This window comes from Xyrauchen texanus, chromosome 23, assembly GCF_025860055.1.
Source record: "Xyrauchen texanus isolate HMW12.3.18 chromosome 23, RBS_HiC_50CHRs, whole genome shotgun sequence".
NCBI classification, from domain to species: Eukaryota; Metazoa; Chordata; class Actinopteri; order Cypriniformes; family Catostomidae; genus Xyrauchen; species Xyrauchen texanus.
The window spans coordinates 17,346,489-17,463,909 of record NC_068298.1 but is presented as its reverse complement, the minus strand read 5'-3'; the positions used below and the strand labels follow the sequence as shown (position 1 = coordinate 17,463,909).

General features: G+C 39.2%; 2 protein-coding genes and 1 long non-coding RNA gene across 3 annotated transcripts; 1 reads left to right on the top strand and 2 right to left on the bottom strand.

Annotated features, from left to right (window-relative positions):
• Positions 1-2,095: 2,095 nt before the first annotated feature.
• Positions 2,096-99,243, bottom strand: LOC127663125 (uncharacterized). Its single transcript, XR_007972963.1, has 4 exons — positions 99,095-99,243; positions 72,866-72,939; positions 6,383-6,414; positions 2,096-4,319 (listed from the first exon to the last, which is right to left on the bottom strand). It is a non-coding gene; the product is annotated as an uncharacterized LOC127663125 (long non-coding RNA).
• LOC127663108 (zinc finger protein ZIC 4-like) lies at positions 37,115-40,216 on the bottom strand. Its single transcript, XM_052154559.1, has 2 exons — positions 39,256-40,216; positions 37,115-38,002 (listed from the first exon to the last, which is right to left on the bottom strand). Exons 1-2 carry the CDS (start codon positions 40,214-40,216, stop codon positions 37,386-37,388), a joined length of 1,578 nt encoding a protein of 525 aa, XP_052010519.1. The 3' UTR covers positions 37,115-37,385.
• LOC127663109 (zinc finger protein ZIC 3-like) lies at positions 45,358-50,311 on the top strand. Its single transcript, XM_052154560.1, has 3 exons — positions 45,358-46,578; positions 47,533-47,696; positions 48,018-50,311. The coding sequence occupies exons 1-3, from the start codon at positions 45,579-45,581 to the stop codon at positions 48,198-48,200; spliced, it is 1,347 nt and encodes a 448-aa protein (XP_052010520.1). The 5' UTR covers positions 45,358-45,578; the 3' UTR covers positions 48,201-50,311.
• Positions 99,244-117,421: the final 18,178 nt, after the last annotated feature.

The window sequence follows — 117,421 nt, the reverse complement described above, 5'->3', positions numbered from 1 at the left end:
CATTTACTCACCCTTATTTTGTTCAAAACCCATTGGACTTTCTTCAATGAAACACAAAAGATGATGTAGTTAGAATGTAGGTAGCCTCAGTCACCTCTTACTTTCATTGTATGGATACAAGTTGCAAAGACCAGTCAATGGACACTGAAAAGAACATTCTGCCTAATATCTCCTTTTGTATTCCAATAAAGAATTAAAGTTGTACAGTTTTGAAACAACATGGGAGTGGGTAAACAATAAATAGTACCACACTTTTTTTTGTGAACTGTGCCTTGAAGATTTATCCCCACCTAACAGAGGTTTCTACATATTTCTTTAATATGTCATTTCTATAAGTGAGAACCAGGGGAAATATTTATTTCACAGTACCTCTGCTGTCTAGAACAGTCAGATTTATTCAGATTCTCTTCTAAACCATATATCTCTGAACCTACTACTCATGTGTGAGTGTTGTCTCTGGTCCCATTACTTGGGTTTAAAGGTTAAACCTCTGTGTCAGTGAGCCACATCCTCTACTCACACCAGGCCTCATTCCTCCTACTGCACGTTAGTGTTTCATTTTCCCTCCCACACATTTGTCCTAAGAGGGCAATTAAGGAAACAAACGTTTTTCCCCAGATTAGGCGGCTGCCAGCTTTGCATACTAATGTAATGTCAAGTGGTAACAAATAGTTAATGCTCTTAATTGCAGGCACTATTTTCAATCAGATAGTGCTCGATTTACCAGTATGAGGTCACCGTTGCAGAAAAAAAATCACAACCTGAAAGAGTGAAGAGATTGTCATCTTTGTGTGGGTGGTTGCATGTTTCACATAAAGAGATACAGTGGGGGAAAGAGAGACATAGAGAGAAAAACGATAAAGAGGGAGAGAGAGGGAGAGAGAAAAGGATAGGATTGTGCATAAAAAAGAGAGAGCTCAAAGAACATATGCAGATACACCCTTTTATCAGCCTGGCCTTCACTGTGAGCACAGGATGCAGTGTGTAACACTACAATTAACTTTCATTCTCTGGCCAACTGCTTAATGTATGACTTATATGCAACATGCCATTCCACATGTAGCTGGAGATCAAAAGCAGGCTCCAATCAAGTAATTTAATACAATTACTGTTCTACTACCATCTATAATGCAAAAGAAATCGGTAAAGCAATACCGTGAACACCATAAACTGTAATAGCTCAACAAAGCTTACCATTTCTAACCACATATATCTTCATCCATTATGAGAGCTGAAATAATAATTAAAGTAAGATGGATTCGTGCTGTAGTCTGTGAAAGTGAGCGGTGATTTATGGATGTGTGGTGGTTTAAGCTTTAGAATTTCAAACAGGAGCGTTGAGATGGAAGAAGAGCACAAAGAGGCCAATACAGTGAAGTAGGGTTCAGCAACTGGTTTCAAGATCTTGCAGAATAGTAGTACAATTCAGGATCCATCCAACTCAACCATAAGGCATGGAGTGCGATGTGCCTCTAGATATCACAGGCAGATCATTGAGGATGGACAGTAATTTTCTGATTACATCTGGACACAACGAAGAATATAGCTCATTAGTTCTTTGACTATTTGGAGCATCCTTTTCATGAATGCATACGCTAAATTCATCCATTCTTTTAAACAGTTTTTTTTAAATATCCAAACAGTTTTGTCAGATTTTTAAGTAATAATGGGGGCCTAAAGACTATAATCTTTAAGTCATGCTTTTTTTATCTCGTTATTCATTATAACCTCACAAGGAGGACTTTAATTGCATCAGTTTTTTTTTTTGTTACAGCATAATTTTGTGTGTGTGTTGTGAACATTGTTGTGCTACATAAATAAATATGATTTGACTTGACAATTGCAGCATGTTGTTTTGTAGGCTGCAAACATCTTTTCATTAAGGTACTTGGCAAATAACATTCAGTGAAATTCTGTGATAATCTTTTCAGTACATTTTTCTCTGCAACTTCCAGCCAACAACAAAGATAAGAAGAGTAAAGACAGATAAAGCTCACTCACGGTAGGAAGGAATACATTTACTTCAAAAAATGAATTTGCACAGATTGTTCTTTTTATTATCATTAACAGTAATGTGATACACATGCCTCCGGTGACCTTTTCACAGTATTACATATTCCCAGCTGACTCATTCATTAGTATGGCAGTGCAAACAGAAGGCTGACCTCAGCCATCCATCTAGAGAGTGAGCAAGAGAGATAGAGAAATAGTGAGAGAAAGAGAGAGAGTGTAAGAGCTCTTAGCCCTGGAGGATGAGGGAGAGGCACTAAAGCATTTAATTTGTGATTTGGCACATCTGACAAGATTCATCGTGGCTGATCATATGCCTTCAATGAATACATTTTCCAGAATCAATGGGAGAGTCAAAGGCACATTAATTGTCCGCTATCAAGAGCTCCATTTTTGAAAACGAAGCCCATCTGTGCCTTTTGCATCTGGCTGACAGGAGGAACACATGGTAGTTTTATATGTCAACTGCTATTAGCGGTACATTTCAGCTAAATGACAAATAAAACATAACGATTTGTTAAAATAAAGCTTTGCTGCTTCCAGAAACAGCAGTGATGCATGGAACAGAAGCAGTTGAATGACTGATTACATGCGGTCCAAAGATTTAGCTGTATATGCCAATGTTTGATTCAATTAGATGTACTCAATGTACTTTTATTATAGGAAACTAATGATATTGCAAGACTAGTCCAAACTGTTAGGGACTAACTGTCAATCACCTTATCAGAAGCACAGGCTAATGTTGTGGCTAGTGTGACTAACCGCAAAGCTCCTTATTTTTCTGCTGCAAATGGATTGTATGCACTTTGTTTACATGCATTGGCACCATGTCTACTCAATGAGATTTACACTTGAATGGCTCTTGGTCTCTTTTTCTCCACTGCAATATTTCCAGTCATGCCCCCATGTTCTATCTCCCCAGCTCCCCAAGCTTCCTATTTTAACAAGCCAATAAACTTCAGAGTAGGTGACATACTAATAAAAACTTAAACTTCTGGATAGGTTATGGGTGACTGACAGTATGTGAATGTATGTGTGCATGTGTGTGAAAGAGGGAGAGAGACAGTGAGAAAGAGTGTATGTATGTGTCTGTTGCTCTATCCTGGTCAGATGCTTCATTTCGAGAGCAGTGGAACATAATCCTGAACCTCCTGGTTGGATTTGTTGGAATGTGTGAGAGGGAGGATTTTAGCACCATGAGCCCAACGCCAAAGAGACGCAGACTTCACGCCATCTGTCTCCCCCTTCACTCCTCTACTTGCCAACTTGCCTTTTTTCTCTCTTTCTCTCGGTCTCTCTCACTTCATCCCCTTTCATACCTCATCACAGAAGTAAGGGACATAGAAGGATCAAATCATTGACTGCCGGGCTCCGGCAGTTGAAGTGCTTCACGGCGATATTTAAACCCCTCAGAGTTGGTTATTTTCATTAGTGTCCCAAAAAATGACATTTAATTAGGCTGTATTAGCCTGTTCAGTGCATTGACAGCTGCATGAAAATAATTGCTTGTTCTTTTACCATATGACCAACATTTTGTTGAAGAGAGCCACAGCATTCATATGGGAAATGTTGCATGTTCTACAATAATTGGCCATCTTCTGTATGCTGAAAATAAAAAGTTCAAAATCTCCCAAAATTATAGTCATTTGATTATTTTATTTGACATGAAGGCAAGTGAGTGTGGCTTATGTGAGATTTTAAATTGTTAAATAAATTTGAAGCATTAAAATATACCTGAAATTGCCTCAGAGGCTGCATCCTGTGAGGAGAAAGAAAATTACAGAATTATATCTACAATACACACATTAGGTTGACAGAATAAATATGTCTGCTCACGTGCGTAAAGAGACGTGGAATCAGTGTTGCCTCATTAAATCCAGACCAGATCCCCTCATCAGATGAAGCAAAGTGCTCTGATGGGCTTGACCTCTGGCCTGCTCCCCATGTGGGCTGCTGGGCCAGGGCAAAGCCAACTCAGATGCTGCCTGGGTCCCACTCAGCAACCCAGCCAGCAGAAGGGAAAAGGAATCTGTGGTGGCCCAGGCAGCCCATGACCCTCGTTGAGCTCCAGGTGGCAGAGAGACAAGCAGGGGGCCTTTGATGCCGACCTCCGGTCATTCTGCTCGAATGGATCTTACCATTGATCTGGCCAGCCATGATAGGGAGGGGTGCCAGGTGCCCCCAATGTGGTAGAGGATGAAGCACAAACGGGAGGAGAACTGGAGGTGTGCTGACCCTGTAGTTCAGCAAGGCCAGCAATCAGGAGCCAATCTGGAATGCCTACTTCATGGCAGACGGACATGAGAGAGCTGGTGGACCAAGAAAGTGAAAACGATTTAACTAGTGCTGCTGCTCTGCAATTCTACAATACAATTCTATGCTAATTTTACATATTGTTGATATGAGATTATGTTTTGATACAACCTCAGGGGGAAAGATTAAATTCACTCTTGATTCTGTATCCCCCCCCCCCTCCACCCCCACAAATAAAATAAATTAAATATAGAAAACTGAAATATCACAATGACATAAGTAGTCAGACCCTTATATCAGTACTTAGTTGAAGTACCTTTGGCAGCAATTACAGCCTCAAATCTTTGAGTATGATGCGAGAAGCTTTGCACACCTGGATTTGGGAATTTTCTGCCATTCTTCTCTGTAGATCCTCTCAAGCTCTGTCAGGTTGGATGTGTACTGTTGGTGGATAGACATTTTCAGGTCTCTCCAGAGATGTTCGATTGGGTTCAAGTCCGTTCTCTGGCTGGGCCACACAAGGACATTCACAGAGTTGTCCCAAAGCCACTCTTGTGTTGTCTTGGTTGTGTACTTCGGGTCATTGTTGGAAGGTGAACCTTCGGCCCAGTCTGAGGTCCTGAGTGCTCTGGACCAGGTTTTCATTAAGATATCTCTGTATTTTGTTGCGTTCAGCTTTCCTTCAACCCTGACCAGTCCCTGCCACTGAAAAACACCCCCACAGCACGATGCTACCACGCTTCACCTTTGGGATGTTAATGCGCAGATGATGAACGGTGCCTGGTTTCCCCCAGACATGACACTTGGAATTGAGGTCAAACAGTTCAATCTTCATTTTATCAAACCAGAGAATCTTGTTTCACACAGTCTGAGAGTCCTTTAGGTGCTTTTTTGTATCTTGCACTGAGGAGAGGCTTCCGCCTGGTCAATCTGCCATAAAGCCCAGCTCGGTGGAGTGTTGCAGTGATGGTTGTCCTTCTGAAAGTTTCTCCATCTCCACACATGATCTCTGGAGCTCAACCAGAAAGATCATCGGTTTCTTGGTCAACTCTCTTACTTCTCCCATGATAGCTCCGTTTGGTAGGGCGGCCAGCTCTAGGAAGAGTACTGGTTGTTCCAAACTTCTTCCATTTAAGAATTATGGAGGCCACTGTGCTCTTGGGAACCTTCGATGCAGCCAAAAAAAATTTGTAGCCTTCCCCAGATCTGTGCCTAGACACAATCCTGTCTCTGAGCTTTGCAGGCAGTTCCTTTGACCTCATGGCTTGGTTTATGCTCTGATATGCATTTTCAGCTGTAATACCTTCTATAGAGAGGTATGTATCTGTCCAATAAATTGAATTTGATTTATGGACTCCAATCCAAATTTAGAAACATCTTAAAGATGATCCAGAGAAATGGGATGCACTTGAGCTAAATTTCAAGTGTCATGGGTCTAAATACTTAAGTCAATGTGATATTTTAGTTTTTTCTTTTGAATAAATTTGCAAAGTTATCAAAAATCTGTTTTTGGCTTCATCAGTGATTGGTATGGATTGTAGATTGAGGTGCAAAAAATAATAATTTAAGCATTTTAGCATAAGGCTACAACATAACAAAATGTGACAAAAATTAAGGGTTCTGAATAATTTATGAATGCACTTTATGTTGGCCAACAAAATTATTTGATATTTTTATACATTTTCTCTTTCATTTTCGTTTTTTCATTAATTGTTTTCAGCTTTATAATTATTTTACATTTAGCAAAAATCTATAATATGCTGATGGTGAGGTTTAGGTATGGGTAGCTCAATATCTCATGGCTAATAACAAATAGAAAAATAGCTTTTTTTGAAGACAAGACTTCAATGTATGTGGGTATACAACAAATGGCTTTCAAAATAAATACATGCATACATTTGTTCTGTTGGTTTGTTATTATGTATAATTCTGTATTGACAACACACACAAAAGAGAAAACATGCCAATAAAAAACTTCAATTTATCATCATATGACCCAAACAATACAAATACAACAAACCTGCATGCAAATGTTATGTAAATCTTCAAAATCTTTATTTTCCATATCTATGTTTGCACGCACACGCACACACATCAGTTAATAAGCACATATACTCACCAAGAGGTATGATCCTACCACTCCCCCTGGTGCTGCCACAATATTGGGAAGAGGCAGAGAAAAAAAAAAAGAAGGTGAGAGATTGCACAAGACATGTCACCTGCATTTTTCTGCCCCTTTCACAGTACCAGTTCCCACTCTGCCCCTTCATGTAGCAGTATATATGCTATAATCACTAGCCTATAAACACATCACAGAAGACATGCCTTAAAGACTGAGGAGAGAGTGGAGAAAACCAGCATATACAGAGTCAGAAGTAGTCTGTGTGCTATTATTAATAAGGCATTGAAAAAGAGTGCTTCAAAGCATACAGGAGCCATGCTATCATGAAAGTAACATAGTATGGCTTAATGTCTCCTGAGGCATCTTATGGTGATGCAGCAGCTTTGATTTTAAATGCATTGTGTGGCAAATGGATTTGCACTAGTGGAGGGTGAGGATGCTGTGTGGCAACACACCATAATTTAAAAACATGATCTCACAAGCTCTTCAAAGCCTTCAGAATGTTTGGAACTCAACGATGGGGTCTTACTTCATAAACAAGACCGGACCACACTTGGAAGTTCCATTGATTTTGATTTCATATGGACCAAGAAAGACTCACATTGCAGTTTCTGAGTATATTACTCCCCTGAAGAGGTAGTTAAATAATTTGTAGCTGTTTACAGACAGACATCTTTAATTTTTGCCTCAGTCTCCATCCACAATAAATATTATTAACCATCCAAAAACAAACCCCTGTATAGCCTCAGTCTTAGCAGAACAGAAAGGCTCTAAGACGTACAGCTGCTCTGACAGAGGATGTCTAAATCACTGAGGATTATCAGGCTTAGTTAGCTGCTCTGATTCATGGGCAGAAATTTGAAATGATAAGCAAATGAGGCCATTGAAAATCTACAGTATGTCAAGGAGGTGGTGCAGCAGATTAGCCTACTAGCATGTATCAAAATGGGCAATCCCCCAGAATAGAAGGTTATTCTTCTAATAGGACTGCTGGTTGACAATGTTCCCACCTTTCCTCTTGGAAACAACTAGAGCCTTACAGACGGATTGGGGGTGGGAATTCTGTCTCACGTGTTCTTTCCCTGGCAAATGACACAATTCATGGTTAAAAAAATGTTGGGTTCCTGAACAGACTTCACGGTTTTATAAATAAAATGTTTGGCATAAAGGACAAAAATTGTCCTATTAAATCCCACTTTGAACCCAAATGAGGAAACTGATGAAAGACATCCCACCCCCATGCCTTCAGTATCATAATCGTTTTCTCTTTCCAAAAATGTCACATACACTCTGTGTCTATACAGTATATGACTATAATTCATAAACTTCAAATCTGTTTCAAATGAAACTAAAAAATGTATGTTAAATAGATTTAATTAAATGCAATGCAATCTGTGAATTAATGGCTGGCAACCATAAGACATGGGAGGATGATTAAGCACTTTAAGCATGGCGGCCAGTTCTTAAAGAGTGAGACTGGCCTTTCACATATTTTATTTCAAATTAAAGAACTCAAAAACATACTACATGGCCTCACACAGCCTCTCAAACATCAACAGCAGCTCAATACATGACTAAAATAAAAGCATTACCATAACTTGAAAGAACAAAAATTTGAATTAATTCAAATTTTATGAGGTTATTGCTTCTGTATGCATTAGACTTGTACTGAAATAATCTCAGGCATCACACAAAAACCAAGAGTGTATTTATCCTAAATGGATACAACATCTCTGTCATAGATAGAAATGATAGCAAATTACACAACACAATAAACATTTTCTTTTTTTTTTTTTTAACCCCTTTTGTCATATATATTTTGATTACAACATTTAAGTTTTTCATGTAAACTATGCTCTGTGGGACTTGGTATAATATATCTATAACCTACAGATATTGTTCTTGACATCACTGCTTTTGTTTACTCATGTTGTTAGAACACACAATTAATTTTTTTACACCACAGGCCATACCAGCAAAGCATTATTCCTCAGTGAGCATTAACTTCAAAAGTGTTTTCAATACACATTTCACTTTAAGTAAAATTTTTAAATAAGACAGCTCTTTGGGCGCCCCATGACCCTGAAAATTCACCGCACCTCCATTATTTGTCTTGTGAGCTGCGGGTGTCCCAAGTTTCTTAGGAGATAAGCAGTCCTGCCTCTAAAAAAAAATGTGTCAGGGAATGAAAGGGGGCAAAAGCAGAATGAGCAGACTTGTGCAAATCAAAATGACTAAGACAGAGAACCAAAATATCTAAAAACAGAATAAAAGATTTGCTATGTAAGCCCAAGAAAATCATTTCAAGCTGTAGGGTAAATATACCATATCCTTGTGTTGCCAAATGTTACCAAAGCAAAAAAATGGTTATAAAGTAATTTTTGTACTTCACTCAAGCTAATATTTTTAAAGCATATTGTCTAACTTCACCAAAAAACGATGTGCTGACTCAATAAAATTCTAGGACATAGGCGACTAAAAGGGATGCTTGCTTTTTGGGGCAGATGAAGATTGGGGTGTTTTGAGGGGCTTTGGGAATAGGGAGGGTGATAGGAGGAGGGGGAAATGAAAAGAAAATGCCAGTAGTGCCCACTCAGCTATTTTCCCAGTCAAGATCAAAGACAATGCTGGACTGGCCGCACCGCGGGAAACTTGAAATGTGCCCTGCCTTTGTTTGCTGTTGCTAGGAGACTTAGAGACAGCTAAAAATGTTTTCAGAAAGCTACAGGATCAAAAAAAATTCGAATATCATTTTTTTAGACTGCTATGGTTAAAGCGGAGTATTGCAATTTACTTGGGTTCAACAAGCGCAATAAATACTGATTTCTGTATATCTCAGCATTGATCATATATAGAAGTACTCATTTTCTTTTTTTCCTTTGAAGAGAAAAGCTGTAGAATGTGAATACAGTGGGGTCCACAGGTCAGTGAGCTGTCCTGAACTCCAATATATGGTAATATACAGCTTGCACTATACTGGTATAATGTGAGTTTTTGTGATAAAACAAAATTAGAGTGAGTGAGAGACAGGAGAGAGAGAGAGAGAGAGAGAGAGAGAGAGAGAGAGAGAGAGAGAGAGAGAGAGAGAGAGAGAGAGAGAGAGAGAGAGAGAGAGATTAATCATCAGAGCATGTATATTTCCTCCTCTTAAGCAACAATTCCATTAATGGGTGTCTTGAGTGCGTTACTGGGAGCTCATTAGCCATTATTAGTCTAACACTCAAATAAATGTCAGAATGTGCCACTGGTAATGGGCCCTGGGTATTATCAAGACTGCTCATTTAGGCATGTATGTCATATCTGATAAAGACAAATGTGAACTACAGTGTGATGATAATGAACCACTGGTATATTTACTTTGTATGGAATGATTAAAGCAAAGATGTGCAGGTTAAGTCTGACATCATCTTGATGGTGGCAGACTGCGTGCTGTAATGCTCAAGGCCAATTGAAATAACCAGAAAGGCTCATGAAGAATAAATAGCCAAGTAAGCACCTGCATTTAAATCTGTGCAATTAACATTGTTAGCAATGTGTCCACTTAACCTGTCAATAACATATGACCATGCTGAGCCCAGACTTTTGCTCGGTGTCACAAATAGGGAAGGAATTCTATTCAGTCACTGGAATGCTTCGTGTACTTGGGACAGAGCATGCCAATCCTCTTGTTCAGCATCATGCCCCACTCCATCAAACTTGAAGATATTTGACCTACTTCATTTAGCCAGTGTCAATGTTTATAAACTTTGATTATCCAGAAAGAGTTCTCCCTAATGAAAAGACACAGAACCACTGCAGTCTCAATAGACTTTTTTCAGAGTTGCACATTATTTAATTGTTGACAGGAATCAAAATTAAGCTTCGAGGGATAGATTTAAAGAAATAATCTGGGTTCAATAAATTAAAGGGACAGTTCACCCAAAATTGAAAATTCTCTTATCATTTACTCACCCTTATGCCATCCCAGATGTCTTTCTTCTGAAGAACACCAATTAAAATGTTTAGAAGAATATTTCAGCTCTGCAGGTCAATACAATGCAAGTGAATGGATGCCAACATTTTTAAGTTCCAAAATCCATATAAAGTGAGCATAAAAGTAATCCATGACTCCAGTGGTTAAATCTATGTGATAAGACATAGTATGATAGGTGTGGGTGAGAAACAGTTCAATATTTAAGTAATTTTTTATCATAAGTTCCCCACCCTGCAAATCACCAAAAACACAAGAAGAATGGAAAGTAAAGTTGAGATTGACTTAGTAGGAAGCAGAATTTATCGTAAAAAAAGTTCTTAAATATTGAACTTTTTCTCACCCATACCAATCACATTGCTTCAGAAGATATGGATTTAAGCACCAGAGAAGTCTGGAGTACTTTATGTTGCACGTATGTGGATTTTGGAGCTTCAATATGTTGGGACCCATTCACTTGCATTATATGGACCTATGGATCTTATTCATCAAAACAATTTGTTTTTGTGTGTTCTGCAGAGAAATAAAGTCATACACATCTGGGATGGCATGAAGGTGAGTAAATTATGTATTTTCATTTGAGAGAACTAACCATTTAAGCTCAATCAAAATCATTTGTGGCATACTATTACAAAATACATTTCTCACACACCCCTCCTATTCTTTCTAGTGGGTCACTTAAAATGGAAGTGAATGAGGCCAATCCTTAAATGTTAAAATACTCACAGTTCATATTCAAAGTATGTCAACATGATTTTAGTGATAAAATCGCTTACCAACCTTTTCTGCAGTGGTGCATTAGTGTCTGAAGAGGTGGGCATACAGTCTCTAAAATGTATATGCATGTACATTACATTACTAAGAACCATGGTATGGTAACTTGATGTTAAATACTGTATGTATTTAAATTAGAGGTCTCATATATGTTGCTTTCAATAAGATTCAATTAAACATTTTAAAACTTTAGAATTACTCTAGTTAAATGTAACTGTAGTGGAATACAGTTACATATATTTTGTATTTTAAATACGTATTACCGTTACATGTATTGTAACGGTAATACGTAGAAGAGTGGTGGTGGAGTAGTGGGCTAGAGCACATATCTGGTAATAAGAAGGTCACTGGTTCGATCCCCACAGCTACCACCAATGTGTCCTTGAGCAAGGCACTTAACTCCAGGTTGCTCCGGGGGGATTGTCACTGTAATAAGTGCACTGTTAGTCGCTTTGGATAAAAGCGTCTGCCAAATGCATAAATGTAAATGAAATGTATTTCCTTACTCCCCAGCCCTGTATATACAGTGGGTACGGAAAGTATTCAGACCCCCTTAAATTTTACACTCTTTTTTATATTGCAGCCATTTGCTAAAATCATTTAAGTTCATTTTGTTTCCTCATTATTGTACACACAGCACCCCATATTGACAGAAAAACACAGAATTGTTGACATTTTTGCACATTTATTAGAAAAGAAAAACTGAAATATCACATGGTCCTAAGTATTCAGACCCTTTGTTCAGTATTTAGTAGAAGCACCCTTTTGATCTAATACAGCCATGAGTCTTTTTGGGAAAGATGCAACAAGTTTTTCACATCTGGATTTGGGTATCCTCTGCCATTCCTCCTTGCAGATCCTCTCCAGTTCTGTCAGGTTGGATGGTAAACATTGGTGGACAGCCATTTTCGGGTCTCTCCAGAGATGCTCAATTGGGTTTAAGTCAGGGCTTTGGCTGGGCCATTCAAGAACAGTCACGGAGTTGTTGTGAAGCCACTCCTTCGTTATTTTAGCGGTGTGCTTAGGGTCATTGTCTTGTTGGAAGGTGAACCTTCGGCCCAGTCTGAGGTCCAGAGCACTCTGGAGAAGGTTTTCGTCCAGGATATCCCTATACTTGGCCGCATTCATCTTTCTCTCGATTGCAACCAGTCGTCCTGTCCCTGCAGCTGAAAAACACCCCCACAGCATGATGCTGCCACCACCATGCTTCACTGTTGAGACTGTATTGGACAGGTGATGAGCAGTGCCTGGTTTTCTCCACACATACCGCTTAGAATTAAGGCCAAAAAGTTATATCTTGGTCTCATCAGACCAGAGAATCTTATTTATCACCATCTTGGAGTCCTTCAGGTGTTTTTTTTAGCAAACTCCATGCGGGCGTTCATGTGTCCTGCACTGAGGAGAGGCTTCTGTCAGGCCACTCTGCCATAAAGCCCCGACTGGTGGATGGCTGCAGTGATGGTTGACCTATTACAACTTTCTCCCATCTCCCGACTGCATCTCTGGAGCTCAGCCACAGTGATCTTTGGGTTCTTCTTTACCTCTCTCACCAAGGCTCTTCTCCCCCGATTGCTCAGATTGGCCGGACGGCCAGCTCTAGGAAGGGTTCTGGTCGTCCCAAACGTATTCCATTTAAAGATTATGGAGGCCACTGTGCTCTTATGAACAGCAGGAATTTTTTTTTAACCTTGGCCAGATCTGTGCCTTGCCACAATTCTGTCTCTGAGCTCTTCAGGCAGTTCCTTTGACCTCATGATTCTCATTTGCTCTGATATGCACTGTGAGCTGTAAGGTCTTATATAGACAGGTGTGTGGCTTTCCTAATCAGTATAATCAAACACAGCTGGACTCAATTGAAGGTGTAGAACCATCTCAAGGATGATCAGAAGAAATGGACAGCACCTGAGTTAAATATATGTGTGTCACAGCAAAGGGTCTGAATACTTAGGACCATGTGATATTTCAGTTTTTCTTTTCTAATAAATGTGCTTTCCGTACCCACTGTATACACAGACCGGTGGCCAAAATTTTGGAACAATGTACAGATTTCGCGGTTTTGGAAGAAAATTTGTATTTTAATTCACCAAAGTGGCATTAAACTGATCACAAATTATAGTCAGGACATTACTAATGTAAAACAAAACATCACCATCAGTATTTGAAAAAAGTCATTTTTGATCAAATCTAGACAGGCCCCATTTCCAGCAGCCATCACTCCAACACCTTATCCTTGAGTAATCATGCTAAATTGCTAAATTGGGACTGGAAAATCACTTGCCAAGATTTCATACAAAGTTGTACACTACAGTCTTCAAAGGCAAAGGACAGAAAGAGATGTGGAAGGCCAGATGTACAACTAAACAAGAGGATAAGTACATCAGAGTCTCTAGATTGAGAAACAGACACCTCACTTGTCCTCAGCTGACAGCTTCATTGAATTCTACCTGCTCAACACCAGTTTCTTATACAACTGTAAAGAGAAGACTCAGGGGTGCAGGCCTTATGGGAAGAATTGCAAAGAAAAAGCCAATTTTGAAACAGAAAATCAAAAAGAAAATGTTAGAGTGGGTAAAGAATCAGAGATATTGGACAACAAATTATTTGGAAAAGAGTGTTATGGATCTTAACCCCATTGAGCATTTGTGGGATCAGCTAGACTATAAGGTGCGTGAGTAGTGCCTGACAAGACACTCACATCTATGGTAAGTGCAACAGGAAGTGTGGGGTGAAATGTCACCCGAGTGTCTGGACAAACTGACAGCTAGAATGCCAAGAATCTGCAAAGATGTCATTGCTGCACATGGAGGATGTTTTGATGAGAACTCTTTGAAGTAGTTTAAGAAGTTCTGAATATTTCTTTCAAATTGTAATAGTAATCTTTCACATTATTAATGTCCTGACAATACATTGTGATCAGTTGAATGCCACTTTGGTGAATAAAAGTACCAATTTCTTTCCATAAGAGCAAAATCTGTACATTATGTTTTATATAATGAAAAGCTTCACATTTCTGCTTTTAAACACTTGTAAGTGCCTCACTGTAACTTCAAATGTTTCTTCTTTTTTTAAGGTGGGACTCTTTTTTTGTGGTAATCAACATTATGCCACAAATGCTGTTGATTGTGCTTAACTTGTATTGAACCCAGAACATTCCTTTAAGTCTCTTCAATTTGTTGTAGTTTATTAAAGCCATGCAGATTCTTTAGCTAATGAAATATAGAAAACACATCTTTTAAAAGAATTTAAGTTAAAATAAATACATAAATAAATACGTAAAACACTAGTGAAACTAGTTTCTTTTTATTTAGCTTATTTTTTTTTTTTTTTTTTTTAAGATTTATACAGTACAGATTTATACAGTGCATGTCATTGTACATACAGATTGTAGGCCTAAATCTCGTTTTCTTTCCCGTCAAAAAATGTAGGCCTATATGGCGCTACTCTGAATATGGTCTGTAAGTGTCTCAATCATATTTAACTTAGCCTACATCACAGGCCCAACTCGTGCTGGGTCCGTAATTGTTTTTGTTCATGTGAGCCCAGTTGATGAATTAAGGTTGTAGAATGTACGCTTTACCTAATGGAAGAAACAACGGTCTAAGCGCCATAAGAGTCCAACCAAGAGGGACCTTCGTGTCTGGAACGATTAAGATTAGAATCGTGCAGCGTCTGCCTCTTGTTTGCAAGCGCTCGAGCCAACTGGCACAGCCCGAGTGTTCTCTCCCAGCTCTCCGTCTGCCGCAGCGACAATGACAACCAGTTACCGCATGGCGTGCAAAGATGACAAAAATACTTTCACGCCAAGGGATTTTATTCTCTCCAGGCAAACATCAAGCGATTAGAGAGAGAGAGAGAGAGAGAGAGAGAGAGAGAGAGAGAGAGAGTCCACTCCTGATTTAAAAATGAGTGTTGGGATACAGTGTACGTTTTTAATATGAGAGGTAAAACTTGCCTGTTCGAATGCAATTTAACGAGCGCGTGAGTAGACCTATTTTGATGTAGGCCTACTGATTTCAACAATTATGCCCTTCTTGTCTAAAGATAATTTGTAAGTTAACTGGATAACTTGTAGCCTATCCTATAATATGCTGTAAACTGTTGTCCGACGTGTGTATGCTGTTGCTGTTGCCACCGGCGCTGAATTCTCAGTGGAGAGCATTTAACTGAAAAGCAAAAGCTATGCTCCGTTTGTTTACTTCTTTTTTTCTCTCAGCATCATTTCACGGCTGTCTCTTTCTACGCAGCGTTTATTCTCAATGGGATATTGCCTGTTATGCTTCACGCATTTTGGTTTAGATCCTCCCCAGTGTGACATCATCTGTTGGATTTAAAGGGTTGCTAGTGCCACCACTCAACACAACATCACACAGAATATATATACACTGAGACATTCAGGAATCGCTGGTACCGTGCAAAAATATTAGTGATAAATAACTGTAATAATTTTAAATGTAAAAGAAAGAAAAATAACGTATGCAGAATATGGACAGGAATGTATAAGTTCTCTATTCACGGGGCATTCTGAAAGTAGATGGGCAACATACCAAGAAAACGCCTTTTATTATAGAAAACAATAGTAACATTTACATTTATTCATTATTCATTTGGCAGACGCTTTTATCCAAAGCGACTTACAATAGAGGAAAACATAAGCGAATCGTTTTAAGGTGATGACAGTGGTACAAAAGTGACATTTTACAAACTTTCACTAGCATTAGAATAGTATTCAAAACATATATAAGTGCTATTTTAATTAAAAAAAAAAAAAAAAAAAAAACATTTTGTTATGCGTTTTAAGTAGTTTTTTGAAGACAGAGAGTGAGCCTGCTTCACGGATGGAGTTGAGAATGTCATTCCACCAGTTCTCTTTAGCATTTCTTTAGCACTTGCATATAGAAAATATCATTCTTACAATTATTTTTAAAAGAGAAATTAAAACTAACGTGACCAAAAAAGTACATAAAATAATAAAACATACAAATTCACACGTTAGGCTATCAGGTATTATTGATAGGCTAAATAATTAGCTACAACAGTTAAACAGCTGATTTTATCATTTCTAATCACGCAGCCTATTGGCTATAGCGTTTCGAAAACATATTATTTTAATGAAACTAATGCATTGAAAGAAAAACAAGTGCATGGAATTTATGGATTTTAATAAGTACAAATTACAGTTTGGCTAAAAATAATATCCAACTAATAATACACTTTCGTTTTATAGCACTATGCACGATTATTTTCCCCAGCATGTGACCGCTGTCTGAACCCTGATGTGGTGACAATAAAATGTTTAGGTTCTTCGGAATTCCATAAAAGCGCAAACGTTTATTACGTTGCGAGGCAAAATGTGGTTGCAGAGAGAACGATTTAGTAATGGTAATTAAGAGATGGGATTCTTGACTGAAATGTCACACAGAGGCCATAGTTACTTCACCTAACCCATAGTGAAGATTGTGGGTTAATTATTTGAGTCTATATGACCTGTAGGCGATATGAAAACATAACATTGTATGTTGGTGTGAGTGTTTCACAATGGCGATAAAGCGCTCTTTTGTTGTTGTTGAGTAAAGAGTGCGTGAGTGACAGACAGGGCAACGTCTAGGCTACTAAAACTAAGATTTCTGGTCTAGTTTTGTTTACAACTACCTAGCCACCTTGTCCAAAAAATATACATAGCCTATTTCAAAATATATCTGATTGTGTCGGTTTTTTAACCTCCAACCAGTCATTGTTGTTGTAGCCTATACGATATAGTGCGAGATTATTTTCTTCTTAATATAAGGGTTTCCAGAGGCGTAAAGCTTTCTAGACGCAAGAGTACGCTGACGTCACAGCCCGAGAGTCACCCGCCGTGTGTGCGCGTCTCTAAGTAAGGACTTATCTACAAATAAAAGTTCTGGCTGACAATGTGGGTGGACAGGGCGTGAAACTACTATCATCATCAGTTTTGAATGAATGAAAGAAAACATATATCCAACAAAAAGTGAGGCTCATTCCAATTCAGCTGCGTTGTTAGGACAACGAGAACCATCCCTCAGATGATTAGTTCCACTTCAAAAGAATTTACTTTCCTGCAGTGAAAACGTCCCCCTTTTGTGTCTGTACACAGAGTTTTCACTTGCAAAAAGAAAACGACTCGTAGGTGTAGTCCGTCTGTTTATTTTTCCTCTGTTCATAGCACAATTGTATTAAATAAATAGAGAAGTAGCCACAATGGTTGAGAAGTTCATAAACATGTATAGAAGATTAACTATTCTTTTGAGTCACAGCTCAAAGAACTACACTCATTCAGTGTTGCGATGGAGCGTTAATAATTACTCGATCAACAAGTTTTTTCATGTGTAAAAGTTTGTCCTTCACCAATAAATAAATAATCAAAATAAGTTCATAAAAAATACATGACCTATATACATCCAGGACAATCCTATTATTAATCAATACTCATTAAAAAAGATGGGAATGTTTAGGCTTATATAAATTGCATGAAAGATATAACAGGAAAACAATCAATAGAGGTTGAGTCAGTTTGCTTTCATCTCACAGTTATGTCAATAGCAACTGAAGTCTGTGAAAACTACAGAGGCAAAGTCTTCTGACTCTGAGATGGACTCAGACTGCAGAACATCATAAAAAAACATCATGAAGTGATCCAAAGATTGATATCAAGATAGAATTACAGGTTGCTGTCCTCACTGAATCCTCCCTGAAGCTATCACACCTTCACTCCACACTGTTCATTTGCCAAGTGACCCACATCAAAGCTCACTTCCCTCTGTAAATATATCCACTCTCCTAGGAGTACTGCAAATTGATAGGACAGTAAAGAGGCATTTGAGTGGGGGTGCCAAGAGGTAGCCCACACATCTACAACTTTGCATTAAGTATAACATTCAACTCTGAATGTCTGTGAAAAGTGTAGCTGTGTTCTTCATTTTACATTGAATAATCCAAATAGTCTTTCATGCAATATCTTAACTACATTATCTTAGGAAACATATTCAGCAGTTTTCCCCTATACATTATTCAAGGGTGCCATACACTATGAGTAAGAAGCAGTACATGCAGATGTTTGCTCTCAGAGTAAACACAATCAAAAACCTAGACTAGAACATGCTGGTTATTAAACTATTCTAAATGTTTTATTTAGCAAATTATTGTAATGTAATTATATTAATTGCTTTTTCTCATCTCTGGGGCAGGTGGAAAGATCAATACTCGACTCCCTCCAAGTGAAAAGAGTGCTGTGAGAAAAGTGCCTATACACACTTGTAATAATTGTTAAGACACATTTCAAACACTGGACCTCCCTTCCTTTGTGAACTTGCAGTGCAGTTTTTCATGGTAATTTCATAACTCTTATTTGCAATGAAGACTGCTTCATTTTAATGTTGCTTTGTATGACTTTATCTACAAATGTGCTTTAAGGAATGGAGGTCCTGTATACCATTAGCTGCTTTATAATTGGTCTAATTATACAACATAGCATAATTTAATTGACATTTAATCACAAATACAAGAAATCCAAGATCAAAAGAGAATGAAGTGCATATAAATAAATATATTTCAACCCAGTGTTAAGAAAAAAAAATCAAATCATATTAGAGACATACATTTTTTCTCATTACCCATTATGGAAGGAAGTTTTGACATTTGAAAGAGAAAACAGTCTTGACTCAAGCTCCACTAATTGCTTCTTTCATCTCTCCAGTTAAAGGCTGAAATGTAATCCAAATAGTATTTTGTGTTTTGAGAACTCATCACACACCCTCGCCTTCTAATCAACAATATCATATGATGATTGCACAATAATTTTCAACTTAAAGTGTTTCATAATATTTTTGGTTATTTATTCCAATCAACAATTATCAAGGTATATGCTTCCTTGCATTAGAGAACTTGACATGCGCAAGAATTCTGTAGGTCATTGAAAAGCTTCAAACCAGATCCTCTTGACAAGTATGCATGTTTCAGGGATGTCCCTTCTAAATGTGTGAATGCACAGTTTGATATAAATGCTTACATCACGGATCAGTGCTTTCTGTTGTTGTTTTGGTTGAGATGGATTTTACTGTCAGCATTCAGAGAGCATCTCCAAAGTCTATTTTACCCAATTGAATATTGTAGTTCCATGAATTAATAACAAATCCTCCCCCAGGCTTAAATTAGATGTTAATGTTTTCATTTGGGAAATCTACAGCCTGCTTTAGCAGGTCTAAAAGGAGAGTTTACCTCAAGTGAAACTAATAATAGTGTCTACTACTGTGTGTGTTGTGGCCTGCCTTGAAATAATGTGTATTTCACATTGTAGATTTAATATATGGGTCACTGGGATTTAGGGAGAGAATATAGAACAAAATTGGAAATACAAATAAAACAATGAGTAAAATATGCAGTGCTGAGTAAAGATCTAAGGAACCCAGTTGCTATTAAGAAAATTATTCAGGGAAAATAACAGCACTGAAGATTAATTAACAGAGTGGTTTCAACTGATTGAAAAGAAATATGGCCCTGCACAAGCAGGCCTAATTATACCCAGCTCCTACTTGTTCTATTAGGCTTTGTAAACAAAAGTGCCAGTGACTTGAAATGTTCAAAGGCAGCGTAAAAATTAGAAATGAACCTATCATAAAATGAATCAATAGTCTTGAAAATGACTGTATATTTTGAGCAGAAAACCCTTCATAATTATAAGGAACAGTTGCAATGTGATGCAAATTTGAATGGATGTATAATTTATTTAGCAAGATGACTACTTGGTTATTAGTTATTATTTGCCTCAATGGAGTTGCTAAGGTTGTAAAGTATGGAGCCCCATCCAGCATTAATTATAGTGGTAAAAGCCATACCACAAAATCATACCAGCTTTTTGAAAATGCAATAAAAAAAACTTACATGGGTATAAACTGTAGGTTCACCTAAGCCCCTCCTTCCAGAAACTGCTCGACCAATCTCAATGAGAGAATGCAGTGACCTGACATCTTTTAAGCCAAAGGGAATTTCTTGCTGCCTGCACATCACAGCATACATTTTTATGAGACAGGAATTTCCTTTTTTCCCTTCTTTTAGCAGATTGAAAAATTTGAGCCCATTCAGATATAAAATTTAATTACATAACAGCAAAAACATAAATTGTGACATTCACAACATCAGTACTGTAGGTTTATGGTAATGCAGAATATATAGGGGCTTAGCCAGGGATGGATGTGGTAATTACCCCAGCTCTATCCCTCTCTAATAAAGGGCTAAAGGAATTCTATAAAATACATTGCATTCTGTTCATGTGCATGGATTTGTGTTCTATAGGTCAATCAATGCATAAAAAATGGGGATTTATTTAGCCTCAGCCAGTGAATGATAGTAAAGCTACATCTTTCTCTGTCTGCTTTCAAGTCATCCATGATTAAGACACAGAGTGGAATGACCTTCTTACATAGAGCTGTCAGTGCACTTGGTGAGTTGGGAAGTGAAAAACATAATCTAACCAACATGAAAATCAAATCCACTAGTAGACCTGCATAATTCTTCCAGGGACTAGACAGACGCTAAGCAAGATAATGATGAAGCAAGATGATAAACATATGGATGTTTTTGGTAAGAGTTATAGAAATCTGGTTAGGGGAATTTATATAGCACTCCACTACCTTTGTACATCAGATTCTGAAACTCACTATGGACTAATTATTGTTTTTATACAGTAAGCCTATATATTTTATACTACATTTTGGTATAGTTTACTACATTTGGCTTCATGACAGGTGCTGTTGTAAAACATGGTTCTGTATGTTTACTGAGGTGGGAAGCAGACATGCTTTTAGATAGCATAGTTTGTAGCAAAACTGGTTTCAAGTAAAGCTCTATTTTACAGCCTTGTTCTTCCACCTAGTTCTGTGCCCAAGAGAGGCGGGTCAGCACCAAACCAAATCCGATTTGTCCCAACCATTAATGTCATGCCCTTTAAGCAACATATCATCACAGAGAGTATGCTTGCTCAATGTGTAATTGAAATAGCTTGGGGAGAAAGGCTGAGCCTTGGTTGGCCCCCTGAGCCAGCCTTATCCACTCCACCATTCATCACTGTTCAGCGTTGCCCCAAGGTGCTGGTGTAATGCTATGAGGTTAACAGTGAGATAAACCTAGATACGAACATGTGCTCTTCTCCCTATACCTGGCCCACAGGCCTGAGCATGCGCTCATGGGACATCCACCAATTTAAAAAACATAGTGATGGAAGCTCTGTCACGTACATATCACTTCAGCTCTGGTGTAATAAAGAGTTATAGCAGAGTTTTGATAGTTCCATGCTCAGAAGATAGCAGAACTTCAGTTGGGGAAGTGATCAGAAACCCCACCCATCCACTCGATTTCAAGTTCACAGGATTGTAATGTTGGGTTCGAGTCCACCTTAGTCAAATCCAGGTCACGTCCGAGTCTTTAAACAATCGAGTACGTGTCGAGTCCAAAAGGGGCCTAGTCGGACTCAAGACCGGCATTAATCAATCAATATTTTAAACTTCACAACTAAGAAAACAAACTTGTCAATATAAATGTAACAAAAATACCTCTATATTTTATGAATAGTTTCCTGCTGAACAAACTTCAAAGTGGTTTCAGAATAAAAGCTTATGCTTTAGGTGTATGTAAACCAAATTGTCTTTCAACACACTTCTTATTGCGTTCTGTTGACATTTCAGTTATTTGTAGCTTTTTGTCCTCCACTCAAACAAAGACTAAAAAAACTGAACCAGAGTTATTATTGTTTCGAATTGTAATTTAGTTTTTTATTTCTACTTTTCAATTTATCCTTTCAATTTGGTTTAGATTTATCTAAAATGATCCCTATCTAAAGAAAGAATATATACTGAGATTTTTTTTTTTGTCTCTATCTGCCGACTGGTTTGGGAAAATAATGAGTCAACACATTAGTGATATAACACTCGCTGAGAAGTTTCCCTTCTGTCACTCACTCGACGTTGTGTCGAATGTAGTGACACAATGGGTCTTTCTTGAGAGCCTCGCATACCTCTGGATTTGAGAAAAGGCCAATGAGAAATTGGCAGACAGAATTTGCATGTCCCACCCCCGGACATATGGGTATAAAGGCAAAGCGGACGTGCGTCTGTCAGTCAGATTTGTTCTTCGGAGCCGAGCGGTTGTGCAGCAGCAAGCTGAGTCTCATTACTGTTCCACTCACCTCTACAAGCAGAGCATTGCTGTTGGATCTACTGCACGTTACCAGCTCCCTCTCTGCAGGTGTTGAACGTCCTTTTCAGGATGCGTCTTTTTAAAGATGCCCTTCCACCCCTGTGTAGTTCCTGGATGCCGTCGATATCTCCCCAAGTCTGATGGTCATAGACGCTGCCTCGTGGGCCTGGGTAGCAATCACACTGAGGCAGAGTTTGTGGATGGTACATGTACTCACTGCGAGAACATGACCATTTCTCAATGTGAATGCCACTTCAGCCGCCCCCTCAAGTCGTCGGTTTCGCCAGGTACATCCCCACGAACCACCCGGCCTCTGGCACACTCGTTGCTTCCGTCTGGGCTCTAGGTGAGGCAGAAGACTCGACTGGGCTGCCACCTTCGGCAGATGGCCGGCATGCTGTCCCGGGCTGCCGTGAGCGTCAGGTTGGACTGAAACACTCCAGCCTCACAACAGCCTTCACGGCTTGACAATTGGTACCTTGGGTCAGGGCGCCGCAGACCTCTGTTTTCTGTGGACTCGATTCGCCTTACAGCAGATGTCCAGATGTGTCGTGGTCACCACAGACACCTCTCAACTAGGTTGGGGCGCCGTGTGCAATGGGCACGCAGTCGCTGGCTCCTAGACAGGGCTGCGTTGGCACGTCAACTGCCTAGAGTTTCTGTCTGTATTCCTTGCCCTGCATAAGTTTCTCCCACTGATTCGGGGCAAGCACATCTTGATCCATACAGACAGCACCACGACGGTAGTGTACATAAATCATCAAGGTGGTGTACGCTCTTGTCATATGTCACAACTAGCCCGCCATCTCCTCCTTTGGAATCAGCAGCGACTCAGGTCTCTGCACCCCATTTATATCTCGGGCAATCTCAACATGACTGCGGATGCGCTGTCACAACAGGTCTCGCTCAGCGGAGAGTGGAGGCTCCACCTTGCAATTTCCCCAGTGAGCCTTCTTGCACTGGTGCTGTGCAAGGTCAGGGAGGACAAGGAACCATAGTGGCTCCTTACTGGCCCACTCAGACTTGTTCTCAGATCTCACGCTCCTTGCAACAGCACCTCCATTGCAAATTCCCCTGAGGAAGGGCCTTCTTTCCCAGGGACGGGCCACCCTCTGGCATCCACGTCCAGACCTCTGGAACCTCCATGTCTGGCCCCTGGACAGGACGTGGAAGATCTGAGTGACCAACCACCTGCGGTCGTAGACACAATCAACCAAGTCAGAGCACACTCTACCAGGCAGCTTTACGCCTTAAAGTGGCGCTTGTTCGCAAATTGGTGTTCTTCCGGTCTGAAGACCCGCAGAGATTCGCAGTTCAGTCAGTGTTTTCATTTCTGCAAGAGAAGTTGGAGGGGAGGCTGTCCTCCTCCTCCTCCTTGAAGGCGTATGTAGCCGCTATCGTGAGCCAACATGACGCAGTGGATGGCAAGTCCTTGGGTAAGCACGACTTGATTATCAGGTTCCTTAGAGGCGCCCGGAGGCTGAATACTTCACCAGCCAAGCATGTTCCCCTCCTGGGATCTCTCAGTGGTCCTCTCGGTCCTTCAGAGACCCCCTTTGAGCCACTTGACTCAGTTGAGCTCAAGGCCCTCTCCTGAAGACGGCCCTCCTGATAGCGCTAGCTTCCATCAAGAGGGTTGGGGACCTGCAAGTGTTCTCTGTCAGCGTCACTTGCCTGGAGTTCAGTCTGGCAGATACTTACGTCATCCTAAGCCCGCGACCGGCAACGTGCCCATGGTTCCTACGATTCCCTTCAGGGACCAGGTCGTGAACCTGCAAGCGCTGCCCCTGGAGGAGGCAGACCCAGCCTTTTCGTTGCTGTGTCCGGTACATGCTTTGCGTATCTGTTTGGACCGCACGCAGAGCTTTAGATGTTCTGAGCAGCTCTTTGTCTGCTTTGGCGGACGGCAGAAAGGAAACGCCGTCTCCAAACAGAGGTTAGCTCACTGGGTCATCTCCCTAGCCTACCAGACCGAGGCTGTGCCCACCCCCTTGCGGGTTCGAGCACACTCAATGAGAAGTGTGGCATCCTCATGGGCACTGGCCAATGGCACCTCCCTAGCAGACATCTGCAGAGCAGCAGGCTGGGCAACACCCAATACCTTTGTGAGATTCAACAATCTCAGGGTTGATCGGTCTCGTCCCATGTTTTGTCAGGTCAGAGATGGTAGAACTCTGTAATACGGAACAGCCGACCAGGTGTTCCTGGATGTTCTTCCTCCCTAGCCTTCTGGCCTGTGAATTCAGTGGAGGAATTTGTGGCCAGACCCACTACGTGCCTCAAGTGCTCTGTACTGTGGTAGGACTCCACAGGCCTAATTCCCTCTTCAGGCAACTCCATGTGATGTATTTCCCCTGTCTGCAGACCCACGCCTCCCTTGGGCAGTCTCTCTGCCCCCAGTCGCTGTGTATGTAGAGCTCCTCCCTCACCAGGTAGGACCTACCACTGCAAAACTTCCACTTGTGGCTTGACAACCCATGTGAAGTATTGGCCACATGTTACCTCCCCCCAGTCTGGGCAGGATGTGGTCTCTGCAAGGTATTTTCCCCCTGAAAGAATAGGATTGGAAAAGATCGCCTTCCCCAACGCATTTCATAGCATTAAGTTAGCCCCAGCCGATTTATGCTCTATGGTGAGAAACATAGAGAAAAGGCCACGGCTGGACAGCTTGCTCGCCCTTAGGGGTGCTGGGAACCAAAGGTCTGTATATGACACCTTTTTCTGGGGGCGTTAGGGAGGGTTAGGTGCGGCCGATATAGCTGCTTCTAGCACGCAGTAGCTTGCTTGCATCTGTGTCAGCAGTTCACAAAACACGGTCTAGTGCATGGCGTTTTTAAATGGGACCCCTTGTGTCACTACATTTGACACAACTTCGAGTGAGTGACACAAGGGGAACGTCATGGTAACTGTTGTAGCATCCGTTCCCTGATGGAGGGAATGAGACGTTGTGTCCCCCTTGCCACAACACTAGACCTACCACTGTAAATGGCCGAACCTTACTCTCGGCTCCTCAGTGAAAAACCTGACTGGCAGACGCACGTCTGCTTCCCTTTATACCCGTATGTCCGGGGGCGGGACAAGCAAATTCTGTCCGCCAATTTTTCATTGGCCTTTTCTCAAATCCAGAGGTACACGAGGCTCTCAAGAAAGACCCCTTGTGTCACTACATTCGACACAGCGTCTCCTTCCCTCCATCAGGGAACAGGGGTTACAACAGTAAAATGACGTGACAGCTCATGACTGCAAATGCTACATCCAGAAACACTGGTAAAGCCCACTGCTAATATTAGGGCCATTAAACATGGACATGATTGTTAATTTGCGGAAAATGCGGGGCAGTTCTATGCACTGCTTGTGCACCCAAAACCCTGATGCGTCTGTGTGCTATAGTTGAAAAAATAAGAGATATCATAAACATTTATTTAGAACTACCTTGAAGAAGCTATTTGACAAAAGATACTCACATACCGTATATTCCTCAAGACAAAATGGTAACTGAATTTAAACAAATGATCCAGTTCAAAAGTTTACATTCCCTTGGTTCTAAAAGGATTAGTTCACCCAAAAATTTTAATTCAGCCATTGTTTGCTCATCCCTGTGTTGTTATAAATTATTTTCTTTCTTTTTCTTAACACAAAGGGAGAAACTGTGAAAATAAAATGTGTGCTCAGTGATGTCACTCAATGGCAGTTTATGGTGACCACTTCTTCAAGCTGCAAAAGAACACGAAAATATCATTCAACAGTCTAACATATTATTGTAAGTGACTCGTGTCTTGTTCTGAAGTCCCTGCTTTGTCCTGAGCTGTGAAGCTGCCCACTTTTTTAAGTAAAAATACTGTACATTCTTTGGTTTCCTAGCATCTTCTGTACATTTTAGTTCTTCCCAACAGTGGTTAAATGATATAGACATCAAGCTTTTAACACTTAGGATAATTGATGGACACATACACAGCTATTACAAAAGGTGCAAAAATGTATTGATGCTCAAGAAGGCAACGCAAGAACCAAGGGGATGCAAAGTTTTTAACAGAATGATTGGTGTAATTAACAGTGCATTTTGTGTAATGTAGCTTTTGAAGGGCAGTACTACACTTATATTTGCATACATTCTGAAAGGGGTGTGAAAATATATAGGCCTAAAAAAGGGACTTCTGCAAAATATACTTAGGGATTTTTTATCACTATTTAACCACATTTTAGCTTTTTTTAATTTACAAATTCCACGTAGCCTATTCTCGCCATATAATTTCATATCGCATGTGTAATTATGACTAGACCTGTAGTGTCAGGTACACATTTTAACACAAAATTCACAACATACGAACCTAAAATTCAAAATACAATCCCACATCTCAACATTAATTATTCTGTTAAAACTCATGTATTTTTTGAGCTATAAAGTGAAATAGTAATTTAAATATTTATATAAATATATATTTATAGCGGTTAGTAAGGGGTTTTTAATCACATTAAAATCATGTTTACATGCATATCCTTTACTTCTTGTGGTTATACTTTAGAAACAGCCAGTATTTTAACATTCAAAAATTGGCCCTATTCACTTCCACTTTAAGTGCCTCACTGTAACTCAGATTTTTGCTTTTTTAAAGAGAAAAGGAGGAATGAGTCAATTTGTTTTTGTGGAAATCAATATTATGCCGCAAATGCTGTTCATTGAGCTTAACTTGTATTGAACCTGGAATATTCTTTTAAGTGCTTGTACCATGTAAAAAGTGCAGTGTAGCTGTCTGAATGTGACACTAACTCTGTGCTTGTGGGGAAAACTCCCTGCTTACATTTTCACATGTAGCGCAAAGACATGGATCGGCTTCTTTCAGCCAGTTGCAGTTCTGGCTTACTTGGTACCGTAGGCGAGATTTGACGTGGCACCCCCCCTTAATATCATCAACAACAACATGAGAAACAGATCAATATTTTAGTCCTTTTTGTACTCTCCACTTTCACATCTGAAAGTCACATTTGAAGCCTGTTTAGTTTAAGTTTCACATCTGAAAGTGTAAGTGAAGATATAGAGTAAAAGGGACTTAAATAATGATCTGTTTCTCACTATGTCACTTCTCAAGACATAGATTTAACCACTGGAGTCTTGTGGATTACTTTTATGCTGCCTTTATATGCTTTTTGGAGCTTTAAAGTTTTGGCCAACATTCAATGGCATTTTATGGACCAACAGAGCTGAAATATTCTTCTAAATATATTCATTTGTATTCTACAAAACAAAGAAAGCCATGTTTCTGGAATGGCATGAGAGTGAGTAAATGATGAGAGAATTTTCATTTTTGGGTAAACTATCTCATAAAAATAACATGACAATGAATATAGAAATTAAGTATATATATATATATATATATATACACATACACACACTGGCAGCCAAAAATTCATCACTATTTGATAAAAGTCATTTTTGATCAAACCTAGACAGGCCCCATTTCCAGCAGCCATCACTCCAACATCTCATCCTTGAGTATTCATGCTAAATTTCATGTTTCATGTACAACATTAAAGAGAAGACTCAGGGGTGCAGGCCTTATGGGAAGAATTTCAAAGAAAAAGCCAATTTTTAAACAGAAAAACAAAAAGAAAAGGTTAGAGTGCGCAAAGAAACACAGACATTGGATAACAAATAATTGGAAAAGAGTGTTATGGATCTTAATCTCAATGACCTTTTGTGGGATCAGCTAGACTGTAAGGTGCGTGAGAAGTGCCCGACAAGAAAGCCACATGTGGGGTGAAATGTCACCTGAGTATCTGGACAAACTGACAGCTAGAATGCCAAGAATCTGCAAAGCTGTCATTGCTGCACGTGGAGGATTTTTTGATGAGAACTCTTTGAAGTAGTATAACAGTATAATATATATATATATATATATATATATATATATATATATATATATATATATATATATATATATATATATATATATATATGTGTGTGTGTATATAATACTGTTGATCTTGATTATCTTGATTATCTTATGTTTGTTCAGAATGTAATAATACATTATGAACATTCATAAACATATAGAGACTGACAGGATGACATAGAGCATGAGCGTTAAGCACATAACGTTATTCCCATGGTAACAGGCACATTTCAGCTGATTTGCTGAAGGCTTGAATGAATGTATCGTCAAATCAACGTGCGACACAACAAAACTGATCAATACCAGAGACAACAGCAAGAAAGACAATGAGGAGATTTAATTTAAGAAGAAATAAATCAGTGACCCTACCAAAAACCGGGACAGTCCCGTGTAATAAACTGGGACGTCTAGTCACCCAATCCATAATTAAATAATAAACAAAAAATTTCATCTTTCATTGTACATTGTATTGTGGAAAAAACTGTAAAATAACATATTTTAAGCAGCTCGTCAATGCTTTTAACATAGAAAAACATAAATTGGTGTTATTTATCTGTTTTTCACAGTTGTAGTTTGCTTTAGCAATAAATACAAAATTCCCTGACTATTTAAAATGTTACAGTTAATTCATCGAGGATCAGTTTAAGTTGACAACACTGACTGGACCACAAGAGACTACAGAGCCTACATGTGTGGATACATTATGCCCAAAAAGACTTAATAGCCCAATATTAATAATATTTTTCTGAATTTCTATTTTTATATGTCGTTTTAGTAAACTGTGAGAGACATGATGTGGGTGACTTGACCCAATGAAGTTCTTAACCACGACAAAACTGCAATGTAAGCACCGCTTTGGCGATTTTACTAGTTGTCAGGTTCTGTGGCGTGCGAAACTGCCTTGTAGTTTCTAGTACATTGACTACATTCCTGCCTTTATGTGTTTGTTGTGCCAGCCACCTCGGTAATCAATGTTATACAGCAGTCTCTGTAGTAACATACAAGTGTATAGGTTGACTGAGTGTGCCACTCTGCAGGTGTGTTTGCTCAACATGGTGAAACAAACTCTGGCTACATCTATGACATCAGGGGGTGATACGAGTGTCCATTTATTTCTGTTTCGTTATTTTTATTTATTTACATTTACATTTATGCATTTGGCAGACGCTTTTATTCAAAGCGACTTACAGTGCACTTATTACAGGGACAATCCCCCCAGAGCAACCTGGATTAAGTGCCTTGCTCAAGGGTACAGTGGTGGCGGCTGTGGGGATCGAACCAGCGATCTTCTGATTAACAGTTATGTGCTTTAGACCACTACGCCACCACCACACTATTTAATTTGTTTATTGCATCACATATCAAATGCCATGGACTCGGCTGGACTTGGAAAGAAATCCAGAGACCCAAAGACTCGAGTGCGAGTCAAAGTCCATTAAAACTGGACCTGTGACTCAGACTCAAGTCCGAGTCAGAACTCGAGTATCGCATCTCTACAGGATTGATTGTATAGCCCACTTGCCAAGCATCCTTCTTAAGATAAAATTAAACAGCCACAATTAGATACTACTTTGAAATACTCTGGACCCTGATCAATGTGATTCTTGATTTACAATACCACTTCCGCTTTTCACAAATTAAAATGTAAAATTTTGCGACAGTCCTATGTTGTTACTGATGAAAAATAACAAGGCACTTTAACAAGGTTTTGCAAGTATTCTACAGGTAGATGAAATAATATATTGTACTTCTATTAGTGGAAGAATTAAAAAATACAAACAAGGTTTATAAAATGTATGATAAATTAAAAGTGTCTTTGTTAAGGCTATGACACTGTAGAAGTAGATGTGTTAGTTCCAGTGTGCTATTTTAAACATGTTCAGCTGGCCTCTCACATACATGAAGGCTGCCAAAAATGCCCTTGCCAAGAGGACTCAGTACGTGCTCTCCTTGTTGATCCTTACTTAAAAGGATCTGGAAGGGAGAGCAGAGGAATATGGCAATGGTCACCCTATTGAAAGCATTGCACAGGTGCTCAGAGTCAGGGCCATCCTCAAAGTCGCCCTTTCAAAAGGGGAAAATATACAACATTTCAGGATGTGGTTTTAGCAAGTAATGGTAAGAGAATTGTTCCCTTTGTCTTTTGCCCTCTGAAACACACGGGTCCCTGTGACCACTGCATACTGCCACAAGATAACCAATGTCAATGGCAAGTCTGTCAGCTGATTTGCTGTGTGGAGACTCTTCCTCAAAAGAGTCCTCCCTGCTGCTTGAGACGCCGTCATCAGGGACCATCAGAGAAGTCTCTTATATAAAACATGGATAATTAATGAAAAAAGAAGGTGTGATTTTTTTGTAAAGAAATTTCAATGGGGCAAATTGCAATCCTAAACATTCATCAAAAGATTGTAATGCATCATATATTGGGATGGGCGGATTTGGCTCACACTCCCAAAACACTGAGTAAAAAAGCCTGCCCAAAAAAACGCTCTAGCTTCATTTTGGTGGCCGTGCTGAGGATTTACAAGAGAGTGGAATGTCTAGCAAGTGAATAGATTGGTATTTAATAAGCTGTGGTACCAGCTGAGCTACACAGGGGGCTGGCACCACCACTGACACAAGAACACTGCACTGCAGATGAAGTTGGGGAAAAAAAACAACTGATCAACCACCTGCTCCACTAGCAGTGCAAATCAAATAGCTCTCATTTGTCCTCTTACATGCAACAATTCAGGTTATCCCATTTTAATCAGCCATAATTCACACTTTATGTATTTTGGTAACTGTCAAGTTAATGCTTAAGCAAATTGTCTTAATTACACCAGGGAATCAAATGAGACAAACAATCAAGAGATTCACAGGAACCTTGACAACTGATTAGACAACACTATCTCTGAGTTTAATTTCTGGTACGACGCTCATGTTTCACATTTTTGATCTCATTACACAATTACAATTTGATTGTAGCATTGCTTTCATTACACACTTGATAAGTGTGTGTGTGTGTGTGTGTGTCTGTGTGTGTGTGTGTGTGTTTATAACTTTGTGGGGACCAAATGTCCCCATAAGGATAGTAAAACACGAAATGTTTGACATTGTTGGGACAATTTGTCTGTCCCCATGAGGAAAACAGCTTATAAATCATACTAAATTATCCATCCATCCATCCATCCATCGTCAACCGCTTATCCTGTGTACAGGGTCGCGGGGGGCTGGAGCCTATCCCAGCTAACATTGGGCGAAAGGCGGGGGACACCCTGGACAGGTCGCCAGTCCATCGCAGGGTCATACTAAATTATGTTTTTTGAAAATGTAAAAATGCAGAAAGTTTTCTGTGAGGGTTAGGTTTAGGGGTAGGGGAAAAAATATAAAGTTTGTATAGTTTAAAAAGCATTATGTCTGTGGAAAGTCCCCATAAAACATGGAAACCCAACACATACTAAAATGAGAGCTGTGCTATCTCAGACGTCTAAAGTGAGTTATGTTGTGTGAATGTTTCAGGTGTATGGAGGTTATATCACCAGTTTTCTGCTCAGCTCTGAGGAGTCCATGCTCAAGTGTGCTGTAGTGCTCTCGCCCATCACACACATTACACTATAGTAGGGTGTGTGTGTGTGTGTGTGTGTGTGTGTGTGTGTGTGTGTGTGTGCGTGTGTGTGTGTGTGTGTGTGTGGTTTATGAGGAATTTTTTTTAGGCTACAAACTGGTAATTGCAAGAGTATTATGCTATAAATGTGGTTTATGAGGACATTTATAGTGACCCCATGATTCAAATCGCATTAAAAAAAAAACATACTAAATTATTTAAAAATAAAGAAAGTTATTTGTGAGGCTTAGGTTTAGGGGTAGGGTTAGGGGATATAATCTATAGTTCGTACAGTATAAAAATCTTTATGTATATGGAGAGTCCTCATAAGGATAGCTGCACCAACGTGTGTGTGCGTGCGTACGCGTGCGTGCGTGCGCCAACCCTCAAAACCTAACACACCCTGTTTGGAAAGGGATAAATGAGAAAAAGACCAGGATGAGGCACAGGACATCTGTACAAAAGTGGCATAGGGACAGGGAGAGTATGAGTGGAAACCAGTGACCCTGTAAACAATGTGAGGAACAGAAGGTGAGGCAAAAAAGGTGTGTTTTGTGATTATAGGTTCGTACAACACAGAGGGCTGTGACTCAAAACTCCCACCTGCCACAGGACCACACTGCCACTGCTGCACAGATTAAGGGGCCAGTAGAAGGGAGCCATGGGAGAAAATGGTAGCCAGGAACACAGGCAGAGCAGCAGATGAGAGAGTGGAAAAGTGGGCTGCTATGTATAGGAGGGGGTTGGGATGAAAAGAAGCCCAAGTCAGGGAGCACCAACACCACTGGCTTGACCTGGGGATGACTGGAAAAGGCAGGAATCCAATTAAAATCACACCCCATCAGCCTGCCGAGCCACCACCCCCTCGCCATGCTGACACAACTTCACACTGATCCTGCTAGATGTGTCATTTTAGAGCAGGTGGAAAGCAGCTGACATTGAGAACATATAGTCATGGTTACGCTTTGTGGAAGCAATAATGTGTTAAGACTCAACAGTCTATGACAACATCTATACAAGTAAAGTACAGTGTTATGTAAGTGTGTGTGAATGCAGTAACTAAAGTGTTGAACATACATAAGTTCTACAATATTATAGACAAAAATGCAAGCCTCACCAGATCATTTTGTTGCTAGGAAGAAAGCACTCAGTGAAACGAGGTAGAGAATGGAAGCGAGAATCTGCTGAGAGGTTCCTTTCCAGTCACAGTAACCTTATTAAAAATCAGCTGAGGGTGTGGTCATTAAGCAATTCATGAAGCATTGTCATTGCGTTGCAAGTAGTAGTGTAAAGAATGATGTCTGAATAATTTCACATAGATAAATAGCTGGCTCTCTGTTATGCACATTACCGATGTAATGTGAAACAGATTAAATAAGAAATATTTTAAATAGAGACATTTATTTAGGGATATTTTGTATGTAATAGGCCTCCTTAAAGTTTATTATTGCAGTACTTGAGGAGTGAATCTAATGTAGATCAATGTAAACCAAGGAGTTATTTAAAAGCATGCTGAGACGTACAGAAGATATTGAGCAAACTTTCTGGTCTCAGCTAAACATATTAAAAACAAGTAAACCAAATAAGAATTCATGGTAGAAGTATTAAGAAATGCATTTGCTCCATAATATTTTGCAAGTTGATGATTTTAGGGCTGTAGGACTACATGATTTCTGTCAAGGGTGAAATCGCTCACAGAATATATGAAGCTAGCAATGCATCATAACACTTCATTGCACATAGTGTTACAATATGTCATGCGATTTTATTACCATATAGGATTTAACCAGAAAAGGAGTATACATTGAGATTTTACAGAAAGAACTTCTCAAGCGCTGCACCATTACAGGACTTCGGAGAAGATTAGTATGCTATAATGTGTGTGGCCAAGGAAGTCTCCAGTAGTATCAGTCTTCATTTACTATTTATTCTTTTAGGATTAGGATTAGGACCATAGGATTATTTGTGGAAAAAATAAACAGTATGAGCTAGGAAATATTTGTAAGATTTATCAAATTACCGCTTTCACTGAAATCAGAATTTTAGCTAAATGTTTCTTGTAATGTGCAACAATTTTATAGAAGAAAAAATATGTAACTGAGGTCAAAAATGATCTAACAATTATCTTTTATAATCAAGACCACTATATAGTAGTCCACCACAGCACTTGGACTACTGTTTGTGAAAGGATAAGTGAATAAAAATAATGCCAAACAGCAAAAATGATGTCAGCATTTATTTTGAATGCCATATATACTATTGTTCAAACGAAAACAGCTGTTACTAAGTTTTGTTGTGGAATATGATCATACTGAAGTAGAAATATTATTATTTATTGCATGTCTAGTGGTAGTTTTATTTGTAGGCTATATAGGCTATCAATTTCTTTTAGAAGTGTGTTAAACGTGCAAGGATGTGTATTCATCAACCTGTTACATGTTCTACATAATCATACAGCCTCATTGAACCAAGTTTAAACTTGTTTTGCTGATATTTCACCCAAATAATTTCTTCACTGTAAACCATAGATAAACCATTTATAATAACTTTTAATAACATTAAAAGACATTAGCCTATTACATTCTAAAAAGCTTAAAAGATTATTAAAACTGTAGCGCAGCCTATTTGAAAACTGCTGCTCGAAAGAACCCGGAAGCGGAGTTTCCTGCGGTGTGACGTCAGAGAAATTTCGTCTATGACACGGGTTTGACGTCAGAGACTCGCCGATTATGACATTGGCTCTCGCGTGTCTTGTGACCGATTACAATGACCTCATGTTTGGAAGTACATGTATTTTTTTATGTGACGTGCGGGTAGAATCAGGATGATGCAGGATCAGGATGGCTTCAGGAAGGGGGTATATTTTACCGATTAAAACAGTTTCACTCTAATAACACATACCATTGTATGGTTTGGAATATTATTATAGTGCAAATTTGTTTAATAAATGATCATAACTGTACTTTATCTGCTTGTTAGGCCCCTACGTCTTTTCTATTGTTGAGAACTGGTTAGATTTAGGCATAAATGTGCTGTTGGGTACTTAAAAATATCTATAAATAGTGTCATGCATATCAAATGATGTATATCAAATGGTCTCTTTCATGTTTTATATTGTTGATTATTGGTTACACTGTAACTGATTTTTGTAATTTGAATGGTATTTTACTGTAATACATACAGCAAAATACTGTAAAATGTGTATACAGTACATTACTGTAATTAGCAAAGGATTATGGAAAAATATATGGTCATTACTGTAATTCTACAGTAATTCTTCTGTACTGTACATCCATTTACAGTAGTGAAAATACAGTAATATTACTGTAAATGTAAATACAATAATCATACTGTAAATAATTTTACAGTAACTTACTGGCATCCATCTGCCAGTAAGTTACTGTAAAACTTACAGCAAACTTTTTACAGTGTAGGTTTAGAAATGGGGTTGGTTTTGGGGATCTAAATATGATATATGATCGTATAATGTAATATCACACTACTATAATTATAAGTATAATAAAACATTCAGGTTAAACACATAAAATAATATTCTAAGACTGATAACTGACGACTAAGTTTTCTCGTTAAAAACAACGGGGTTTCTCACCGCGTCAACATGAGGACGCCAAGGGGCACCTTTGGCGTCATCATGCAGACTCGGACGGCTTCTGCGCAAGCGTCAGAATTGGACGATTGGGGAAGGAGAACGGGTTGTGTGGACAGTTGGGGCACGCGGGCCTTTCAATGCGGAGTGCGGTCAAAAATGCCATAAATCCTCTCTCTAAAATGAGTTTCTGTCAAATGTAGCATCTTAGTGGATATTAAACCACCATGACAAGACTCGCTCAAAAGAATGGTGCAAGATAGCAATTACATATACCCAGACACGCCAGGTTAAACTAACGAGAAAATTGCAATACCTTTGGAACCTGTTGGAGTTTATTAGAGGTGATGCAACATCAGCCGTAGAACCACATTACCTACATAATTTGTTCATAAATTAAAGTTTAAGCTTATATATATATATATATATATATATATATATATATACATATATGTGGGTTATTGCATGTCTTGTGGTAGTTTCTTAGGCTTTAGAAGTGTGTTAAACGTGTGAGGATGTGTATTCATCAACCTGTTACATAATCATACAGGCTCATTAAACCAAGTTTAAACTTGTTTTGCTGATATTTCAGAAATGAACCCACCCAGATAATTTATTCACTGTAAACCATAGATAAACCATTTATAATAACCATCCATCCATCCATCGTCAACCGCTTATCCTGTGTACAGGGTCGCGGGGGGCTGGAGCCTATCCCAGCTAACATTGGGCGAAAGGCGGGGGACACCCTGGACAGGTCGCCAGTCCATCACAGGCATTTATAATAACGTTTTTTAATATTAAAAGACATTAGCCTTTCAAAGCGTATGCGGTCAGAAATCCCATAAATCCTCGCTCTAACATGTGTTCCTGTCTAATGTAGCATCTTAGAGCATATTAAACCACGATGACAAGACTCGCTCAAAAGAATGTGTGTGTATGTATATATATATATATATATATATATATATATATATATATATATATATATATATATATACACACACACAATGCACACATGTTAGAAAGTGATTAAAAATGTATTGCGTGAAATTCATTCAAAGAAACATCTGAAGACGTCGTCTGGTAGCCTATCCATGACATAGCTACATATATGTAAATACATTCCAAACGCTTTGTATTGGACTCATTTTTTTTTTTTTGGAGAATGCATAGAGTTTAATAACACATGCTTGATCAAAGAGCATCGGGACACTTTAATGAAACTTCGAATACATAATTAATTGTACAGTATACACAGTAGAATTTCAATTAAACGATTCAATTTTCAGGACTGTCTGTAGGCAATATAACCGCCACATAAGTCTCATAAGTTATTAAATACACCCATAAAACGAAAAGCAATTGTGATAAAAATCTTAAAGTAAATAAACTGTTAAAGGTCAAGTCGACTGTTTCACCATACATTCACATAGGCATACATAAAGGCATACAATATTCTTTAGCTACTCTGAAAATCCTCGAACTAATATATATATATATATATATATATATATATATATATATATATATATATATATGAACCACATTTCACCCCACATGTCCAGGGTGTTCCTCTAAATGACTCGAAGGCCCTGCCTCTAATCACTACACACCTCAAAATAAATTGTAATTCTATTATTTTGACCTAGCTGTTTATTCTCTAGGTATCTTATAGATGTTTTTATATTGGATTTAAGAAGAATATTTTTGGGAGCTTATCTATATTTTTATCTGTAGCCTATTCTGGCCCACTGCAGGGCAAGGCAGAGCAAGCTATTTACAGTTTAATTCCATTTTACAAGAGCACAATGCATTCAACAGAGAAAGCTCACGTTAACAAATTTAGTCAGCCTGTAGAGCAATTTTACACGAGGAGGAACTCCTCCACTCTGTCACTTGTAAATGCTTTAAGCGCTGAGTATAAACCTGAATTCACCACTTTCTTCTGTTTCAAATTACAGACATTATAAGTCACTGTTACAGTATTTAGGTGAAAATGTGTCCACGGCGCTGTGACATGTGTACCAGCCATTTACAAGACTTTTTTGGAAAGGTGAATTTGACGCAAAAGTTCTATGGCTGGGTGGGAACGTGTGGCTTGGTTGGTTACATGGGTATTGTACAGACTCAGGTCTACAACTGCCCCGCTGTAGCAACAGAGGGTCCAAAAGTGACTGCGGTCTATGCCCTGTATAGTCCAAACTGTTGTCAAACGTGTGATGGAAACGTGACCTAAAAGTTGACTCGTTTCGTGTCTCAAGGGACAGAGTCTCTTGGGAGGAGGCAGTCATCGTTCGCGTCACTGCGGTGGAGGCGGATGTGTCTTGCTGTTCTACCACCTCAGGAGACCTGGCCTCTGCAAGGTGCTCGTCGTCTTCGTCGATTTTGGCGCTGTAGGCCTTGCAATGGAGTTTCATGTGTTTGCGCAGGGAGCTGGGATGCGTGTAACATTTTTCACAGCCTCTGACCTTGCACGTGTAGGGTTTATCGCTGGAGTGAACATGAGAATGCTTCTTCCGGTCACTGCTGTTTGCAAATCTCCGATTGCAGCCCTCGAAATCGCATTTAAACGGTTTTTCACCTAAACGGGCAGAGGAGGGGGGAAACGCGAGTTACGAGAAGAATGTACAGTCAACCATGGCTCATCAGTTTTGACTGTGGTGGCAATAAATGTGTTATGCAGGATGTTTATAGCCTACCAAACATTGTGCTGTTCCACACATTCAACAGGGTATCAGGCGAAGATAGAACTTTAGTTAAGATAACATTGTTCACCCAATGATGCAGGCAAATACATATATACCGCTATTTATTCCCTTTATTTTTATTTTGTTTTTATTTTATTTTTTAATCCTGAGGATATTTTTCGGAGTCAATATTTTCCATATTTTCGTGTGGGAAATATCCAAATATATTGATTCACAGACCCGACTAGCTTCAACCCACTCATCAAACGTAATTCTTTTAACTGAGTTTAAATAAAACAAATAGTTAAAATGTAATTGGCAACAGTTGGCTTTGTTGTAAATTTATGGAATTGTATCAGTGAATTATTTTTAATTTCTGATTAAAACTGCCTTATTTTTACTAAATTATAAATCTAAATTGCTTTTCCCTCTAATTGTTAAACCAAAAGATATGTCGAAGCCGCAGCCTACGAACGCTGTACAGTGTATAAAATATGCAAATGTAACATCAATCAGACTATATTAAGGATTCACGTGACGTCAGTCTCCTTAGTTGATTCTAAGCTTGCAGTGCGTCGCCCAAGAATTCTCACAGAGAATTCAGCAGCGCCTTGCGTAAACGCTACGTCATAGGTCTCCGGTGCCCCGGAATTTATTTATTTATTTTCATTGCAGAATGAGAGGCATCCAAACAACTGGACTTTTTTATCAAGCACAAACGCTTGGACACAACGCTTTAAACTAACTCAACAATCATCACACAAATATGAATACCAAAAGCTGGTTAACAATATAATTGACATTATTAAAAGCTTGAATCACCTCGCAAATGAAAGTTTCATATAGACTTGAGGACATTTTTTAAAGCATCTTCATTGATGCTTATGCTGAAAGATTTTGGAAGTGGATCAAAGATGTGTATCAATTAGTAAAGCAGAAAATAAATAAGTAAATCCTTATCGTATTTAGGCTATAGCGTTGAAGTGGAAACAGATAATACAAGAGTTCGATTTAACAAATTCTGTCCTTCAATACATTTATTTATGTAGGGAAAATGTTAAGCAGAAGACTCCGAAAAGATTTAGAAACAATTTTCAAGCATGTCGTTTTATTATTATTATTATTAATCATTATAAATACAACTAACCTGTGTGCGTTCTCTTATGTATCTTGAGGTTTTCGGATCTGGCAAAAACTTTTTCACATCCGTGAAAAGGACAGGGAAAGGGCTTTTCTCCAGTGTGGACTCTGACGTGGTTGACGAGCTTGTATTTGGCTTTGAAAGGCTTTCTGCCTCTTGGGCAATTCTCCCAGTGACAAACGTAGTCAGAGTGCTCCAGTCCACCGACATGCTCAACCGCCACATGGGTGACCAGTTCATACATGGTCCCGAAACTCCTAGCGCAGGGCGGTTTGCCAGTGCCTTCTTGGCCGTCACTCCACTTGCAGACATGCTCGTGCTTTGGGTTCTGCCTGGAGCACCTGAGGAAGGCATCACACCCTCCTCGCGGCATATTACTCAGAGGCTTATAGAACTCCAAAAACTGGGTGACGAGTTGCTGGCTGTTGGCCCTGCATGGGCCATTGAGCGATTGGCCGTATGGGTGTGTTCTTGAGAGAATATCTCCTGGAAGACCCAACATCATTTGGCTGCTGAGATCTCGAGTTGCGTCTGTAGAGCCATGGGCCTGCTCTTGAAACGTGGTGAAGAATGCGTGGCTCCTGCCATCCCTATAGCCGTGGAGGTCACGGTACCTTCCAACAGTGCCATGTTGGTTAGGTATCGGTGCCAGCTGATCAGTTACTGGTGGCATGCCTGTTCCTGACAGGTTGGTCCCAATGAGAATGCCTCTAGGACTGGGTTCCAAGCGGTGACTGGTGTATCCAGTGTCTGTAAAATGTGTAACCGGTTGGTCAACATATGCACTGGCCCTCGTCTCGTGGTTGTCTCGAAAATGTTGCGAGGGGCAGAGTTTTAAGGAATTGCCAGTGGGGTGCCACATGTGCTCCTCTGCCAAAGGTGGCAGCACCACGCTGGGTTCAGTATTGCTATCCCCAGGGTTGACGCAAGAAAGAGGGCAGCCACTAAACCGCGACAGGCTTGTCATGTTTTGTTGCAAGCTTGGCTGAGAGTTTGGCAAATCAACCAACCTTTAACGTTTAAGATTCACGTACAAACCTCTTCCCCATTTCCCCTGCTGTTTCATCTGCATGTGCAGTTATTGCCTGTAAACCTCTCAGACGCAGAATCGGACCCAAGGTCGTTAAAATTGGTGTGAGTCCCATGCCATTCACTTTGCCCTCTTGATTTATGGCAATAACAGTGGTAGTAAAATGCTCCGAACCAGGCCATACTGCAATATAAAAGCACAGCAGGCAAACTTGCTTTTAAAAGACGGTGCTTTGGGATTGGTTGGAATGCGCGATGATTGACAGTCACTGGATTTGTTTTAAAAGGGACACGCAGGCGTTCACCACACGACTCCGTTTTCAAATATATCAGTGAAAATGCTTTGATTTGTGCCGAACACGCACTGCCAGATATTGGTTGTTCTGTGACTTAAAGGCGCCAGAGTGCATTATGATTTTCCTAAAATATCGAAATGTTTAAATTATATTTACACCGAGAATTTGCGCATTATTAAAATGACTGTAGTATGAATGGAAAGCAACAGTGTGATTTCTAAATCAAATTTAATTGCAAATATTAAAAATGTAAAGTAGAATTTACCAGCTAAATAAGCAAGGACACAAAATGTACTTTTGCGGCCCACACTTTCAGCATTCAGGCAACTCAAAAAGTATTTTGCTAAATGATTCGCAATTTATTCTATTAAACATAGACATCACTCTGTCCAATAGACCTATATGATTTTATCTATGTTGGATAATTTTTTTTAACCACAATAACTAAATGCCAAGTCAAAGTTCAAAAAGAAAACATTTCTGTACAAAATATTTAGGAAAAATATAAATTACAATTCAGATAATACAATTCAGTTAATCACGTAGTATTTTCTTTTCGACAGTGATGCCAGTTTACTCGGTGATCGTTACTTTTTTTGCAAGTCAATAAATTTTTTTCAACTTTTAAAATATAGCTAGCCTTTTCTGTGTTGATTGCTGTATTATTAGTATTATTATTCAAATTAAATATTAGATGTCTTGTTGTTTGGAATATACTTTGGGGTGAATTGATATTGGATTATTTTTTTTATATTTTTTTTATTGAAAATCTGTAATTGAATAAAAACTAGTGCATGAAAAATAAATAAAGCTTTTGGCCACAATAGATAAAAAAAAATTGGTTTAATCAATCTCTGAGTTCAATTGGACTTCATCCATGAATCTAATTGGACATTTGAAATGCAAGGGTTAAAAATAGACATTTCAAGTTTCACACATGCAGGCTATACCACCTCCAGTTGATCTGGTGAAGTTGAGAAGATGAAAAGTTATTCCATTGTTCTGAATTATTGTGCATACGTCAATATAATGCTGTTAAAAACGTAAACAGGTTTGTGGTGCAGTCTTACCACAAATTATTAACTAGAAAAAGAATGAAAAATCATGTGGATACAAGAATTCAATGCTATAAGTCATACAAGCCACTTGAATGGTGTTCAAATAACCACATAATGTTATTAATGCAGTGTAATTCATAAAACAAATAAGAACTTTGAATACCTTTGATTAGGCTATACCAGCAATCTGGTGGCTCGCTTCACCACATTCTGAACTTAAGCATATTCTTCTGCCTCCCTACACTTGAGTGGGCACAAGCCTGGGTTTTTACCAACATATTCCCACACAGAGGTTACATACAGTAAGTGTACCTATTCACAACAGTCATAAATAAGTAATAAAAAAATATCTTTATTCAAATTATATGAAAAATTAAAAGAACTTGAACATCAAAAGATGCTAAGCATCGTTTATTATTCTAATGTATGTCCATAAATTTGATAATAGATCTGCAAATCAGATCATAAATAAATGGTCTGATAATAGATATATAGATAGATAGATAGATAGATAGATAGATAGATAGACAGACAGACAGACAGACAGACAGACATTTATAACAGGTAAGAGCGGTTATTACACGATAAGAGGTGAGCTTTTTGTGTAACATTATGTGCAACGCGTCTATTGTGAAATGTAATTCTTTACAAATTATACATGTAGGCTACAATTGTCATATTGATCATACTAAAAGCTAAAAAATAATTTAAAAAATAGCTGGCAAGTCCATTAAAATGTCAGCTTTCTCTTTCTGTTTCCTTGCATACCATGTCGAATCCATACCATGTTTACATTACCTTAAATACAGCCTAATCTTTATTTCAATCAAACATTTCGATATCAAGACAGTTATAAAGCCATATATTGACAAGCACACACACACACACACACACACACACACACACACACACACACACACACACATATATATATATATATATATATATATATATATATATATATATATATATATATATATATATATATATATATATATTAGAAAAGTAAAATATGGTAAATTATAGCATTTTAAACAGATTTGGTAACTATTTGGTTAATAAATAAAGAAGAGTTTGCTTCATTGTAGTGAACCAAGGTGCTTGGTTTTACAAGTTCATGGCTAAATATCGTTCAGTTCAAAATGTAAAATAGAGAAAACTGACCAACCGAGAGAGAGAAAATAGAAAGACAAAAAAAGAAGAATTTCTCGGCAAGGCAGTTTCAATTTTCTAATTTCTAGTAACACCAAGGCAAATTACATTTCCAGTCATTTATTTGGTTAAATCTAGTTAACACAATTCATTTAGAATTTATTTTGATTGAAACTGCCACTGTTAACTCATTACTCGATTCTGATTAAGTGTTTAAGATAAACAGGCCCACTCTTCAACAGATCTACTGATACTTTAGACTTGAAAACGTTACGCAAAAAGACAGAAAACGTTGAGTAGCCACGCTAATGTCAAAATAGTATGGACAAAGCCTATAAAATAAATCGTTTTATTTAGTAAAGAATGCTCAAACTGCTAAAAAAAAAAAATAATCAGAGTAATTTATATTTGTTTATGGTCAGCAAACGACGCAAGTATGTGAAATTTATTTAAAACTGAACGAATAGAAAATCTCTAGCAGAACAACGATGATGTCGACTACGACCATCGACGACTACTGTTCAGCTGTTCAACACTAATCTTCAAAGAGCTAGTTCAATGGCACCAGTGTAAATGTAATTATAATCTTAACTAATAATAATAATATAGGCATGCCTAACGCAATAAAAGTGGCCGGGAGATATAGGCCCATCGCATTATTCTGACAAAACATTGCTATTTGATTAAAGAATAATCGGCCGGTAGCCATAACCATAAACTGCATGTAATCATATTCGCCCTTACAGCAACAGCCTAATGTAGTTTGAGACACTTCGCCGCGGTCCAATGTAGCCTAAAATATGCGTCTGAGCCCCCTTGAGTAAAGGTCCCTTGCCCTCATTTGCCCTTTGGTCGGTACCATCAGAGTTCTTGTGCTGTGAAGAAGTTAAGTGAACTAATTGAACTATTCTTATAGAGAAAGCACGGAACCTCCTTGAGAACTTCTCGTTTTAAGCCACGCCTTCAAAGTGAAAATATGCGACACAATATATTAAACGCGTCTACATTTAAAGAGAAAAACTATCTAGAGGGGAATGTAAAGAAAACGTAACTGCCTTTCGACCATGTAACCTTAAAATATCGCCGTAAATCTGTCAGGCAGTACAGCATACACGTGTGCTCGTGTAAGAGAGAGAGAGGGAGTAAGTGAGCAAGGGAAAAGAGAAAGAGGGAGCAGAGAGGAGGGGGAGAAGGAGCAGAGAAAGATGAGAAGAATAAATTGATATCGTTTTATATTGCTAGCAGTCTCCTTTAAATCTGGCGTGAATAAAAAACGCATTATACATTTTTTGTAAAATGCTTTCGAGAGACAAAAGAGAGATGCATGCGCTATTCTAATGAACAAGTCAATGATCCATTAAACATTTACTGCTAAATATTTTTTTTTTTATTAAATGAACTGTGGTGAATGAGAATATGCTGAAACAATTTATAATGTAGGCTATTTATGTCTACGTTATTTTTATGTCTTTAATGCCAAGACCACATTATTGAAATTAAACGTGCAACTGATCAATATGACACTTTTATAAAATAGGCTATCAACTGAAAATCATATCACGAAACACTCACCTTTAAACTATTACAATATGCTTTTCTCGTAGAATTTGTGCTGAAACGGAAAGAGTGAGCACTAGAGCAGAATGAGAGACTGATTGAAAGATTTTTGTGTTTTATTCTCTATAATATAAAAGGAAACTCCTTTCATGGAGAGGCTGAGGGGGAGAGGGATCGTGAAATGGATTGGTATAAAAAGCGCTGCTTGAAGCACTCAACGCGTCTCTGAACTTGATCAGATTTTATGTGTCCTGCAGCGAGCAGCAACCCTGTGAAAGTTCCTCAACAGCAAAAACTTTTGGCGACGTAAAAAAAACACAATCCTCTGGAAGTAGGCTATAATTACTACCATATTTATTCACTCTTTTTCTTGGGTTCTACAGTGCGTTCCAGATGGCAACATTCTTTCGAGCGGCTTCAAGAAATGAAAAATAGTTTTTTTTTAAACTAAAATTTCAGATCGATGCATAATTTTATAATATGGATGGATTGATGGATATTATTATACAATTTAATGAAAACAATTAAGATCTAGTTTAATAGTAGGCCTACAATAAAGCACATTTATTTATTTTTATTAGCCTAAATATGAATTTATTTAGCTTAATTATATATTATTTTTGAATAACACAAGGTACTTTACTTTTTATCTATTTGTTAAGGCTCGGCAAAGTGTTTTGTGTGAGACTCCTGAAACTTTATGCATCTTTGGGAAAGCTGACATTCTAAGTAGGCTACGGGAAATAAACAAGCCTTTCTTACTGAAGCGAAATAAAGTCCCGTTGCTTTACCTGCAAATAATGCTAACACCAACCAATCAAATCTACTCACTAAAACGAACTGCCATTTTCAATACTAAACCTTGCCAATCAACGAACACGTAGCCAATTATCTCCCTTCGTACATGTCACGTGACCAAGAAAAAGCTGCGCTGTCATTGGACAGCGTAGAGCTGCCTCCCGAGCTCATTTATGTGCAAGGAGTGAGTGATTGACCTAACAGTCCAAGGACATCATTCGTTTGGAAAGGGGGGGAAGTTTGATCCTCTTTCTCACGGATCCCAGTTACGGGAGTTTTTCTCCCGTTCACAGAGACCCGGGAATAATATTTAGTTTTCACGTCTAGATTTTTTTTATTATTCGAGCTCAAGTGAAATTGTACCGTTCGTCCCACTTTACTCCACTAACCTGGGGTTTGTTATATTTTCTTTTTCACTTGTTTTTCTCAATTGAGTCCAATGACTATGCTCCTTGATAGCGCTCCTCAGTTCCCGACACTAGGAGTAGGGGGCTTCGGAACGCCGAGACACCATGAATTGGGAAATCGAGACCCCGGACTGGGGCTCAGTCCCTTCGCAGACTCCTCTCACTCGGCAGCTTTCAAAATAAGTCCCGTTACTCATGATATTGCCTCCAGCCAGGCATCAGCTTTCACCCCGCAAGCTACTGGATACGCAGCTGCGCTCGGGCACCATCACGGAGGACAAGTTGGTTCTTACGCCGGTGGAGCATTCAATTCAACCAGGGACTTTCTCTTCAGAAACAGGGGCGCTGGCATCGGAGAGACCGCAGCGCCGTGTGCTCAACATGGAATCTTTGCCGCCTCTGCTGGGGGTCTACATGGGCCCCCTGGAATATCGGACAACCCGGGACATCTGTTGTTTTCTGGACTTCACGACCAGAGCGTGAGCCACACTTCACCAGGAGGACATGTTGTAAACAGTCAAATGCACCTGGGTTTACGGGGGGACATTTTTGGCCGTCCAGATCCGTATCGACCTGTGGCGAGCCCGCGTACTGATCCGTACGGCACCTCTCAGCTCCATAACTACAACCACCCCATCAATATGAATATGGGGATGAACGTGCCCACACATCACGGTCCGGGGGCCTTCTTCAGATACATGCGGCAGCCAATTAAGCAAGAAATGTCTTGTAAGTGGATAGACGAGAACCAGATGAACAGACCTAAAAAGACTTGTGACAGAACTTTCAGCACAATGCATGAAATGGTGACACATGTTTCAATGGAACATGTTGGCGGCCCAGAGCAGAGTAACCACATTTGCTTCTGGGAGGATTGCCCGAGAGAAGGGAAATCCTTTAAGGCCAAATACAAACTAGTGAATCACATCCGAGTGCACACTGGAGAGAAACCGTTTCCTTGTCCGTTCCCTGGTTGTGGGAAAATTTTTGCAAGATCAGAAAATCTGAAAATTCACAAAAGAACTCACACGGGTAAGCCATTCTTCGATTTTTTTTTTTTTTACTTTGCTAATATTATTATTGGCTAATTCCAGACTTTAGGGGAAAGATTCATTTAAAAATGATGCGCCGGAGGTGTGAATTACTAACTGCTCCTTAATAAATGCATTAAAGTGAGTACATTTACTGAAGTGAATTTAATTCAGTTTAAATTGAGGAAATTTGCCGCAACCACTTTATTTAAGTTTTGGAACAAGAAATCCACTGACAGGCCTAGGTAGTAGGCTGTGTTTAAAGAGCTTTACTTATTTTGCTGGCACGACCCCTGTTAAGGAACTGAGAAGAAATTAGTTTTGTTTATTTTTCCTCCTATAACAGTTGAGCTATATATATATATATATATATATATATATATATATATATATATATATATATATATATATATATATATATATATATATATATATGCATTGCAACTCTGTGAATGGCAAATGGAAATATTAACATGCAAGGCTGCATGTCTGGTTAGGCAGAGAAATTGTGAATGGCCTGTCCTCTTGCATTTGTAAAGCTATTCCTGATAGTTGTGGCCTAAAGTTAGTAATAGCATGGGATGTGTTTATTGCAGATGCTGTGAATAGTCTACAAGAATAAAATGCTAAACATTAGTTTGGAAAAGTGTGAAGTGGACAAATTGCATTTAGTCTGATGGCTGGATTTGTGCCTAAATGATTGACCCCTTTTGTGGTTCGCCAGTAATGTAAAGCAAGCTGTTGAACAGTCTATATGGTAACACTTGGCAGACAGGAAATGTGTCTGCAAATTGTCCAGCAATTTCAATTACATTTACATGAAGATGCATGACGTGTCTGTCTACTTAAACATAAATATACACACTTTTGTGCCGCTTGGGAAAGCGTGATAACCATCTGGCGTGAGTGAAACAAGTCATTTTCCTGAAATCTCAGTGTTTGCTCTCACTTGCAGGTGAGAAGCCGTTTAAATGCGAGTTCGACGGCTGCGACAGGCGATTTGCAAACAGCAGCGACAGGAAAAAGCACATGCACGTGCACACATCTGACAAGCCATATGTCTGCAAAGTGTGTGACAAGTCCTACACACACCCCAGCTCTCTCAGGAAACACATGAAGGTAAGGGACAGTTTCTGACAACAGTTTGCAAACATTTTATGGTCTCTACATTTAAAACACTAATTGGATTACGCAGATAGGCCTACATCCAAATTAAGAATACAATCCTGGAGATGCACGTAGTGTATTATGCAGAGTATACGGTTCAGTGTGTTTACTGCAGACCTGAACGCGTTCTTTATTATGGTTTACAAATGTACCGCAGATATCCGACACCTACATCATTCCCAGACATAATGTTATCAGTACCATGTGTGGGAACGTGTTGTTTAGGTTACTTGCCCTGCTTGTATGAGATATCTATGAACGTTATCGTTTTAGGTACACGACTCACAAGGCTCAGAGTCGTCTCCGGCTGCGAGCTCTGGATACGAGTCGTCCACGCCACCAGTGCTGGTGTCCGCGAACACTGAAGACCCGACAAAAACACCCACGACTGCAGTGCACAATACACCAGCGCACAGCGATGGACTACCACCCAATTTTAATGAATGGTACGTTTGAAGCTCCAAGCCGGCTCTCAATGTGGACCAAAGGTTTAAGTAACCTTTAAAAAAAACTATTTACACCACGGTGTACAAAATGGCATTGAAACGGAAGAGATGAGAGAGTTCGCCAACAGGCCTCGTCCATTCTCAGGATGCGAAATTTGACTTTATTCCGAGTTCGAAGAAAACTAGCAAGGCATAAAATAACAAAATAACACTTTCTAAGATAAATGGTTTCCTTTAGTTTTCAGATTTCAGATGCTTATTTTATTTTTCCTTTTATGTATTTTCTGAAAAACAAATATTTAAAATAATGGGAAAGAAAGAATATTTCACGGTGTTTTATATTAAGGTGATCCTCACATCGCCTTTGATTGATTGTTAAAACTTCAGAGAGTCTTAAGAAACGTGCCAAAGTCTTTGTCTTGAACTTGAACATAAATAAATGAATCATAAATAAGTATATATCCTACTCGTGAATGTATTTCCTTGTTTGATGGAGTCAAATCTGTTGTCCAAGTCCGTTTTCAGATGGAGAAATGTGGTATTAGGTTACGATTGTTACCTTTGAATATAACGTTGCCTTTGTTAATAACGATGTAAATACATATCCATGATGCCATATTTATCAATTTGTAATTTAATAATCGGTAAAAGAGCTGAATCTTAAATGATATTTATGGAAATGTTTTCTAACCAGACTGTACAGTTTTGAGTCAATAACTAGTCATCTCTAAAGTTCCCACGATACGATTGTATCTTTTTTAAGGCAATATGTGTGTCTTATCTGGGTCGTAAAGTATTAATTATATTAATATTATGACAGGACATGATATATAGTTTCAAGTATGCATTGTTTTTTTTTTTCATTAATCAGCCATATGAGGACTAATTTCGAGACGATTCTGGTTCTTATCAAAATTACTTATTTTGTCTTTTTTTTTTATTTTTTTCTTTACTCTTAGCATTACAGCCTACACTACATCTCTATAGGCAACACTTAGGTCCACATTTGAGAGGTCTACTGACCAGGGCTGGGTTTCTCAAAAGCATTGTAGCACACGTAGATCAAGCCATTGGCGCCAATGCTTTCTATCTACTTCGGCTTATAATTATTTTGGGGAAACCCAGCCCTGTGCATTATCGACACGTCACATTTCGATCAGATAGGCCTACACCAAGCAATAGCATCGCATTCATGAACTTTGAACTCATGTGACAGTGATAAAGACATTATATTCTTGGGTTTAAGGTAGAACCATTTAAATGAGTATGGTATTACATTTCTTGATGGTTCTAGAACTGTCTTTGTGGATGCAAGTCTGTGTTAAATGTGTCAAAGAGGAGCAATGATCTGTCACAACAAAATAAAACTTTTTGTCTGTCAGTTTGCATTGTTTTAAATATAGTTCTTCTGTGAATATAGCGTGTTGTTTGTTATGAGTAAAGTGGTTTAACATAGAAGACGTTGATTACACATTTGCTTGTTTTATGTTAATAACTTTTACAGATGTGGAACTGTTTGTGTGGATGAAATATAGTATTAAGAGTAAAACAGTTTTTGGGGGAGGAAAAAAATGTGTGTTCAATGACAGCAAGAGTTACAGCAATGCATATTTTTTAAGAATTTTAAATTATGCATATAAATATATTGTGCTTATGAACGTGATTTCAAACCACCAGCACTACTAAAACAAATACAGTACCTCGTAAGTAACGGTAATGTATAAATAAGTTTATTTAAATAATTTAATGAATATATGTTTTATATACTATTTTCTATACATTAAGTTAAAAGAAAGATTATGTCAGCCACTATCGATGTATCTTCAACCGTGATATCACAGACCATGTGCACATGTGCATGTGGAGCTTGTATGTGATCTTGTAACATTTTCTCCAGGAAATGGGTCATGCATCAAGATATTCCTGAAAAGCAAATGTTTAACTGTTTCACTGTGCCACTTTCGAGGCAAACAATGTCACTTCAACGTAGCCTACCTATTCGAAATGTAGTCAAATCTTGTACTTTTTTCGAAGTAGGGGTTATTGTTTGTTTGTTTGTTTGTTCAACAAACTATTTATGACAAAATGTGAACAGAAGTTTTGGACTGGAATTAAACAAATCCTGACATGTTACAAATGAAGACCTCCGTTCTTCTTTCCAGTTAGTTTGCTATATTTCTGTTTCTAAACGTGGACTTGTAGCCTACCCACTTCTACAATTGTAGGAGGCAGTAACACACTTGAACTTGAAAGACGCCGCCATTTTAGCATCCTGTTTCTTTAAGGGACGACAAAGTTCAGGATTGTGTAGCGCCAATACAGATGTCTTTAATATAGGATTGTCCGAGGACCTTGGAGAGTAAGCATGAAAGAAGGCTGTCAAGTTTACAAACTTTTTACCGAGAAGCGCCATTCTCTCGTTGTCGATGATGTAGGCTGGGCTTGCCTTGGCTGACATCCATTCAAAAATGTGATTCATAAAAGAGGGGTTTTAAGCCTGTCCAACGTGTTTTCGCAAAATCTATTATTATTTCCAATGTTTAATGCAATTACAAATCTAAATGATTTAAAAAATACGCGATATAATATAATACATATTATAAACATACACACAAGGCAGTCCAGCATTAACAATGACAATAATACTGTGTGTGTGTATATATATGTGTGTATATAAATATATTATACATTATTCACAATTATTTATTTAAGTTCACATTTTAGTTTATGCCAGGCAACAATCATTTTTGGGGACTTCGGATGATATGCAGTATTTTAGCCCAACCTCCATAGACTCCACCCTCATATCAAACCCACCCCATCTTCAAATATAAACAGTTTTACGCATTCATTTAACTGCATCTTTTCTATTTTTCTGCGCAAGCGCGGGTTTTTACGCCTCACATATTTCGCTTTACACTCTAGCCTTCCTGACAAACAGAGTGACGTCACAATATGGCGCTGACTGTTTTGCTGAAACACCAGCTGAGCTTCACCAAATGGACCGACTCGAGTTACTTTATTTTAGTTTCATGGTTTAAAACGATCGCGAACAAGTAGAAATGATACTAGATATTATAACAGTTTGTTTGTTCGTCGAATAATGCAATATACAGAAACCAACACAGGGTATTTTCTACGGCTTTTCTAGCCTATTTAAAGCACGTCTGCAGTCACGTGATATATGTTTGAAGAGTAGCAGTTTAAGCGAGCGAAAGGGGGTTAATTAATCAGAAATTTCGTTATCCGGAAACATTATCAAAACTTGTTATGCTTCTTTGGACATATTTAACTAAAAAAAACTTTCTTGAGTTCGTGGACGTGGAGCGTTCTGTTCCACTAATTCGGGACCTTTTCTTAAGTCCTTCCTGACGCCACACTAAATCTCTGCTGGCTAAGCGGGTGGCACTGTCTAAGATGATAAACCGACATTAGCAGGTTCCAACGCTTTTTGTCACGCAACTGAGGGCGTGACCTTAATAAACTCAGGAGCTAAATTACAGTGAGCACGGTGTGCTGTAATCATCATAACAGTTCGCCATGAGCTATTAGTTTCATTACCCGTTACATGCAATTCACTTTGCTCCTACTCTTCTTTTTAAACACATGAACACGTAAATAGCCCATTCACCTCACACAAACACATCAACACAATAATGCCAGCCATGAGATGCAGACACGAATGTCAATGCAGCCAATGACGGTAGCCTATAAATTGTGTTGGATGTTCTATAATCACAACATTATACAGTAGCCTATAGTTTTTATCTGTAAAAAGTTGTAGCAAAGTTTTAGTAAATAATAGTTTAAATAGTTATAATATTTATTGTTTGTAGTTTATAGCCTACTTTTTATAGGCCTAACGAAAATCTACAACACTTGCGTAGTCAAATGATCAAGTCCACAATGTTATTTCTAAATCAGAATAGGATAGCCTACGTGAATTGGGCAGGTAGTTCGCAATTTACTAAACAATACAACTGCTGTGAAATGTAGAGACCATTTGCACGTCAATTAACCCTTTTCAGCGAACTCTTATTCACCTACAGGAAAAACGATGAATATGCATTGGTGCTCAATGTGACTCTTAACAGGATGTGTTCTTTCAAACTCTACTTTGGATGTGTTGCAAGCCTATTGTAATGTTAAATCAAGGCAAATAGAGCATCATTTAACTCAACGATTAGTGAAGTTTGCGTTTAAATTTATGTAGCCTACCTTTCACTCTTCAGTTTGCCTCCAAAAATGATAATCTTACGTTATACTGACAAGTCCAATAAGTGTCCACAGTTTTAGTCTTTTATTTAGGAGCGAAATGTGATCCTCGTGTGTGGACTAAATTGCCCTCACTCAGAGACAAAAGTGGAGGTATATTTTTGACGTGTCGGTTTACAGAGACGAACGTATAGCTTAATTATTTTTTAGTCGTTACAAAACAATTTTAGGCGGAGTAGGCTAGTACTTAAAACAGGATCATGTTAACCATTTGTCCAAGACTTTGGACTAATTAAATATTTATCTTATAATTTGATCAACAAGTTTTTCATAATCTCAAACAGCTTTGTTCGTACTGATCATACATTTATAATGAATTTATTTGTTTTTCTTCATGTATTTTAGGAGAGAGGGCATACTTGGACCTCTGTTCAAAATGCTTAGGTCAACGCCCAACAACATTTCTGGGTGACTCGACTCGTTATCTGACTTTCAGTGTGAGCTTTTTTTCCTCTTGCATTATTTTTAACATGAACGCAAAGTTGCTTCCTAACCAGTAATAGTTTTTTTGTGTTAAAACTGCCAGATTAAAATACCAGGAGGACTAATGGAATTATAATTTCATTGAGCATTGGCCCATTTTCAGCAAGGAGCATAAAGAAACATAATAAAAATTAAACGTCATTAAGTCAGCGTCTTTGAAAAGTGCTTATGTTTCAAACACCATCACTGAAATGGGATTATGTTTTAGACCAAATGGATGAGTCTAGACCGCTTAACTGTTGTACAGGAGAAATTTAGACGTAACACTTTATTACCTACAAAAAGAGTTATGGGGGCTTATACAAAACATTTTACGTAGAAGATGATATATGTTATTATAACGAGAACTCATCTATATTCATACAGCAAGTGCGAGGTAACAAACAGGTGAGGATGAATTCCCAAAGCCAAGTCCTTTCCACACAGGAGAAACACATTAAATAACTATTCGCATGCACGCTAATGTAGATGTTTAAACAAGAACGCTACGAAGACATTTGTATCTTAAAAAGAGACAGGGTATTCAATCGTTCTATGCAACACTCATTCTCTTTTGCACTGAAGCCTTGCACACACAACATTAAAAGGGATGTTTTTGCGCATCAAATCCCTTAGTCAGTTAAGTTGATTTACAAAGCACATTTAAAAAAACAACTGATGTTGAGCCGAAGTGCTGTAAAATAATTAATAAAAAAATAATTAAAAAATAAATAATAATAATAATAATAAAATAATTAAAAAATAATGACACAAATAAGTAAAAAAAAAAAAAAAAAATCATATGACTGAATCCACCTTAGGTTACACCAACGAGTATAATATGCCTTTTTAAGGGTTAGATCAAGTAGGAATACATCCTTCAGGTAAAAATAGCAGGTTACCACTTTTAACAGTGTATCTCGTATTGCTGCCAAGGTTTCGTTTTCATCGCATATAATTTGAACGTTAAAACGTTTAGCCTGTCATGTTGACAAGTTCACAATAACAACAAACAAAAAGTTCAGTTTGTAAAGATAAATGGAGTGAAGGAAAACAGTTATCTCAACTTCATCTCAGAAAATACCATAATATTAAAATACAATTCATAAAAATATCACAAACAAAATGATTTCATGTAAACAGTACTGATTGGAAACTTAATATATAGGCTTCACAACACAAATGGTGATATATTATAAATGACATATTGTTAAATGGGCTATCACTGGCAGTTGGTGTCCATTTACAAGATGCTTTCAACAATATTCTCTGATATATATATATTTTTTTAAATTATTTTTTTTAAAGATTGCCAATTATTTTCTATATCACACCAGGGTACAAATCAATCAGGAACATGGCATGAAATAGGTCTTTCTCACACAGGCAAACACCACACAATGTAGAGACACTGTGGACTCTTTAAGCAGTGGCTTTAAGATGTCAGTCCTAAGGAAACATGATCTAACAAATTAATGTTATGATGCAAGGGGTCAATGCAAGTGCACCAAAATGCATGTCATCTGGAGAGTGGTGATGAAACAGTGGCTTGTCATAATGCTACTGAAAAGGACATGAAGGAAGATCTCTTTGCCTGGCCAGAGTTGTGTCAACACCTGCAAACAAGGGTCGGCGGCTGGTAGGGCTGACAGAACACATGCAGTAGTGTTTGGTAGTGTGGTGGCTTAAAAAAGGGAAACAGTTATGTAGGCATAAGCTACAACACAAAAGTTTCAGCTGATTTAACTAGTCATTGACCATTGTAAATCAAAACAAGATGATATGTTGTCATATATAACTGAATTTCTTTCATAATTGAAATCTTGTTAATGATAAAATGGGGTCTGAGTGTATCAGGTTAAATTCCCACCTTGATATCATATGATGTTTCAGTAAAGCAACTTATTTCCAAAACATTCCAAGGCTGCACATGTAGTGTTGCTTATTAATTCTAAACAATGCATGACAAATGCTTTACTGAAGATTCACAGATAATGCTTTATTTCCTGAAGTTATTACTTCCAAATAGTTATCTATTCATGTTCATTTCCTTGATCAACAAAAAGTAATTATACACCCTTTAGAGTGGATGGCAAAGGAGGGGCTGGCATGCACAGGTATAGAGGCTATCGGGGGATGGGCAACCAAGTGCTTTTAGAAATTGTCTGGCTATTGCCAAAGAGACCTCATGCCAGGATAATGCAAGGTCCAAAGGTGCACAAGAGTCAATCCAACCACTCATGCTGCTTGCCTAAGGGACACTCTCCTGTAAATTTCATCTTTTCATTTTGAAGGACATTACAGAAAACGATCACTTTTTTATTTTGTGAAACAAATAGAAGAAAACACAAGCTCCTATGAATTTCTATTTTCCTTGCAAGTATGCTGTTTTGTGTGTGTGTGTGTGTGTGTGTGTGTGTGTGTGTGTGTGTGTGTGTGTGTGTGTGTGTGTGTGTGTGTGTGTTAGGTTTAGGGGATAGAATATAAAGTTTGTACAGTATAAAAACCATTATGTCTATGGAAAGTCCCCATAAAACATGGAAACACAACATGTGTGTGTGTGTGTGTGTCAAAACCACTCATTTTAATCATCATAAATAATGGCCAGTTCACTGTCAACTTTACATTTTGTTTCTTGAAGGTACTTGACTGCATTTCTGTTTCATGCAAAGCTGCATGTACAGTACATATATATATATATATATATATATATATATATATATATATATATATATATATATATATATATATATATATATATATATATATATATATATATATAGCAAGATTAAGATTTTAAACATGCAATTCATAAGAATCTCGCCATTTACTAAATAACGATGAACTTTAATGTTGACAAATTAAAATGAAGTTATCATTTTTAATTGTTAATTAATCAAGTTAATTAATCCCCACACATTGCAGCCTCAAAGAGCAAAATTGTAGCCTTGACCTTATATCATTTATCTTGTCCTCTGACCATTTCTGAAGGCTGGTGAAAATGTTTAATACAAAACAAATATGAATTGCAGAAATTATCCAATATGTTCAATACACCATGTATATGTAGAAAAATAGTCCTATAATCCTACACTGCAACGCAAACGACCATTTTAACTTGTAAAGACTAAAATCGAGGATCACGCGATAGAAAGTTTTTCACAAAAAAATAAATAAACATCCACGCAGTCAAACAATAACAAACAATAATTATATACATTTTAAGCAGTATATTTTACATATGAGCATGCATTAGATGCATTGTTATCTCTATAACAAAATAGTTTTGAAGACAATGCTCATTTTGTGTCAGTGTTCGTCACAGATGTCACAGACAGCCAAGCTAATCCCTGTCATTCTCAAGAAAAAAGTCATTAACAATTCACCTGGCAAGCCCTTGAGCAGCTTACTCGAAAATGATGTCAAAGAAAGTTTTATCATGCATTATAGGTCAGAATCCTGCAATTTCCCTGTCCAAAAGAAAAAAACTCAGAAAAGAGTTCTGCTCTTTTACATTTGATTTATTTATTTTGTGGTAAGTGAAAACGTGAGAATGGAGTAAAATCCCACTGTTTGAGCTTTCAAATGTTTAAAACGGCATATTCGTGTATTTAAATAGCCAAAAGATACCTGTATTTACGGTCATTTTGATCTTATGATTTTATATTATTATTAGCCTATTTTATTTTTCTTTACATTAAATCATGTTTATCAGCTGTGCGGCAACATTACTTGATATAGCCAATTCAAACCTTATACGAATCGCAAACTCAGGTATTTAACAAAGTTATATGAACTATTTTTTTCTCGTTATTAATACTATACAATTTTGCTAGTCTGGTTGTTTCATTTAATATGTCGTCATTCATGTATTAGATGTAAAATTGCATGATAAGTTAACGGGGGAAAGTGCAGTTAACCGCTCCCCATCTAAAGCTGCTACTATGAAACACGTTCTTTAACGCCTGTCAACGTAGCAAACTGGTATCAGATTATGCATGCACTGAGAAATCGGAGAAACTATTATCTAAAGGGCTGAAAGACTAAAGAGAAAAATGGCCTGAATATGTTGCATATTAAAATATAGGCCACAATTATAATATTTTTATTTATATATTTTTCTCCGTAAAATGCGTTATTCCTCTCAAATCTGATGTATGTATGGTGTATGTACGGAGTATTTTGTTTCGCCTGTCTGCTGAGTGATTTTGGAACATCACCTAAATAAGGTGAAATCTGGGACAGTCAGGCTCAAGTAGACTGGTTGTCGGAGTCGGTGAAGTGTAAAATTGCAACACCAGACAGCCAACATAATAGCTCAGAAGGGGGCTAATGTTCATGCTACATTCACAGAACATTTTTATAATTGCTAAATAAAAAAATAAAAAAGTCTTAACACGAACATAGAGATTTATTCTGTGTTTCTTTTAATTCATTTTCACTTTATACTTCTCGTTTAAAATTCCTAATAATTCTCTGTCACACCCTTACAATAATATCTAACTCAAATATAATGAGTAATTTAAATAGAGGGTGTATGAGGTTTGTACTGCTGTTTGCAACATCCAAACATGTATTTATTTGTCTGAATATATGATTTTGCACAAGTGTCGAGAAGTTTTTTTAAGTGACAACACTGCCCTCTACTTTAAAAGAAACTGACATGACGGGTTTCTTGTATACCCCGCTTTAACCAGTGAATGTTGCAAAAGGTAGTTTGAAGTATTCCAAATGTTCCTTAAATGTTTGAAGAAGATCAGCTGAGCTTGACATTTAAAGCAATGTGTTCAGTTCAATTCACAATATATATATACACAGTATATTGTAGACATTGAAACAATCTTCTAAAACATACATTAATCATAAGTTAAACAGAAATGCACAGCAAGAAAGGGATCTTAAAACCTAAACTGAACAAAACTGTGGACACACAAACATCATATACAGCACTGGTGAGACTTTTAATAAGTGAGTCATGGACAGTCCAGCAGACAGAATACTGTCTGTAGACAGACAGAACAAACATGTAGATTAAGGTTTAATCCATGTCAGTTATTAATCCATGTTTAATTCCAGCTGTCTCTATGAGTCAGACTCTTATAAAAAAAAAAGTCAGACCATACATTGTGAGATCCGGCTGAAGGAAAGGGGTGTATTTCCACCGTCCACCAAAAAAATAGTTGCAGAACACTCATTAATAAAAACTGCATCAGGAGGAGCTAAAATATATATTTTTGCAAAGGAAAATCTAACAGCACAATGTTCAAAGTCTAAAAACGATATAAAGTTTGCCTCTGCCCTTACAGCTAATTTTATGAAAAAACAGAAAGATGCACCAAACCTCACTTCTGTCTGATGCACTTTACAATTCTGCATTTGGCTATGCAGAAACATTATCTCTACTGATGGTCACTTAAAATGAACATTAAGAGATACTCACCACCCCCCAAATGCAAGACTGCAGGAAAAATGACTATGCCCTTTAATAACACACATTAAGAGCAGCTGCAGTCTGCCTGGCTTCAGTTCATACTGGTTTGCATGTCACTTGCGCTAGGCAACAACCAGACTCCCACAGGGGATCCAAATGCCATCTCACCTAAATCACTGTAGTGAATGACAGATTTTGAATCTACATCTAGAATATAGGAATAATACTTCTATTTTCATCCTTGGGTTATTTGAAATCTTGCTTGGGGAGGTGGTAGCCAGTATACACAGCATGCATAAGAGATGGACTCCGAGGTAAAATGTTTAGCTGTTTAAAACATGATGGAAACTAACCTGAGTTTAAACGTTTAACAAACAGCAAAGGACACCACTGAAAAGCCTCCAACATTAAACCTACTCTGACATGCCAGCTTCTTATTGTGTACATCTCAGTCATTCTGACGAGCATTCATATTGCTCTATTCCCACTTGACACATTTTCCTTTTCAGTTAGACATTAGACCTGTCATCTCCTTTACTGCATACACATAGTCGTTCTATTTGGACAGAAAATTGCACCTAGTAATCAAAGGCCGATGAGTAAAAAGCGTAGCTATTTTCATGGTATGCTTCATATATATATATATACTGTATATATATATATTTTTTTTTTTTTTTTTTTTTTGATGGCCAGTGGAAAAATTAGTTGTGTTAAGTCACTAATTATTTAATGATTTAAAAACAAAAAAAATGAATGTCAAATTAATGGCAAGTTGTTGCACACTCAGTGGAATGGTGCATGGGTGCAAAATGAGAGCTATCCACACCAGCTCTTAATTCCACACCATTACATGGAATTTGCTGTCAAATTCTCTGAATCCATCCTGTCTCCAATGCATGTTGATGGTGTTTCCATCAACATATGACATTTTGATTACAGTATGACCAGACCCTCACTAATAGGACACCCTACAACAGAAATTAAAATTGCATCTTGCATAACAACCCCTCAATTTGGAAAGTTTGACGGCAAACCACAAAGAGTGATATAATATCCTTTTTAAATAATATGGAATTACACGTTCTCCGTTAGACCACCTTGGGACCTGGAGAAGAGATGGAGACAGCTGTGTAACTACTATTCTCACATGTCCAGAAAGTAAATAACTCATATAATAGTCATTAACTGGACAACGCAATAAGCTCTATAACAATCCAGCAATAAGTCCATCAAATAGCCATTTCCCTTCTGTTATATCAAGGTAGTAAAGGCAAGGTGACTGCAAATTCAACAACTGAAAAGTCTTGACATGGACCTCTGACCAATTTTAAACAAATACAAACTTTAAATGTATCTTATATACAACACTTTTCACATTGCATAAGTTCTCCAAGTAATATACTCTGATCCGTTTTAATGAATCTAGCCATTGAAAACATGGTGGTAGAAAGCATGTGGCCAAAAATGCACTATTTGCTGCCAAGATTTCGCTCGTCACTAAAAGTGAAAAATGTATTACCTCCAATAATAACATTAAATGTTCCCATAATAACATTTTGAAAGCAATTTCTTTAAACTCCTGTTAGATACTGTGTGTGTGTGTTTGTGTGTGTGTGTGTGTGTGTGTGTGTGTGTGTGTGTGTGTGTGTGTGTGTGTGTGTGTGTGTGTGGAACTACTGTAAGCCATAATACCAAAATTAGTCAAATATTGGTCATACCTAGACACTTGGCATAGACAAATTAGCCTGTAGTCAAAGCAGCATAAACAGCTTAATGTCAGTTATAATCTGTACTGACTACAGTAGATATCAGTGCACTCTCACACTGCTGCTGAGTTGCTATGTTGATGGACCTGTACAAGCACAGCATCCTGATATACCCCACTCAATTGTGCCTCATGGCATCCGTCTCTGAAGTGAGATGGAGTACATCCTGCAGAAAGGAGCAATAGTGTGTACCCTACCAGCTTATTTCAACACTCACAGTACAGTAATTACAGTACATTATGACACCTACATTAATTTTTAAAGCGAGCGCACTGGGTGTGCATGTAAACTTTAAAAGTGTCAAACAGATTTGAACTGCCGGAGAACATTGTTTCATGAAAGCATATAGAGTGTAACTGTTCACATCCTGGCATTTGACCTGTTCTTGTATGGGTTCTGGGAACAGCAGAGATGTGTGTACATTCTGAGGCTTACGTGATATATCAGGGCTTTTTTTTCACCTTGCCCCGACCACATGTGGAGTTATGAGATCTCTAGCAAGTGTGAACTCAGCATGAAGGCTGAAATAGCACTGTACGGGGTCAAGTTCAGTTGACGAATGTCTCAAAAATTGAAGTGATACACTGCAATACATATCAATTCTGAAGAGAATCTAAAATGTAAAGGATGTGAAAAGGTATAGACCGGTGTCCATTTACACATGCACATTATGGTTGTAACACCCAGTGTGAGTCTGTTCAGGATGTGAAAGTAAAATTGTTACGAGGACTGCCTGACCGATAACAACCTTGTCTACACTTATACTTAAAACTATTACACATATCTGTCTGTAGAGAAACAATTGTAGAGATTGTTTAAAGTTTAAAATTCTTAAACCAAGCTCACAAGCTTGTCCAATATTTGTAACATGTGTGCTGGTCTCCGCTCGAGCTGTCTGTCCTGGCTCACTTTGTTCCAGCCCTTGTGCTTTGTGCCGTGTGTCCTGCATTTGGTCTCCCGCTTTTGCGGGGGCCACGAAGAACTCTCCAAGTTTCCATTCATGCTTCTCATTACCGGGGCATGTTGAGGTTTTATGGAGCCTTGTAAACCCTTGAATTACAGCACTTTAAAATAGATTTTGACACTATTATGTGACTGTGCTTCTGGAGAAGCCTTTCATTGCTAGATGGAGGACTCATAATAGCGGACAACAAAAGAGCATGACTTGTTAATTATTTTTAACTGCCAGATAAAATAATTATGAACTAGGTGAAATGCACAAAGGGCCTGTAAGACACGTAATGATGTTTTGTCAAAAATATGATGAGCGGGAATCTGTTCCTCACCAAAATGTTTTTCTTTCTATTATTTCATTCTAGAATCACATCTTTAAGCAAGAATCCACAGTGAATATGAAATGAAAATGAAGTTAGCAAAACTTACAAGAATTTACAAGGCTAAAGGGAATGTGACATAACTCGAGAAAACTGTTTGTTTGCTGAATAAGGGTCTCTAAAGTATCTGTGCCTTTCTATGTGTCCTCCCAGGCTTCTTTGAGGCAGGAGCCGTCTGCTGGGCGGCAGAGCGGTCAGAATAGAAGGTGGCAGCCAGTCAAAACACTGCCTGTTATTCCAGCCAGGGCCCAAGTGCCAGTGAAGAGCTTCTTTTCATGCACCCTTAATGTGGTAAAGTGATCTGCTGCACAATAGGGACACTCGAGGAGGCCATCCCCAGAAAACAGGCCAAAACAAACAGCTCCCCTAGGCCTGACTGACTCACCCCCGGCCCCTTGAACACATCCCAGCACCTATCAGGTCCGCTTCAGTGGGCTTGCAAACAAAAATACGCTCAAAGATACTGTACACACAGATGCTGTACGCATTCATTCCCATGCACACAGTTACTGAATATGTACACAAACACAATTAATGTCCACAAACAAATACATGCTGTGACAAGTAACACACATACCACATGCAACCACACACAAATGTGAGTGCATTGAGTTCCCACCCTTAAACACTGTTTAAAATTCACACATGTCGGTGATCTGTTATACTACGGGCAAAACTGAAGTGTATTTTTGTCATGTGTGTTGCAATGTTTTTAATCATCTGCCAAGTTATCTTTCAGTAAATTTGAATTTACCAAAAAAAATAAAAATGCCATGCACAAATTGTTTTTTTTAAAATCAAGCAAATATGTAAAGATATTGTACCTACTGTACACATTTACATATACACCTAAAATGAATTTTTGTAATAATTTATATGGCTTTCTGCCATTCAAGAGCTACATATGAAGAAATATGTGTGTTGGAAGACAGAGAGCTGTGCTGTGGCTATGACTTTGTGTTGAAGCGCTTTCAATATTGACCACAGCAAGCATTTATGTTGAGGCCCAGCTGGCTCAGAGACAATTTGGCTGACAATGACAAAAGAATTAGCACTTACTTTTACAAGCTCAGCCTCAAATTACTTCTCTAGCACTCTACGCTACCCTCGGTAAATGAAACGAGTCAAAAGAAATTTTACATGAGGCCGCTCCATGCCTGTAACAAGCCTTCTCCTCTGATCCAAAGACATAATCATGACAATAAAAAGCCCAGGCGTTTACCACACACCAAAGATCATGAGAATTAAGCACTACAACAGCTCCTGGAATGGGCCTTTTCTAGTTTGCTGTGTGTGAGAGAGAGTGAAAGGCAAATGCTTTTCCCTCTTCTCCTCTTCACCCTTTTCTTCTCCCGTCTCCTTCTTCTTGTCTGTTGAAACATGTGGTCAGCTGTTGTGCTTCCATGTGGTCAGATGATCAAAGGCAGAGCGGGATAGTAATTGTCCCCTGCTGAAGCCCAGCTCGGCCTGGGATCAGGGTCCCAGCAGGTGGGGGGACAGCTATAAGAACGGCCGAAGAAGCTGGAGGAACGCGAGAGGCCCAGCCTGGCAGAAATAAAGACTTCCTAAGGGTTCCTCTCTGACAACAGAGCCGCTTGGGGAGAGTAAAAAATGAAGCCTCCACACATTTACAGGTTTTTTTTGGGAAGGGGGAAAAAGGGGCCACAGTGGGGGGATGGTGAAAACGAATGCATAAGAACAAGAGATTATAATATTTGCAGAAAGAGAAGGCTTTGGTTGTGAGCGATTCTAGCCTCAGATGCAAAATTTTAGCATCCCACATTCACATTTTCTGCTGGAAAAAATTTATGTCACCTACTTTTACGTCTATTTCCTGATTATGCAAAATGCTTGTGCGATTGCACACACACATTTGAAATACAGAGTATTGGTGTCTCTGAGGGGGTCAGTATAAAAGATGGGGTAAAAGAGAGTTAGACAAAGTGTGAGATAGAGATACACCATGGATAAGTCAGTGTTTACCTGAAGACCAAAGGGAGCCGTGAAAGCTCACAAGTCAGCCTACTTCTCATATATGTGGAAGCCCACAAAACACTTTTCACTGCTGTCTGTCATTTTGATTGCCCAGCATGACTCCCTCTACCCTCAGCAACCCCTTCCCCCGACCAGATGGCTTCTTTTTTTTAACAGTCTGTGTCTTGCACCTCCACTCTCAATCCTTGGAAGGAGAGGGAGGAAAGGGCCAGCGGGGGACATGGGCTGCATGGACAAATGGTTTTGAAGTAGCAGAGCAAATAAAATGGATTAAGGGGAACCTTTTCACAGATACCCCCAAACTAGTTTGGTGCTTCTTAGCTGAGGCTCTGATAAGCACAAGAGATAAACCAATCAAGCAGCTGAGAAGAAAAATTATAATAGAAAAAACCTCATCGAACAGGACAAAACAATTAATTCAGCTGAGCCTGAAATAAAAGGTATTTCAAAGATAGAGCTACAAGTACCATATGCTTTATGTATATTGATGGGTGTATTGAAATAACTCAAACAAATATCTTTTTGAATAAAATACCTTTTTTACCTGGGGCATAGATTATAGGTGTTCATTTACCATATAGATTAGCATCTCCAATAATCAGAACAGAAAGCTGTTGAGACATACAGAACACTACCATTTCAACAAAACACATTCATCAAATCCATTCTAACACAGCAGGTCTATTTCTACAACACCACAAAGTCCCTCAGTTCTCTCAAACGGACAGGAAACTTGATTTCATCATCACAAAGGTTTCTGTTGCAACCCAACCTGAAGTCAACACACCCAAGAACATTTCAACATGAAAGACTGCTTGATTGACTAGAAAGGGGTAAATAGACCTGTCAGTCTACTCAAAGTTCAGACAGAAACACATGATGTTTGAATGATTGTAGATGTCCCTCTTGCACAATCCCATATGTGACAAATTCATAGATACAAAGCAGGACTGGGACATTTTGCGCAGACCTTGCAATATTTTCATTCAGAAAAATACTAGTGATTTGAAATACAGTTTCAAGATTCAGAGTTTATTGTGTGGTACTGAGAGCCTTTTTTCCCCTTTGTAACCATTGATGGATTTATTCTGAGTTGTCACCAGTGCCCCATGATGTTCAGAGCACTTAACTGGTCATTTTAAAAAACAGGCCAAGCTTACAACAGAGAAAAACCCATTCAATGCTGTTCCAACATCAGCCAGATTAAATGCAAAACAATGACTCCATACGTACCCAAAACTAAATGTCAGAGCAAGAAAGGACTGACATTAGACTTCCTGATGGATGTCATTATGCCACTAGGCAACATAGCATGAAAATCCTGCTTGAATAAAAAGAAGCCTCTTTTAAAAAACTCTGTTTGTGTTCTGCAAATGAAAGAAAGTCATACACACCTGGGATGGCATGAGGGTGAGTAAACGATGAGAGAATTTACATTTTTGATGGAACTATCCCTTTAAGAATGTTAATCTGAGTTAATATTTTGATTTTTGTTTCAGTGAGACCAGCCACACTATAAAGTTGCAGAAATAAAGAAATTGTTTACATTTCTTGTGATGTTGTGCTAATTAATTATCAGAGATTTGAAATAATGTGGCATTAAAACCGAAATCTACCAAACTATCGGTATCAGTATAATTTGGAAATGACATAAAGCCAGAAAGATAACAAAATTTTGTGTCACCAGATTAGAAGACCATCTCCTTCAATTGAGATCTGTGACATTGGCCCTTCCTTCACATCAGCCAAGCTCAGGTCACCGACTCCATGTCACATGACACCAGGGCCCTGACCCCTCTGTGGTGACATGTTACTCAAGGGTCAGCCAGGTCACTCAATTAACAAGGGAGACAAAGACCTGGGCAAAGAGGTGGCAAGAGATCAGGCGCCCCACCAGCGTCCCATCCAAAGCAATCCAACCACTGTGCTCTACGTATCCTGTTGCCCATCTGCGTCTGTCTGCCTGGCCAAGCCCTCATTTAACAGATCACTGATTGGAGGCATGCCCACTGCTCTTCGCTAAGCAGGCAATGACAGCCAACAGCCACTAAAGAGCTGAAGAATCACTCCTGTGCCACATGGCGGGGCCATTAGTGAGAGTAAGATCTTACATAGACTGGCACTTGCAGACGAGTCAGAGTCTGGTCTTGAATTGACTGGCATACACAGTAGTGTCAAAAAGAGTCTGATCTCAGACAGACTGGCATCCACAGGCACACATGCTGGGAGGGGAAATAAAGCTGCTCTTTGGTGTAGTTACAGAGCATGCAGGGAAATGTATGCAAGCATATGTGTTTATTCAGTATAGCTTACACTGTTACACAAACATCAAGGCGTTCATTCAGGCAACCCGTAAACACACACACGAACATGCACACACACACCCCTTGACACCCACTTACATGCATACAGTACCCCCGGCAACAGTTTTCCATCCCTCTTACAGTTTGGAATATAGACTCATCGTAGATCACAAAATGCAATGAGGTATTTTAAGTGAACCTCATTGTGATAGAGGTGTCTAGAGGGCTCAATCAGAGGTTTAAACCCTCCTCTTTTTGCTGCAGTGTGCACACCCATACACGTGCACACACACAAGTACCCTTTTCACCCAGCAAACAACAACCACACTTTGCCTGTGCACTTTGATGATCAAGATAACCTGCTGTCAGAACGGATTGTTACCCGCACTTCATCTTCTCCCTCTCATAAATCTAAAATATGCTTTGAGAAGGCGATAAATAACAAAGGTTCCACAAACGTCTTGTCATGCACGTTGTGGAAGGAGCGTAAAGAAAAGGCAAATCCTTTCAAAAATACTACTTAAAAACTAGGTTTGGATAAAAAAAAAAAGATGTAATGTAATGCTATACCCCACACATACCGGAGGTTTCTCTCCTTTATATCACTATTTATTAGCAAATAAATAAAGCACCATCTAAAATATATACAAGAACTGGTTCAATACAAGTTAAGCTCAATCCACAGCATTTGTGGCATAATATTGATTTCCACAAAAATAATTCCTCATCCAGCTCATCCCTCCATTTCTTAAAAAAAAGCAAAAATGTAGGTAACAGTTTTTTATTATAGTTTTTTTTTTTTTAAGAAGTGTAATAGTTGTCCAGACTAGAATGAGTCTTTTCCCACTCCAGCCTTATTATGAAAGATTGATTTCACTGTCACAAAATGTGCAAGTGCTAAACTACAGTAAGTACAATACAACAGCTGGCCCTTGCCATTTCCATAGAGTTACAAACCACCACAGCTGCTCTCTCCAGCATCTGCTGGAACCCCATTAACATACTCATAAAGTAATCAACTATCTCCAAATTTACACCACTGAAAAATGCATTAGACCCAGCCTTGATTTGATAGCACTAAATTTCTCAGCTCATAAATATATTTATATAGTCTATTTACAGAGCGCACCAATTACAAGGCGAGCAAGGAAATTGTCAAACAATGTTTTGACATGTTTAATAACACTGGGGTATGATTTGTCAAGGCAGTGCACCAAACATAGCTGCTAATGAGTTGCAATGGAACTCCGAAGCTGCCTGGCCGAATCACAAGGCCTTGGAGGACTATTCAACTATTGTCAACAATTTCACTCTTGTCCTCACGCAAAGTGACAGAGACTACTGTTACTGGATAGCACTTAGCTAATGGCTCCCTTTTGGCAGCTGTAATTACAGGATGATTAGCTTTCCCACTTCAAACTTTCACACTTCACCTTGTGTTCCTCTGGTCTGCAGTGAGCAGCTCTGGGAACAGCTATACAGACTGACCTGAGCTGTTGGTAGAGGGCTAGACTTGTACGAAATGGCACCTCGCATTGCGGATTGTACGTGTTCAGATATATTTAGTTAGCAGTAATCCAATTGAGGGCCAGTGCTTCCTGTCAGGCAAGGTGCTGACAGACTACGTAAACATGTTAGTGTAAAATTAAACCTCCTCTACAACTATCTAAAGTTTATTGAGATCAAGACAGTGTGAGAGGTTTGCATGCCAAGTCATCAGTGGGGATTTCTTTAAGACTGCAAGGGAAGCTCAGCTTCCCCTATAATGTCTATAAAATAATGGTCAAATATGTACTATTGTGTAAACAATTTATTGACTAAAAATGCGTTAGAACACGTTCATCTCAAAGACGAGTTCGTTCAGAATCAGCTACATTACATATAGCAGGTCGGCTGACTCGATTTACTTCTCATACATTCCCGTAGCGTCAGTGCATTTCCCTGTTGAAGCCGAGCGTCCATTGACTTCAACGGGGCTGCTCTGAACAGTTTTTTTCAGTGCTCGAAAATAGACGGTCATTGGATAAATGCTGCGATTATGTCCCGCCCACGGACGCTCAGCGTCTCTGGGGGTGAATGAGAGTGGGCTGGCCCGGACTCCGGGCTTCAGCGTGACGATTGGAGGATCTGTCGAAAGACTGCATCTCCTTTTGATTGACAGCGAATCTGTATTATAAGAAGTCACTGAAGCTATTTCGCGCTCAGTCCCATCGCGGATTTCTCAAGTGTAGTCGAAAGACAAACTGCTGCAACCTATTTCTTTATATTTGTTTGGCGAAACTGCTAGTCAATTTGCATAATACATTTCACACAATTATACACCACATTCCTTGTTTCAGTTTTACCAAGTTTAATATATTTTGTTTTAGAGCGTTCGTTCGTTCGTTCGTTCATTCATTCATACAGTAGGCTAGGCTAGCGTCGTACGGGTGAAACTGCGCACGATGGGAGACGGTGCTAATATTGTCGACCTGATTTTGGCAAAGCCATTTGAAAGTCTTCCTTACGAGGAAAAAATTAGAATTAAACAGCAGGGCAGATCAACACCTAAGATTGATTTAGTGCAAAAAATAGGGTAAATATGTTTATAATGTAGGCCGAAAATGAGCTTCCCCTCTTTGAAAGACCAGCAGCCGCCACTGCAAGTCATGTGGCTGCTTTACCTCTCAAAGAAGACTAAAAATGTTTAATTCTGAGTGATATCAATTAAGGTTTAAATTTCATACCTCAAATATACATTTTTGGTATGTAGTATTTAAGTATACTACTGAAGAATGAAAATGAAGTGAAAATGTGAGAATTCATTTTTTTAAGAGTTGAGAATGAAAATAAGTACCATATGTAGTAAAATCTAAACTAAATTTTTTTTAAATTATAGTCTTGCAAGACTACGAAACATGCTGTTGTTGTAAAATAATTTGCATGCATAATGCAATAAAGCATTTGCATATATATATTCTAAATGCCTTGAAGGAAGTTCTTTAGCAAACAAAATTTCTAGCCTAAATGGTTAGCACTTATAAAGTGCCTTTTTTACCTTAACGGTATTCAAAGTGCTTTACACTGCATCTCATTCACCCATTCACACACACATTCACACAACAATGATGGCAGAGCTGCCATGCAAGGCGCTAGCCTGCCATTGGGAGCAACTTGGGGTTCAGTGTCTTGCCCAAGGACACTTCGGCATGTGGAGTCATGTGGGCCAGGAATCGAACCACCAAACCTGCAATTAGTGGACAACCTGCTCTACCACCTGAGCCACAGCCGCCCAGATACAGATATGATACAGTATTATACATTATATTATGGTATCTAAATATTGTATAAATAATTATTATATTTATAAATTCCTTCCTGCCTTTTCAATTAGTTGGATGATTGTATTAATATTTCATTTTTCACTTGTTGCTGCTTGAGCTTAAAAGGTGCAGTATGTAAGATTAAGAAACCCTTGTTATTAATGATACCTGTGGCCATTAAGTGAAATGCAGCCAGCTACCTGTTGCTCGTGCTCGCGCTAGTGCACACTATCTATAGGGATGTGAGTATGCGAGCATTGGCCAAAACAATAAGGTAACATACAAAGAGACTGAACGTGATTCACCGACATCATGCTGACAGATGAGGTAGCATAATTAAAATTACACAGTTATGATTGATTTACTACAAATTTGAGACTAAACTAAAACTACTTATCAGCAAACATAGCATACTGATATACAGCTACATACTATCGAACTATACCAGACTGCCTGTTATCTTGCACTATTGTATGTTTTGTATGTTATATGTTGTACTACGATCAAGAAACCAACGTATTTGCTTAAATTGATCCTGTATGCCTGACTTTTAATATAAAGAGAAGATAATTTAAATGATTTGAAATTTACGAAGAAAGGTAGCTTGCAATTCATCAGCGTTAGCAGGCAAGATCAAGTTAGCTAAAATTACACAGATCAATCCTTATGGCACTGTATTTCACATGCTTTGCAGTTATGTAAGCATGCCTGTCCAATAAGAAGAATGCCAATTCAGGGTCGGTTTTGATCCCCAAAACCGAACGAAGGTCCCTCCAGGAATCAAATGCCCTACCGATGTTCACTCTAGTTTTCGCTGCAACGATCCAGCTGAGCCAGACAGGATTCAGTAGAGTTTGTGTAGGAGTCAGTGATGAGCTGGGAGTCAGACGTTTGCTGTATTCTATCTCTAAGATAACGTTACCTAGTGTTGCAGTTTTTTGTTTCTGTTGAAAAGTTGAATTTTTTAAATTGAGTTACAAGCCATCCATACACTTTGGTGAATATTACATGGAAATTGTTATATACTGCACCTTTAATCAGGGTTAACGATTATAAGGACCGTTTCACAGCTTGTGCTGCCTTTGCCTTGTCGTGTGTGAAATCGCCAAATTAACAGTACAATAAACCAACGTTTGTTGTCTTACAACAATATGCCAGTACTCCACACACTCCGTAATGCCTTGACAGTGCCGCTGAAATCTTAAAGGACCGATCACCTATCAAGTCACGCTGATGTCACAGCAAATTAACATTTTTTTAGTAACAGCTGATAAAAGGCAGTGTTTATTTACACTACGTACAAATAGCCAACGTTGTTGGCAAAAGCTTTTTTTTTACCCACTCTGTTCCACCAGACAATTTACCCTCAGTACAAATAGCATACTACTTTATTAACACTTTGTGTGGATAGCATTTATCACTTTTTGGATATAAACATGATCCTATTTTTTTATTTACCCTTTTTTCTACCACTAAATGCAAATAAACTCTACATTCAATTATTCTTGGTCCAAACAGCATCTAGGCTTCCTTTTTTTTTTTACAAAAATGGAAACAGCCACTGTCAATTAGAAAATCTATAATGGCAAAACAAGCACAAGAATTCAATGGTGCTCCTATTATGACTGCATTTGTGTATAGCCCATAACTTCCTACGCCATACCAATAAATATTATCTTGTGATGGTTTCCATGAGCAATCCTCAGTAGGACTAACAAGGGAAGCATACCTTTCTCTGATCAAGATTACAGTAGCTGGGAGAAGGGCAGGCTCCTGAAACCTCAGCTTTGCAGCCAGAGTGGTCTTTATATGTTCTCTGGAGGACACATCAGGGATATTTACCCCAGCCTTCAGCATAGATGCTCAAGACACAAAAAATCTAGCATATCCACCTTGACACCTCCTCTATGTGTATGAAGCAGCATAAGAAATCTGATTCAAGAAACTTTAAAAAAAAAAATCAATTTAAGTTAAATGGTGCACCGTGTGTTCTACTGGATGCTAGGAATTGAAACATTTAAAAAGCCAACAGCGATAAGCCAAGCACAGACACCCCGCAGACAGACCACCTCGCCTTGGAGACACTTAAGCATCTGTGACTTTGACAGCATTTTCATCACACCCTACCCCCCTTTACATCTGTGAACATGCCCAGCAACATCAAACCGAGTCTGAGAACTGAAAGCTAAGAGACAAACTCATACAGGAGTACTGTCCTCCGCTGACACATACAACAGAGAAAATTACTCTCAGTTGTAGCAGAGAGTCACTAAGGCAGTTGGGACAGGTTAACATGCACCATCATATGGATAATGTTTTACTCTTATGTTCTCTCGAGTGGCAACAGCGGGGAGAGGCCAGTGGCACTGCCATGTGTGCAGTTATAGGCCGCCCTGGTAGTGAGCGCTGCTTGCACTTGCATCAATTACAGCGGATGGGCCTGACATCTGTAATTACATACCTCTACACTGATTATGTGCAGTCTGTCATGGAGACCAGCAAGGAACCTATTTTCATGCACTCGTTTAAGCAGTCAGTTGTCAGGGTAAAGTGGCAAAGAAGGAGCGGCCCTGTATGAGAAAGACGAAGGGAGGGAATGCGGTGATATTGTAGTGTGTGTGGAGTGCAGTAAACCCTGCACGCTCTCATCCTCGCTGCCTTGGTCTTGGCAAGATCTCCAACTGCTCGGGGCAGTAATAGCTACTGCATAAAGAGCCTACGTTATTATTGTCACAATAGTGAAGGACTGATAGGAAATTGAGGTAGCCCTGCTTATTGATGCTCTTCTCCATCACCACAAAGCAAAGACCTATGGACGAGCAATTTCACAGGAAGTTGTCAATAGGACTCAACCAAGAATTTTAGACAATATCAGGTGTTAAATGGCACAGTGATACAAATATGGCTACATTTTGGCTATGTAGAACTTGAAAGAAAATCAACGTGGCCTCGGGATGGAAAATGTACTTTAAATTCAACAGCAGTCACGATTCAACTGTATTTAGCTGATGCATTGAACCCTCCAAATTGATTCCAAGGCAAATATGCCATCCATATTTAAAGGACTGTCTATACAAGTTAAATGCAATCAGAAATCACATATATAGTGATATAGAAATAGTGAACATTGCATTTTGTTCACTAGCTGACCTCATGAAATTAATACATTTAAAAATCAACATACTGTCAGATACAGTATACTGGATATACTGATATACAGCTGTATGCTCTACCCATGCCACCATTGCTCGTTTCAAACCACTATCCCAGACATCCACATTCAACCCCCCGACACTCACATTAAAATGCTGGCTAGTCCAGCTGTGAGTTTGGGAAAATTGCCAACTGTCTGGCAAAGTGGAAACGGAAATCTCTGAAACAAATACAGTAGCAATGATTTCAAACATCTGGACAATATGGAATGAGGGTTTCATCTACAGAGCTGTGATGTACTGTGAACATAATAGCTAATATACAATGCAATACAATTTCTAAATAATGGCAATATACAAAAACTATCAAACTATCAAGTAATTATTTGAGGGAATGTAGAAAATATTTATGAAAAAATATTCCAATCCACAAATTAAAGTCAAAGGTCTTGACAGAAAAAATACACAGAATGTCTACCCTCAAAGGCATTTCAGTACAGTTACTTTTACTTATACTCTACTGAGTAACTTATGCTTAAAAACACAGGTTATGTCATATAAAAAGACACAAAAGCACTTGAATGCACAAAACATATGATTAAATAAACTGGCTGAGGTAGAACATTAGGGGGTATAGTAGACTAAGCAGGCCTACCTGTGCTCTCATACTAATGTAACTTCTTGGTTCCATGAGTTCAGAGCTTTCTGGTACACAGAGATGAGTCCACACTGCAAGACAAAAGGTAAAACATTTGAGATCAGTGAAGCCAAAGTTGCCATATCCAAACAGTAGCAGGCCACTGAATCAAGAACTTCTCCTATGCCAGCTTAATGTGCATATAGGATTCATATTTCTGCCTTTAAACCCTTCATTAATTGGCCCCATTCACCTGTGGCAATCAACATTATGCCACACATTCTTTCAGATTGAGTTTAAATATTTGAGTATTGAACATAGAATGTTCCTTTAAAGGGGCTACAGTGCACACATAGCTGAATGAACAGTTCGGTGAGAAGATTTTAACAACAATGTTTTGTTAAATAATGGATAGGTATTTTTTAAGACTTTCAAGAACATTTGTGAGATGAATATTCAACACAGGGAAAGAGAGTTTTCCATTTTTTATGCCATTACAAAAATTTAATTTCTGAAAATATTGATGTGGCAAACTGTAAAAATCAAAAGCTTGTGCTTAAGAAGCTTTCCCTATTCTCTCAGATCAGCCGTGTGGGGTGCAGCACACTTTTCAGTGACCTTCAATAGCTTATTGATTTCTGTAAATATGAAAGTGGCGACTCATTTAGTCCAAACTCTCATGTGCGCAACTTTCATTGAACTGTGTGCAGCCATTTTGTCCCGTAAACCTCCAAAGCCATGAGCATGAAAGTAAGAAACAGCACACTGTTTTCTACCAACAAACATAAAAACATTTAAGTGACAGTATCGCTATTTGTACAAAAGCATTATGAGGATAATGGCATTTAATCCTCACGTCAACCCACACTCAGTCTAACTCCACACTCCCAGCCTCACAAAGACTGTCGTCCAATAATAAGCTGTCTAGTCCTTGGCACTCAGGCCTTTGTCATATTGCCTATCGACATGTTAGATTAAACAAAATTTCACATGTCAATTAAATGAGTGTTGCCAGGGTGATTAGCAGATCCCACTAATTGTCTCCCTCCTCCTCTACCATAATTTTCCACATGGACGAACAGGAAAGAGGTCTTTGTCCAACAGGGCCCCCATCAAATATGTCGAAGATGGGTCTTTACGTCCTCCTCCTCTCATTCTCACTCTCCTGGGGGAGAAGCTGAGGAAGACAGGGATGAGGTGGGGAGGAGTGGAGATAAGATGGGAAAAAGGTGGATAGGATTCACTTTTCAGGGCACCCCACTCTGTTTGGAACAGCCCACTGATGGGTTATTTTCTGGATGTTCAGCGTACAGCCCCATTTACACACTCCCACACGTGCTCCCCCACTGATAATTACCCCAACCGGCCCCCGGAGACAAGAAGCCCACAAAGCCTGGGCCCCTAACTGTTTTAGACAGGGGCCAAGACAGTCCCATGGTCTTCCGCTTCCACATGGACTTATTTCTTTCCCCTGGAAATATGTTTGTTTTGATTTTCCTTAACGACATGATCCCTGGATTGTAATCAAATGTGGTCCATCGCATCTGTGGGGTGATGCTGGAGTGTCTGGTTGACATGGGTGCATCTGAGATTATGCTGAAAATGGAAGGAAACCAGATTGTTCTTATTTTAAAATAGTAAATTTGCATTTACAAGGATTACCATCATTGCCTTACAGTATGCCATGCCAAAACTTACACCATTGGTTGAGCCAGGGCATGGCTACCTGTTAACACGAACAATGGAAGACAAAGGGAGTGATTGAAAAACTAGAATTGACTAAATTATTTGTCAAATTAAATTTGGTGCCACTAATGTAGGATAAATAATCTGTGGTGATGGGGGCGTGGCCGAGCGATGTCTGTGGAGAGCAAGGCCGCTAGAGGAAGAACAGTAAGGATTGACACCTGTGGGAAATTATCTCTAACAGCTGTTTGTGTTTGCAATGAGAGCTGAGAGGGATTTAAAAGAGCAGTCCAGTCTGACAGAGGAGAGAGAGAGAGAGAGAGAGACAAACGCAGCAGAGTGTTCTGTGTGTTTTGTGTTGTGCTGAAAAGTAAACCTTGTTGTGTTAGATGAGAAAGAGTGTAAAATAAAAGACTTGTGTTGAACGTTTCCCCAGCCCTCACTTCCTCCTTGAGAAGAAAGCCAGAGACCTTGTCACAACAACAATTAGAGGAAATCAAGTTTTTAAACTTCCCTCAGTCATCACACCGTCCCTTAACACCCAATCTCATCCTATCCCTTTGCCCTCAAAGTGATTGTGGAGTCTGACCAAAGACAACCTGTTTGCACTGCATTTTCTCTAGAGTACACAATGGAAATATCCCACTGAGTCCAAATTTGCTGGAGGTTTCCTTTAGGAGGAACACAAAGAATGGGCTGTATGGTCTACTTTTTGTGCTGAGGCAGCAGACCAGAGAAGTGGTACACAGAACTAAGAATAGACGAGGGGAATCTCTCACACACTGAATGAGGGCAGGAGAAACATGAAGCTCATATGTGTGACAATAACCCTTACTATGAATTCATTCACAGCAGTTTCCCAAAGGCCTGTATTATGAGTGTGTGTCTGTCTGCAAGAGACTGTCTATGTGTGTATGCACAGAGTGCCAGGCTGAGTCGTATGTAAGTGTGGTCATGCATAAAAGCATGCATGCGTGTGTGTGTGTGTGTGCGCGCGCGCGCACGTAAGTGCAGCAGACAGCTTTTTAAACATGTCTCAGAGAACAGTTAAAAGACTGTCTCTGATTCTGATTTTACCAATGTATTTATTCTCTTCTCCACACTTTACTTTCCACATGAACACATAAAATAACAGTGTGACACCTGCTGCATTTGTCCTAAAAATGGCATTCTTCATCATTCCTGTTAGAACTGAGTAATGATACAGATTTCCTGATTTGAATCAATTCTGATTCACAAGGTCTCGATTGATTTCAATTCCGATTTTAATATGATTTGACTCGATTCCGATTTGAGTACTTTCTGTAATATCCATTTAAATTTTACATTTGAAAGAAATTATCTCTCGTTGTAAATTATACGGGGATGCTTTTTCCTTGGAAATTTGCTAAAATATTAATAAACAAAATTAACAACAAGGCCCAAACTATGGTGTTAAATTCTATTTTCTTTTTATACAATAATTAACAGATAAATATTTAACAAAACCAAATCTTTAAATATCAGTCTTGGGATTTTAAAAATCAATATCAGGACCAAAAAAGATCTACATCGTCCCCTAATTATTGTCAATGGACCATTTTTTAACAGTCTGAAGACGCATTTCTGCCTTGATTTAGCAGTGAAAATCAAGCAAACGTAATTTTTTTTTTTATGATTTAGAGTAAATTTATAATATAACTATTTATGTTCCATTACCCTGGCATTAATTAAAATATGTGGTATCTTTCTCTCTTCTCACTGCCACAACCTTTATTTCTCTCCATTTTTTCCTCTTTGGAAAATCTTTTTTATTATGCTGTTGAAGCATAAAACACAAAAACAATATTTGCTATGGTCTTCCAATATCATTTATAGAAATATATCAAACTTAGAAATGTATATACAGTCCAAAGCCTTAAATGAGATACATTACAGCAATAAAATAGCTTGGTCTATAGAAGTATGAAACATTTTGAGTAATTTAAATTGCATTAAATCTTGTCCGTCTAAGCTTTTTACTTCTCTAACCTAAAAAAAATGTAGCACTTTAGATATCAATCATTTGACTTTTTGCTGATGTCTTCATCTTGCTATACAATGTGAATAAATAAAATAATAAACAGTCCATTAGATTTTTGACATACTGCAAACTTAAACTTGTGTTTTTAAAGGTGGCATAACACCATGGTCTGATTTAGTCTCCAATGCTACTCAGAGCAGTAAAAACTGTAACTACCTACAGTGATTAAAGTCTGCAAAGGGCTGTGAACAAAAGGGGAAGGGTGGCTGGCTGTGATTTGAGAGGAGGGTTACGTTTCTATGGCAACACTGATGTTCATGTCCCACCGCGTAGGGTACTAAGTAGCAGAGCTCTGGAGGGTTCCATCCATACTGCACAACTAGGCCCTTTTTGGGGGCTGGATGGGGATGAGTACTGTATATGTGAAAGAGTGTGTGTGCTGGACGTGCTGGTTCAGGACTGGCCCAGTAATATTAAATAAATCATGGATAGATGCTCCTGAGGGACAGGGTTGTGGAGTGGTCAGGAAACTCTGTGGCCCCCTAATGTCTAGAAGAGGTTGGTCTGGGACTGGCACTAATTTGAAACAGCGATGTAATCTCAGCGAGCGGATCAATACAGTCTCTTACCTCTCTCACAACTCTGACATACTTGATTTGTCTTGTGCAAGTGTAGTGAGTCACCGTCAAAAGATAACATAAAAAGAAAGTCAGCTTTCAACATCTGACAATGATTGTAAATGATGTGCTTCTTCAACAATAGGAAAAGGATACTCCCCTTAGAATAGCACTCACGAGTGGTACAGAATCTAAATTCCTTCAAACACAAACTGCGCAACCTTTGTGACAAAGAACATAACAAGGTCAATATTTAAACATTTTCTTTAAAAAATTTCTGTTTAAACTTCCAAATATTTTAGGCATACCTTAAGGCAGACTTCAGTGAGATCGCTACTTAAGATGCTATGCCAAACAAATATATAATGTGAAGAGTATTTATTCAAACTTAAAATATATTAAAGAGATTGTTCACCCAAAAATTTAATTTTAAGCCTGTACAGAAGGGGTCTGCAACTTCATTTTTCATTTTCGTTTTTAATCACTGTTCCATACCCCCTTCTTAATAAACATAATAAGACAGACAGATAGACAAACAGACAGATAGACACAGACAAGTAGAATGCAGAATTTGTTTTTTTTATAATGTTATTAATATGAAGTCTTCATCTCTTGTGATTGATAAATTTTATAGCCCATTGGGGATGCGGCAAACCAAGAAAAGGATCAAAAGATTCTCCACCCGGTCCTTCTACCGGGGGTGAAGTGGTCTGAGCACCAGCTCCACGGAAGATGTCTCTCTCCCTGGGTTCCTGGTCTGAGAGGAGGTCCCTGAGATGGGGGCATCCGCCTCCTGCAGGGAGAGCTGGGCCCAGGCTGGGGCGGAGCTGCCTGTGGTTTTACCACCACAGGGGGATGCCCTCGGCGAGCAGACGGGGTGCGGTATCTTGAGCCACGTCAGGGCAAGATATGCTGGATGGCCTCCGTCTGCTTCTTCACTGCCGAGAACTGCTGGGAAAACTCCTCTACAGTGTCGCCGAATAGGCTGATCTGGGAGAAAGGGGCGTAGAGAAACCGAGCCTTGTCAGTGTCCCGCATCTCGAACAGATTCAGCCACAGATGACATTCCTGGACCACAAGAGTGGCCATCACCTGTGCGAGTGCATGCGCTGTGACCTTGGTGGCCCGGAGGGCGAGGTCGGTCGCCGAATGCAATTCCTGCAGCACATCAGGATCAGGACAACCCAAGTGCAGATCTCTGAGCACCTTGGCCTGGTGGACTTGCAGGAGGGCTATGACGTGCAGGGCGGAGGTGGCCTGTCCAGCAGCGCTGTAGGCCTTGGTCGCCAGAGACGACGTCAACCTACAGGCCTTGGAGAAGAGTGACAGTGGATCCTGCCAGGTGGCGGCATTTTGCGGGCATAGGTGCACCGCAATAGCCTTATCCACCTGATGGAGTTCTGTGTATCCGTGGACCGCCCCGCCGTCAAGGGTAGTGAGAACTCCAGAAATCACCCCCAGCGCCAGCCGCGCCGGCCCTATAACCGTGGGTAGAAGGAGCGACGTGGGGGGTGGCTGTAGTGGCTTTCCCCCGGAAGAAGGAAAGCTTCTCACAATGAGAACATGAAGCATCCACAAACCCCGCCTCAGTGTGTTCTCTGCCCAGACACGTGAGGCAGCGCCCCTGGCCGTCTGAAGTGGAGAGGTAACGACCGCATCCAGGAATAACCAAAGGATGGAAAGGCATCTTGAAAAAGACGCGTCTTTATAAAGATGTTCAATGTCCCAGGACTTGCTCTTTTAGAAAAATATACTCTTTTAGAAAAGAAAACTCATTTAGGTGGCTATCGAAGAGCCCAGGGGCGTAGTCTGCCCTGGGGTGCAGTGAAGAGAAAAGCAGCTGATTTGCGCCGTATATCTGACAGCATACGCTCTTGCAGAGGTGAGTGGAACAGCAGTGGATTTATTCAACTCGCTGAAACACAACGGCTCGGCTCCGAAAAAAAATATGTCTGAACAGACGCACGCTTACATCCCTTTATACCTTTTTATGTCCGGGGGAGGGGCATGCAAATTCAGTTTGCCAATTCTCATTGGCCTTTTCTCAATGATCAGAGGTAACCGATGCTCTCAAGAGAGACCCCTAGTGTCACTATATCAACACAACGTTGAGTGAGTGACAGAAGGGGAACTGTAGGCTGTCATCATCTCAACTCAGAGATGTAAAGTAACAAATTACAACTACTCTTGTTACTAATTACTTTAGTACATTTTTCAAATTTTCAACTTAATGTACAAATAAATAATAGTACTTTTACAAATTAAATATTCAACTTCACTACAATTATTTTTCACCACAATTACAAAGTACCAAAAATGTGTTTTTGGGAAGAAGAAAGTTTTAAGATTTTACTCAATTAAAAGTAATTATCTAGCCAAAAAGTGAAAGTAAATAAGTATTCACATTAAATTGTAATTAAGTATTAAAAAGTAAGAGCTAGCATGAAATCAAGAGAGGAGAGAGGTTATTAAAATCGACTGCTTTATCAATTGGAAGTCACCTTATTACTACATCCGACGACTGTTATATTTCTCCACAGTGGCATTCACAACCTGGTCAAAGAATCATGTTACAATAACAACATTTTTTCAAAATGATTTTTATGTGGCCTGTTCTACGTAACATGGCAATTTCCTGGTGGAATTATCACTAGAGGTGCTAAAACAACAATTATTTGTATTCCCTTTAACTCAAATCATAAGTAAACTGGCAGATTATCAGTTCATAAACACTTAATACAGACTAGTGCTGCACTATAAATCATATCGCAATCGCAATGTCCGCCTGTGCGATTATATGACGGCAAAATGCTGCGATTATATTAAATAAATAAGTGCATGTGTGGACGTGACAGCCCATTCTTTCTGAGAGCTGTTTGCCCATTTTCTACACTGCTAATAAAAAGATGACCAGTCAGTCTGTTTAGGGAGTGGCACGTATGGTCATGTCAGTTTCCGGTGTTCAGCGTGGAGATAGATGCCGAGTAGACCGACACTGAACTGGTGGCCAGAAAAAATAACACAGATCATAGCTTGGCGATATATGTTTATTTCATCCTTAATACAAGTTCATATTATACAGGAGCGTGCCATGTAAATAAACACAAACTCCACAACTGTCATTCTCGGTGCGATCAGAGCCGCTTCAACCAGTCGCAGAAGAGACACAATCTGAGCGGGAGTCGAGACCGGGAGAGATTTAAAGTTCTGCTGGGTGATGCGCACTCTAACACGGAGGCGCTAGTCTCTCAACCCACTGTCTGCAGCGCAACGTGTAGCATCATTGATGAGATCATCATGATAAGATCAATCTTATGTGAAAAATGTGAATAAAATGTGTGTGTGTGTGTGTGTGTGTGTGTGTGTGTGTGTGTGTGTGTGTATATATATATATTGGTTTTGTATAGACAAGATTGACAAATGCTTATCAATAATACTCTTATGGCTAAAATGTTTACAGTGTTCAGTGGCTAAAATATAAATATGACTAAATGTTACTAAAGTATGTCAACAGTTTTCATTGACTAAAACTACATTAAAAAGCCCAGTAAGCCAAACAAAGCACAATTACAGTGTTTGCGAGTGTCACACCATATGACAAGTCTTCACAGAGATATAAAGAGACGCACCGTTAGCAAAGTGGGATTTCAGAAAATTATCCTCACACTGGACAAGACAACAGTTTTTTGTGGTTTGAGTGAACCACACTTTTATATCCAGTTTCCTTTTCAAAAGAGTTTAAAGAAAGTACATGTTACATCCTGATTAAATGTCCCTGTTTGTTTGGAAAATCTTATTTTCATAAAAATGTGTATGTTCTTCTTTATTGTTCCATTTTATTTAGGTGTAATATTGAGAAAATAACAAGTTTGCAGTAATGCAAATATGTTATTATTTAATTTTGTAAAAATATTATTTTTATTTGAAAACACTGCATTTATAGTTGTTGTTGCTAGTTTGTATGTTTGAGTTGAGGAATACACATTTCAGCATTATCACTAATATATTTGTGCATTTTCCTTGATAACCAAGCAAGTTGACTCATGTTACCATTTGTTTATTATATCACAATCACATATCGCAATATTAGCCTCAATAATCGCAATATGACATTTCCCCCAAATCGTGCAGCCCTTATACAAACAGTAATAAATTACATATAATTACAACAGCCTTTTGTTTTTATATATATATATGCAACATGAATGATCATTCAATAATTGGTACAATCTGTAGAAGTAGCAGGCATTTAGAATAAAGTTTAGGACACAAACTGTCAGTGTTTCTCACTTCGTGCTCATAGTTTTGAATAAATAAATCACATTCAGTCGGGCGGTCACATAAGGTCTAGTCGCACAAATAATTGAACGTATCTGAAGCTGCCATTCGACACTCGGCAGTTTATCAATACGTCATTTGTCTGATGCAGTGAAAAGGGCAGCTTCAGTGTAGTAAGACAAAAGAAAATGATCTGCAAAAATGGAAAGAGTACTTTTAAGGACTAAAAAGTACTATATTTTCTTTGGAAATGAAATTAAGTAAAAGTACAAGTATTCCATTTAAAATGAACTCAAGTAAAGTACAAATCCCAAAAAATAATACTTAAGTATAATACTTAAGTATTTTGACTCAATTACTTTACACCCCTGTATACTGTGATTTTCTGCATATTTCGTTTTTTTGTTTTTTGGAAAAGAGTCTGAACACGTTTAACCACTGATCAAATTGTTTTAGGTAGGCAAGGTTTTAACTGTGTCAGACATTAACACAATGCAGTATGACATACAGTATATATGGGGATCTCTTGTTTACTTACTACTATAAGAATAAAACAAACTTTTTATATACCTTTGGAAGATACAGTGCCAATAGTGTCTCAAATGAACAGGGACTCGAGCAAAAATGCCACCGAAATTGACAAAAAATATACCTGAAATTTAAAATATGGGGGGTGCCAATGCAACGAGTTCTTATTTTAATAATAATATTTGATATAGTTACAATTACACATTGCAATCTTCTTTTGACTTTTCACTGAATATTTTTTCCCCCACCATCCGGTTCCTCGCACCATCGTGCACAAAATCAGGCTTTCTGCTTCTATCAATCTGCATCAGTTCCCACGTTAAATTCTGTAACCGTTCACCCCTTTTGTTCAAAATAAACTGTCCTAGCGGGTAACACTCTCACTCACGGTGCTGTACTTTCCTGCCCTGTTCTGCTGTTTATCTGACTGAAAAGCCTCACAGCTAGAGGCCAAATGTGCGCAAGGGATGGAGAAGGTATGAGAAATCAAAAAACATTATGTAACCAAATGCTACAATTTAGTTAATATTAATATCTCAATATGTTTAATAACCATAGTGTTATTAAGACTTTATTATTACAACTGTAATACAATAATACATATACAGAACAACCACTTTTAGTGTTTGAATCAATTATATCTCTCACTGTCTAAACACTGTGTGAAATGTTTATTTTTGCTTTATTTTATTCAGTTGGCATGTAGGAGTTGTTAAAATGTTGCTTAATAATCTCATTACATATCAGGATAATTGCTGCAATATCATAGAGTATACATTTTCTCCTCTATGTTATTGCATTATATTAGTTTTGTAAAGTATATGTTAACTTAATAGCCATAATACTTACATACAGACATACATGAATGTCAATAAACCTGAAATAGCTATTTCTATTTAAATAAATGTTGTATTCTTTAAATTCTCTGTTTGTCCAAGAATCCTCTTGCAGAAATGCAGGTCTTTGGCATTTTGAAGCTGCTAGTGTTGTGAGGAGTTTATTTCTCAAACTAGAGACTGTGATTTACTTGTCTTTTGTTGTGCATCTGGCTGTCCACTTCCCTCTCTATCCTGGTTAGATTATTTTTTCAAAACAGTAATGCATGGAATATCCTTCATCTCTCCTAAACAATAGAGTTTATGAGAAAATAGAATTTCAGGTGAAGTGTGTTTCTCTGCCTATTTTTAAAACCAAAATATGACTTGCAATTGTAAAGCAACTTGTGAGAACTCAATACCTCAGCAAATGGGGAAAACCCCACCTTATTGTGATTTCTGCATGGTAGCGCAACCATTTTCAATTGTTCTAATAATAAGACATTTTTCTTGAGTACCTTTTTACTTTTGAATGCTTTGTAAGGAATAGGTAACACAGTATATGTTTGCCATCACGAGTACAGAAAAAAACTGAATAAATATCACAGCGTAATAAAGCGTAATAAATTGCAATTAATGACTTTGGCAAAAATGTCTGTGTTCTAAAAGCATATATACTATATATAATATAATTTTCATAAAGTAACTTGTAACGTAATTACTTGATTAGTTTTTCAGCAAACTACTTATTTACTCTCACTTGAGTCATAATATTTCTCAGTACTTCTACTTGTGCTCAAGTTAATTATTTCTTCATTAGCAGTACTTTTCCTTAAGTAAAAAAATCAGTACTCTTTACTGTCTCAACTACACACCGCTCAAAGCAGATGCATTTACTCACGCGACCTTCTACTGCAGCGCTGCTGAACCTGATGTATCGCACTTTGAGCGGCTCATGATGAGCATGGGTGCGTAAATGGTTTGTCCGTGCTGCGCACTTCTGCTGACTAGCTCAGTTTCAATGGTGGGTCAAACAATAATTTGCGTACCACCTGTGGTACCACCGCGGACACCCTGAGGGTCGAGGACCCCTGTTGAAGACCCCTGCTTTAAAAGAACAGTTCACCCCAAAAATGAAAATTCCATATAATGCAAATGAATGCTGGCCAGAACTTTGAAGCTCCAAAAAGCACATAAAGGCAGTTTTTACTTAAAAGTGACATACATGACTCCAGTGGTTAAATCCATATCTTAAGAAACGATATGACAGGTTGGGGTAGAAACAGATAAATATTTAAGTGATTTTTGTCCAGCTCCAACCAGTAGGAGTACGCAAATCAGTAAGAATGCAAATCGCCAAAAAACAAAAGAAGAATATGGAAGTGAAAGTGGAGATTTATAGTTAAAAGGGGCCTTCGGATCCCTGGAGAACCTGTTCTGTTTTTTTACTTAACGGGCGCCCGAACTTCATTTTACATTCTTATGAGTTTTTTTTTTCTTATTTTTATTTTCATGTTCTTACATGATGTATCTTTTATTTTCTTTATAATTTCCATGTAAAGCACTTCGAATTACCACTATGTATGTGTATGTGCTATATAAATAAACTTGCCTTGCATTGCCTTTTTGGGTGAACTATTCCTTTAATAACTCCTTTTGTATTCCACAGACGAGTAAATTATGACAGAATTGTCTTTTTTGGGTGAAATAACCCTTCTCAAAATGCTTTAACAACATATGTGTTGCTAGAACAAGAACTTAAATATAGGAATATTTGGAGGGGCAATTAATATTATTATTAAATTATTGGGATCACGTGAGGTCTACCATCTTCTCTCGTATTGGCTGTCGCTCCCGAAAGTCGCTCTTCATTTGCATAAAGTTACACATTTCTCAACTTTGTCACATCGCTGGACACACCCACATATGGTCACCAACGGTCGACGTCGCTCATTTTGCCGGAAGTCACCAGCTCTCATTGAAAATTAATGAGATGAGGTCGTTTTGTCACAATTTGGTAATTCTCACTGAGAGATGTATTATTAGAAGCTCTCAACCAAGTTCAATAACTACTGAACTCCTAAACACAGTTCAGGAGATATCAGGTGAGAATGAGAGGTTAAAAGGACAGATTGAAAATTAAACTGTTTTGCAGCTGTCTGCAGCTGGCCCTGTCACTACAGATCTAAATGACCATACATAATCAGTTATGGGTCATGAAATGGGCAACCACAAATAACGTTCAGAGCCCATCCAATCAGAAGCCAGTTTCATTACTGCCGGTCTTTATGATGTGACGTGCCTTGCTTGTTTAACTGTGATATACATGTAAGCACAACACTGCATGACACACTTTAAAATCATAAAAACAGTTTCAAAGCCATAAAAAGTTTACCAAGGGCTCTGTGAATATAGTGTGGCAAACTTTAACTCAAAGACACAAATCTTAAGTGTTAAAGTTTACTGTAAGACGACAAAAATCCTAATGCAATCTTTCAAAATTTAAAGCTGAACTTTTTCTGTGGTAAAATTCTTATCACAGCTTAATATGCAGTGACAACTAAAAGCAAGCCATTCATAGGTTCTTTTTTTTAAACTATAAGCACTGTGTTTCTGTAACACTCTGAAAATGTGTTTTGAGGGAACTGTCCTTACAAACAAAATAACATTGACTCAACCAATGGTGCGAGTGGGGGGGCGGGACTTTCTCTTTGTTTGAACAACAGCATGCAGATGGGTGGTGTGAAGGGATTCTTTAAAGGATTAACAGCAATATGACATGACAAGTGGTCAACCGATTTGGGGTTTTTAAAGCCGATATCTTGCATTCAAACAGCTGGAAGGAGCGCAATTCCAAATCTCAACGTGTTTTTCTAAATTTTAAACAACATTTAACTTTAAGCAACCTAAAAATGCTGTTAAAGTGAGATGCTTCAAAAGCATCCATTTTACTTAGAAAATCCTTTATAATAAACAATCTCAGACAGATTGACTCAGTTGCAAAATGGATTGCTCTGGACTGTAGGCCAATGATAGGTTTATGTTTGAGCTAATGGAAATAAACAATATAATAATTAATTAATTAATTAATTAATTAATTCACCAAAGTGGCATTCAACTGATCACAAAGTATAGACAGGACATTACTGATGTAAAACAGTACCATCACTATTTGAAAGTCATTTTTCATCAAATCTAGACAAGCCCCATTTCCAGCAGTTATCACTCCAACACCTTATCCTTGAGGCTTTAAAAACAAACCAAATAGCTTTCAGCAGTGTTTAATATAATGGCAAGTGATTTGTTAGTACCAAATTAGCAATTTAACATGATTCCAAATAGCTGGGAAGGGTTACAAAGTTATCTTTGAAGAGCTTAGATATGCATCTGTCCACAAATAGACAAATTGTTAATAAATAGAGATGATTTAGTTCTGTGGATACTCTGCCTAGGGGCCGTCCAGACAAGATGACTCAAAGGGCACACCACAGAATGCTCAATGAGGTAAGAAAAGAAAAAGAAAAAAAAGACCTAGAGTGACAGCTAAAGACTTTCATTGGAAAGATCATTGGATCATTGGAACTGGTTAACATCTCGGTTCATGAGTCTACTAAATGGAAAACATAAACATAGTAGGACACCACGAAGAAAGCCACTTCTATCGGGAAGACACGCAGGCTTGAGTGAAGTTTAAGATGCCATTTATTTGATAAATGTAAAACAGGAAGTAATGTCTCTCTCTTTGGTGTAGGCCCCGTCCGGCGGTCCGAGGGAGTTGTACCCGGGACCGTCATGTCCTGCCGGAGATAGGAGGCAGGGGCGAGGAGCCTACCCCCGTGCGGGACAGGGCTCAACTGGTGGTGGTGGTTGCCTGTGTTAGCACACTGAAACAGCAATGTGATAGATTGTGAGCAGACATATAAAGCACTGGCTTACATGCGATTGGTTAGGGATTACCCAGCTAATGATGTGATGATGTACAGCTGCTAGGCTTCCCGCTAAAACTATGCTGCGCTTCCATTGCTTTCCAACAAAAACATTACTGCACCTGAAGTTTGCCAAAGACCACCTTGACACTTCACAGTGCTATTGGGAAAATTTTTTATGTTCATTATTATTCAGAATTAATACGCAGCACTACATACGGCGTAAAAAGGGCACCGTATACTAACATTAAATCGTCAACCCCACGGTGAAGTACGTTGGAGGGAGCACCTTGATTTGGGGCTGCTTTGCATTAATGTAACTTAGATGAAGATCAAACCAGATTTTAAAACAAATTTCCTCATAAATGCAGGAAGTATATATATATATATATATATATATATATATATATATATATATATATATATATATATATATATATACACTCACCTAAAGGATTATTAGGAACACCATACTAATACTGTGTTTGACCCCTTTCGCCTTCAGAACTGCCTTAATTCTACGTGGCATTGATTCAACAAGGTGCTGAAAGCATTCTTTAGAAATATTGGCCCATATTGATAGGATAGCATCTTGCAGTTGATGGAGATTTGTGGGATGCACATCCAGGGCACGAAGCTCCCGTTCCACCACATCCCAAAGATGCTCTATTGGGTTGAGATCTGGTGACTGTGGGGGTCATTTTAGTACAGTGAACTCATTGTCATGTTCAAGAATCCAATTTGAAATGATTTGAGCTTTGTGACATGGTGCATTATCCTGCTGGAAGTAGCCATCAGAGGATGGGTACATGGTGGCCATAAAGGGATGGACATGGTCAGAAACAATGCTCAGGTAGGCCGTGGCATTTAAACGATGCCCAATTGGCACTAAGGGGCCTAAAGTGTGCCAAGAAAATATCCACCACACCATTACACCACCAACAGTCTGCACAGTGGTAACAAGGCACGATGGATCCATGTTCTCATTCTGTTTATGCCAAATTCTGACTCTACCATCTGAATGTCTCAACAGAAATCGAGACTCATCAGACCAGGCAACATTTTTCCAGTCTTCAACTGTCCAATTTTGGTGAGCTCTTGCAAATTGTAGCCTCTTTTTCCTATTTGTAGTGGAGATGAGTGGTACCCGGTGGGGTCTTCTGCTGTTGTAGCCCATCCGCCTCAAGGTTGTGCGTGTTGTGGCTTCACAAATGCTTTGCTGCATACCTCGGTTGTAACGAGTGGTTATTTCAGGCAAAGTTGCTCCTCTATCAGCTTGAATCAGTCGGCCCATTCTCCTCTGACCTCTAGCATCAACAAGGCATTTTCACCCACAGGACTGCCGCATACTGGATGTTTTTCCCTTTTCACACCATTCTTTGTAAACCCTAGAAATGGTTGTGCGTGAAAATCCCAGTAACTGAGCAGATTGTGAAATACTCAGACCGGCCCGTCTGGCACCAACAACCATGCCACACTCAAAATTGCTTAAATCACCTTTCTTTCCCATTCTGACATTCAGTTTGGAGTTCAGGAGATTGTCCTGACCAGGACCACACCCCTAAATGCATTGAAGCAACTGCCATGTGATTGGTTGATTAGATAATTGCATTAATGAGAAATTGAACAGGTGTTCCTAATAATCCTTTAGGTGAGTGTATATACAGTTGAAGTCAAAGGTTTACATACATCTTACCCAAATACATTTAAATTCAGTTTTTCACAAGTCCTGACATTTAATCGTAGAAAACATTCCCGGTCTTAGGTCAGTTAGGATCACTACTTTATTTTAAGGATGTGAACTGTCAGGATAATAGTAGAGAGAATTATATATTTCAGCTTTGATTTCCTTCATCACATTCCCAGTGGGTAAGAAGTTTACATACACTTTGTTAGTATTTGGTAACATTGCCATTAAATTGTTTAACTTGGGTCAAACATTTTGAGAAGCCTTCCACAAGCTTCTCACAATAAGATGCTGGAATTTTGGCCCATTCCTCCAGACAGAACTGCTGTTACTAAGTCAGGCTTGTAGGCCTCCTTGCTCGCACATGCTTTTTCAGTTCTATCTGATTGAGGTTAGGGCTTTGTGATAGCCACTCCAATACCTTGACTTTGTTGTCCTTAAGCCATTTTGCCTCAACTTTGGAGGTATGCTTGGGGGTCATTGTCCATTTGGAAGACCCATTTGCAACTGAGCTTTAACTTCATGGCTGATATTTTGCTTGAGATGTTGCTTCAATATATCCACTTAATTTTCTTTCTTCATGATGCCATCTATTTTGTGAAGTGCATCAGTCCCTCTTGCAGCAAAGCACCCCCGCAACATGATGATGCTACTCCCAAGCTTCACGTTTGGGATGGTGTTATTCGGCTTGCAAGCCTCACCCTTTTTCCTCCAAACATAATGAAGGTCATCAGACCAGACCAGCGTATTACTGTGGATATAGGTACTTGTCTACCTGTTTCCTCCAGCATCTTCACAAGGTCCTTTGCTGTTGTTCTGGAACTGATTTGCACTTTTCACACCAAATTATGTTCCTCTCTAGGAGACCGAATGTGTCTGTTTCCAGAGTGGTATGATGGCTGCATGGTCTCATGGTGTTTATACTTGCATACTATTGTTTGTACAGATGAACGTGGTACCTTCAGGTGTTTGGAACCTGCTCATAAGGATAAAACAGACTTGTGTAAGTCCAGATTGTTATTTTCTGAGGTCTTGGCTGATTTCTTTTTATTTTCCCATGATGTCAAGCAAAGAGGCACTGAGTTTGAAGGTAGGCTTTAAAATACATCCATATGTACACCTCCAATTGAAGCCAATTAGACTATCGGAAGCTAATTTGCTTATTGTCTAAAGGCTTGACATAATTTTGTCAAGCGGTTAAAAAGTGGTTAAAATTACTTCAACTATGTAAACTTCTGACTTCAACTATATATATATATATATATGAATACAGAGAATGTGCACTATTGAGAAGTCTGTAAACCAATATCAGACAAAATGTTTCCCTGACCAGGCTGAAAAGCCCCCAAATGCACCCATCCATGGCATCCCCACACTGCTTGCTAGCTACTCCCCTTAGGGGATCACCGCCTCCTGACCTCCTTTACTAAAGGGTCAAAGGGAATTTAACACAAGGCTTCCACATTCCTCCAAGGTGATAATTGTTGTTGCTCTCTACAGGGGGCCATCAGGCAGTGGGCAAACAGGAGGAGCTTAAAAAACTCACCTACTCCCCTCCTCTCGACTCAAACAGCATCTTGTGGATGACACACATGAATTATGGCACCAACTGACACTGTGTCGACAGCGACACCAGTGCAGTGCACTTTTTTTACAGCCCTTGCAAGTGTGCAGCTGTTAGCCTCAGTGTAAACAGCAGACCCACTTCACACCTTCAGTCAGACGTCTCTGAGTCTAAGCTATGTCTATGCTAATAAGATTTATTGAAATTTTCAAACAGGGCCCATAATAAAACAAAACATCATGGCAGCTTAATTAGTCCTCTTCATCATCTATACCCCCCACTTTGTTGTCCCTAAAGGAGAAGGCCTTAGAGGGAACTGATGGATGGACTGTGTCAGGGATGAGACCTCCCTCATTAATCCTAGACTAAAGCACTGCTCCTCTCCTGCAGACATGATAACGTACATCATGGCGGTAGATCTGTTCCATTGTGGGAAAATGTTTCAAACTTCATATTACTCTGAGCACTAATGAAAAAAAAGGTCTTACTGCAAGTAACATAATTTTTCTTGCAATGAAACACAACTCCCCATGCAGAAGGAGTGACTTGTGTCATTGGTTTGGTTGGGTGCTGTATCTCTGCCATGGCACATGCTGTATCTACTCTGCCATGTTTTAGTGTGATTAAGACTATAGAGCCAGAGGCAATAATTTCTCTAGCCTTTAACAGTATAACAGTTTTGTTTATAAATGGACTGTAACAAAAAAATCCAGACTAATATGTCATTACTTCTAAAATCATACACTACTGAAAAATGGGAACTACTGGAAATAGGATGGATAGCAGCCCGTAAACATTCTCTCTCTGTCAACCACCATCCGCAGTCAGCCTTTATCCCTCTCAGAGGCTTGATTCACCTGATAAGGGACCGGGTGTGTAAAATCACAACCCGGTCCGCCCTCCACCCTGACACACTCACCCTCATGTTGCCCCAGACCCATGTGACATTTTATCTTCCGTGTTGCTGTCACAAAGAATTGTTAGAAGAAGATTCATTGCCACTATACAACTGGAGACAAAGGTAAAAACAACAACAGTGGATGTGCATGTCAAGAATGCATGTGTGAGGAGGTCAGGAGATACCTGCATTTGTACAGTATAACTCAAGACTGAAGGACTATTAAAACATCTCTATGGGTCGAAACTCCTAAAGAGAACTAGTCCAGTATCTCATAGCAGTCAAAGCACCCATGCGTCAAAATACCTGTGTATGCGCACACTGTAAATGGAGTATAGTTTGCAAGGCTGCGCATTCGATAGTACGCATCCGTGTCAAAACCGAAGTATACTTAGGGCTTAAATCTCACCGATAGTGTCATAAAAAGCCAAATTGAGATGAAAAATAAATGAGGCTTTTAAAGGTTAATTATTGACTGAGTTTTAAATCAACTAAACCAACATCCCTACCCTATTCGTTAAACCAAAACCAAACCGACAGTGTCATAAAAGTAAATGTGAGATGAAAAACACAAATTCTAAAGCAACCAAGTCACTTTGTGGTGCATCTATTGTATTTTCAGCTCACGTGTCGACACTCTATTAGTTGAGCTACCATGAAATTTGATCGTGCCAGAACAAGATGCTAAATGTAGTTGTTTATGTAACACATATGTTAAAATGTATCGAGTTACATCATGCGCTCTTGTAAAAGTGTTTAGATGTCATAAGATAGCATTGTTTGAGAAAAAAAAATCAAAAAGTTTATGAAATTTATGAACTGATAACCTTCCATTTTACTTGTAATTAGTGTGAACGTGAGTATGTCATTGTTTTGTAGTGTCTCTAGTGTTTATTTCAACTGGAAAAAGCTGTGATATGTACAACAACGCATGTCAAATAATTTAGCAAAAATTATAGTAACATGATTCTATGAGACCAGGTTGAAAATTTTCACCATTTAATCAAACCTAAATGAACCTAAATTTCAACTATCCCTCCCTTACAACATCCAATATTTCATAATAGACAGCAAAATCTGGTTAAAAACAGACTGCCTTTGGTGTTTCGATAAAGCCATTACTTTTAAGGGGAAAGGAAGACATTTTCTTGTCTGCTCGACATTTCCTGGTCTGTGACCACATGTGGTTACCCTGAGCCACACAGTGAGGTTTTGGGGGTAATAAAAGCAGAGGTGGTGATTAAGGAGCAGGAATAATGGTCTCCACAAAACCTGGAATGCGTTTAACTGCCACGCCAACCCAGGAATCATTCAGGGCCCAGCTCCATTAATATCTGGCATTATTCAGCTCTTCCAGGGCAGATGCATTTTTGACTTATTAGGCTTTCCAAAATACAGTCATTAGTGTAGTGGTCCTACAAACCCTAACAGGGATTAAAGGCAAGAGAAGTTTACATTTAGGAGCCACATAGCACTGTATCAATGTACTGTTTTACTTGAACAATATGTAACGTATTCTATCAAGCCAGGACAAGCTATTCAATGGTTGTCTACTGCCTACTAAATTTGGTCAAGTCCTGCTTCCATTTTGCTTGTCTAACCTGCCTATTGATTTAACTATTAATTTGGTTACATTTTGTGAGCTCTCTATAAATCCTGGATTAGGGATTAAAATGTCACAGATAATCTCTCTTACAGATACACACACTAAAATACATACTACATGTGCTCAGGACACACAAACCCATCACTTTCCTCATTACAGGGACTTTAGGGCTCTGAGTTTTATCTGGGATTTCCCATTTCTCGACCAGCCGCTTGACATCTAATAGCCTGCAATCAGAGCCTGGCAGAGGGCTCGAGAGTCACAGTGCTGCACCTTGATTTGTGCAAAGTACCACCGATGCAGTTAAGCCGTGATAATTACAGGTCAAAAATACTCTCTTGCCCTCCACCCACAGAACACACTGACCTGAGCTAATGGCTAGAGTGTAGGAGCAATGACTGATTAGCATTTCATCTGCCCATTCGGTTGTTCTATAACGTGCAATGTTGAGGGTCGTATATGCATTCCTGTGTCTGCACTTTGTATGTCTGTGTGTATCTAATTGAGAGGTAAGCAAAAAGAAAAAAAGGTTTTGTGCCTTCAGAAAGTTTCCAATAAATATCCTGCATTTAATTTTAAACATCTGCCCATAAACCTCTGAAGAATGCTAAATAAAACCAAAGCTTTCAGAGAAAGCCTTCTGTCTGGCTCTCACACTTACAGAGCAGGATTTGTAATGGCGGAAACTAAGATTAAGCAGTTCAGACTGGATCGTCTGTGCAAAATATGAAATTGCACTGGCACAATATATCTTAAAGGAATATTCCGGGTTCAATACAAGTTAAGATCAATCGGCAGCATTTATGGCATAATGTTTATCATAATGTTTTACCACAAAAATTGATTTCGACTCATCACTCCTTTTCTTTAAAAAAAGAAAAGAATTGAGGTTACAGTGAGGCACTTACAAAGGATGTGAATGGGGCCAGTTTTTGGAGGGTTTAAAGGCAGAAATGTTAAGCTTATAAATGTGTAAAACTACTTACATTAATTCTTCAGTTAAAATGGGAGGGGCAAGTCAAAATAAAATACATTTTTGTAGTAATCAATATTATGCCACAAATGCTGTCGATTGAGCATAACTTGTATTGAATCTGGAATATTCCTTTAACAGTACAGGACAATTAGTTTAAGATGGCAAAAATAATTCATGTACACTTCAGCAACATAATGTCGGCTTTTACTGTTAAACCAACCACTTAAATGAGAAAAATAAGATAACAGCAGCGCCAATCATGCTTTCTTTGTGTCAACCCTCCACAATTACAAAACACAGAGCAGACCTTGTGCACAGCAAAATAGAGAATGAACAAGGTCTTGAACTTGCTCTAAATTTTGACCCCCAGGAGGGGGGCGAGGGGTAACCTAAGGGCCGGAGACGGTTCTCTGACCTAGACTGCAGTCCTGGTTTCGATTGTCCAAACTCCTGATGCCTTCTGCTGCTGCACCTGTCAGCCGTCAATAGGCCCCCTGCCCGCACACTTTCAGCATGGTGAATATATGGCCAGGCTGAATGCCCCCCAACCAGCTAATTACAAATATCCTCAAAGGCCTGGCTCTGCTGTGTGAATCACACTAACACCAAACCGGCCTGCACTGACATATGCAGCCTCTACACACACGTGCGCATGCTTACACTTGAGGGCCGCTTATGAGGAGCACGGCTGATAGAAGCACTATTGAGTGGCAGGAGATTAACGGAGCTGTCTACATGCAAGCATGAATAAAACAGTTATCACTCCAGATAGACTGCAGGTTTAAAAAGCATGCAGCTCTGCACTGAAGCCCTGGCAGGACACTACCTCTAGAATAGAATCTCTCTTCAAGTTTGGATGAAGAGCTTATAGCAGCCACAACTGCAATACACCGATCAGCCACTACATTAAAACCACCTACCTAATATTGTGTAGGTCCCCCTCGTGCCACCAAAACAGCACCAACCTTATCTCAGAATAGCATTCTGAGATGATATTCTTCTCACCACAATTGTACAGAGCGATTATCTGAGTTACCATAGACTTTGTCAGTTCGAACCAGTCTGGCCATTCTCTGTTGACCTCTCTCATCAGCAAGGCATTTCCATCCACAGAAAGGCCACTCACTGGATGTTTTTTGTTTTTGGCAGTAAATTCTAGTATGAGTATGAGTATGAATTTCCTATTATCTTTCTAAGTGATTGTGACTGCAGGATACAGGTTTTTGTCCATGACTTAATCATTTCAATGACCTTTCCAGGCCTGGAAAACAGTTCCCCCGTCTGTCGCTCACTTGACATTGTGTCGAATGAAGCGACATTAGGGGACTTTCTTGAAGGCCTCGGTTCCCTCTGAACTTGTGAAAAGGCCAATGAGAAATTTGCAGACAGAATTTGCATGTCCCTCCCCTGGACATACGGGTATAAAAGGAGGAAATCTTGCATATGCTCATTCAGATTTCTTCTTCGGAGCAGAGCGGTTGTGCGATCAGCGATCTGAAATCACTTCTGTTCCACTCACCTCTGCAGAGCATTGCTGTTGGATCTATGGCGTGTATCAGCGGCTTTCTCCTTCTCTGCACAGCAGTGCAGCCTTGCCCCTGGGCGCTTCGACAGCGCTTCTGAAAAAGAGAGTATTTTCCTAAAAGAGTTTATTTCTCTAAAAGAGCACACACGGCAGGCGTTGAAGGTCCTTTTCAGGACGCGTCTTTTTAAAGATACCTTTCCGCTTCTGTGTAGTTCCTGGATCCGGCCGATATCTCTCCGCTCCTATCTCTCCGCCCCTTACGGTCATAGACACTGCCTCTGTGTCTGGGCTGTGATCACACTGAGGCAGTGTTTGTGAATGGTTTGAGAAATTAAACGGCTTTCCTTCCTAAAAAGAACGCCACTCCAGCCGCCCCCGTGTCGCTCCTTCTTCCCACAGGTTTGAGGATGACCCGGCTGGCGATGGAGGCAATTTGGGGATGCAGCGGGCTCGGTTTCACCGGGTAGATCCCCACGAACCACCCGCCCCCTGGCATGCTCGTTGACTTCCGTTCAAGCTCGAGGTGAGAGCAGCTCGCCTCACGGCCAGTCAGACTACTCCCTCGGACACGCTAAGCTGGATGTTGAATTCTCCACTGCATCGGAGAGCGTCCCGGCCTCTGACGCGGAAGACTCAACTGGGCTGCCACCTTCGGGTCGGCCCACCCAGTTTGAGGCTGACGCCCAGATGGCTGACCTGCTTACCTGGGCCACCATGACCGTGGGGTTGGACTGGAACCCTCTGTCCTCCCCACAGCTCTCATGGCTTGACGATTGGTTCCTCGGGTCCGGGCGCCACTCACAGCCACGCCTTTCTTCCCGGAGGTGCACAATGAGCTGACGAGGTCGTGGAGGGCACCTTTCACTGTCCGCAACTGACCTCCTTGTTTGTCCGCTCTCACTACCACGACGGAGTGGCGGCCCACGGGTACTCGGAGGTCCCTCAGAGGGACAGAGCAGTTAAGATCCACCTGTGTCTGGAAAACGCCGCCACCTGGTGGGATCGCCCTATGCTCCCCTCCAAGGCCTGTAGTATGATGTTGTCACTGACCGCCAAAGCCTACAGCACTACCAGACAGGCCGCCTCCGCCCTGCATGCCATGGCCCGCCTGCACTCCACCAGGCCAAGGCACTTAAAGATCTACACTAGGGTAGTCCTGACCCCGACATGCTGCAGGAACTGCACTCTGCGACCAACCTCACCCTTGTGGTCCAGGAACGTCACATGTGGCTGAAACTGGTCGAGATGCAGGAGGTAGACATAGTCCACTTTCTCAATGCCCCCGTCTCCCAGCTCGGCCTATTTGGTGACACTGTTGACGGCTTCGCCCAGCAGTTTTTGGTGGTGAAGAAACAGACGGAGGCCATTTCTCACATCATGCCTCGCCGCCATTCCAGCGTGAGAATCCCCCTGCGGCTTCCAAACATCAGGCAGCTCCACATCAACCTGGGCCCACCTCTCAGACTTAGCGTTGAGCGCCCCTTCGGCCTGTCTCTGTCCCCTCGCATCTTCACAAAGGTCGCAGAGGCAGCCCTTACCCCGCATCCGCATACTCAACTACCTTGACGACTGGCTCATCCTAGCCCACTCTCGAGAGTTACTGTGCACCCACAGGGACCAGGTGCTTAGGCACCTCAGCCGTCTAGGTATTCAGGTCAACTGGGAAAAGAGCATCTCTTTGACATTGTGCCTCACCAACGAGCGCATGCAGTCGGTGCTGAAATGCCTCACTTTGTTCAAGCCAGGCACAGTGGTTCTTCTTGAATAATTCCAGAGGCTCCTGGGGCATATGGCATCCTCAGCGGTGGTCACGTTGATGCATATGAGACCGCTTCAGCACTGGAACATACTCAAGTCCCGAGATGGCATGGTGCCGCAGCACATACCGTGTGTTCATCACCCCCACCTGCCACCAGACTTTCAATCCCTGGACAGACCTCTGTTTTCTGCGGACAGAAGTCCCCCTACAGCAGGTGTCCCAATGTGTTCTGGTCACCACAGTCTCCTCCAAACGGGGTTGGGGCATTGTGTGCAATGGGCATGCAGCCGCTAGCTCCTGGACAGGGCCCCGGCTGGGTTGGCACATCAACTGCCTAGAGGTGCTGGCTGTAATTCTTGCCCTGCAGACGTTTCGCCCGCTACTTCAGGGCAAGCATGTCTTGATCCATTGAGACAGCACCACCATGATAGCGTACATAAATCACCAAGGTGATTTCCTCAGCGGAGGAATTCCCAGACCAGAGCCACAATGGGTACTAATTACTCTGTACTGGAATAGGTGCTCCACAGGGTTGGCCTTCATGGATTAATCCCCCTGTGTGTATTATCTGTGGTACGGTCCCACCGGCAGACCTGCGTCTCCCTTGGGCAGTCCCCTCTGCCTGCCGGTCGCTGTGTTTGTAGCAACTCCTCCCTCTCAGCAGGCAGGATCTACCACTGCGCCACTTCCACATGTGGCCTAAAAACCCATGTGATGTATTCGCCACATTTTACCTTTGGTCTCCGCGGGGTCTTTTCCCCCTGAAAGAATAGGAGTTGGAAAAGAACACACTCCCCGATGTGTGTTATAGCGTTAAATGGCCCCAGTCCTTTTAACTCTATGTGAGAAACATAGAGAGAGAAAAGATGTGGCTTCCACACTTGGCACGTCGCTTGTCCCCCCCCCCTCCCCTTTGGGATGCCGGGGGACCTAAAATGTTTATGACGTTTTTATGGGGAGTTGGGGAAGGGTACGTGCAGTCTGATGCAGCTGCTGCTTTGGCACTCAACTGCCTGCCCACACATGCATCAGCAGCTCACGTACATGGTTCAGCACATGGCGTGATTGAATAGGGACCCCTAGTGTCGTTTCATTTGACACAACGTTGAACCAGCAACATTCCTGTCAGCGCAGGGCTTGCTGCCTTCGTTTGTGAAGAAGTACTGCTCCGGTTTGGCATAAAATGTCTCATAGCTTGTGATTGTTGCCGAGTCGTACGTAAGTCCGTAGCAGTGCGGAGCTCTTTGAAAGTCTCTGGATCATAGCCATGCTCGTCCATTTGTTAGAGGAGCTTAGCTTGGTAAACTTGCACCATCATCGTGTGGAGGGCTGAACCAGTTAGGCCCACCACTGAGTATGCTCTACCAGCCAGTGTGGACGTTAGTCGACATGGCTTAGAAAGATGAGGTCCACCTCAAATTCAACTGCTCAACCTCGTGGCCCGGCGTGCCTCCTCGTGTGACCCCTCTGGTATCACAGAAGAGGCGGATGGGAGGGCGCATGAGGCTGGGTCGTCCCTCAGAACGAGGGCGATTCACGAACGATTCGCCTCTCCATGACTCTGCGTGGGTGGGGTCCAGACAGAGTATGCAGCTTTCATGATGATATCGGCATGGAACACTTACGGAACGGCATCTTTATAAAGACACGAACACGTAAGCGACACTTATATATGTATTAATATATATTATATATATATAAACACACACACACACACACACATATAAATGTATATATTTATATTTATACACTCAATATAGTTTATATTGTTTACTATCAAATTGTCTTAATTTTTATATTTGATTAATTATTTATCTATATTTTGAGGGGGTTGTTTTGTTTTTTGCCCTTTTCTGTATTTCTTTAATGCAGTTATTTATTTAATGTGCAATTAAAAAAGGTTTTTAAAAAATGTCCCACTGCAATACAACAAATCACACGTGACCATCTAAGCCTTTATAAAGACAGCCAGATTCGCTCGCATCACTGTGATGCACAAGGCATGGATGCGTCCCATTAACACTTCGTGGCGCGCGTCGCTGCGAGTACATTTTTGCATTGTGATCTTCTAGCTACATAATGTGCATTCACAATATAATGTTCCATACACAATCATAAACACATATAATGACTTTCCCCCCAACTGTCAACACTCCAGCATGCACTGCCTGTGATGTTTTCTCCTCTTTCTCTCTCTCTCTGCCCCTAGACAGCTGTACCTGCAACAGTCTACCACTAAAGGTTTAACCACCCTAACACATTTACTCAACACGAAAGCATATACTTTGTTCACGACAATGTCACAGAACTGTTTATGCAACAATTTAGAGCGCCCATCATTGTTTATGTGCCCTGCGTGCGAGCTGACATTGCTGCGTACCGGCGTCAGAGAGAAAGTGTGTCGTCTGCTGGGAACTTGCTGAAGATGAAAGTGATGATGGAGAAGCGCTCAGTCAGCACGCGATCCACTGACTCTCATGCGATCAGGTCTCGAGCATCCACCTTCCAAAGCTATGTAAACCTGTAAACAGACCTTGCCAGGTTCGAGGCGTCCCGTTCGTTTTGACCCGTTGATGTCATTTCCTGTGAATGTGTACCACATGAATGCCTTAACTCGTTACAGAACCACTAATTGGTCATAATTTTTTGAACTCGCTTGACCGCACAGTATAGGGTCACGCATGCGGTTATTATAGAGAAATCCGTAAAGACACATGCCGGGTTTAATGTTTTGACAAATTTAAAGTGATATTCCACATCCTGGTTCGCCCATGCGCCGATTGGGGCGCATTTACGTTTATATAATAATACTGTATATGTTTTGCTCACATTTGTGGAACTGTCAACTGCGTTTACCCTACATTAAATATTTCACTTATTAGTGAACGTATTCAACATACTGAAACATGAAGGCTTTCTTGATTTCTTCCTGAATAAGACAAACATCCAACTAAACTGTATACAATCTTTATATTATATTATTATATCATATTTTATCTTTTGCACCCAAAGCAGTGTTAAAATGTAGTTGATTCTCAATAGAATTGCAGTAAAACCTATTTTTAAATCATTTCTGTTTTAACCTTTATGTTCTGTATTTGTTTGATGAGGTTTCTACTATGAGAAAATACTAATCCATTGTCATTTCAGCCATTGTAGAAGTATTTAAACCAAATTTCTATCATTTTCACTAACTCCAACTCACTAACTTTGCACACAACTTCACTAACTCTTTGTTTCTCTGTAGCTCAGGTGCTTAGATTTTGCCTGGTTTAAATTTGGTGCTTTCTTTTTGGTCATGTGACATCACAGGGGTTAATTGTGCCTGTAGTTGACAATAGCCATGCCAAACTTTTCTCTAATATCTACTTACAAATATCTACTGTATGGGTTCAGATTTGCCATTTCTGAGTTATGTTCCAGCAGTGGTTTAGCCATTTTAACACAATTCTTCAACTTTCAATGTATTTTGTTCACAGCAATGGCAACACTTTATATAGATTAGGTATTTTTGATTTAGCATGTTGAAAATGTATGCTTCGTGGTCTTTTTGGTCATGTCTGACATGAAGTTGACCCTAGCCCCTAACTAATTTCTTTCCAGTACCTCTTTTGAGTTAGTCCATATAAAGAATATTAATTTAGGTGAGATCAATATAGTGAGATTTTCTATTCCTGAGTTATGTTCTAATCTGAAAGGATATAATTTGTTCACAACAATGGCATAACTGTAGTTGACCTTTGCCCTTCTGAGCTAGGCCATTCAAATAAATCCTACTTTTTTGGACAGAGTTGCCATCCCTGACTCATGGCCCCTCCACTGCTGGATAAGTGAAAGAGGGGCCTAGGTTTTTGTTTTTTTTTTGTTTTTTTTTAAGAGGAAAAGATTGGAGGCATTGGTTTAGAACTGGACCCCTGCAATGCCCTGTATAACCCTTCAGAGCCAGGCTCTCTTTTCTTTATGTCTCAACCTGTAGACTTGGCGGCCTATCTCTGATCTATAGAGCTGCTCTCCTTGAGCCAACATATCATGATAGATGGTCATTGGCCTGCACATACAGCTCAATATTTCAATTTCCTGCCTAGGCAGAGGCATTTCAGAGTTTGAATAGAGTTCATAGGCACAGTGTGGTGCCTGCTGCTGCCCTCAACACCCGCAGTGAAGACCCCTAGATCCAAACACAGCATCGAGCACATTCCAAAGACTCTTTCTCTGTCAGCAAAAGTAACCTGGGTCTCAACAGCATTGAAGAGGGCTACTGCTTCACCTAATAGCATTGTTCAAAGAAACTTACATAGGGTGACCATACGTCCTCTTTTTCCCGGATATGTCCTCTTATTAGTACCTGAAAAAAGCATCCGGCCGGTATTTCAAAATTGGCTATAAATGTCCAGGATTTGGCTGTCTTCATATTTATTCATATTGAAATATCTCTCTCTCTCTCTCGCTTGCCCGCCCGCTTGCTTTCTGCTGCGCACTGTATGTGTGTAGGCAAAATGTCACCAGACATGCTGTGCGCTCTCAACCAGAATAACAAATAATGTAAGTTGTGAAAAAAATTTGACTTTGAAATATACTACTTATCCCACCCCCCTCTCTCCACAGTGTTGTCTTTTTGGACAACCACCATATGGTCACCCTAACTTACACTACCAGCAAATTCTTTATTATTACTATTTTCCACATTTTAAAATAATATTAAAGTCATACAAACTTAGAACATAACACAAATGGACATCTGTGATTTATATAGTGACCAAAACATTTGCAATATTTGCAATGTATTGCAATATTTAAGACTCTTCAAATTAGCTACCTATTTTCTAGATTACGGCTCAATTTCATGAGGTATTCAACTGAGATACTTTCTTGAAGGCTTTAATTTCACATGTATGTTGGACACTTGTTGCCTCCCTTTCCTTAAAAATACTTTTTTTTTTTAGCTTTGTAAAGAAATTCATACATAGACTATTTCAATTTGTCAACAAAACTAATTTCAAGCATTTAAGCTTAAGTCTTTAGATCAAAAAGGTTTTAAGGTCATGAGAAACTTAAATTCAGTCAAGTATGCCCAAACCTTTGAAGTGAGCATTGCCACATCCTATTTTACCAACCCATTTAGAATTAGGTAATTATTTTGGATAAATGATTTGGCCTCAATATGACATCTAATATTAACCTAAATCAGCCTAATTACTACCCAGTATATTACATAAAACAGCCAAATCCAATTTTTATATATTTTTGTAACATGACATATTTTATTGTTATGCTTATTTAGCATAACATCTATATTTGATATTTTTAGTCACAGTTTACACCAGGGAACTCCTCTGTTTTTTCATTAATCTACAGGACTAAGGTACCGATGCATTTGATCACACTGTTTCACAAGTAACGTGATAATACAGCGAGCAATCTCGCAGTACCACAACCACACTAACTCAAAGAAAACAGCAAAAGATCAAAGGAGACTCTTACATGTGAGTAAGAGCACGACACATTAGGCAACTAAGTTAAAAGAGAATCCCCTGCACAAAAGATGCGCAGTTTAGCTTTTCAAGGAAGCAATGCTTCACTTTGAAGTATTTTCCCTTCAGTATGGTGCTCTCTCCCAAAGCACGTATGGCAAACATTCAGAGATAGAGAGAAAGAGGGAAGAAAAAGACAAAAATACATGCAAAAATGAAGGCATGCTCACACCGTGATATGTCTCTCATTTTGACAATGTTATCTGGGTCAGTTATATTTATGAGTATCATGGTGTTTCAAGGAATCATGATTATGTATTTTCATTTTAGGTGACAAAAAGATGCTCTTATCCAGTTGCTGGGTGTGTGGTGAGGGGAGTGTTCATGTTTGCGTGAATAGAAATTGTGTGCATGTTGCCAAGCCTGTGTGTGTATGAGAGAGAGGCTGCACACATTCTATCCCTCTAACTATGGATTTGTGGAGGGGGGCCTTAAATTAGAGCATTCTGATTGGACACAATTTGTTAGGAGGCTCATAGCAAGCAGTGCACCCTAGTGGTGTGAGAGGAAGACACGCACATGCACAATCACAGAGCATATCATTGATGATCAAAACTAAAACCATACTTGTTCTACAATGGGTGCTAACATAATGCACTATCATCATATAACATGAAGTAGTTTTGTAGATTCACAGATTTAGACATAAGAATGTGCATATACAATGGAGTTAGAATGTCTTAATCCCATCCCATAGGCTATTACGATTAGAATCGCACAGACACATTCACACTATATTGTCATAGACTTGCTGCAAGCTAGTGCATGTTCATCTCGTTATTACAGCATCACAACACCTCAATATGGTATAATGGTGTCATAATCTCATGTCTAAAAATAGCATACAGTCACTTGTATCCTCACATAACCCCCATATATGGGTCATCATGCCCCCTGTGATCAAAACAGGGTTTGTGAGCCTTCTAACCTTCAAATAACCCCGCCCCCATCCCCTCTTCCAAACCAAATGACACTAACAGTGACTTCAGTGTCAACAGGCTTCCAGCTATCAGCTCAGCTTTAACAAAAACAAAAAATGCAGAGCATTCCATAAAGCCATGTTGCTCTGCATTTGTTTATCTTAACTGATTAAAAGGTATATGCAGACTCAGCTTGTTGTCTCCCAACACCAAACCTTAAAGAATCAGTACCTATGCCAATCAAAAGTTACTTATTCTCCAGTATCAGATGAGCACCAGATTGAAGTATAGGAGGTAGACGGGGAATGAAAGGGATGGGTACAGGGGGTTGGCTGATGATGGATTTTAGTTGGATGATGAGGATAGTGAAAGGGGGGGGGGGGGGGGTGGTTAGGTGTTTTGCAGTCTGAACCAGACCCCCTAAAGCAGGGTTTAGCCAAGGCCTACAGGCCCAGGCAGCAGGCGGACTCCTTTTAGCTTGTGAAGTAGATTAATAATGAATTAAGGCATAAACCCTCCCCCGCACCAACATACACATCCCCAAAAAGACATCCATGCATGCTAATGCATTTATTATTTATAATGTGTGTGCACGACTGGAGCAGGGATGGCCACATCTAAGCATATGAGTGACAGAGCGAAAGAGAAAAATGATGGAGGGATGATCACCCCCAGATGAAATTCCGAAGGCTGACGAGGGAATATCCGCCCATTGTGCAGCATCCCTGCATCGGGGGTGTTGGAGTGGGCAGCTGAGTGGTGGGGGGAGGGATGGATTAAACAAATAAATACATGATAAGAAATGATCATGCTGGGGTAGAAGGGCTAAATGGAGACAAAGAGGCTAAGAGAACAAGCAGGGGGTCAGGGGAATGTTAGGTTAACCCAGATTTACTGTCTGGACTACAAACCTGATCTTGGATAAAAGTGTCGTTGAGACAGGGTTTTTTTTTTTATTATTATTATTTTTAAATATATATATTCACCATTGTATCATTTGATAGTTGCTTCATTCAATTAGAGTGTACTTACTGAAGTAAACGGTCCCAGAAATGTGATATGTATTATTTTAACCAGTTGTAGGTGACAAGTCTTGAAGCACCTATAGCTGCATCCCAGCTATGCACCCATGCAGAGTATGATAAGGTGATAAGATAAAAGCAGCACCCAGACAAGCACAGAGCCTTTTGCCTTCCATATTCGCATAGATATGAAGAGATCAGGGGGAATCTAGAGAGACAGACAGACCTCCATCATCTCCATAGATACCTGTGGGTCTTCAAGTTACTGGAGTCAGCCAATTTAATCTGGGAAAATGTCTCTGAAATATCAGGAGAATCTTCCAAAGATAAGCATGGAAAGATCTAGAATGGGTGCTCTGATAATGGGTAAAAAATAGCACACTGTGACTAGTCTTCCAATCAAATGGATCGATTTGACAAAAAAAAAACCTGGGGATGCACTTATACAAAATGTACTGTATGTGCTGATACATACATGTACTGATAATTTAGAACAATCTGCCAATACCGATAGTTTGGTTGTTTTGCTTTTTTATAATACCATGTTTCAAATCACTGATAACTAATAACACAACATAATTAATTAAATAATAACTTTATGTGTCTACATGCCTATCATGTTTCTGGTATAGAAACCAGAATAACTGGTTTAAGTAATAAACAAAACATAAAAAGCACATTATTAACTCATTAACATTCTTAACTCACATAAACCAAAATCCACAACAGATGCTGTCCGCACACTAAATGAAGAGCAGACCAAGAAGGTCAATCAAATATATTTTTTTAATTTAGACTTGAGCATGGGCTGAAACGTTTGCTTACTGGTCTGTTTTAACTCACTGCACTTTGCACTTTTTCACTATGCAAGTCTAAATTAAAAAAGATTTTTGATAGACCTTCGTGGTCTGCTCTTCATTCTGAATGATGAAGCTTTCCCCTTTTTAGATGAAGCAGTCTCGGCTTTAGCTTTAACAAACTCATCATATCAATTGCTGTGATGAGCATTAAGAGAAGTAATCAAATTAATCATGTTAAAAGTTTTAGTGGTAGTTCTACCTTTTTATTTAAGCAGTGCAAATCTTACAAATTGCAACTCTGTTATTGTCACCCAGATCAAAGTGATTTCATTTAAGACATTTTCTTTCACACACAACACGAGTTGTTGGCTACTTGTCTGAAATGTGTTTCTGCCACTTTCCAACAGGAAATAATCAGCACTGATCTTCACCTATTTTTAATTGCTTTAATTGGCTGATACCATTCTTTGGCTGATACAGTAGTGCATCTATAGTGTCAATTGAACTGTGTGTCCCCTGCGAGTACTTTTGAACATATTTGCAATTAATAACTTTACATTAGGCCACATCTTAGACTTGTAAGGCACATACTATTTTGTTTATGATGCATATTCAAAAGCCCTTCAACTTCTGATATAAAATAACTAATTAAAATGTTTTTTCAGTATGGTTAAACATTTTAATTTTTACTGGTCTATGTTGGTTAACATAACTAGATAATAAATCGCTTATGACAAGTACAGGAAAAAACACAGTCAGGTTCTAATTTACAGTAACTTAACAATGCAGTTCCCCGAAGTTACCACCTGAGGCAAGACCTCACAAGAGGAGCTCTGCATTGTGCAAACATTGCAACAGTTGTTTCACACAAGGTGTGCTACTAAAATCTTTTATACCCATTTTTACCACACAGGAAAATCCATAAACTTTGGAAGTGTGTCAAAATAACACACTGAGATTTCAACAGATTGGATTTTCCACTGTTCAAAGACAAAATTGCCCCTGTGTCGTCCCTGGCCCTAACATTTTACAACACTTACAACAGTATCCATATTAAGTGTATGACTACCACCATGGTGTGCGCCATCATGTTTCTTTGTAAATGCTAAGCCTGAAAGTGCTATAGTAGTGTTTTGTGATTTTTCTTTCTGCTTAGACTGCTGGACCCCTAATGAAGAACAGAACACACTGCTTCTTGTCAACATTTACAAAATTGATCTAAATTGACTCTTTGAAAAATTATACTCAATGGTTTCTTTCTTTCTTTCTTTCTTGTAAACTTTAGAGGGGAAAAAATATTAAACACATCATTAAAGGAATGTTTTGGACTTATTAGGAATTTAGCTCAATCAAATGTAATTTGTGGCATAATGGTGATTCCCACAAAAAGTCATTTGACTTTTGATATAAAAAAAAAATAAAAACAGTACTGACAAAAGAAGTGAATAGAGCCATGACGTCCATATACATTAAAATACACAGTTTCACAAATATAACTACAAAACATTATACTTGATTTTTATAAAAATCTGCTGTTTTCACATTACCAAGCTTACAGCAAACATGGTTCCATGGTTATGACAACAACGTTTTTATTTTGGATATAATCAGAGATACAATTTTACACAGATAATGTTAGTAAGAAATGTTATCATACTAAAATCTGTATTCATTTAATATCTGTAAAGTCTAAGAGTGATCATTGTGTAGTTTGATTAAATATGATTGTAAATTGTGTAAACAAATTTAATAATTAAATAATAATTGTATTTAGAACCCTAGTGAGCAAGCTGCAGGCAACTGTGGCAAGGAACACAGCATTCCATAACTTGTTGGTTAATGGAGAAAAATAACCTTGGGAGCTACCTTGGGCCTGGGTAGCTCCGCGAGTATTGATGCTGACTACCACCCCTGGAGTCGCAAGTTCGAATCCAAAGTGTGCTGAGTGACTCCAGCCAGGTCTCCTAAACAACCAAATTATTCCGGTTGCTAGGGAAGGTAGAGTCACATGGGGTAACCACCTCATGGTCACTTTAATGTGTGGTTCTCGCACTTGGTGGAGCACGTGGTGAGTTGTGTGAAGAAGCCGTGGGCCTCCACACGCGCTGCATCTCTGTGGTAACACGATCAACAAGCCACGTAATAAGATGCATGGATTGATGGTCTCAGAAGTGGATTGTCCTTCGCCACCGAGATTGAGGCGAGTCACTACGCCACCACGAGGACTTCGAGCACATTGGGAACTGGGCATTCCAAATTGGGGAGAAAAGGGGAGGGAAAAAAACTTTGTATGTAGTTAACAGAATTTTTAAGTTAATACTACATTTAACAGCTAGCCAATGGGGCTAATATGATCATATTTCTTGGTTCTAGTCAGCACTCTGGCAGATGCATTTTGAACCAATTGAAGTTATTTATTGAACTTGCTGGAAATCCTCCCGGTAATGCATTACAATAATCTAGTCTTGAAGGCATGAACATGTTAATTCGTTTTTCATGCATCAGCAACAGAGAGCAAGTGTCATAACGTTTTCTGAGGTGGAAGAATGCTGTTCTACAAATATTGGAAATTTGATTTTTAAAGGACAGATTGGGAGCAAATATAACACCAAAGTTCTTCGTTGTTGAAGATGATGTAACAGTACATCCATTGAGAGTCAAATTATATTTTAGTGGCTTATATTTAGAGGTTTTTGTTCCAATAATTATTACCTCTGTTTTGTCGGAACTGAGTAAAGGGAAGTTTCTGACCATCCAATCTTTGATTTAATTGATGCACATTTGGAGAATTGTGAATTTTCATTGGGTTTAGAAGAAATATAAAGTTGAGTATCGTCGGCATAACAGTGGAAACGTATTCAATGAGGAAGCATGTAAAAGGAGAAAAGCAGAGGCCCTTAAACTGATCCCTTTGGCATTCCTTACTTAACATTGGTTTGATTTGACAATTCCTCTTTTACAAATACAAAGTGATTAGGGGTCTGATGAATAGGACCTAAACCATGATAATGCAAGTCCACTAATGCCAACATATCAAGAGAATGTCATGATCTATCGTGTTGAATGCAGCACTAAGATCTAAAAGCACTAGAAGAGAACTGCAGCCGTGATCACATGATTTAACAAAGTAATTTGAAACTCTGATAAGTGCAGTCTCTGTATTGTGATGGGCATAAATCCTTACTGAAATTGTTCATATACTATTTCTCTGTAGAAATTAACATAGTTGGGAAGACACTACCTTTTCTAATATTTTGAACATGAAGGGGAGATTTGAAATAGGTCTATAATTAGCCAGTTCTCCAGGATCAAGCTGTGGCCTCTTAATGAGCGGATTGATAACTGCCATTTAAAGTTTCTTGGGACATAGGGATAGTGAAGAGTTCAAAATATTAAGAAGCGGTATTGAGATTACAGGAAAAACCTCTTTTAAAAGCTAGGTTGTTATTGGATCTAATTGGATTTTGTGGCTTTTGATTTTTTGATAAGTTTTGTTAGCTCTTCATGACCTATGGCATCTAAGGATTGAAGTTGCTTGTGAGGAAAATTACGAGACACTGTTTTCTGAGGTCCTGTAACAGTTAATTTTTTATTTCAGATTATTTCAATTTTATCAGTAAAGAAATTCATGAAGTCATTACTCTTGTGCTGCGATGGAATATTTGATTCAGTCAATGCTTTATTCCTATAACCAATTTTGCCACTGTACTAAATAAACACCTTGGATTTTTGTGGTTATTTTCTATTAGTTTGTTAAAATATGTTGACCTGGAAGCTTTTAGTGCCTGTCTGTAGATACAGACACTATCCTTCTATGTGCCGTGCAATACCTCTAATTTTGTATTCTTCCACCTGTACTCCATTTTCCTAGCTGCTCTCTTGAGAGCATGAGTGTGAACAATGTACCATAGTGCTGGATTTTTTAAATTTATTTTATTTAATCGAAGGGGGAGGGGGGGTGCTAGAGAAGACTTTATTTATATTTTCTGTTGTTATATCAAGTTCTTCTACACTTTTTGGCTTACTGAGTATGTGTGAGACAATTCTGGAAGATTGTTAGTGAAGCTATCTTTAGTGGTCGAAAGAATAGTTCTACCTGAATGATAGTGTGGTGTAGATTGAGTGACATTAGTTGATCGCAGCAAACAAGAGACAAGGTAATGATCTCTGCGGTACAATTTCTATAGTATCAACATCAAATCCATATGGCAGAATTAAATCTAGCATATGATTATGGAGATGAGTTGGTCCTGTCACTTTTTGTCTGACTCCAAGAGAGTTGAGAATATCGATAAATGCTAATCCCAGTGTGTCCTTTTCATTATCTAATGTGAATGTTGAAGTCACCAACAATTAAAGCTCTATCCACATTAACTACTAGATCTGGTAGAAAATTTGCTAATTCATCAAGGAAATCTGAGTACTGAGATTTTTTATTTATATCTGACGTCACATTAAGCATTATTAGTTCAAAATACTTAAAATGATATCCTCTACAGAACGTATGTCCTCTGAGTAATACCAAAAACTTCACTGTAAGTTGTAGCAATGCCTTCTCCTCGACCCTTCAGATGAGGTTCATGTTTATAACAATAACCTGAGGGAGTAGATTAATTTAAACAAATATATTCATCCGTTTTAAGACAAGTTTCAGTTAAACAGAGCACTTCCAAACTATGATCTGTAATAATTTCATTTACAATTAGTGCTTTGGTAGAAAGAGATCTAACATTTAGTAGCCCTACCTTTATATGATGTTTATCTTAAAAAAAAAAAAATTCAAGTTTGACCATAATTCATTTTTTTCTAAATTAATAAGTAAGGGGTTTGTGTTTGGTAGTTCAGGGAACAGGCACTATATGATATCTAGGTGATACAGTCTCTATGTGACCTGTGTGATGTCTCAAGGCAGCCAGCAGATGTTCAGATTAACCAGTTTGTCTGCTTCCTGATCTAGGCCCCAATTATTCAAATAATATCACTATTAAGACTATGAGTCAAATTACTAGAGAGGAGACCGGCACCTTCCCTGGAGGGATGGAGTCCGTCTCTCTTTAGCAAGTCAGGTCTACCCCAAAAATTCTTCCAATTGTATTTATATCCTATGTTATTCTCTGGACAGTGATTTCCGACTGGCAAAGCCGGACATCGTCAGTGCTGACATGAATAAAAAAAATTGAAAATCTACGTTTAGTATTAGCCAGCACGTGTTAATTTGATCTGATGTCAGACTCCCGAACCCCCGAAATGCATTTAACATTGGTGGCTGGAGTCTCTATTTCCACGTTCCTTACGATAGAATCACCAATTATTAAGGCATTTCAACATGATGGGTGCATCACTGAATGGGGAGAATCGACTGGAAAGCCTAACAGGAATGGGAGAGTGGTGTCGCTTTGCTGAGCGAGTATGCTGCCGAGACATCACCCAAACACCCTGCTGTGGGGGCTCTTCAGCCGGAACCAAAGTGTGTGTGTTGCCCGCTGTTCTACCTGCATCCGAAACAGTATCTCAAAACCAGTATCTCAAACCAGCTTCTCTTTCTCAATAACCTCCACTAATGCTCGGATACATGTCTCTAACTCATTAACCTTCTATGTCAGCCTGACTAATTCCTTACATTTATCACACGTGAATCCCTCACTTCTGATGGAAGAAGCTATAGTAAACATGTGGCATGTAATGCAGGACGAAATAACATGATTCGATGTCATGACTTATCGCAATTGTTTGTTGTTGTTGTTGTTATGGTTGTTCTTGAGTGGCAAGGGTTTGAGATCAATGTGGTTTGATGTGGTTCCTGATCAGCAGATGTTTGAGATTGATGCAATAATCCGTGTAAAACACAGTGGAGAAAATGATTGCATGAAGTCAAGATGTGAGATGTAGACAAGCGGGGGGAAAAAAAAAAAAGAGAAGGGTGCATGCTGTAAAATACACACAGTTGAAACAGTAGAAAAGCTATTTTTTTTTTAAAACAAAGAATGTGGCAAAATGGCAAAGGATAAAACGATGAACGTATAAGAATAAGCAATTCTAAGCAATCTAGCAAGCTACAAACACGTGTGCCTTGTAGCTAAATGTTTGAAAACATGTGCATTTTAATGTTTATGGAATGGATCATTGTAAGTGTCTTACTGTTCTATGAGGGATGGGTCAAAAAATATTTTGTGGTATTCAACATTATTCCACAAATGCTGCCAACCGAGTTAGTGAATTCCTTTAATGATGTCAGGGCCGTTTCTATCTAAAAGCAGCCATATCACCCTGTAGCTCTTGCCTGGTTGCCCACTAAAGCCAAGCAGGGTTGAGCCTGGCCAGTACCTGGATGGGAGACCTCCTGGGGAAAATCATGGTTGCTGCTGGAAGTGGTATTAGTGATGCCAGCAGGGGGTGCTCTCCCTGTGGTCTGTGTGGGTTCTAATGCCCCAGTATGGTGATGGGGACACTATAATTTAAAAATAGCACTGTCTTTCAGATGAGAATTTAATCCAAGGTCTCTGTGGCACTTTTCATAAAGAGTAGGGGGCCCCCTATCTATCATGGCCTCCTAATAATCTCCATCCCCAGAATTGGCTACATCACTCTCCTCTCCACCAATAGCTAGTGTGTGGTTGGCTTTCTTGCACACTATGGCTGTTGCCGCATCATCCAGGTGTATGCGGCACACTGGTGGTGGATGAGGAGATTCCCCTATACTTTGAGTGCCTAGAAAAGTGCTATATAAATGTAAGGAAGTATTATTATTAATTAGTAAGCTCAATACAACCAATTAGGGCCACTAAGGAGCCCCACAAAGCAAGGTAATTTTTTTATGTTTTATTATTATTGATTTATTTTGTAATATACTAAAAGCTGCAAATAAGACTCAGGCAGCTGTTAAGTCTCAATCAGACAGTTGTATAAGGGGCCCCCTTGTGGCCCGAAAGGGAAGGGAGATTGTAACTGCAAGGAGAGAGTTGTTTGCTAGATGTGATTTTCGTCATCATGAAGCGCACCTACAAGTTGGGAGCGGAAAAAAAAAAGAGGAAGAGGAGGAGGAGAAACACAGCCAGACCACTGGTAAGAAATTAATGTAAGCCAGCTTCCTGGCTAGATGGTGGTTGTTCGTGTCATGTATTAAATTGCAACATGTAGTTTGCTAACTTTTTGCAGTTGTGTCCTGTTTTTCAGTGGTGAATGGGGGTGTTTAGGATCCCCATTAGCCCTGAATGATGTGTATGGACATAATTCACAGATACAAGCAGAACTAGATGTAATTAAATAAAAATAATTGATCTTAATTACACATTGATTCCTCCTGTTGCATTGGTTGCATGAATGTTAAGCACTGGTCCAGTCTATCATAAGAAGACCAGTTCAGACCATGCAGCTGCAGATGGTCCATGTCTATGACCTACCGTGGGGGGTCTGAACAAAACACCCTGAGTGTTCTAGTGACGCAGGACCACCAACCTCCATCTCCAGAGGCTTTCATTATGTTTCAAAGGCTTTCTGGTTTTAGATTACTGCAAAAACACGTGACTGGGGTGACCACACTCTACAGGGCACTGTGAAGCTGGGCCGGCTGAAGACACAACCACACAACCCCGCTGTGAGTCAGGCGGATCCCATTTACGCTGCTATTTGAACAGAAATGGCACACAAAGACAGGTGTGATTTTCATTACCTAAACTTTGGTTGGAGTGAAACCTTCATGTTCTACTTGCTTCAAAGGATTAAAAGGGAACTATCAAATGCACTGTGTGCCACACAAAGTCAGTGGCCAAACTGACCGACCCGTCCACCTTTTTAGCGCACCTTGTCAATCTCAGTGAGGTTCAGCAGACCTCTCAAAAACCAACAGCACATTTTTTTCAGCCAAGGCTCCATCAGGTCTTTGGTAGAGATACAGGATGCTTGGTGGTTCATGAGATGAGCGGGCCCAAAAGATGACTCCTGTATCCAATTACACACTGAAATGGCTTTATGAATGACAGTTCAACCAAAAATGTAAATTCTACCCTCATTTTCTCACCATAATGTGTTCCAGACATGTATCCGTGAAAGTCTTTGTTCTGTGAAACATACATTTTTGGGTGAACTATCCCTTTAAGGCACTTCAAGTCTGTTCTTTGAAGACATGTTAAGAGAACAAGGCCTGCCTCCTCTCTGAAATGAGATGTCCATTCTCAACACCTTTTAGCATGAGAAAGACGCCTCCCTGCATGCAGAATTCTGCTGAGTCATTGGGATGACCTTTCTACTGGCAGCCGACAAAAAGTACCAGCACGGGGGCTATTGTCATGGACACATCCATCTGCATCAAGGCCATTAGAGGATATTTGCACTTCCTCAGAGCAGCAGACCCACTGGGGTTTTGACATGCAACAGAAGGCACTGGGCTATGCCCACCAGCTCTTCAGGTGCAGATTGGGGTAGAGCAAGGGGCAGCGCTCCTGTCAATCACATGACGAACGGACAGAGGAGAGGCATGAGTGTGGGGCTGATTGATTTGTGAGGGAGATGTACTGCTCTGTGTGGGATCTGCTCTCCTGTCATTGTGTTTCTGCATTTTGGAGGGAGTTTCAACTTGTTGAAGTTTTTTTTGTGCACTGAAATATATTGTCGTTTTGAAAGAGCACAAGAAAGGCAAAGCATCCCACACACACAGACATACATGCAGCCAGACTGACAGATGGGGAAAGTGTGTCTGTACAAGGGACTGGCCACATGAATCGCCAATGCATCAGTGGGATATTCAGTACTTGCATATGCATATAAAGGGTATTGGGATTATTTTTAAAGCATATGACGTTACATTTAAAAGCATCAACACCACAGGTATTGAGCATGCCGATGTGCCAAGGTTAGTCACTGACATTTTAAAAAACATAGAGTAACAGCTGTAAATCACAGTTAACTCTATAGTTCCACTCACCTTTAAATATATGAATTAAAAAAAGGTATAGAGATCTTATCACATCATATAAGCTGTCATTAAAAGGCCTTAAAGGGATAGATCACCCAAAAGTGAATATTCTGTCATTATTTACTTATTTCATTCCAAACTTGCATGACTTTCTTTTTCCATGGAACAAAAAATGTGAAAGTAAATTTTGATTCTGGTCTGTCAAGCTTCAAAAAGGACAAAAAAATGTAATGAAACCTCATGTTTTCAACAGCCCATTGTGCAAAGGGCCACAGTTTGTTCCTGGTAGGCAGCAGATGCCCTAACCCCTCCCCTGCATAATCCTAACCATATGGAGCCTGTAAGGCAGAGTAGCCTGCCAGGAACAACATATGGCACCTTTCTCCCATCGCATTTATGACATAGCTGCTATATTTAATTTCAGCACTTTATTAATGATTTGATTTCAGAGTGAATTAATACTCAAATTTCATTCATACAGGTTTGGAGCAGGGTCATAAATTAAAGTAATAGTTTAATTTAATTTAATATGACTCCAGTAGTTAAATCCATGCCTTCAGAAGATATATAATAAGGGTGAATGAGAAGCAGATCAATATTTAAGTCCTTTTTTTACTATAAATCTCCATTTTCACTTTCACATTCATCTTTTGTTTTGGGCAAGTCACATTCTATGTGCATATCGCCACCTACTGGGCAGGGAGGAGAATTTACAGTCAAAAATTACTTAAATATTGATCTGTTTCTCACCCACACAAATCATATAACTTCTGAAGACATAGATTTAACTACTGGAGTCGTATGGATTACTTTTATGCTGCCTTTATGTGCATTCTAGAGCTTTGCAATTTTGGTACCCATTTACTTGCATTGTGAGGACCAACATTGCAAAAATATTCTTCTAAAAATCTTTGTTTGTGTTCTGCTGAAGAAGGAAAATCATACAGATCTGGGATGGCATAAGTGTGATTAAATAATGAGAGAATTTCCATTTTTGAGAGAATTTTACTTTGGGGGGGGCTTGGGGCAAAAATGCCACAAAATACAACAGAAATTCAAAATGTGGGGGTAAAAATGCCCTTGCAATGAATTCTAAAATATATAATTTTACTATTCTGATCTTAGTTGTACATATTATGGTACAAATTATTTTTATTACATGAATACAATTAAATTGATGTTGATTACATTTTTGGGGAAAGAGGTAATAAATTGTCAATCTTGAGTATGAATTGATTAAAATGACAAACTTAATATATTATTGGATGACACACAGTTTGGGTTTTAAACATTTAGAAAACAAATATGCCCACGTAAAGGTAAAAAATGCCCCAGAAAATCAAATCCAAAGGGCAAATGTTGCCCCCTAATGTAAAAGTTAATTTCTGAATTTGTTTGGAGCTACATTATGGTGAGTAAATACTGACAAGGTGCCTTTTTGGGTGAACTATTCCTTTAAGACTGCAAGCCAGTTTACTATTTAAGATTATTTAGTGACGATTTCAAAATGTAAGGTTAACAGCTTCAAATCTCTATTGAGATTACAAGTGTAAAACGTATTCATGAGACTCAAAGCAAACGTGGAAATGTAATAATATCACGTCTCTTCCCATATCTACAGTAAACACATCAGCCATCACCCCATTAAATTTTTGCCCATAGTCTGCACACACACCAGCTAAGTCTTGATCACATCCAAATACAGCCAGTTAATCCACAACTCGCTGCATGTAACTTATATCCTTATTGTTGTTTTTTCCACTTTTGGAATGCTGGCAGCTGGATTAGAATCTTGACTGTGCTGTCTGAAAAGATCGGTATTCTGCTGTGCCAGTACATGTGTTACTGTGTGTGTGCGTACACATGGTGATGCCAGCGGGCAGAGGGTACCTGTGGGCAGGCTCCTACTGGGACTCATTTGGAGCAGACAGCTCTCAATGTGTTCATTAGGACTGTGATTGGGCCTCACTCCGGTGGGGAGGACCAGCCTCCCCAACGCTGAATAGTCCTGATTGTGCTCAGCATAAATTGCCATCTGTTTCAGTAGAGGAGAGGGAGAGAGAAAGAGGGAGATGAGGAAGTAGAGGAGAGTGGTGAATTTCTAATTGAACATACAGTAATTTTATGCAGTTTCTTCAACTTTGGAAAGCACATTGATAAAATTGGCTTAGAATTAAAGTTCACACAAAAAATAAACATTTTATCATTACTGTATTTTCACACCTTTAAGTTGTTTCAACCCCAAATGCTGTTGTTTTTCACTGGAACACAAAGTGAGAATTTCTGGAGAATCTTCATGCTGCTCTATTCCATACAGGAAATGAATGGAAAAGATGGTCTTTTCCATGTCTGTCAAGCTCCAAAAAACACCATAGTCCATCAGACTTATGCGACTCAATCAGGTTTTTTAAATAAATGTCAATAACATGCATACTTTTGACACAGTGAGTATTTGAACGTTTGAGGATTGGCCCCATACACTTCCATTGAAGTGCTTCTCTGTAACCCAGATTTGTGATTTTGTTTTTAAAGAAAAGGTGGGACGAGTCTAAATTAGTTTTGTGCTAATAACAGCACAAATAACAGCATCTCATTTTGGAACAATGTGTGGGTGAGTAAATAATGATAGAATTGTATATTTTCAGCCGACTCTTCCTTTAATATGTAAACCTAGAAGTATGTTTCTTTTTATTGACAGTCTAACTGAAAGGTATAAATAATTTAGTGTTTTGAACAAGCAGTATGCTTGTGAAAAAATTATGATAATAATATATTGCACATGTGAACTACTGTGCTGCATGTCTAACAAAGACAAGCCTCCCCCGCACCACAGCATGTATGCATATGTGCAAAAACACATTCACAAAGATCAAATTTGCCTGCAATTGTCTATAATTAATCGCATGGTGCCTGTGATTGCATGCAATGTCACTCTGTCTTAGTATGAGACCCCCTGAGAGAGGGTGTGTCAGGCCAGAGCAGATTGATCGGGTAGGAAGTTACTGTAAAATAGAGGCTTGCTCTCTATTCCACAAATCAATGCTGATAGAGTGCTGTAGTGTAGGGTTCGCTGACTCTATGTGCAGACTACAGGTTAACCAAAGGGCAGCAATGACAGAATACCATAGAGGAGCCCATTAACCATTCGCCCTGCTTTAGTGGCAGTCATGTTTTTGCCCAATCCCTTTGTCTTTTCATTGATACAGACACATAACAAACACACATGATACACATGCATCAGAATTCCAGAAATCCAGCTCCATGTATGACCATTCACAATATAATACATGAAGAGACCAAATTTAATCTGTCTCTTTCTTTCTTTCACTGCAGGGTCTTAGGAAGAATGAACGAAAGATAGAAAGAAAGAAAGATATGGAGAAGAAGAGGGCTGTGGCTCCTCATAGCTTGACTTTTTGAAGCGTCTTTATCGGGCCATGCAGCGGCATCCTGCGTGTCCAAGCCTTGGCTTGCTTTTTTATCCTTTGTGCCGGCCAAGGTGTGTCAAATGCACAGAGCTTTT

What these genes read in the sequence shown, in the direction of transcription:
- LOC127663108 (XM_052154559.1), bottom strand. Translation starts at nt 40,216, where the DNA reads ATGACAAGCCTGTCGCGGTTTAGTGGCTGCCCTCTTTCTTGCGTCAAC. An exon ending in ACATAAGAGAACGCACACAG is followed by an intron (nt 38,003 to 39,255) that starts GTTAGTTGTATT and finishes CTGCCCGTTTAG; the next exon opens with GTGAAAAACCGTTTAAATGC.
- LOC127663109 (XM_052154560.1), top strand. Translation starts at nt 45,579, where the DNA reads ATGACTATGCTCCTTGATAGCGCTCCTCAGTTCCCGACACTAGGAGTA. An exon ending in TCACAAAAGAACTCACACGG is followed by an intron (nt 46,579 to 47,532) that starts GTAAGCCATTCT and finishes TCTCACTTGCAG; the next exon opens with GTGAGAAGCCGTTTAAATGC. An exon ending in CTCTCAGGAAACACATGAAG is followed by an intron (nt 47,697 to 48,017) that starts GTAAGGGACAGT and finishes TTATCGTTTTAG; the next exon opens with GTACACGACTCACAAGGCTC.